The sequence below is a fragment of the Oncorhynchus mykiss genome, chromosome 24, assembly GCF_057628025.1.
Source record: "Oncorhynchus mykiss isolate SJ-2025 chromosome 24, ASM5762802v1, whole genome shotgun sequence".
Classification (NCBI taxonomy): domain Eukaryota; kingdom Metazoa; phylum Chordata; class Actinopteri; order Salmoniformes; family Salmonidae; genus Oncorhynchus; species Oncorhynchus mykiss.
In genome coordinates this window covers 22,648,906-22,793,084 of record NC_143045.1, presented here as the reverse complement: position 1 = coordinate 22,793,084, position 144,179 = coordinate 22,648,906, and the positions used below count along the sequence as shown (strand labels likewise).

Here is a 144,179-nt window from a genome sequence, read left to right as displayed (position 1 = left end):
TTCCTTAAGTGCCTGAGGGTGATAGTTTGTGGTGTGATTTTCTTCACGGTGCATAGAGGTATTTAAAACAGTCTTGAAAGAGTCTTTTGTTGCTTGTAGGGTTGATATAAGAGACACATTAACGGGAACTGATTTCACATGCAAAGACACCAAAGACAGCGTGGGAGAAAACGGTTTTGGTCTATTAGCATTTTGCCGATTATCAGAATTTCAATGAAGAGAGTACTGTCAAGTCTATTTTGAGTCTCTATCAACATGGCGTGAGAGAGTGAGCGACATCCCAACTCACGTCTCATCAGTTAGTTCACTCACGTTGTGAATCACAATAGAGTTACATAAAAGATGGCTGCTGGTCACTCTTGCTTTTGTGACTAATACCCACAGTGAGTGCACCAAAATGGCCTTAGAAGTACTCTTAGTAACACCCTGAATGTGCCCTAGGTCTCAGCTGGACTGATTTCCCTTTCAGAAATATATAACAGACATTTTCATAGAGCACCACCCAAAGCAAAGTCATTAACTCATAGTCCCATCTACTGAACAGAGAGTCATTGACTATCCAAACATGTCATATGCCCTTTTCATTAGGCCTAGGTGACAAGGCACAGTAGTACTGTACAGTGTAAAGGCCTGGATGGATTACATTCTCCTGGGTGGATTACATTCTCCTGGGTGGATTTTAGATGATGGTAGACATGATGTATTGCAGCCCATTCTTCCATCTTCAAATCAAATCAAATCAAATGTATCTGTCACATACACATGGTTAGCAGATGTTAATGCGAGTGTAGCGAAATGCTTGTGCTTCTAGTTTCGACCATGCAGTAATATCTAACAAATAATATAATCTAACAATTTCACAACAACTACCTTATACACACAAGTGTAAAGGAATGAATATGAATATGTACATAAAAATATATGAATGAGTGATGCCCGAACGGCATAGGTAAGATGCAGTAGATGGCATAGAGTACAGTATATACATATGAGATGAGTAATGTAGGTTATGAAAACATTATATAAAGTGGCATTGTTTAAAGTGGCTAGTGATACATTACATCAAGATGGCAAGATACAGTAGATGGTATAGAGTACAGTATATACATATGAGGTGAGTAATGTAGGGTATGAAAACATTATATAAAGTGACATTGTTTAAAGAGGCTAGTGATACATTACATCAAGATGGCAAGATGCAGTAGATGGTATAGAGTTCTTAGGACGTTGCCCTCTTTGGGTATAGCAAGCCCCATCCCCCTCTCCCTGCTTCCCCTTGCCTCCCTCAACTAGGCTGCTGTGGTCAGAGAGAGGTCGTAAATTCCTGAGGAGAAGACCCTGCCACATGGCCACACAGTATAAGATGCAGAGTAAATTTTCATAGAGAACAAAGGAATTTCTTCCACCTCACAGAACTTGAGGTATGAACAAATTTTCTTGTTCCAGAGAAAGTATAAAAGATCGGTGAAGAATCCAGCTACGAACTGGTCCATTTGTTACAACTTGGGGAAGCTCATGGGAGACGGTGTGGCCACATTAACGCTGTTTATATAATAGGCTCAGACATGAGGTTTACATCTAATTGTTGTATAAGATGAATGAGTGAGTATAATACTGTTTACACAATTTTACAATGTGATTTTGGACTGTTTAACTTTTTATGGCTGCAGGGGCAGTATTGAGTAGCTTGGATGAAAAGGTGCCCATTGTAAACGGCCAGCTCCTCAGTCTCAGTTGCTAATATATGCATATTATTATTAGTATTGGATGGAAAACACTCTAAAGTTTCCCAAAACTGTCAAAATATTGTCTGTGAGTTTAACAGAACTGAGGAAAATCAAAACAGGAAGTGGCTTCTATTTTGAAAACTCCATGTTCCATAGCCTCCCTTTGCTGGATTTAAAGGGATATGAACCAGATTCCTTTTTCTATCGCTTCCTCAAGGTGTCAACAGTCTTCAGACATAGTTTCAGGCTTTTATTTTGAAAAATGAGCCAGAACGATAACATCGCGTCATGTGGTCACATGAGTTTTGCTCGCGCAACAGAGTTTGGATAGGTATTGCTTTTCCCTCTCCTACTGTGAAAGACATTTGCGGTTGATATATTATTGATTATATATTTTAAAAACAACCTGAGGATTGATTACAAAAAACATTTGACATGTTTCTGTGGACATTATGGAAACTATTAGGAATTTTCGTCTGCGTTGTCGTGACCGCTCTTTCCTGTGGATTTCTGAACATAACGCGACAAACAAACGGAGGTATTTTGGATATAAAAGTAATCTTTATGGAACAAAAGGAAAATTTGTTGTGTAACTGGGAGTCTCGTGAGTCAAAACTTCCGAAGATTAGGGCCTCCCGGGTGGTTAAGGGCGCTGTACTGCAGCGCCAGCTGTGCCATCAGAGTCCTGGGTTCTGTCGTAACCGGCCGCGACCGGGAGGTCCGTGGGGCGACGCACAATTGGCCTAGAGTCGCCCGGGTTAGGGAGGGCTTGGTCGGTAGGGGTGTCCTTGTCTCATCGCGCACCAGCGACTCCTGTGGTGGGCTGGGCGCAGTGTACGCTAGCCAAGGTGGCCAGGTGCACGGTGTTTCCTCCGGCGCATTGGTGCGGCTGGCTTCCGGGTTGGATGTGCGCTGTGTTAAAGAAGCAGCGGCTTGGTTGGTTGTGTATCGGAGGACGCATGACTTTCAACCTTCGTCTCTCCCGAGCCCGTACGGGAGTTGTAGCGATGAGACAAGATAGTAGCTACTACAACAATTGGATACTACGAAATTGGGGAGAAAAAGGGGTAAAAAAAAAATTATAATTTTTTTTTTTTTTAAACTTCCGAAGATCATCAAAGGTAAACGATTAATTTGATTGCTTTTCTGATTTTCGTGACCAAGCTTCCTGATGCTAAGTGTACTTAATGTTTTGTCGTGCGATCGATAAACTTACACAAACGCTTGGATTGCTTTCACTGTAAAGCATAATTTCAAAATCAAAATCTGGCACGACAGGTGGATTAACAAAAGGCTAAACTGTGTTTTCCCATATTGCAATTGTGATTTCATGAATATAAATATTTGTAGTAATATTTATTGAACGTAACGCTATGCTATTCAGCGGTTGTTGATGACACTTATCCCGTTAGTGGGATAAGTGTCATTCTCCATTAGGAGAGGACAAAGGTTGTAGACCATTGCTGAATCTTTTAACCATACCACGTGGTTAAACTCTTAGACTATCGATACCGACAGAATAAGAAAAAGTCTTTGATATTAATTAGTAGTCTGCAGCTAGGAATTTGGTGTCATTGAACGCAAAGAACGACAACCGCCGAAACATCTATCCTTAACAAATTAATGAATGTCACCCTGAACTATCCCCTTTAACCAAGAGAGAGAGAGAGAGAGAGAGAGAGAGAGAGAGAGAGAGGACGAAACTCTCCAATAGAAACAAACTTTTCACCAGCGATCAAGACGACACACTGAGTGTAAATATATATATTGATTGCAATTGTTCCCGAATGAGTGAGCGTTCATGTGCAAAGGATCAGCATTTCAATTGTTATAATTATAACTCTGTAGTGACTTCTTAGTCGACCCCCACTTCCCCTTTTGTCTAACAAGCCGCCATGCCGGTTTAGCCCACTTGGGAACATTCTCCTATCATTTCTTGTAACCATATTTACTGTTTGTTTATGCATTTCTGTGAATTACTTAGTTAGAAATAAATAAATAATTTAAGACAATTGATGTATGGATGACTCATAGTGAAGACTGGGTTCGTGCAGATAACCAACAATTTACGACATTTGGAATGAGACTAACGTGAGGTAAAGCAAATAATTCATTAATTCGAAGACTAATTGATCAGATAAAATATCTGTAAGTTATTTTAGGAAATTATAACTTTGTAATCTGAATATTTTTCCTTGGTGCCCCAACTTCCTAGTTAATTACAGTTAAATGATTAATCAGTTGATCGAGTAATACTAATTACAGAGAATCTTTGATAAAAACTATGTCTTCAATTTAATGATAGTAAAGACACGACAGAGTACAGTACATATGAGATGAATAATGTAGGGTATAAAAACATTATACAGTATGAAGTGGCATTGTTTAAAGTGGCTAGTGATACATTACATTAAGATGGCAAGATGCAGTAGATGGTATAAAGTCCAGTATATACATATGAGATGAGTAATGTAGCGTGTGAAAACATTACATGAAGTGGCATTGTTTAAAGTGGCTAGTGATACAATTAATTACATCAAGATGGCAAGATGCAGTAGATGGTATAGCTTACAGTATATACATATGAGATGAGTAATGTAGGGTATGTAAGCATTATAGAACGCGGCCAGTGATAAATTGATTCCATCAATTCTTCCATTATTAAAGTGAATAGAGTTGAGTCAGTATGTTGGCAGCAGCCACTCAATGTTAGTGATGGCTGTTTAACAGTCTGATGGCCTTGAGATAGAAGCTGTTTTTCAGTCTCTCGGTCCCCGCTTTGATGCACCTGTACTGACCTCGCTTTCTGGATGATAGCGGGGAGAACAGGCAGTGGCTCGGGTGGTTGTTGTCCTTGATGATCTTTTTGGCCTTCCTGTGACATCGGGTGGTGTAGGTGTCCTGCAGGGCAGGTAGTTCGCATCTGGTGATGCTTTGTGCAGACCTCACTACCCTCTGGAGAGCCTTACGGTAATGGGTGGAGCAGTTGCCGTACCAGGCGGTGATACAGCCCACAGGATGCTCTCGATTTTGCATCTGTAAAAGTTTGTGAGTGTTTTTGGTGACAAGCCGAATTTCTTCAGCCTCCTGAGGCTGCGCCTTCTTCACCACGCTGTCTGTGTGGGAGGACCATTTCAGTTTGTCCGTGATGTGTACGCAGAGGAACTTAAAACTTTCCACCCTCTCAAACACTGTCCCGTCAATGTAGATAGGGGGCTGCCCCCTTTGCTGTTTCCTGAAGTCCACGATCATCTCCTTTGTTTTGTTGACATTGACTGTGAGGTTATTTTCCTGACACCACACTCCGAGGGCCATCACCTCCTCCCTGTAGGCCGTCTCATCGTTGTTGGTAATCAAGCCTACCACTGTAGTATCGTCTGCAAACTTGATGAATGAGTTGGATGCGTGCATGGCCATGCAGTCGTGGGTGAACAGGGAGTACAGGAGAGGGCAAGAGAACGCAACGTTGTGGGGACCCAGTTTTGAGGATCAGAGGGGTGGAGATGTTGTTACCTACCCTCACCGCCTGGGGGTAGGCCCGTCAGGAAGTCCAGGACCCAGTTGCACAGGGCGGGGTCGAGACCCAAGGTCTCATTAATCATAAGGCATACACCCCCGCCCTTCTTCTTTACCATAGAGATGCTTGTTTCTGTCGGAGCGATGCGTGAAGACACCAGGTGTCTGTACCGACTCAGATAGCGTGTCTCGAGTGAGCCATGTTTCCGTGAAACAAAGAACGTTACAGTCTCTGATGTCTCTCTGGAATGCTACCCTTGCTCGGATTTTGCCTACCTTGTTGTCAAGAGACTGGACATTGGCAAGTAGTATACTCGGGAGCGGTACGCGATGTGCCCGTCTACGGAGCCTTGACCAGAAGACTGCTCTGTCCAGAACAAAGGAGTAAATATCATCTAAGTTGTCCTGTATGGTTCAGTTGGTAGAGAATGGTGCACCACTAGGGTTGTGGGTTTGATTCCCGGGGCAACCCATACATAAAATTCTATACACGCATGACTGTAAGTTGCTTTGGATAAAAGCGTCTTCTAAATGGCATATATTATTAGATGATGTCATAAGATTTATGCTTAATAATTCCCCACTCTATCTCTATCAAAAAAAATTATTACCATCTTATAGAATACAGAGCTATTTTCTGTCTTCTACTGTTACAGCACCATCAGATCTGAGCAGACTTGGCCCTCTGTAGTTGATGATGATGGCACACTGATTCTCTCCCTCTATCCCTCGTTCTGTCTCTCATCCAGCAGAGTAATGACAGTCAAATGTTCTGGCGGTAGCCACGCTCTGGTGGAGGGTGCTTCAGTCAGAGTAATGTGTGACAACCGCATGCCAGCGTATTCCCAGCGAATCAGTGGTGAAACGGAAAGTGCTGATCCCATTTTTTTTTGGGGGGGGGGGGGTGTGCGGGGGGGTAATTGGAATTCACTCCTCCTTTAAGTCCCCTCTAATGGGCCTTGGACACAAACGCATGGCCAGCAATGGGGAGCCAAAAGGAAACCAAGCCACCGATATCGAATTCATTCCACGGATTTGTCATGAGACGTGAGTTTCTCTGGATTTTCCATCGCCTCTCCTCAAGTAAGGCTCAGTGAAGGAGATGGACCATTAAAATAGCTGAACATGTCTGTGCCATGGCTCCAGGGAAATTGTGTGCCCATTAATAATTCAGTCGCAGACAAACAGAGAAAGACAGGTTGTCAGTTACCTGATTTCTCTTCAATGAAGGACACAAGATGCTCAACCTGGACTCGCAACATAGTAAAAATAAATCTGGGACACTCCAATTGGTACGTTCCGTATGGTATGTATTAATTTATGGATGTCCTTCATCCATTTCATAAGATGTACGAATTGCAGTTCGTACAATATGTTACTAATTGCAATTTCTACAATATGTTATTAATTTGCATAACTTATGATATGTTACGAATTCCAATTTGTTGTGGCTAACAATAGCTAGGTCGCTAAAGTTAGATGGGCTAGGGGTTAGGGTAGGGGATAAGGTCAGGATTAGGAGTTAGGTTAAAGAGTTAAGGTTAGGGGAAGGGTTGGCTAACATGCTAAGTAGTTGCAAACTAGCTAAAAGTAAGTAGCTGCTACAATGCTAAATTTGTCTGTGATGAGATTCAAACATGCAACCTCTGGGTTGCTAGACGTTGGTGTTAAACACCACTGTCTTATATAACCATACCAAACATAACATATCATACTGTACTAATTTGAGTGTCCCGGATCTACATTTACTATGTTACGTCTAGTCTATGAGACCAGGCTGAGATGACACAGGGGATGGCAGCTACTTTTGTTTTTCTCCCTCCCCTTTTCTTGCCAGCAGACCCATCTAACCCTTCCATCCATTATTTAGTTTCCCTGGACAGAACGGGTGGCAGACAGAGGTCATTAGTAACTGTCTGAACAGTGGGCATCATCCCCAAACACCGGCCACTGAGAAAACAGTCAAATATTGGGCCATGCACCTTTCATAGCAGATCTCCCACTAGCGATTGATGCCCAGGCTCTAGTCTGACAACTGTGGACTTTGGGTCCCCTTGGCACCGTTCCTGTCGGCAGAGAATCTTGGACACCTTGTCTGTGTTGCTCCCGCAGCCGGCCCTCTGTGCCGAATTGTGAGGCTTGGGAGTCTTGGGGCTAAGCTAGCTCTTAGCAGCTCCTTGTCTCAACAATTTACTGCACATGGGAATGGCACAAAGTAAATAACCAAGCTTTGCGAAAGGTAATCAGACGGAAGGGATCCAGAAGGTCATGACACTGAGATAGGGCAGGCAGACTTTCTCATACTAGATAAATCCCCTTTCCTGACTGTCTGAAGCAGGACTGGAATGTTTCTGGAATCTGACGGTTCTATTCTCCTTTTATCAGTAATGCACATAAATTCCAACAGATGCTGTCTTATAGGCTACAGGAACACTATCTCATAAAACAACTTATGGAGTAAACTACTAACTCTAGTGTCTACTGAATGTCGTCAATTGCCCCTCAATTCATTGAGCCTCTTTGAGTCCAGATGTTTGCCCTTTTATTAATCAATGCATTTAAGTACAAAACACTTTGCAGAGCATAGGCAGACTACAGGACATGGAGTAGCCTCCTTGAGTGCTCCAAATGACTGATACAAATGAGTAGTGCTATTGAGTGTGGTGTATGACTGGTGTGATCTGTCTACCCACCAGGCCGATATGGGTGTCTACCTCAATTACAGCTCCCACTTTTAATTTGTTGCTTGATGCTTAGGCTTGATCTGTGAGACGTTCTCTTGTTTAGCATCGCCACCTTGTAAGCCATTAATTTATAGCCCTAATTTTAAATGAAGCCTCCGTATGTAAACAAAGACCTTCCTTCCAGAAGTACTGAGAGAGAGGAAAAAAGAGAGCACAATGAGAGATCAGGATGGTATGACGTACCCACCCACCACTGATTTTGTGATGAACCCAAAATACTAATTTGATGATTTCCCGATCCATGATTCAAAGAGGAGCGGCAGGGATGCAGACCCCTGGGCAGGTAGGCAGCACTTGCTTGCTGTGTGGAGCTAACTCCCTCACTGGGCCCTCTGCCAACATTTACATTTATTTATGCTGTGGCTTACTCGCTTAACAGGCTTCGTGATATCCTGGCAGTTGCAGCAATCTCATCTACCACCCCAGCGACACGGCACCAAACTTTACCTTCCATTTTCACCTTAAGCCCTAACTCCTACATCGGGAAGAATAATGCATTGCTGTGTGGAGGTGGAGGTCTTCCCTACTTTTGCTTCACACATTCTTCAAATATCTTAAGTTGTTATGAGGAAATTATGCTGTTTGTATTTGTCATTGAAGATATTGATGGAAATGAGTCATTGACTTTAAATTAAGGGCCCTGAGCAATAAAAATTACAGTACAAATTTGTGGTTAAGTGGTGTCTGGAGAATTTGGTTAAGACACCCCAGTAAACCACATAATGTATAAACAGTGAGCTTATGTCAAATGTGACTACGAATAGTGCAAGATTTTGACAATGAAGCCTTTTTTCTACTTAGACAGTCAAATGAACTAATGGATACCAAATGTATGTCTATGTGTGCAGAATTGCTAACCATTGTTAGCGCAATTGCCAAATGGCGTTGGTGCAATGACTGGAAGTTTATGGGATCAGCCTTGCATGCAAGCAACCACTCGACAAAACTACCTTCAACCACCTTCAAACTGCATGCAGTGACAACAAATTATATCCATGAGTTCATCTGACTCTTGATAAGTAGAAATTTGCAAAAATGTTGCACTATCACTGTTAGATGTAATCTAAAATGCAATCTATGTAATCCCAAAAGTAATTATTTATCTTGAGAGGGCCATAAACAATACCTAGTAATACTGCATAGTTCTAGCAAGGTCTGGAACCCACTTTTCTGGTTAAAAAAATATGTGTACATTGCAGAGGTGTACGTAATCACTTTTGAGAACAAGCTCAAGTACATAATACAAATATAATGAAAAGTCATACATATGATTGAAATGCTTTCTAAATCAAGACAGTGATTCAAGCAAGATACAGTATTAGCCAATGGCTAAACTGAAATAGCATGGGTCACCATACTTGAAGAATGCAGAAAGTACCGGTAAAGGTTATCTGTGTTGAAGAGCTAAATCCCATAAGAGGTAAAACTGATGCCCCAAATATGCACCATTTACTGTGAAATTCCCCAGAGCACTAAACTACTTGACTGTAACAATGTAGCTTATGATTACACCAACAGAGCCAAGCTTATGTTCTGTGAATGTGACTAAAAGTATAAACAGACGACTTCCTCCGCACTTTGTTAGAAGTTTGCTTTTTGTCACGCTACTCTTTCGCTGCACTGTGTACAAAGAACAGCTAACTTGGTGTCTGTGTTAATATTGCCCTCTAACTTACTTTCTCTCTCTAGTTCCCCCTCGCTCTAGTTCCCCCTTGCTCTAGTTCCCCCTCACTCTAGTTCCCCCTCTCTCTAGTTGCCCCTCTTTCTAGTTCCCCCTCTCTCTAGTTCCCTCTCTCTCTAGTTCCCATTCTCTTTAGTTCCCCCTCTCTCTAGTTCCCCCTCTCTCTAGTTGCCCCTCTTTCTAGTTCTAGTTCCCCCTTCCCCCGTCATAGGACGGTGCCACCTTTCGAACAAGTCAGTTCGACAAATTTCTGCCCTGCTAGAGCTGCCACAATCAAATGTATGTGCTGTTATTGTGAAGTGGAAATATCTAGGAGTGACAACGGCTCAGCCACGAAATGGTAGGGCACACAAGCTGACAGAACTGGACCGCCGAGAAGTACAGCACGTAGCATTTACAAATTGGCCGCCTTCAGTTACAACACTCACTACCGAGTTCCAAACTGCCTCTGGAAGCAACTTTAGCACGAGAACTGTTCGTCAGGATCTTCATGAAATGGGTTTCCATAGCCGAGCAGCCTCACACGAGCCTAAGATCACCATGTGCAATGCCAAGCGTCGGCTGGAGGGTGTAAAGCTCACCGCCATTGGACTTTGGAGCAGTGGAAACAAGTTCTCTGGCAGTTCGGCAGAGGAATCTGGGTTTGGTGGATACCAGGAGAATAATGGTCTGGGGCTGTTTTCATGGTTCGGGCTAGGCCCCTTAGTTACAGTGAAGGGAAATCTTAACACTACAGCGTACAATGACATTCTAGACGATTCTATGCTTCCAATTGTGGCAACAGTTTTGGGTGGGCCCTTTCCTGTTTCAGCAATGCCCCCCGTTCACAAAGCGAGGTCTAAACAGACATGGTTTGTCGAGATCCGTGTGGAAGAACTTGACTGGCTTGCACAGAGCCCTGACCTCAACCCGATCGAACACCTTTGGGATGAATTGGAACGCCGACTTCGAGCCATGCCCAACATCAGTGCCCGACCTCACTAATGCTCTTGTGCCTGAATTGAGGCAAGTCCCCAAAGCAGCGTTCCAACATCTAGTGGAAAGCCTCCCCAGAAGATTTGAGGCTGTTATAGCAGCAAAGGGGGGACCAACTCCATATGAATGCCCATGATTTTGGAATGAGATGTTCGACGAGCAGGTGTAACTGCAGGGCAAGACCCCAACTGTTATGAAACAATATCATGAGAGTGTGATGCCCACAGAGGCCTCTATAATTGCTTTTGCTGGTGTTGGCCCATGCAGCTCTCTTTGTCCTGAAGAGTACCTGCAATTATCATCTCAACCAAGGGCACCACAAAATAAATGGTCATGCCTTCTTCTCCACAGACCTCCCAGGCCTCACTCCCCTGCCTGGTCCCTGGCATATTTCCAGGGATTACCCTCATCCCATCCTACCTGAGAAACGAATGGCTCCCCGTTGGAATTTGTTTTAGTTTTGTAGTTTGTTTTGCTCCGTAGAAAATGTCAAATATTTTTTTAGAAGATGCTGAGTTGGCATGCTGGTCCAGTGTGTGGGGCAGATTTCAGATGTTCCCTTTTGTCCACAGGCAAGTACCAAGCCTGTGGTGTTGTCACGCCTATAGTACTGATCAATCCCTTCAGCCATAATACAATATGGCATTGCTTTGATCTCTGTATATATAGTGGTAACATTGTATTCAGCTGTATTATGAGGTTGGTTGTTTTCAGATATTACACAGGATATTTTCGAATGGTGGATCAATAAAAATCCTGGACCACAACCTATCCAAAGGAGTGTGAATATATAACAGTCATATTCTTTTTCGGATGTTTCAGAGATTGCATAAAACCTGCTGGTGAATCAAAATGCTGAGGAAATTCGAACTGAATGAGATGAAAGAAAAATCTTGCAATTGGCAAAGAATCCTGTGTTGGTGTCTTTAATGGTTACATTGTGGGCGTAGTCTGCTGGGGATCCGTCTGTGTTAACCAGTCTTTTGTGTGTTAGCTATTCCATTGCGCACACAATGCTTGCCATCTGGTTTGCTCATCCTGTGGAATGGATTTATGTTGGAGTGACAGGCATAAAGTCAGAGGAGAAAATGAGAATATATGTGGCTAACCTTCTCTCACTCAGGGATCAATTTACGTGAAGTTGGACAGCAAATTATTTATACTGCTGCTCCAACTCTCACACTAATATTTTGTCTCACTCAATTGCATTGAGAAATGACTGACTTGTGAAGGCAAACCTGCAAATAAATTGCGGTGAAGTAATTGTGTGTCGATGAAGGATGTAGCAGTTGTTCTTGGAAGGGTTAGCATCACAAGTGTCAGTGTGTGTGTGTATGTGTGTAGGTGTGGTTGTGCATTGCCTCCTCTCCCTCCTTTTGAAGAGAGTGCAGATGTCATTTTTCATCACAGGTTGAAATGAGTTGTGGTGGATTAGCTCCCACACAGCAACCACTCTGAGTGTAGCTGGTAGCTTGTGTTCATCCAGCAGAAGAACGTGTTGAGGGAGTAGATGTGAGGTTGTGGTGTTCCAGAAAGAACATTGAACCCAAACGCAATTCAATCTGGTAGCTAGCTACAGTACATGTCCAGCTTCCCACTCCTCCTGTCAAACCCTACCCCCACCGTTCCCCTGAGACTGATACACAAAGCTGGAGATCTGCCTGTGTTAACCTCCCTACGATGTAATCAAAGCATTGGACCACAGGGACTGTGTAACTGTGAGACAAACCTCCAGCGGGCTGTGCCTCCTCCCCCTCCTTTTGAAACCCTGCTAATTGAAACCATACCATCATGCATCAAAGGTCACCGCCCGCTCCCCTCCCCAGTCTGCTGCCGTGATGACAGCCTTGAGAATGGTCCTTGGTCAGAAGTAGTGGTTGGTAATCAGCACCTGGCCAGTGGAGGAGGACCTGGTGGGGTTTATAACAGTACACCCCAGACCGAGCTATCACTGTAACATGGCCGTCCTTGGTTCTGTTAAGAGAGAACATGAGCCAATGTAGGTTAGCCTTGACGCTTCAGTCTTGTTTTATAAATGGTTGTTGTATTTCACAGGCTAATTCCACTAACTGCATCATCAGAATCTTTTTTGTTTTTGTTTTGACACCTGGAGTAATAGAGAGTGTGATTAAACCCGCTGATTCATTGTATCACTTTACCACAGTCATGTGATAGGAGTTAACTTACCCTGCCCACTCATTAACCTCGATGATTTTTTGAAACATGGAGATTTCCTTCCTTTATGGTGACTGTCCGTTTCTTTATTAGTACATCATTAGACATTGGCAGTATTCCTGGGAAGCTGTGTGATGACCTACAATCAAATTGTACCAGGTATACAGACACTTAAATCGTATTTACCACTGTTTATTCCTGTTTTCGAAGACCATACACACAACTATTACCTAAATATAAATAATAATAATAACATTAAGTACAGTGTAATAACAATGTCATAACATCATTTTTTATTCTAGTAGGCCTATGTCATTCTGGTATAAGGAACGTGTGACAATAAGAGCAAACTAAAGACTAAATACTAAGCATAAAACAACAGCTGACATATTAGTGTCAGGCTCTGAAAGTGACTTAATACTCAACGGTTCCATTGTAATACATTATCCGTGATTCTTACCAGTAATGGACCAAATGAATTGTTGATTTAATATGGCGGGACTACAGCGTTTCATAATGCCTGTTCCTGGTGACATTTCCCAAGGGACACTCATGAAGTTTAATAATTGTACGCACCAAGTAAACAGCCCTCCGGCTGAGAAATGAGCCAGAGGAAGCATAAACAAATCCTCTGTCCCTAAGCTCGTTAGACCACCTCTCCGCAGAAACAAATTACAATGAAGTTTGATTTTCTAAAGAATGGGCTCCTGTTGCCCCTGAACTGGCAAAAGCAATTAGAGAGTGATGGACACCTGTCAGTGACAGCAAGGCAGCCAGCTATTCTCCATCCATCTCCAGGGCAAGCTAGCATTCTGCTTTCTCTCAGTCACTACCCTTCCTTTGTCCTTTAAAATCAAGAGGGTAAAAATCAATGGTGCTTTATTGTTGCTTTGAATCCACACATACAGCGGTGAGACGCTTATGTGCTTTGTGGGGTTGGATGGAGGAAGGGGGAGGGACATTGAGTCTGAGGTATCTGGATAAGATAGAAAGAGAGAGAGACAAACAGAGATAGAAAGAGAGAGGGGGGGAGGGGGTAGAGAGAGAGAGGCCGCCTTAGCCAGACCTGGCTCTCAAGTGAAAACAGGCTATGTGCATACTGCCAGCAAAATGAGGTGGAAACTGAGCTGCACTTCCTAACCTCCTGCCAAATGTATGACCATACTGTATTGGAAACACATATTTCCCTCAGATTACACATATCGAGAGAGAGAGAGAGAGAGAGAGAGAGAGAGAGAGAGAGAGAGAGAGAGAGAGAGAGAGAGAGAGAGAGAGAGAGAGAGAGAGAGAGAGAGAGAGAGAGAGAGAGAGAGAGAGAGAGAGAGAGAGAGAGAGAGAGAGAGAGAGAGAGAGAGAGAGAGAGCATAGTACATTTTGGTGCAACTCATTTCACTGTCTATGCTTAAAATTGTGTGCATGGACAATAAAATGAGTAAATCATTATCGAATATGGAGGATTGCCCCTATCTTAGTTTTGCATCGCTCAACATCTCATTGATATTTCAGTGCATAACGAACAAATCGAGCAATGGGTTATTTAATCATTTAACAGAAACCCCATTGCTTTATTCATTCAGATACAGTATATCCCTAAATGGCAATTTGAGTTTGAATAATATATATATATATGTTTTTAACCTCTGTAAGATTAACGTCCAGTCCCCGTTTTCCACTGTCACTCTCCTTTTATTGCTCCTGCAGTAGCCAATGTATTTGATGTGGCTGTTTAACAGTCAATCTATTTCCCCATTATATCCTCCAAACCACCGTCTAGCGTTCAAGGCAGTGCATGGTAAAAGGTGGATGGGAAAAGTCCTCTCTTTGGAAATGGAAATGGTGAGTGTAATCTCCTCTTGAGACAGGAGAGATGAGGAGTGGAGAGGCATGCTCTCTGGGGTGAACACACTTGAGTTTACATCCCGTTTTAGAGGTTTTCTTTGGAGATTGCTTTGGTTGAGATCAAGCCGCACACAAACTGAAACTTTTGAGGCAGCAATCAACTGACCGTATTCCTATTGAGGTGCACCACCGCAGAGAGCGGGTGGAGGTAGAATAAGCAGAGTGAAGTCAGGGTTGTGTGCTCTCTTACTGCTTTTTGACAATTTGAGTTACCTAATCCTTAATCCCAATCAGATCTGGGTTCAAATACTAGTTCAAATACCTCAATTACTTTCACATACCTTTCAAAGTAAGTTTTCAGATATTTTTTTTAGTTTAATATAATTGAGAAAGTATTGGCATGTGTACTTGGAAAGTATTGGCAGGTATTTGAAATTACTCAAATACACTGACTCAAATAAACTCCCATGCATTTAATCCAGGTTTTTGAAAATACTGTTTACAAATAGGTATTTGAAAGTACATTCAAATAGTAGGCTATATAGAAAATCATTTGAAAGTAATTTCAAATACTTCCAATGGAAGTAGTTGATTCAGGCCACATTATTTGCAAATGCTCAAATAGACAGACAATAAGTATTTAAATAACAAATATCCAAATAAACATATATTTGAACCCAGGTATGATCCCAATGCCTCCTTTATGCCTTTATCCTGTTGTTCAAAACTTACTACAGAAGTGAGAGGTTCCAATTGTTAATTAGTGTATTTTCTATTCATGATTTATTAATCTAATGTACCCTGTTTCAAATGTTAATGTCAAGCAAAATAGCACTAGGCATAAATTATTCTTGATTTGGGTAATTTTCTAAGTAACCCTATTCATAAGAACTGCCTCAGGCAAAAGACTTTAGAAAAGATGAAGAAACCCATTGAGCAAGAAACAACAACATACTGTGAGCTATCGTACTCCTATCAAGAAACAACAACATACTGTGAGCTATCGTACTCCTATCATGAAACAACAACATACTGTGAGCTATCGTACTCATATCATGAAACAACAACATACTGTGAGCTATCGTACTCCTGTCATGAAACAACAACATACTGTGAGCTATCGTACTCCTATCATGAAACAACAACATACTGTGAGCTATCGTACTCCTATCATGAAACAACAACATACTGTGAGCTATCACACTCCTAACATGAAAAAACTACACACTGTGAGCTGTCATACTCCTAACATGAAACAACAACACACTGTGAGCTATCATACTCCTAACATGGAAAAACAACATACTGTGAGCTATAGTACTCCTAACATGAAACAACAACATACTGTGAGCTGTCATACTCCTAACATGAAACAACAACATACTGTGAGCTATAGTACTCCTAACATGAAACAACAACATACTGTGAGCTATAGTAGTCCTAACATGAAACAACAACATACTGTGAGCTATCATACTCCTAACATGAAACAACAACATACTGTGAGCTATAGTACTCCTAACATGGTACTTGGATCCAGGCCTCAAATTATTGCTGTAATATAATTGTATAATCTAAAGCTAAAACATAAATTCCAGAATCTGCCGCTGCCAGCAATTACATTTTTGCACATGTAAGCAACATGCTTGGCATAATGGTACCACACAGATGTCATATTTCCAGACAGTAACTGGGATTACCTTTTTTTACTTACTTTAATCAACTAATTCAAACATGCTGTTGGATCATTCAGCAGTTTCTTCACTTCAAATCCATTAGGTCCTGCTGGAGTAAAACATAGCAATATGCCAGGTGAACCGTATGGACATCTTATTCCGACCAGCGCATCAATACATTATAGAGAAAGTACCTACCACAGCAATTCTTGACTTCAGAGGCTCTGTCTTGTAGACTATTAAACAACCATACTAACCCATTAACTAGTCAAAGCAATTCAAACTCATGTCTTTTCCCTCATGTCGGAAACGAATGAATAGCAATCCTCTAGACTTGTAATGTACAAACAATCTAGGCTAACAATGCGATTGCAGATTTCCCTCTTTCTTTCTTTGCCTGTTTTGTCTACTGAGATCAAAGAAACCGATGCACTTGTGACCATATGCATCATGTTCTAAAGTTGAGAAAAAATATCCCTGTTTGCCCTCATTTCGGTTTTTGCTTTTGTAACTTTCAAGTCTGGAGAGAGCTCTTTTCCCTTTGTTGCCAGTTCTGTTTCTTCCAGCAGCAGTCTCAGAGCAATAATTATGTCTATGATAGGTGTAGTCTTAAGAAGTTCAACAAAGTTGGCAGCAGGAGACTATGTTATACAGTAACTTTGCAGATTCAATGAAAAGGTACAGTACATAATGTAGGTTACTATACAATCAATCCCATGCTACCAAAATACATTGTCTCCTTTTGCAATACAAGTAAGAGTACTGTAGTTGTTTATGACATGCAATGGAAAATAAGTCATCCTGGAGGAGAGGACATCATTGCATGTGGGATTCTGCATTGCTTGCTGTTTGGGGTTTTAGGTCGGGTTTCTGCTGATCTAAAAAGGCCTTTATAAATACATTTGATTTGATTTGATGTATCGCAATGTGCTAACAAAATTAGTCAAAGTGTCTTTGCTGCGCACGCTAATGTTCACAGTAGACAATAATCTGTTTTGTCTCTCAGACGATGGGAACATGCATTCCTCTGTCCTCTTCAACAGGAAGTGAAGTGTTGAGCCCTGCAGAGTCCCAAACTCCAGCCACGTGGCAGCTTCACGACAAGCTAGGGCTTTATTTATAGAAGTCAAACAACAGGAAGGAAAAATGGGGCCAATTCTACCTGGCAAGATGTGTAGGAGTGATGACACACACTCAGTAGAGTGTAAACAGATCAAGAGGAAGGTCCAGAAAGGGTGTTATGAGAGAGAGGGAGAAAGGGGTCTCTCAGTGTTAAAGTCTAAAATGTTTCCTTAGCCCTGAGCCAGTGAGAGTGCCCTATATGCCTTCCGATGTCTAAGGCAAGAGGAGAGGAGAGAAGGGATTCAATGAGATTAAACTATGTAGGTCAGCCCTTCTAACTTAGAAGTAGAATGTCTGGGGTAGTGGTTCTGTGGACCTCACCAGCATGGAAAATGTGCACCTCTGTGAATTGTTGCAGTTCGCTGTTTCCAGTTTAACTGGAAGGGAGACATAACATCACATTACAAACAAAATTACTGTTAGATTCAGGTGATGTAATACATTGATTGAGTGCAAAGAAGTTTGTCATTTTAAAACACAGTACAATCACACATGGATACAGTACAATGACATTTTGGGGCGGCAGGTAGCCTGGTGGTTAGAGTGTTGGGCCAGTAACCGAAAGGTTGCTAGATCGAATCTCTGAGCTGACAAGGTACAAATCTATCATTCTGGCCCAGAACAAGGCAGTTAACCCACTGTTCCTAGGCCGTCATTGAAAATAAGAATGTGTTCTTAACTGACTTGCCTAGTTAAATAAAGGTTCAATCAAATTTAAATCATAGAGGATGACACAAAAACGTTGTATAACTTATTACCATTGTGGTCCTCAAGAAAATACATGAAAACAAAATCTACACAAGATTATAAAATGAAAACAAAATACATCTCAAATATATCTCATCAGTAGGGAGGAAACCGTAAAAGGAATCAAATAGATTACCATGTAATGTTCATTTCAAACAATTCTACTTTATTTTACGCCTGTGTAGTTTTAAAGCATGTTCCCCATAAACCATTCTTAAGGTTTATCTTAAGACTCTCTAGTGTGGGTATGGATTTTATATGATTTTAAATGGTTCCTAAGGTGACAACTGAGGCTTATCCTGCAACTCGTTCAGTGTCATTTTCATGGTATTTGCAGTTAGTATCATCAGGCATTGGGAGATATGTGTCTCGTCTCCTCAAACCTTGGTCTCAAACCTCTTTCATTTCTCTAACCTCTCTGTCATACTTCTCATACAGTATGATACCGGCCCTGAGAAATACTACCAATACAATGCAACTATCATTGAGGTATCCATACACAGGCATGTTTATGAAGAAATATCTGTAGATAGTGATTACTGAATCATTTATTTGGCAAATTCATTCTTGAGACCGCAGGGGATGCCTGCAAGCCGTGTGATGAGACCATGACTTAAGAGGCTTAGGGGGCGAGGAAGACCTCTGCTGCTTCTCATTAGACCAGGGTATTGAGAAACCAATATGTCCCTGTGTTAAATAGTGCACACACACCAGCATGATTATCGCACATGGACCCTATAATAACCTCACTTTCACACACAGAAGTATTTATCGAGAGGAGGAGAGAAAATGAATGGTCCGTCTCAAAAACACCTTTGATTTCAGTCCTCTGAGTATGAAGGATATTAGAATTTTGTGCAATTAAATAAATGGTTCAGAGATAATCACCTGGTCCCTTGAGCTACAGTATGGGTGAATAATGCATATGGAGAAGGTGGAGGATGAGGTTGCCCCCTCTAATTAAAAGAACATGCCCTCAGTGAATCAGCTGTTATGGCAACCACATGGTAGTGGAAATGTAGCGAATTTAAAGGTCCAGTCAGAAATCTATAAAGGAGTCTCATGGGTATGACATGAAATCATACACATGGCCTTGACAGCCCCACTCACCTCAGAAATATGGCATAACATGATATGTCAAGGTCGGACTTGAATCAACCTCTCACTGTCCTTTGTTCTTTTTCTTCCATTTCTCCTGAAAAAGCTTTGTTAGTAGTCCTGAGATTCCACAATAAGTAAGTCACAAGCATCAGATCTAGATGTCCCGCGACTCTCACACACTTGTTTATTTTTCTTGTTGCAAAATGATATCAATAAATAATGCTGGCAGCATCAGCGAGTGTGACAGAAATGGAAATGAGATTTGGGTTCCCGCTGCCTGCCACATGTCGCTATGGGTTTAGGTCTTCCAGTGAGTTATTTTTGAAGCAAATTTGGGTCATGACTTGCAAGGTGTTATTTTTAGGTATCAACCCCTGTAGGCAACGTCTGTGAGCTACAAAACATTTAACCGTGCTTTGCGTGATTTGCATTTTTAAAGGAAGCAGCAGAGGGAATGTCATTGTGCTCTGTTGCTCCTATCTTTCCCACCATGTTTCACTGAAATGAGCAGCATGCCATAAGTCTCCAGTCTTGACTAGTTTCTCTCTGTGATGGGATGAAGCATACAGTGTTAGAAGTTATTCTGTATCTCTGTATCGCTCTGTCCCTGGCCTGCAGACTGAACCAGAATGGTTGACTGGTAGTGTCCATAGGATTGTACTTCACTCCATCATGCTGTAATTGTTTTCTAAGCTCCCTGGTGCACCTCCTGTTGTTGCCTAATGTCGAAACTCACGCTCATGCTAACTCCATTGCCTAAGCGCACCTGGCCCATCCATGTCATAGCATTTCATTTTGACATATTGTCTATCTCTGGTGACCACACCCATGTTATAGCATTTCATTTTGACATATTGTCTACCTCTGGTGACCACACCCATGTTATAGCATTTCATTTTGACATATTGTCTACCTCTGGTGACCACATCCTTGTTATAGCATTTCATTTTGACATATTGTCTACCTCTGGTGACCACACCCATGTTATAGCATTTTATTTTGACATATTGTCTACCTCTGGTGACCACACCCATGTTATAGCATTTCATTTTGACATATTGTCTACCTCTGGTGACCACACCCATGTTATAGCATTTCATTTTGACATATTGTCTACCTCTGGTGACCACATCCTTGTTATAGCATTTCATTTGGACATATTGTCTACCTCTGGTGACCACACCCATGTTATAGCATTTTATTTTGACATATTCTCTACCTCTGGTGACCACATCCTTGTTATAGCATTTCATTTGGACATATTGTCTACCTCTGGTGACCACACCCATGTTATAGCATTTCATTTTGACATGTTGTCTACCTCTGGTGACCACACCCATGTTATAGCATTTCATTTTGACATATTGTCTACCTCTGGTGACCACACCCATGTTATAGCATTTCATTTTGACATATTGTCTACCTCTGGTGACCACATCCTTGTTATAGCATTTCATTTTGACATATTGTCTACCTCTGGTGACCACACCCATGTTATAGCATTTCATTTTGACATATTGTCTACCTCTGGTGACCACACCCATGTTATAGCATTTCATTTTGACATATTGTCTACCTCTGGCTACCACATCCATGTCATAGCATTTCATTTTGACACATTGTCTACCTCTGGTGACCACACCCATGTTATAGCATTTCATTTTGACATATTGTCTACCTCTGGCTACCACATCCATGTTATAGCATTTCATTTTGACACATTGTCTACCTCTGGTGACCACATCCTTGTTATAGCATTTCATTTTGACACATTGTCTACCTCTGGTGACCACATCCTTGTTATAGCATTTCATTTTGACATATTGTCTACCTCTGGTGACCACACCCATGTTATAGCATTTCATTTTGACATATTGTCTACCTCTGGTGACCACATCCTTGTTATAGCATTTCATTTTGACATATTGTCTACCTCTGGTGACCACATCCTTGTTATAGCATTTCATTTTGACATATTGTCTACCTCTGGTGACCACATCCTTGTTATAGCATTTAATTTTGACATATTGTCTACCTCTGGTGACCACACCCATGTTATAGCATTTCATTTTGACATATTGTCTACCTCTGGTGACCACATCCTTGTTATAGCATTTCATTTGGACATATTGTCTACCTCTGGTGACCACACCCATGTTAAAGCATTTCATTTTGACATATTGTCTACCTCTGGTGACCACACCCATGTTATAGCATTTCATTTTGACATATTGTCTACCTCTGGTGACCACACCCATGTTATAACATTTCATTTTGACATATTGTCTACCTCTGGTGACCACACCCATGTTATAGCATTTCATTTTGACATATTGTCTACCTCTGGTGACCACATCCATGTAATAGCATTTCATTTTGACATATTGTCTACCTCTGGTGACCACACCCATGTTATAGCATTTCATTTTGACATATTGTCTACCTCTGGTGACCACATCCATGTAATAGCATTTCATTTTGACATGTTGTCTACCTCTGGTGACCACACCCATGTAATAGCATTTCATTTTGACATATTGTCTACCTCTGGTGACCACACCCATGTTATAGCATTTCATTTTGACATATTGTCTACCTCTGGTGACCACATCCTTGTTATAGCATTTCATTTTGACATATTGTCTACCTCTGGTGACCACACCCATGTTATAGCATTTCATTTTGACATATTGTCTACCTCTGGTGACCACATCCTTGTTATAGCATTTCATTTTGACATATTGTCTACCTCTGGTGACCACATCCTTGTTATAGCATTTCATTTTGACATATTGTCTACCTCTGGTGACCACACCCATGTTATAGCATTTCATTTTGACATATTGTCTACCTCTGGTGACCACATCCTTGTTATAGCATTTCATTTTGACATATTGTCTACCTCTGGTGACCACACCCATGTTATATCATTTCATTTTGACATATTGTCTACCTCTGGTGACCACACCCATGTTATAGCATTTCATTTTGACATATTGTCTACCTCTGGTGACCACATCCTTGTTATAGCATTTCATTTTGACATATTGTCTACCTCTGGTGACCACACCCATGTTATAGCATTTCATTTTGACATATTGTCTACCTCTGGTGACCACACCCATGTTATAGCATTTCATTTTGACATATTGTCTACCTCTGGTGACCACATCCTTGTTATAGCATTTCATTTTGACATATTGTCTACCTCTGGTGACCACATCCTTGTTATAGCATTTCATTTTGACATATTGTCTATCTCTGGCTACCACATCCATGTTATAGCATTTCATTTTGACATATTGTCTATCTCTGGTGACCACACCCATGTTATAGCATTTCATTTTGACATATTGTCTACCTCTGGTGACCACACCCATGTTATAGCATTTCATTTTGACATATTGTCTACCTCTGGTGACCACATCCTTGTTATAGCATTTCATTTTGACATATTGTCTACCTCTGGTGACCACATCCTTGTTATAGCATTTAATTTTGACATATTGTCTACCTCTGGTGACCACACCCATGTTATAGCATTTCATTTTGACATATTGTCTACCTCTGGTGACCACATCCTTGTTATAGCATTTCATTTGGACATATTGTCTACCTCTGGTGACCACACCCATGTTAAAGCATTTCATTTTGACATATTGTCTACCTCTGGTGACCACACCCATGTTATAGCATTTCATTTTGACATATTGTCTACCTCTGGTGACCACACCCATGTTATAACATTTCATTTTGACATATTGTCTACCTCTGGTGACCACACCCATGTTATAGCATTTCATTTTGACATATTGTCTACCTCTGGTGACCACATCCATGTAATAGCATTTCATTTTGACATATTGTCTACCTCTGGTGACCACACCCATGTTATAGCATTTCATTTTGACATATTGTCTACCTCTGGTGACCACATCCATGTAATAGCATTTCATTTTGACATATTGTCTACCTCTGGTGACCACACCCATGTAATAGCATTTCATTTTGACATATTGTCTACCTCTGGTGACCACACCCATGTTATAGCATTTCATTTTGACATATTGTCTACCTCTTGTGACCACATCCTTGTTATAGCATTTCATTTTGACATATTGTCTACCTCTGGTGACCACATCCTTGTTATAGCATTTCATTTTGACATATTGTCTACCTCTGGTGACCACACCCATGTTATAGCATTTCATTTTGACATATTGTCTACCTCTGGTGACCACATCCTTGTTATAGCATTTCATTTTGACATATTGTCTACCTCTGGTGACCACACCCATGTTATAGCATTTCATTTTGACATATTGTCTACCTCTGGTGACCACATCCATGTTATAGCATTTCATTTTGACATATTGTCTACCTTTGGTGACCACATCCATGTTATAGCATTTCATTTTGACATATTGTCTATCTCTGGTGACCACATCCTTGTTATAGCATTTCATTTTGACATATTGTCTACCTTTGGTGACCACATCCATGTTATAGCATTTCATTTTGACATATTGTCTATCTCTGGTGACCACATCCTTGTTATAGCATTTCATTTTGACATATTGTCTACCTTTGGTGACCACATCCATGTTATAGCATTTCATTTTGACATATTGTCTATCTCTGGTGACCACATCCATGTTATAGCATTTCATAGCATTTCAACTCTGGTGACCACATCTGTAGAGAAAATACTTACAACCAAGGTATGGCGGTCTCATGTTTGGGTTTTGGTTTTATTACAGATTTTGCCAGTGTTCACATGAAAAATCACCCTCTGTTGGAAACCTTTTCTACAAGTCCAATTGCTGAGTTTTATTGTATTATGAGACTGTCTTTTGGGATTTAAAAAGCATGCCATTCTCAGTCCTTGTGGAGGTATTTAGTCTGTAATAAGTTATAGTGGGTAACAATGATAAAAGCACAAAAGGAAATGTGGTATTTGTTGGGCTGACATTACAATTTGTTTCCCAAACTTTGTCTAACTGAAAACATTGACATGTTTAACAATTCAGCTCAACCTGCCCTGACACTAATATCCAAGCCTGCCATTCGATTCTCAATGTTTAATACACCACATATCTTTCTGTCATAGAATTCTATGCCAGTTTGTCATGGTAACATTGTTAGAGTGAAAAATGTCATCCAATCGCAGTCAAAGCGATGGGTAAATTGTGTATTCCATTCACACTAAGATCTATTATTTAGAAACAGTATTGCTTTCCTATTGCCAAGAAAAATATCAAATTAGAAACCATATTGGCAAGGACCGCCGATATTTGTTTTTCATGCTATATTAGATTTCATTTGTGGCATTTTAATATTTTCCTGAAAGCAAAGGTACTGAGTGCACAGCAGCCCGTGTTGGGAGTCCTATTCATGATGAGCATGGATATCTCACCTTTCTTTTGTGCCACACTTTGAATAATTTGTTATCACACACAGACACATGCTAACACACGCACTCTACACACACATACACCTGGATTTTGCATTGTAGATATGTGGTAGTAGAGTAGTGGCCTGAGGGAACACAATGTGTTGTGAAAAGTGTTATGGAATGTAATATCATACAATATTTCAAATTGTATATACGTACTGCCTTAATGTTGCTGCACCCCAGGAAGAGTAGCTGCTGCCTTGGCAAATATACATAGCCACTCTCAGTTCAACGAGTATCTCCTTGGAGCACGACTTTCACATTCACACAATGTTCCAATATTTCCCAATTAAATGTTGTTAAAGAAACAACAATTTGTGAATTCACCAATCACAAAAGGCATGTGACAGTGGATATTCGGGCACATTAGCCAGATATATAAAAATTCTGGCTCCTCAGTGTCAAGCAGAGTCATCTGCACATATAATGCTTTGTGTCTATCCAAAGCAGGGAACAATTTAATGAATTTAAAGAACCCATTTAGTATTTTACTATTATTATTATTTAACTAGGCAAGTCAGTTAAGAACAAATTCTTATTTTCAATGACAGCCTAGAACAGTGGGTTAACTGCCTGTTCAGGGGCAGAATGACAGATTTGTACCTTGTCAGCTTGGGGGTTTGAACTTGCAACCTTCCGGCTACTAGTCCAACACTCTAACCACTAGGCCACCCTGCCAGGGAGGGCAGCTATTAAAGCATGTGGATGGGAGCATCCATCATTCAGTGGAATATTCCTGATGGTCTTGTCTGTTTGACCATGATGCTGCTATAGCGCTGAAATGGATGCAATTAGAATAATCTCATTGGAAGGTGAAGCGTTTTGTTGGCCGTACATGTGATTCTTTCCCGAAGGTGTGAGAGTGCTCCTCATAGTCAAACAAGCTCAAGGTACTGTAAGTCTCCCTCCCAGTAGTGTTTTATGGTGCAGTTGAAAGTGATTCCTGTTTGCTCTGGACAAGCAGTACTTCACTATGCCCTCTCCCCACTCCATCCATGTCTGTTGAAGCTCATTAAACATCACTGTTTTCCCCGTCAGCTCGGGAAGTGTACAGACTACAGTACGTCTTGCAGGAGCCGTGTGTTCTGATCCAGAGGCATCACTGCAATTGAGGAGGCACATCCTCAGGGCACGTTGGTCTGCATCCCTGGACTGTTTGCTGTGGCCATGAGAGGTGTGTGTGTGTGTGTGTGTGTGTGTGTGTGTGTGTGTGTGTGTGTGTGTGTGTGTGTGTGTGTGGGTGCGTGCGAGCGAGTTCATGTGTGTATTTACTATTATTAGGGGAATCTGTCCAAAGGTACAGGAGTAAGGCAGGGAGGGCAGCTATTTTTACCAGCTCATGCTCTGCTTTGACCCTTGCTCCCTTCCTCCTCTTTTCCTTCCCTCCCCTCCTCCTCCTCCTCCGTTTTGAAGCGAGACATGCCAGTGCCCTGTGGTGCATGTGCCGGCCAGGCATCACTGCAGCACCTCTCTCTCTACCTCCGGTTCTCTCTGCATCCATGTCCACTCCAGGTTTGATGTGATGCTAAAGCACCAGGTGTCAGGGTCCATGCCCTTCCATTTCATCCTCCTCATCAGCCAGCATGGACGGGAAGGCCACAAGACAGAATAAACTGCATGCAAGTTGGCCGGAATAACATAAAAGGCTAGGGGAATCACTGTTCTACGCACTACAAGCTATTTTAAGAGAGAACTTTTATCTCCTTTAATTCAGCTCAGGCTGAATGAACGCTGTTGCTTTTAAATAGCATCTTGCACAAGGTATGCAAAAATCCATTCATACAGTCAGTGATATATAGTCCTCGTTAACATTGCAGTGCTAATGCAGGGCAGAGACATTTTTCTTCTCCTCTGCAAGAGCCAAAATGCAGTGTGGCTGACTGAGAACTTGAGTTTCACTCCAGAAGGAGCTCCTCTTTCTCTCTCTCTCTCTCCCTCTCACTTTTTTCTTTAATTTGCTTTACTTTGGTTTATCTATCCTTTGCCTCTTTTCTCCCTCTTGCTTTATCTCTTTATTTGCTCCCCTCTTTCTCTCTCTACCAACCATGTCCTTTCTTGCAGCCCAGAGAAGAGGCAAAAGCCCTGTTCTAAAGCCTTGTTCTAAAGCCCTGTTCTAAAGCCCTGTTCTAAAGCCCTGTTCTAAAACTTTGTTCTAAAGCCCAATTAATCTCTCTTCTATTCCATCTCAGCCATCTCCATGAGACTTAAAGGGCATAGCATTATCATCTTAGAAATCTGCAGATAACATCCTCTCATGATTACCTTGATCACGCTGTTTTGGGGGTGTTTCTGAAAGAGACAAAGACTTGGGAATGATATGACAGGCATATATGATTCCATCACACTATAAAACACGGCCATGAGAAAACGTATAATTGTTCTGCATCCAGTGTGTTATTTTTAGTGTTGGATGTGACAGGTATAATTATGCCATGAATATGTTATTTTCTTATCTGTGTTTTGACAGTAGCAGACACAGAAAGTCTTTCCGCTAAACGTGTTCAGTGATTCAAGTTAACCGTGTTGTCAAGGCTACTGCATGAAGACAGCTTGGTGCAGAACACATCATTTTCTATTTTTTTTGTTTTGCTAGCCACAGCCCGGACCTTAATGTGGACGTGCCTTCCGTTTGCTTTCCATTCCCCTCGATATGGTAAAGCATTGTTTATGGCTCTGAACCCACAATAACCCTGTGAAAAGAGGTAAAGGATTGAGCTGTTGTGACTTGAATCCTCTTTCCTCTTCAATATAAATTCTTTGGTGGCTCTGCCGTACTACATTGCCAAGTGACCAAAATAAGTATTCTCCAATCTCCCATGGCAGTAACTTCTGGCAGTAACCCAAGCCTGGTTGCCTGTAGAGTGGCGGGCAGATATTATCTAGACTGTAACAGAGGATGTCTCCACAGCGGGGAGGATGGAGAGATAGAGAGAGAGAGAGACAGAGACAGAGACAGAGAGCTAGAGACTGCAGAGCTGGCATGGGGCCAAGGAATCTGTCTTGTGGGCCCACAAATCAGTTTGTACCAGGTGAGTCAGAATCCAGAATCTGCCTTGAAATAAAACAGCATGATGTAGTCACAAGGTTGGAACCCGATCAAAGATAAGAGAAAAATTGAACACACTCGACTAAGAAAACTTAATCAACTGCTTGCAATTAGATAATGTAAAGTTTGTCTAATAAATCAGGGAGTATCAAGCAGGGAGTATCAACAGTTTATCCCATCCTGAGATAGTTCAGTCATAGATAAATGACAAGCATTACCAGGTCAAGAGTTCCAGTCAATACAAAAGTAATGTACCAATATTTCTCATTGGGTGGCTCTAATGTGGTGTGGCATTCTTTCAGTGGGAGAGTATAGGACGTATATGAAGTACACTACCGTTCAAAAGTTTGGGGTCACTTAGAAATGTCCTTGTTTTTGAAAGAAAAGCAAATTTTTTTGTCCATTAAAATTAGATTTTTTTATGGAATATCTACATTGGCGTACAGAGGCCCATTATCAGCAACCATCCCTTCTGTGTTCCAATGGCACATTATCATTTTAAAAGGCTTATTGATCATTAGAAAACCCTTTTGCAATTATGTTAGCACAGCTGAAAACTCTTGTCCTGATTAAAGAAGCAATAAAACTGGCCTTCTTTGGACTAGTTGAATATCTGGAGCATCAGTATTTGTGGGTTCACTTTGTCCAGTGTGTGTGTTCTTTTGCCCATCTTAATATTTTATTTTTATTGGAAAGTCTGAGATATGGCTTTTTCTTTGCAACTCTGCCTAGAAGGCCAATATCCCGGAATCGCCTCGTTGACGTTGAGACTGGTGTTTTGCGGGTACTATTTAATGAAGCTGCCAGTTGAGGAGTTGTTAGGCGTCTGTTTCTCAAACTAGACACTCTGATGTACTTGTCCTCTTGCTCAGTTGTGCACCCCGGCCTCCCACTCCTCTTTCTATTCTGGTTAGAGCCAGTTTGTGCTGTTCTGTGAAGGGAGTAGTACACAGCGTTGTATGAGATCTTCAGTTTCTTGGCATTTTCTGGGATGGAATATCCTTCATTTCTCAGAACAAGGATATAGTTTCAGAAAAAAAGGTCTTTGTTTCTGGCCATTTTGAGCCTGTAATCGAACCCAGAAATGCTGATTCTCCAGATACTCAAGTAGTCTAAAGAAGGTCAGTTTTCAGCTGTGCTAACATAATTGCAAAAGGGTTTCTAATGATCAATTAGCCATTTAAAATGATAAACTTGGATCAGTTAACACAACGTGTGTAACGGCCGTTGGTTGAAGAAGGTGAGGACCAAAGCGCAGCGTGGTACGTGTTCATCATTTTTATTTAACTGAAGACTGAATAACCAAAGGAACAACCGAAACAGCTCCGTCAGGTGCGAAACACACTAAACAGAAAACAACTACCCACACCACACAGGTGGGACAAGGCTACCTAAGTATGGTTCTCAATCAGAGACAACGATAGACAGCTGCCTCTGATTGGGAATTATACCAGGCCAAACACAGAAATACAAAACATAGAACAAAATATAGAATGCCCACCCCAACTCACGGCCTGACCAAACAAAATAGAGACATAAAAAAGGAACTTAGGTCAGGACGTGACAACGTGCCATTGGATGGTTGTTGATAATGGGCCTTTGTACGCCTATGTAGATATTTCAGATATATCATATTCCATCCAGCTACAATATTAATTTACAACATTAACAATGTCTTCACTGTATTTCTGATCAATTTGGTGCTGATCAATGTGCTTTTCTTTCAAAAACAAGGACATTTCTAAGTGACCCCAAACTTTTGAACGGTAGTGTATGTCATAAAGTATGCTGTCTCCCTGTATAATGTTGAGCTGCTGTTTGTTCAACAAGGCAGTGTGCAGCAACCGTGGCTCAAGGCACAATAATGAGCTGTGTGATATTTAGTGGGTGGCCTTCCTGACTAAAGCTTTGTGACATGTTTTATTCTATGTTGTAATTTCTTTCTTATGAAACTCGAGTTCAATGTCTAACCTAATTACATGTCTGAATATGTCATGTACCATAATTAATTGGGTAGTAAACTGTGCTGTAATGTCTTTAGTGAACGCTACAGCCACCTAGTTTTGTGTACAGTGTGCAGCATGAATGCACCTCTGTGACAAATAGCTATGTTGTCTATTTCACATGTACTGTACAGTATGTTATGTTCAAGTAACTTTATCAATGGACAAGCCAGTTGAAGCTAATAGCTGTATTATGTGCCCAGTGCATTCTATGGTTGTGCATGAAAATGTGATTTGTAATTCCAAATGATCACACCTTTACGCCTCAATTGTAACACAGATGCACAAGACAGGCACCATCCCTATAGATTCAGATTTCTAGCCATTTTATCTATTTTTCTTCAATCCATGTCACAGGGTTCCTTTCCTCAATTAGATTAGTGGTAGCTAGTTCCGAAAGAACTGTCCTGCTCTTCCTGAATGAAACGTGATTGATTTATGGAAGGACCAAACTGCCATTATCCTATTTATTACTTGTATGATTGGAATACATCCAGAAGGATATCACCTGGGCATTGCTGCTAATAAACGTCCTGATTTCGTCAGGGAGGAAAATCTATAGAGATTTCTATTTTCACTTTAGTGATAAATGAAACACGTACCCAGCCCAAAGGTCAGAGCTAGCTGAGATGGAGGAGGTTTGTGTCTCTGGCCAGGAACTGTAAATCGAAACGATAATAATCTGAGATACATTTTATAATCCATATGCAGTTAAAGTCGGCTGCTCTCTTTTGGAAATCTGAAACAGGGCACATCGTTATACTCACAATCAACGACACGCATAATCAGAGAATGAATATTACATGTTTATTACACAGCTAAAAAACCATAACTATTGTTGTTTCGTATAAGTGGAGATCAGAATTTAACAAAACTGGGACCACCCTACTGTAATCTATTTGAATTAGACCCACCCTAAACTGTTAGTATGATGTTGGGCCTGCTGGGCCTGCTGGGCCTTGAGGACACCGTGGTGGGCATGTGGTTGTCTGCTGTGCCCCCAGCATGATTTACAGACAACCATGGACAATGTTAAACAGTGCTAACACCACACGCCTCACAGCTTCAACTGGGGCCGGAAACTAGAGCTGAATAACCTTTGATATTTCTCTAAAAGCCAATGTGTCTAATTGTCCGATAGCTGCACTCCAAGAGACAATGTCACAGTACAGAGGAATCTATGTCTCCTTTAACCTTTGATGAGAACAGAGTCTATTTTTAGGTATAGTCTTTGTATTAGAGTGCATTAATGAACATGTGAAGGAAGGCATATGATCATCCATGTCAGAAGAGAATCCCTGCATGCAGGATTTTCTAGATTACAGTGTTACATTGCCAGTATAAAGGGTATCATCTTTGTGCTACAGTTTCATGTCTTGTCATTCTTCTTTAGTAGGGGCTTGTCAAAGGAATGTTCTTGCTTGGCTGGTCACTGCGTCAGTTACGCCTCAGTCCATAGTTGCTTGGAAAATAGCCGGGACTTTAGATTAGTCCGCTGCTAGAGGCACGGAATTTTCTTTGACCAATAAATTCTCCCTCGTTGAATTATTAGTATTTTTGGGGGTATTTTGAAGTTTATTCGGCCCCAAAGCGTTACCAAAGTAGTCCCATATCTTTTTTTATTTTTTCTGTAAGGAAAATGAATCCTTCGGCTCTGTATGTCCTCTTTTTTATACTGTGTGAGAGGCATTGACTCTGTATTGGAATGTGGTTTTCCTTAAGATTAATAACAGTACATGTCCAGTTTCTCACACTCCTTCACATGGTAGATTATATTCCCTTTTAATGATGAGAACACCTCTTCAACCCTTCCAATAAAAAAATGCAGTGGTAATGCAATTCAGCAAGGGACGGATGCTAACATAATTTTGCCTGCTCTTGCAACTATTGAGTTGACCTTGGGTGATGTCTTGTGTTATCTCCAAACTCTGCCTTAATCAAGTGACAGTCTATGAGCCTTAAGAAGGATTTCCCAAACAGCTTTCCTCATCTCCCTCTATACCCATACATTGAAACAAGAGCATCTGGAGACTATATTGAGGTAATTCTGTGAAAATGTTTATCTCACCCACCATGACCCAAAGGACACTTTTAGCCTATAGACCTGTAGGGGTAGGGGAGTCACATAAAATACATCAAAATGACTTTCCACCTTTCCCAGACATTGACAGACTTAGGCCTTGACCTATTACCCCTTTCATCAAGCAGAGATTCCATGGTCCTGAATTCAAGAGCTGTTTTGTTCCTCTGATGCTACAAGATAACATGTTTCATATTTAGCACATTGTCCAAAGGTGCATCCTACAATACGTTTGAGTATTGTAGGCTTAGTATTGTGGTGAACAAACCAGTTGTATTTATAAGCAGCAGAGTAAGGTCCCCTCATTTTGCAGCATGATTGATGTAGACCTGTGGAGAACTGATGGGTTCCCCCTCACCTGACATATGATGCAAAGCGCCTGTTGATTTACACTGGCTCTCCTCGCAGTGGCGTGCGCCTCACATCGCATCACATCCCTCACTCCCCATTCCCCGGATAGGGAACACTTCATCAAGGGATGAGTGGTGGGATTGGAGAAGGAGAGGGGAGGTGGCATGACATAAAACACCTTACCTCCTCCATAACCCCCACCCTTCACTTGAGCCTTTCTCAAGGCATCCTTGTTTGCTTAGAAAGCTAGCCACTATTGCATTTGTTATTTGTTTGCTATTTTATTAGGATCCCCATTAGCTGTTGCAAAAGCAGCAGCTACTCTTCCTGGGGTCCACATCATCATCCATGTCCAGCATTTATGTGAATAGACCTTAAAAGACAAAGGGATCAATGCCAAGGAATGCAGTCAATTTGCATTTAAATCCCAAGCTAATCAGCTAATTAATTTGGTTCAATAATGCATCCCAAGCTCCCAATCGGTGGCTGGGGCGCCTCGATGTCCTAATAGGTACGTAAAGATAGTTTTCTCTTTTCCCATTATCCGCTTTCGCAGGGGGAAGGGTATGGGAGGGGTATGCAATCTGGTACAGTTTCTCTTTGGGATAAACTTCCTCCTGTCAAAGAGGCTGGCCCTGTGGAATAGAGATGAAATAAAAACAACAACACCAAAAACAACAGTGGCTCTTTGGGGAGTGGAGAGGAGAGACTGAGCCAGGCGAGAATTCATAAGCAACCCGTTTGCATCTCTTAGTGAAGGAAGTGGGCTATGCTAACATAGTAACTCAGTTTGCAGAATATCACTTGATATCTTTGAATGAATGGTTCACTCGATACAGTATATACAAGACAATCTGTTCCCCAGATATGCAGCATGAGTATATGCAGTATCTCACACACCACCTTTGAGGGGGCTTTTTGAGCACACAACCATTCACACAAAGGTACAAATAGTATTCCAATTATGCCAAATGTATTTATTTTGGTACTTAAGAATATTGTTGATTTATGGCTATAAGATATAGCATTTTCCTGGGTCTAGTGGTGCTGAAAATATCAAGCAAATGTTGTGTGCAATGTCGTGGAAATTGTTGAAAAGAGATTGATCTGTTTACCTTGAATGCACCAGGCATTGTACTACCCAGTGCAGAGGAGGCTGGTGGGAAGAGCTATAGGAAGATGGGCTCATTGTAATGACTGGAATTGAATTAATGGAACGGAGTCAAATGTGGTTTCCATTATATGTTTGATGTGTTTGATACCGTTCCATTTATTCCATTCCAGCCATTACAATGAGCCCATCTTCCTATAGCTCCTCAAACCTGCTTTTGAAGTCATTGGTCTTTTAAATACAAGGAGTGAGCACTGCTCCCCCCAAAAAAATATCTGAATAGCAAATGACAGACAGAGAGCAAGAGAGAGAAAGAGAGTGACAAACATTCACTAACCCTAACAGCAATTTTAGATCAATAAACATGCATCTGAACAATCACTTTTCCTCTTGCCATGACGACGTCATAGTGAGAGAGGCAGAAACAAAGGACCTTTGGGAAGATAGTACATTAATGTGATTGGATTAAAAGGTGCTACAGTGGGGCAAAAAAGTATTTAGTCAGCAACCAATTGTGCAAATTCTCCCACTTAAAAAGATGAGAGGCCTCTAATTTTCATCATAGGTACACTTCAACTATGACAGACAAATTGAGGAAAAAAATGCAGAAAATCACATTGTAGGATTTTTTATGAATTTATTTGCAAATTACGGTGGAAAATAAGTATTTGGTAATCTACAAACAAGCAAGATTTCTGGCTCTCACAGACCTGTAACTTCTTCTTTAAGAGGCTCCTCTGTCCTCCACTCGTTACCTGTATTAATGGCTCCTGTTGGAACTTGTTATCAGTATAAAAGACACCTGTCCAGAACCTCAAACAGTCACACTCCAAACTCCACTATGGCCAAGACCAAAGAGCTGTCAAAGGACACCAGAAACAAAATTGTAGACCTGCACCAGGCTGGGAAGCCTGAATCTGCAATAGGTAAGCAGCTTGGTTTGAAGAAATCAACTGTGGGAGCAATTATTAGGAAATGGAAGACATACAAGACCACTGATAATCTCCCTCGAATCTCCCACGCAAGATCTCACCTCGTGGGGTTAAAATGATCACAAGAACGTTGGGCAAAAATCCCAGAACCACACGGGGGGACTTAGTGAATGACCTGCAGAGAGCTGGGACCAAAGTAAGAAAGCCTACCATCAGTAACACACTACGCCGCCAGGGACTCAAATCCTGCAGTGCCATACGTTTCCCCCTGCTTAAGCCAGTACATTTCCAGGCCCGTCTGAAGTTTGCTAGAGAGCATTTGGATGATCCAGAAGAAGATTGGGAGAATGTCATATAGTCAGATGAAACCAAAATATAACTTTTTGGTAAAAACTCAACTCGTCGTGTTTGGAGGACAAAGAATGCTGAGTTGCATCCAAAGAACACCACACCTACTGTGAGGCATGGGGGTGGAAACATCATGCTTTAGGGCTGTTTTTCTGCAAAGGGACCAGGACGACTGATCCGTGTAAAGGAAAGAATGAATGGGGCCATGTATCATGAGATTTTGAGTGAAAACCTCCTTCCATCAGCAAGGGCATTGAAGATGAAACGTGGCTCAGTCTTTCAGCATTACAATGATCCCAAACACACCGCCCGGGCAACGAAGGAGTGGCTTCATAAGAAGCATTTCAAGGTCCTGGAGTGGCCTAGCCAGTCTCCTGATCTCAACCCCATAGAAAATCTTTGGAGGGAGTTGAAAGTCCGTGTTGCCCAGCAACATTGCCCAGCAGTCATTGCCCAGCAGTCATTGCCAACAAAGGGTATATAACAAAGTATTGAGATAAACTTTTGTTATTGACCAAATACTTATTTTCCACCATAATTTGCAAATAAATTCATTAAAAATCCTATAATCTGATTTTCTGGAATTTCTTTTCTCATTTTGTCTGTCATAGTTGAAGTGTATCTATGATGAAAATTACATGCCTCTCATCTTTTTAAGTGGGAGAACTTGCACAATTGGTGGCTGACTAAATACTTTTTTGCCCCACTGTACCTGCATGTGGATATGAGCATCACTAAAGGCCTGGCAGTGTTCTACTACACAGGAGGGAATGCGCTTTACTGACCTATAAACAAACATCCAATGTGGATCAATAGGCTGAGTGGTCTATGCTGCCTCGAGATGCTGACCATAAATCTCTCGGGGCCACCCTCTCCCTCATTAAATTATAAAAGATCTGTGAGCCGTGAAAGACTAACTGTGAAGGATCCCAACGGTGCCTAAAAACAGAGCCCAAACAAAATAGATTTTTCTGTCCATATTGTTATTCAAGAATCCTTTAAAGTCTGTCTGCTGTCTCTGAAGTCAGGACTCAAAGACAGGCACAACTTCCCGCAGAGCTCATGTACATCTGTGGTGTGTTAGCTCATCAAGAAAATGCTTACACCTCCGTGTGATGTCACGACCACGGAAATACGGCGTAAGAGCAACCAGGAACACTCGCCAGGTCTGTCCCTGACGTCCGAGCCATAGCGCATTGCTTGTTATATTTGAATTGTAAATCCAGTTAAAGTACATAAGTTATTTATTTATTTATTTCACCTTTATTTAACCAGGTAGGCCAGTTGAGAACAAGTTCTCATTTACAATTGCGACCTGGCCAAGATAAAGCAAAGCAGTTCGACACATACAACAGCACAAAGTTACACATGGAGTAAAACCAAAGTACAGTCAATAATACAACAGAAAAATAAGTCTATATACAATGTGAGCAAATGAGGTGAGATAAGAGAGGTAAAGGCAAAAAAAAGGCCATGGTGGCGAAGTAAATACAATATAGCAAGTTAAACACTGGAATGGTAGATTTACAGTGAAAGAATGTGCAAAGTAGAAATAGAAATAATGGGTTACAAAGGAGCAAAATAAATAAATAAATACAGTAGGGGAAGAGGTAGTTGTAGATGGGCTATGTACAGGTGCAGTAATCTGTGAGCTGCTCTGACAGCTGGTGCTTAAAGCTAGTGAGGGAGATAAGTGTTTCCAGTATCAGAGATGTTTGTAGTTCGTTCCAGTCATTGGCAGCAGAGAACTGGAAGGAGAGGCGGCCAAAGGAGGAATTGGTTTTGGGGGTGACCAGAGAGATATACCTGCTGGAGCACGTGCTACAGGTGGGTGCTGCTATGGTGACCAGCGAGCTGAGATAAGGGGGGACTGTACCTAACAGGGTCTTGTAGATGACCTGGAGCCAGTGGGTTTGGCGACGAGTATGAAGAGACGGCCAGCCAACAAGAGCGTACAGGTCGCAGTGGTGGGTAGTATATGGGGCTTTGGTGACAAAACGGACGGCACTGTGATAGATAGCATCCAATTTATTGAGTAGGGTATTGGAGGCTATTTTGTAAATGACATCGCCAAAGTCCAGGATCGGTAGGATGGTCAGTTTTACGAGGGTATGTTTGGCAGCATAAGTGAAGGATGCTTTGTTGCGAAATAGGAAGCCAATTCTAGATTTAAGTTTGGATTGGATATGTTTGATGTGAGTCTGGAAGGAGAGTTTACAGTCTAACCAGACACCTAGGTATTTGTAGTTGTCCACATATTCTAAGTCATAACCGTCCAGAGTAGTGATGCTGGACGGGCGGGCAGGTGCAGGCAGCGATCGGATGAAAAGCATGCATTTAGTTTAACTTGTATTTAAGACCAGTTGGAGGCCACGGAAGGAGAGTTGTATGGCATTGAAGCACGTCTGAAGGGTTGTTAACACAGTGTCCAAAGAAGGGCCAGAAGTATACAGAATGGTGTCCTCTGCGTAGAGGTGGATCAGAGACTCACCAGCAGCAAGAACGGCATCATTGATGTATACAGAGAAGAGAATCGGCCCAAGAATTGAACCCTGTGACACCCCCATAGAGACTGCCAGAGGCCCGGACAACAGGCCCTCCGATTTGACACACTGAACTCTATCAGAGAAGTAGTTGGTGAACCAGGCGAGGCAATCATTTGAGAAACCAAGGCTATCGAGTCTACCGATGAGGATGTGGTGATTGACAAAAGCCTTGGCCAGGTCAATGAATATGGCTTCACAGTATTGTTTCTTATCGATGGCGTTTAAGATATCGTTTAGGACCTTGAGCGTGGCTGAGGTGCACCCATGACCAGCTCTGAAACCAGATTGCATAGTGGAGAATGTGCGGTTGGATTCGAAATGGTCGGTAATCTGTTTGTTGACTTAGCTTTTGAAGACGTTAGAAAGGCAGGGTAGGATAGATATAGGTCTGTAGCAGTTTGGGTCTAGAGTGTCCACCCTATGAAGAGGGGGACGACCACAGCTGCTTTCCAAACTTTTTGGGAATCTCAGACGACACGAAAACAGGTTGAACAGGCTAGTAATTGTGGTTGCAACAATTTCGATAGTTTTTGAAAGAAAGGGTCCAGATTTTGCAGCTCTTTCAGAACATCAGCTGACTGGATTTGGGAGAAGGAGAAATGGGGAAGGTTTGGGGAGTTGCTGTGGGCGGTGCAGTGATGTTGACCGGGGTAGGGTTAGCCAGGTGGAAAGCATGGCGAGCCATAGAAAAATGCTTATTTAAATTCTCAATTATAGTGGATTTATCGGTGGTGACAGAGTTTCCTATCCTCAGTGCAGTGGGCAGCTGGGAGGATGTGTTCTTATTCTCCATGGACTTTACAGTGTCCCAGAACTTTTTTTAGTTTGTGTTGCAGGAAGCAAATTTCTGCTTGAAAAAGCTAGCCTTGGCTTTTCTAACTGCCTGTGTATATTGGTTTCTAACTTCCATGAAAAGTTGCATATCACGGGGGCTGTTCGATGCTAATGCAGAACACCATAGGATATTTTTGTGTTGGTTAAGGGCATTAAGGGCAGTCAGGTCTGGAGAGAACCAGGGACTATATCTGTTCCTGGTTATAAATTGCTGGATTGGGGCATGGTTATTTAAGATGGTGAGAAAGGCATTTTTTTAAATAACCAGGCATCCTCTACTGACGGGATGAGGTCAGCATCCTTCCAGGAGTGATCGCTGAGATCTTGGTTGAAAACAGCAGAGGTGTATTTAGAGGGCAAGTTGATTAGGATGATATCTATGAGGGTGCCCGTGTTTACGGATTTGGGGTGGTACCTGGTATGTTCATTGATAATTTGTGTGAGATTGAGGGCATCAAGCTTAGATTGTAGGATGGCTGGGGTGTTAAGCATGTCCCAGTTTAGCTCACCTAGCAGCTCTGAAGATAGATGGGGGACAATCAGTTCACATATGGTGTCCAGAGCACAGCTGGGGGCAGAGGGTGGTCTATAACAGGCGGCAACGGTGAGAGACTTGTTTTTAGAGAGGTGGATTTTTAAAAGTACTTCAAATTGTTTGGGTACAGACCTGGATAGTAGGACAGAACTCTGCAGGCTATCTCTGCATTAGATTGCAACACCACCCCCTTTGGTCGTTCTATCTTGTCTGAAAATTTTGCAGTTAGGGATGGAGATTTCAGAGTTTTTGGTGGTCTTCCTAAGCCAGGATTCAGACACGGCTAGGACATCCGGGTTGGCAGAATGTGCTAAAGCAGTGAATAAAACAAACGTAGGGAGGAGGCTTCTAATACTTCTTGTGACTCTCAAACCCGGATCCGGGAGCGTAATCATCGCCTCAAACTAATTAGCATAACGCAGCGGACATAAATCTTCCTAGAAAATCTTCCTATTCATGAAAATCACAAAAGAAAAATATTTAGACACAGCTTAGCCTTTTGTTAATCACACTGTTATCTCAGATTTTCAAAATATGCTTTACAGCCAACGCTAGACAAGCATTTGTGTAAGTTTATCATGGCATAATGCTATGTTAGGCTCTGCTAGCAGCAGGCAACATTTTCACGAAAATAAGAAAAACAATCAAATTAAATCATTTACCTTCGAAGAACTTCGGATGTTTTCACTCAGGAGACTCCCAGTTAGATAGCAAATGTTCATTTTTTCCAAAAATATTATTTTTGTAGGCGAAATAGCTCCCGTATGTTCTTCACGTTTGGCTGAGAAATCGACCGAAAAATGCGGTCACTACAACACCAAACTTTTTTCCAAATTAGCTCCATAATATCGACAGAAACATGGCAAACGTTGTTTAGAATCAATCCTCAAGGTGTTTATCACATATCTATTCGATAATATATCCGTTGGGACAATTGGTTTCTCATTAGAAGCGATTCGAATAATGGCTACCTCAGTACTTTACGCAAGATTTTCTGCGGGAGCCATCATGTGACCACTTGCTCAATGTGGTGCCTTACGGCAATTCTTCAACATAAATGCGTAAAAAGACGTCACAATGCTGTAGACACCTTGGGGAATACGTAGAAAGTGTAAGCTCATTCGTAGCCCATTCACAGCCATATAAGGAGTCATTGGCATGAAGCGCTTTCAAAAAATGCGGCACTTCCTGATTGGATTTTTATCTGGGTTTCGCCTGTTGCACTGACAGACAATATCTTTGCCGTTTTTGAAACGTCAGAGTGTTTTCTATCCAAAGCTGTCAATTATATGCATAGTCGAGCATCTTGTCGTGACAAAATATTATGTTTAAAACGGGAACGTTTTTTATCCAAAAAGGAAAATACTGCCCCCTAGTCGCAAAAGGTTAACCTCTCTGCGCACGGAACCCGCTAGCTGGCTGAAATTCCACAACATATGGTGATCGCTACATAAATAGTCATATTAAACATTCATGAAAATACAAGTGTCTCACATGTATCTTGCTAATCCAACTGCGTTGTCAGATTTAAAAAAGGATTTACTGCGAAAGAATACGATGCGATTATCTGAGCATAGAGACCCATAAAATAAAAACAATTTTAACCAGCACAGGCGTAACATATGAATGAATGTTCATTTTAAAGATGATGATACAAAAATAAAAATAAAAAACATATGTTTTTTTTCATTGTTTTATCTAAACCAGATTGTGTTATATTCTCCTACATTCAATTCACATGTACACAAACTTCAGAGTGTTTTCTTTCAAATGGTACCAAGAATATGCATATCCTTAGTTCTGTGCCTGAGGTACAGGCTGTTAGATTTGGGTATGTCTTCAGGTGGAAATTGCACAAAGTAGTGGGGGGGGGGCGCTGTAAGAGGTTAACGTGCATGAAACCAAGGCTACAGTTAGAGTTACAGAAGCCATCAAAAGAGAGCGCCTGGGGAATAGGAGTGGAGCTAGGCATTGCAGTGCCTGGATTCACCTCTACATCACCAGAGGAACAGAGGAGGAGTAGGATAAGGGTATGGCTAAAAGCTATGAGAATTGGTCATCTAGGACATCTGGAACATAGAGTAAAAGGAACAGGTTTCTGGGGGGGCGATAAAATAGCTTCAAGATATAATGTACAGACAAAGGTATGGTAGGATGTGAATACAGTGGAGGTAAACCTAGACATTGATTGATGATGAGAGAGATATTGTCTCTAGAAACATAATTGAAACCAGGTGATGTCATCGCATGTGTGGGTAGTGGAACTGAAAGGTTGGATAATGTATAATGAGCAGGACTAGAGGCTCTACAGTGAAATAAGCCAATAAACACTAACCAGAACAGCAATGGACAAGGCATATTGACATTAAGGAGAGGCATGCTTAGCCGAGTGATCATAAGGGTCCAGTGAGTAGTGAGGTTGGTTGGGGTCACGGTGATTCAGACAGCTAGCCGAGCCATGGGTAGCAAGCTGGCAGAGGATGGAGGTCTGTTTTTAGCCACCTCATGCGTTTCCGTCGGTAGATTAGTGAGGTTCCGTGTGGTAGAGGGGACCAATCCAATTGGCAAAATAGATATAATTATAGTGACCCAAGAAAATTGTCCGATGGACCTATTCAGATAGCAGCCGATAAGACAGCTAACGATTAGCGGGCCGCAGATGGGAGTTCAGGTAACGTCACGACAGAGGGGCCAGTTGGATAACTACCTTGGGCAGATAACATCGGTATTCCAGTCTTGAAGGCCCGGTGGGGCTCCGCGTCGGCAGTAAAACGGGTCCTGATCGGTGATTAAAGCCCAGGAGTGGCTGCTGGCTCGCTCCGGGATAATTGATGTTTGCTCCGGGACCGACCTATGCCAATAGTCACTCGGATAACAGCTAGCTAGCTGCAAGATGCCGGTGTAAATGTCCAGAGCTTGTGGTAGAAATAGTATGCTCTGGTCTTAGTCACGTTGAGCTAAAGGATAGCTGATGACCGACAACCGTGGTTAGCTGAATACTGACGTTAGCCAGTGAACTGGCTAGCTTCTGGCTAGCTTCTGTGTTGGATTTCAGATTTGAGGTGAATAAAACTTTTGTTTATATAGATTGGTGAGGTGGGTTGCAGGAGAGTGTTTTGAAGTTGAGTTTTAGAAGAAAAAATATATATATATATGAAAAGATATGCGAAGAAAATATGTAAATATATATATACACGGGACACGACAAGACGAGGACAAAGGACGTCTGACTGCTATGCCATCTTGGATATACAGGAGTGCTGGTGTTAGGAGTGCTCGGACTCTAAAACGGGAGCCATGTTGTGTCTGAAGCTTTTAAAAAAGTATGGACCTTGCACATAGGAGGGTTACATTTTCATGCGGTGAAAGAAGAGTCCCACACATCACCATTATCATTTTTAAAGGGAGTCTGTTCCCACAAATGGAATCATTATGCCAACAGTGATGCCTCAATGAACGCCAGGACAGAATGTGGCACATTGTAATGCTAGTTCACCAATCAGTGCTGACAAAGACCTGTTTCCACACTAGTGACTTTTCAGGGCCTGTGGTATAAATATCAGCCATCTGCATTAAGGTGCTATATCATGCACCAAGGCCAAGCCACCAAGTTAACTTCCAAGGCAGGGTCTGCTTCCCATTTATGATGGGTGACCTGCTGCATGATAATTAGTATCTACCTCACAATATTTAATCTAACTGCATTACATTTTAGTCTTTTAGCTTTTCAGGAGCTATTATGGTTAAGTGCCTTGCTTAAGGGCACATTAACACCTAGTGGCTCGAGAATTCAAACCAGCAATCTTTCAGTTACTGGCCCAACACTCTTAATCACTTGGCTACCTGCCGCCCCTACAGTAGCTGTGGCAAACTTATCCTTTGGGGACAATTCAGTACATGTACCTATGTGTTTGCAATCAGTTCAGTGGTGATCGCACGATCAACTGCTCAGAGATTGTGCCATGTATCACATTTGCTCATTGAGTAAGCTGCGCATTGCACCCCCAATGCTATTGCTTTGCTTCTCTCCTGGAATTGTGCTGACAGTGCCAAGCCTGTCTATGGTTATGTCTTGGATTGCAGCATCAAGGGTAATCTTCCATCCATCATAGTTTGACAATCTGTGTTGGAAGAGCAAAGTTTCATGTTATGCTCTTACTCTTCGACAATGAATTGAGTTGTCGCAATAAGACAATTATATAAATGACATAAGATTGATTGACGTCTATCAATAACATTATGTCAAAATAGGAGACATTTATTTTGACAAGGCAAGGCAGTTAATTAAGAACAATTTCTTATTTTCAATGACAGACTAGGAACAGTGGGTTAACTGCCTTGTTCAGGAGTAGAACAACCAATTTGGACCGTGTCAGCTTGGGGATTTGAACTCACAACCTTCATGGTTATTAGTCCAACACTCTAACCACTAGGCTATGCTGCCTGCCCAAATACAAAAAAACATATCAGTTTGTATAAAATTTGAAGGAGCTCTATGACAAAACTGGACTTTCTGTAGCACATGGGTAGAGTGAGACAAATAGAAGCACTTCCATATCTCTCCTGGCACATTAGCTTGATGTAGATGGAGGGGAAGGAGGGGGCATTGTTTCAGGGTATCTAATTATTGGGATGGAAAGGAATGGGGGGGGGGGGGGGGGGGGTCTTGTGCTCAAAGAGCCACTTCAAAGAGAAGCAGCAGTGAGGGGAAGGGCTGGCCTGGTGGCTACTGGAGACCTCAGCCCTGTGTGTTATTTCAGTAGATTGTTCAGAGACAGAAGAGGAGATTAATCTGTCTCAATGCCTGATAGGAAGTGTTGCTCCTCTCTCTGTTTGTTTATTTACCTCACTGTTGCACAGTCATACATTCTACAGCCAGGGAGCCCATGAATGGATACATAAATCCTGACTGTGTGTGCACTATAACTCCAGGACACTTATTACTACAAGCCAATAGATGTGTCGACAGAAAAATGCTAGAACTATGTGTTGAGTAGTGACATTTGTTACAATTGTTTGAAATTGCAAATATATATTGAATTTATATGCTATATATAGAAAAAATAAGGAATTACAGTAATTTATTTTCCATTTCAATCTTTCCCATGTGTTAAATTTCCACTGTGCTGTCTCCCAAACCATCACATTATTTTTCCAGATCCAGCATGCACTATTGTAAAAATAATGCAAGAACATAACATTTTAAAAAACATTTTCATTCAGACATCTGTAGGGGGGAACATTGTTACCCTTTTGATGCACTGCTAAGGAAGTGGGCCTCAAGTAACCTAACCCACAGTCAGACCAGCCCAAAATGACTTTGTGGTCAGATGAAACAATGTGAGCGCTTCAGGCTCTAGAGGTCTCCATCCAGCATGCAGCAACATCCACCTATCGGAATTCTTCCCCTCACTGTCTAGTGCAGCGGACAGCGGTATAGGAAGGAGAGGAGAACGCTCAGCCACGGAGACAGAGGGAACCTGAGACACGCACGCGTCCCGAACGACACAGAAAGGAAGGGAACTTTGATTTGACGCGTGGCCGATAATGATGAAATTGACGACACGAAAGAGCTGCATTCCTTAGTGAAGGGAATAATTGACATTTCGAGTGTTCCAATATATAATGTCCTTGGATCCCTGCTCATTGTAGATTATATTTAATTGCTCTCTGAAATCTTTCTTTATTGTGATTGTACACTTCGTTCTCCCGCATGAATTTTAAGGCAGTCTGAACGCATTGTTTCCAGTTTCGTCGCATGGGATTTCCAGTCGTGTCGGGTGCGGTGATGTCTGCAACATTTCGCTCTTTGTTTCTGGGTAAGTGAGTTCCCATTCATATGAAAATATGTAGTTATTAATAGGAGATGATCAATAACACGATAAAGGATGTAATTGGGGTTATGATTTATACAGAGCCGTTAAGTGGGCTATTGTTCACAAAAATGTTACATAGCTGACAGCGCTCCATCGTGCGTAATTGTATCCAGAATTATATCGAAATTAGCCTACAAATAATGTAACATAAGGTGTTCATAATATTTATCTCAAGTTATTTATGAATAGCCTAGATCAGTTTGACAAATTAGCCATTTTAAAATGTTAAATAAATAGTGAGATGAGACTTCATTGTGATAAGTAATTCAATGAAAAATGTGTGTTAAGAAGAAAAAAGTTAACTTCGGGAAAAAAAGCCCCTACAATGTGAATTGAAAGCAGATGTTTCTGTGTTATGATCACTGTACAAATGCTGCACTTCAGGCATACATCCACTAGACTGGTTCTGGAGAAAGACTGTAGTCTGAGTGTATTGTATTGTCCATTGAAGGTTAATGACAGCTTTAACACAACTGCTTCTTAACAGAAAGCACAAAGACAGGGCACGCCACCTATAATCCGAATCCCAAACTAATGTGTTGTGTCACCGATTGGCAAAAATAGATATTTCTAACAGATCATGGCAGGTGTTGAGAGTGCCTAGCTGGTGCCCTGAGAGGGACTTGACCGCGAGATGAGGAAGCTAGATATCGCGTGCCGGCGTGTGCCGGGGTCAGAGTTGGTGAGAGTTGAGCAAAGCAAACATGGAATAGGCCTACTCTTGTCTCCTTTGGTTCAATTCCAACAATTCTGTCCGTTGTTGTGATGGTGCATTCCATTAGTATATTTTTTCTGATGACAGTTTATTGGCTGTATCCTTTTGTGTGTAGCCTAATGTGTTTATCAAACTTAGACCTTTAATATAGTATATATGTTCTTTGCAATAGCACATTAAATATACATTACCTCTGCCAATATATAAATCAAATCACATTTTATTTGTCACATACACATGGTTAGCAGATGTTAATGCGAGTGTAGCAAAATGCTTGTGCTTCTAGTTCCGACAATGCAGTAATAACCAACAAGTAATCTAGCTAACAATTCCAAAACTACTACCTTATAGACACAAGTGTAAGGGGATAAAGAATATGTACATAAAGATATATGAATGAGTGATGGTACAGAGCGGTATAGGCAAGATACAGTAGATGGTATTGAGTGCAGTATATACATATGAGATGAGTATGTAAACAAAGTGGCATAGTTAAAGTGGCTAGTGATACATGTATTACATAAAGATGCAGTGGATGATATAGAGTACAGTATATACATATACATATGAGATGAATAATGTAGGGTATGTAAACATTATATTAGGTAGCATTGTTTAAAGTGGCTAGTGATATATTTTACATCCTTTCCCATCAATTCCCATTATTAAAGTGGCTGGAGTTGAGTCAGTGTGTTGGCAGCAGCCACTCAATGTTAGTGGTGGCTGTTTAACAGTCTGATGGCCTTGAGATAGAAGCTGTTTTTAAGTCTCTCGGCCCCAGCTTTGATGCACCTGTACTGACCTCGCCTTCTGGATGATAGCGGGGTGAACAGGCAGTGGTTCGGGTGGTTGTTGTCCTTGATGATCTTTATGGCCTTCCTGTGACATCGGGTGGTGTAGGTGTCCTGGAGGGCAGGTAGTTTGCCCCCGGTGATGCGCGGTGCAGACCTCACTACCCTCTGGAGAGCCTTACGGTTGTGGGCGGAGCAGTTGCCGTACCAGGCGGTGATACAGCCCGACAGGATGCTCTCGATTGTGCATCTATAGAAGTTTGTGAGTGCTTTTGGTGACAAGCCAAATTTCTTCAGCCTCCTGAGGTTGAAGAGGCGCTGCTGCGCCTTCGTCACGATGCTGTCTGTGTGGGTGGACCAATTCAGTTTGTCTGTGGTGTGTACGCCGAGGAACTTAAAACTTACTACCCTCTCCACTACTGTTCCATCGATGTGGATAGGGGGGTGCTCCCTCTGCTGTTTCCTGAAGTCCACAATCATCTCCTTAGTTTTGTTGACGTTGAGTGTGAGGTTATTTTCCTGACACCACACTCCGAGGGCCCTCAACTCCTCCCTGTAGGCCGTCTCGTCGTTGTTGGTAATCAAGCCCACCACTGTTGTGTCGTCCGCAAACTTGATGATTGAGTTGGAGGCGTGCGTGGCCATGCAGTCATGGGTGAACAGGGAGTACAGGAGAGGGCTCAGAACGCACCCTTGTGGGGCCCCAGTGTTGAGGATCAGCGGGGTGGAAATGTTGTTGCCTACCCTCACCACCTGGGGGCGGCCCGTCAGGAAGTCCAGTACCCAGTTGCACAGGGCGGGGTCGAGACCCAGGGTCTCGAGCTTGATGACGAGCTTGGAGGGCACTATGGTGTTAAATGCAGAGCTGTAGTCGATGAACAGCATTCTCACATAGGTATTCCTCTTTTCCAGATGGGTTAGGGCAGTGTGCAGTGTGGTTGAGATTGCATCGTCTGTGGACCTATTTGGGCGGTAAGCAAATTGGAGTGTGTCTAGGGTGTCAGGTAGGGTGGAGGTGATATGGTCATTGACTAGTCTCTCAAAGCACTTCATGATGACGGAAGTGAGTGCTATGGGGCGGTAGTCGTTTAGCTCAGTTACCTTAGCTTTCTTGGGAACAGGAACAATGGTGGCCCTCTTGAAGCATGTGGGAACAACAGACTGGGATAGGGATTGATTGAATATGTCCGTAAACACACCAGCCAGCTGGTCTGCGCATGCTCTGAGGGCGCGGCTGGGGAACACTGAACATAAATATAAATGCAACATGTAAAGTGTTGGTCCCATGTTTCATGAGCTGAAATAAAAGATCCCAGAAATTGTCCATATGCACACAAATATTATTTCTCTCAAATTGTGTGCACACATTTGTTTGCATGAAGCTGATAAAACAGCATGATCATTACATAGGTGCACCTTGTGCTGGGGACAATAAAAGCCCACTCTAAAATGTGCAGTTTTGTCACACAAGACAATGCCACAGCCCTACTGATTTATTGAAATGTACTGATTTCCTTATATGAACTGTAACAGTAAAATCTTTGCCATTTTTACATGTTGCGTAAGGTATTTTTGTTCAGTGTATTTGTATGTTAAATTGGGTCCTAAAGTCTTATTTTGCCAAAATTCAACACATCTTCCATAATTCTTGCAGTAACATCACATCAAAATTTCACTGTGAGGTTTCTATAAATTCAGCAAATACCATACCACCAGCTTACATGTTCTCTATTGTCAAAGTAGCTACACCTGAATGAGGTCTCAGTAGCCTGCTCTGCAATGATAGGCCTATGAGTGAAGCAGACAAGTGATGTGGGTTGCCATTGTGTTCATTTTCCTTAGCCAATAGGCTGGGGATAACTGGGTTGACTGTCTAGACATGCAATCATAGCTCTAGTGAACTGTATTATCAGCTATTCATTTTGTTAGCTGGTGGTGATGATAGTGATGAAGTTGATGTGATGATGGTGATGATGGTGGTGGTGATGATGGTGAATATTGGTGATGGTGGTGATGATGATGGTGGTGGTGGTGGTGATGATGATGGTGGTGGTGGTGGTGGTGATGATGTTTTGGTGGTGGTGGTGGTGGTGATGATGGTGATGGTTTGATGGTGGTGGTGATGATGATGTCGAGTACGATGGAATTTGTATTATTTTTTTGTATTTAGCAGATTTGTGTATTGCTAATGTGTAGGTTGGAATTGATAGTCAGATGGCATACATGTAGTGGTGACATACCCCTCTGTGCGGTCTTTCATAATGGCAAACCAGAGGTTGAAGGACATTTCCCTTATAGTTATGAACAGTATTTATTTAAGACCAACCCAGAGGCTGAGCTAAGAGAGAAGAGCTTATTTTATTATGGAATGATCAATACTAATTAATAGAGCTCATTTCCTTTTAATTTGTCTTTGGCCTTGGAAGTCCAGAGACATCCTTAATTAACTTAATATCTGTGGGAGATGTAATATCCAGTGTTCACATTATAGATAAGTACCACAATTAAACACCACAGAATTCCTTAACTGGCTTTATCAAGGCTTACATCACAAAATGAATGGTGCAGTGGAAGGTCAAATGATATGGTAAAGCCTGTAAAAAAGCTGGAAGTAGAACCAGAGTAACCAAACCAAAGTAGTGGAGCTTAATGATGGATTGCCTGCCTGTCATTCCCTCAGCAAAATATGGTTTTGAATGGAACATGTTAAATGACTGTCCAGGAAGTAAAAACAGATTGTAATTCACTTGACAGAAATGTAATGGGAAAAAGTGAGTAGCCCTTCCGTTGGAGTTATACATTTCCAACCCGCAAACACCCTAATTTCAAATGGAGCTTATCCACTTTGACCGCTATGATATTTAGCAGTCTTGCATCTATGCTGCTCTATGACAATGGCAGAGGGAATTTGTGTTGCATCCTCAAGTTGCATAATCATCGTTCATCTGATCTGTAATGTATGGAGATATATGCTAAGAGTGACTTGGTTTAAAACGGGTTTCTGTTCCCATTCTATATTTAGCGTGTCTCCAGGGGTGGACAAAGCATCTCTCAAATGTGGAGATGACAGGAGCCTCCGGAGCCAGAGGTTTTGAAGTGACATCTCGATGTGTTTGGCCTTGAATCACAATTCCACACATACTAGCCCCCCTATCTCACACTCATACAAACACACCATTTTTTAAAAAAATTAAAAAAAAAAAATCTGATGACCATAGAAAACATTAAGACTGTAGGTCTAGTTATTGCATATCTAGTCCATATTCATAGACTAGGGGTTGTAATCAATCTGTATCACAGAAGTACAGCGTTACAGCGTGATTGAAATTGAAAGCAATGTTCCCGCATTAGCGGAGACTGCATTCACGTAAACACTCCAAATATTTCAAGCTCTAGATTGCAGAGATACACACAGGATGGAATAACCTTTTAGAAGATGTGAGCACACATGTAATGAGCACCCTAATGAGACTATGTTTGAGCACAAAGGTCTAACTGTCACTACTAGAACTATACACCCATATCACTGACAAACACTGATTTGCTTTTCTAGCAGTTTTTCCTGATGTGTTATGTCTTACTTGATTCCTATGGCCTTTAGATGGCTAATACACTTTTCCTGATTTTCTTCTGAAAGAACCTTGTTTCATTGATTGAAGTGCTTTTAGGAATGTTTTTCTGTGCAGAGCAAGCCTAGGGCCCGATTCAATCAGATCCGCTTTGGCCAACATCAGCATATCAGTTGTTTTGGCAGTGTCAGAGGTGGAACTGCGTTAGAGCTGTCTATAATCCCGCAATTCCCATGCAGCAGTGTTAGAAGTTCATGCAGCCGCTTTGCAAGTTCAAACACTCAAATTAGACTAAATCACCATATCCAAATGAACATGAAAACATGCATTAGTCTAACATCAATGGCTTGAATTTTTTTATAAGTCATTATTTCTAACATCGATAGAGCCTACACTTTCAAGCGCCGTTTTGAACTTCTAACGCAGTAGGGATAATAAGGAAGGGAGTGGTTTGTGACACACGGGCAGCCGTTCCCCAATTTGTCAGCTCATACCTCAGTTACACCTCCAACACCATCAAAACATCAGCTACAGTTAATTCGGAAAGTATTCAGACCCCTTAACTTTTTCCATATTTTGTTACTTTACAGCCTTATTCAAAAATGGATTAAATAAAACAATTTCCTCATCAATCTACACACAATACCCCATAATAACTAAGCGAAAATAGGTTTTTAGACATTTTTGCACATTTATTACGAATAAAAACAGAAATACCTTATTTATATAAGTATTCAGACCCTTTGCTATGAGACTTGAAATTGAGCTCAGGTACATCCTGTTTCCAATGATCATCCTTGAGATGTTTCTACAACTTGATTGGAGTACACGTGGTAAATTACAGTGCCTTGCGAAAGTATTCGGCCCCCTTGAACTTTGCGACCTTTTGCCACATTTCAGGCTTCAAACATAAAGATATAAAACTGTATTTTTTTGTGAAGAATCAACAACAAGTGGGACACAATCATGAAGTGGAACGACATTTATTGGATATTTCAAACTTTTTTAACAAATCAAAAACTGAAAAATTGGGCATGCAAAATTATTCAGCCCCCTTAAGTTAATACTTTGTAGCGCCACCTTTTGCTGCGATTACAGATGTAAGTCGCTTGGGGTATGTCTCTATCAGTTTTGCACATCGAGAGACTGAATTTTTTTCCCATTCCTCCTTGCAAAACAGCTCGAGCTCAGTGAGGTTGGATGGAGAGCATTTGTGAACAGCAGTTTTCAGTTCTTTCCACAGATTCTCGATTGGATTCAGGTCTGGACTTTGACTTGGCCATTCTAACACCTGGATATGTTTATTTTTGAACCAGTCCATTGTAGATTTTGCTTTATGTTTTGGATCATTGTCTTGTTGGAAGACAAATCTCCGTCCCAGTCTCAGGTCTTTTGCAGACTCCATCAGGTTTTCTTCCAGAATGGTCCTGTATTTGGCTCCATCCATCTTCCCATCAATTTTAACCATCTTCCCTCTCCCTGCTGAAGAAAAGCAGGCCCAAACCATGATGCTGCCACCACCATGTTTGACAGTGGGGATGGTGTGTTCAGCTGTGTTGCTTTTACGCCAAACATAACGTTTTGCATTGTTGCCAAAAAGTTCAATTTTGGTTTCATCTGACCAGAGCACCTTCTTCCACATGTTTGGTGTGTCTCCCAGGTGGCTTGTGGCAAACTTTAAACGACACTTTTTATGGATATCTTTAAGAAATGGCTTTCTTCTTGCCACTCTTCCATAAAGGCCAGATTTGTGCAATATACGACTGATTGTTGTCCTATGGACAGAGTCTCCCACCTCAGCTGTAGATCTCTGCAGTTCATCCAGAGTGATCATGGGCCTCTTGGCTGCATCTCTGATCAGTCTTCTCCTTGTATGAGCTGAAAGTTTAGAGGGACGGCCAGGTCTTGGTAGATTTGCAGTGGTCTGATACTCCTTCCATTTCAATATTATCGCTTGCACAGTGCTCCTTGGGATGTTTAAAGCTTGGGAAATGTTTTTGTATCCAAATCCGGCTTTAAACTTCTTCACAACAGTATCTCGGACCTGCCTGGTGTGTTCCTTGTTCTTCATGATGCTCTCTGCACTTTTAACGAACCTCTGAGACTATCACAGTGCAGGTGCATTTATACGGAGACTTGATTACACACAGGTGGATTGTATTTATCATCATTAGTCATTTAGGTCAACATTGGATCATTCTGAGATCCTCACTGAACTTCTGGAGAGAGTTTGCTGCACTGAAAGTAAAGGGGCTGAATAATTTTGCACGCCCAATTTTTCAGTTTTTGATTTGTTAAAAAAGTTTGAAATATCCAATAAATGTCGTTCCACTTCATGATTGTGTCCCACTTGTTGTTGATTCTTCACAAAAAATACAGTTTTATATCTTTATGTTTGAAGCCTGAAATGTGGCAAAAGGTCGCAAAGTTCAAGGGGGCCGAATACTTTCGCAAGGCACTGTATATTGATTGGACATATCAGGTCCCACAGTTGACAGTGCATGCTAGAACAAAAACCAAGCCATGAGGTGGAAGGAATTGGCCGTAGAGCTCCAAGACAGGATTGTGTAGAGGGACAGATCTGGGAAAGGGTACCAAAACATTTCTGCAGCATTGAAGGGCCGCAAGAAAACAGTGGCCTCCATTATTCTTAAACCTCAGATTTCCCAATTCCTGGTTGGATTTTTCTCAGGTTTTCGCCTGCCATATGAGTTCTGTTATTCTCACAAACATCATTCAAACAGTTTTAGCAACTTCAGAGTGTTTTCTATCCAATACTTATAATAATATGCATATATTAGCATCTGGGACTGAGTAGGAGGCAGTTCACTCTGGGCACGCTATTCATCCAAAAGTGAAAATGCTGCCCCCTATGCCAAAGACGTTAACGAGAATTTTATCTTTAAAATGGTGTAAAATACTTGTATGCTTGAGGAATTTTAATTATGAGATTTTTGTTGTTTTGAATTTGGCGCCCTGCACTTTCACTGGCTGTTAGCGAGGTGGGATGCTACCATCCCACATATCCAAGAGAGGTTTTAATTAACAGCTAAAATCATCTTCAATACAAGTGAAGGTCATTCTGGCAAGAAGAAAATGTACATTTCAGTATGACAGATTGCCTCTCTTTTTTCTATATCCTTCCTATTTTACCCCCTTGTGTCTGTCACCATCTTATTTGCATCAATACACTACATTGACTTTGGACATCAATTTCCCCATTGATCAATGTCTTTTCAAGAGGTCGGTCTCAAAATACAGTATGTCTTTGCTTGAAATATTATGTAGCATTGACGTGGGCCACAAACATCTGGACAGAACTGGGTGTGTGTTGTTTTCTGATCTATAAATCTCAGCCGCTTTTCAACCTTCACTGACAAAATTACTTCCAGATTATTTTGGAACACATGAACAGGAACTGCCTATTTCCCTGTACGGCTAACTTTTGACAGATGCTCTGGAGAGGCTCAGATTCACGTTAACTCAAGCCACATGTATAGTACAGTAGGCTACGTTCATTCTGGTACACCAAGCTCTTCTTTCTATGATATCTATCAAGCATTGCAAACCTTCCATTTTAGGTTCATAAAAGGGGTTCAAACAACAGAGTACCCTACGGATTTCTTTCATCTCTGCCACCATGGTCATTTACGAGCAAAAGTGAGGATTTCTGCATTATTTGTTGGGGTAAATAACCATGAAAGTCAATGGAGCGGGGACCATTATTGCTTCTGATCAGGAAAACTTTGCCGCTAGTGAACATAAACAGTTTGATGAGGGTCTCTTTGATTGTTTTATAAGGACGCAGAGATCTGAGGGTGAACAAATGATAAGACAAATACTGATGTTTTTGCCCCAAACTACAAAGGGCATGGTCCTAATTGACTCTTTCTGAAAATGCCAGATTTTCTCCCAAAGCGACCAATCCACCATTCATTCTGATTTTAACGACAACCCTCCGATGTCCAGAGATGAACCCATCTTTCCCAGTATAATGCCATTTTGCTATTTCCTTTTGGGATACATCACTCCATTTTACTATGATGTCTTACGGGGGTCTGGAAACTCACTATTTGTAACATTTCTACCAATATTGCCCTAAAAATAAATACTTTACCCAAAGGTATAATGATATTTCCCATTGACTGATCATGGTTTTTCTGATCCCCTGGTATGATATTGTTGCACATAAATGATTGTCACTGTTGGACTTCAACCACATATTTCAATAGATAGCTACTGCCAAGTGAATAGAGACTTATCAAAATCAACACATCTTCTGAATACCATTTAAAAGAAATCCATTATCATCATTCATTGTTAGGATGCTATCATTCCAAGCTCACAGCTCTGTTTTGCTTCTCTCAAACATGCTCTACCTAACTGAAAACGGGCAGCCCAAAATAAGTGTGGCACGCTTGTCTACTCATAGCAAAACATGCTTTTGATCTGTGTTCTCTCTTTGGAAACCAGGTATTGCTGTTTTCAGGGAGGCTGAGGGATCCGTTATTGGTACAGGAAAATAAATCCCTGTCGCAAAGGTGTCTTTCATTTTCAAGCAGCTTAGCATACTGCTTACATCAACAACACAAGAATAATAACAAGTGCCTTACAATGTATTTTATATGCGATTTTCCTCCGTTGAAAAGAATGGGATTGTCATTCTGTACGTTAGTTCCATGGCTGAAATTGGCCAAACCTTATTTTCCTCCGAGGCTGTATTGTGTGTATCCTCAGTGTCAAACGCTCTAGCCCACTGTCATCTGGACCACCCACCCATTAGCTATAGCTGAGGTGTTGACATTGCAAGTCTGAGATTATGAATTGTGATTTGACTGTTTTATTCGATTGGTCAAATGTGCATGCCCTCAAATAAAATGCAAGGAATTGTTGATTTTTCAAAAAATAATTGCAATCACAGAATCCCAGAATCCTGGAGGGACTATTTGATTATTATGTCCAAATAGAGGCTTTGATATTCAAAAGGCATGATGTGACTGAAGATCTGAATAATTTGGGAATATTGCTCTCAGAGGAATAGGTTCTCACTATAAAGCACTCTGTGACAGTGATCATCAACTAGATTCAGCCGCGGGCCAATTTTTTCTTGAGCGGATGGTCGGAGGGGGCGGAACATTTTTACAATCAGTGGCGACCCGTAATTCAGCCCCACATATTTATCTAAAAAAAAGCCAAATAAAAATATTAGTTTTTATTTTTGTGAGGGGTTGCCTGTTTTGCATGTTATTTTGGCGATAATACATGTCACATATCAGTTTGCAAACAATGTAAAAAAATAAAATAATAATTGAGTAATAAATAATTGAATAATAAATAAAACTGCATACAAACATGGTCTTTTTTTTGCTTTCTTGAGTAAGGTAGCTCCAAAATGCAGGTCTTTCAGCCTAGCTCAGTGCTTTCTATGGTGGTGGGGCAGCCAGTGGAAAATACGGTAACATTCTTGTCACGCCCTGACCATAGAGAGCCTTTGTTTTTCTATGGTATAGTAGGTCAGGGCGTGACTGGGTGGTTTTCTTCTTATTATTTTCTATGTGTGGTTCTAGTTTAGTTTTTCGATGTTGGTGTTTGGTATGATTCCCAATTAGAGGCAGCTGGCTATCGTTGTCTCTAATTGGGGATCATATTTAAGTAGCATTTTTTTCCACCTGTGTTTTATGGGATATTGTTTTAAGTTAGTGTATGTTACACCTATTTGTTACGGTTCGTTGTTTGTTTCATTCTTTCTTTGTTGTTTTGTGCGTTTCTAATAAATAATATGTGGAAACCATTTTGCGCTGCAGCTTGGTCCGATAATTATTCCAGCGAACGTGACAATTCTCTAGTTGCGCTGTGTTTGGCTCAGTGTTCTTTCACTCATGGGGACACTACGTCACTGCCAAATCTAAGGGTAGAGCTAAAAAAATTCAAGCTCCTTGAGTGTGCCATAGAGTTACATTAGAAGTGCCCATCCAAGAAGGTTCAAGGTCATTGGCCACAGATAAAATGACATCAAATCACCTTATCTACAGTAGCTTTGATCATACTTTCAAAATCTTAGCTAGCAGTCATCATCATGAATCAAGTCGACAATCTACTGGCAAATCCTTTTTGATCCTTGTCATATGAAGAGAAATAATGAAGAGAAATTATAGATGAAACATATCGGTGCTCATCGGCCATTGGACAAAAATATTACACAACAAGTTGGAGATCACAAATTCAATAATGAGTGGTTTGGAAGGAATCAGTGGCTAACTGCAAGCATTGCAAAGCTATCACTAGACTGCTATTCTGTAGAGTTGGTGTGTGGTCCCAATTCTGGGTTTAAGGGTCTCTTTTTCCAATCTTAGAATGATATACATTCAACATTGGCCATGCTGTCAACCCAGCATGATTTCTGCCACGTTTAAATCAACTGTTAACTCTGAACTGGGAAATCTGACTTCAATGAGCTCAAGACAACTGAGAACTCTGGGAAAAACAAGCTCCTACTGGGATAATACATTTTGAATGGTCACCCAACTCGGAATTGTAAGTTGGGAACTCGGGCCTCTTTCTAGGGCTACGGTCTGAAGATCACTGATCTCATCATGATTCAACCTTGTTTTTTTCCAAGTTCCCAGTTGTCTTGAAAGCATCATCAATCCAGAGAATGTCAGACTTTGATGACAACGTTTGATGACAAAATTTGCCCACAAAGGACTGCCGCACCATCTTCCTGTTCAAGTGAACACAGCACAACAAGGTGAGTCCAAAAATGTCTTGTACCCTGCTGCATAAATTATGTAAAATGCCAGGAAGGTATGTAAACTGTAGCTACTGTAAGAATGTGATTCGAAGTGTATGTTGTGTAGTTACTATTAGTTGCCTCACCCTAATCATTTGGTCTATTTTCCCCTGTTAATTTCACCTACTGTTCTGACTTTGTGATACACATGTAGCCTATAACCTGTTTTAGAGAAATGTAATCATCGAATATTGTAAGAGCGTTCATTGTTTGCTTATATGCCCCCTTTATTTACCCTATGGTTCGGACTGGGTGTACAGGGATAATACTAAGAACAGCCCATGTTCTGAATTCTGTCGCTGTACATTTCAAAAGTGCTGAACAAATAGTTATATTGACTAGGTCCGTCCTAGCTCGCTCATTAATGTCTTAATCGAAATTAAGGATTGCCTCTTAACATCTTGTCGTCCCCTTATGCCCTAGTTTGTACATCTCAATTGTCAGTAGAATCCACATTTGTTTAAGCAAGTCAGCCATATCAGCTATGTTTTTTTTAAAGGCAGTAAATGAGGCTGAATGAACTATTTTGCTTCCAGACAAGTCTTCGAATATAGCCAGGTGTAGCAGTGGTGAGGTGTTGGGACTGCTGTTGGGACATCTTTATGAAGGCCCTAGCAGTTTGTGGGCACAATTTGTCACCGTTACAGTGGAATTAATCTATTGTTTAGTGTTGTGTTGTGTTGTGCAGTGGCTTTGCTGGCATGCATCCTCCACATTTTTTGTTTGTTTGCCCTACCAAGATTTACATGCTAAAATCGCTACCTGATTACAATAATTTGTAGACTGCAAATTGACCGCAAGAAGCCCAAACAGATATTATATTTCACTAAAACATAATAATTTCAAATCTTGTTTACATGTGTATATGATCACGTCTCTCTACTATGCATGGAAATCACAGGTCGGCGGAACCTTAATTGGGGAGAACGGGCTCATGGTAATGCGTGGAGCAAAATTAGAGGAACGTTATCAAATACATCAAACACATGATTTCCAGGTGTGATACAAGGCAATGACAACCCTGTTGTTTTTTCTCCCTCTCTTTCTTGTGGAATGAGAGCCAACTGAGAGAACAGGGGGAATGTTCCACGTCTGACTATTTAGACGCCTGCTGTTCCTTTCAATTTGAAACAGTCTATTAGCTCTGCTAGCAGGCCACTCCATTAGGTGTTCTGAACCCACGTGCTCCATTGTCTCACTCCATTTCCCTCTTGCTGCTGTCCCCCAAGCGTTAGCGCCAGTAATCAGCAGAGGCCTCCTTTTCTTCTTGCACTCATCTTCACCCCCATTGTCATCACCACTCCATCCGGAAAAGATCCAAAGATGGATGGTGTTTGCAGGGGGAATTTGGTGGCCATTGATTAGTGCATTTAAAAGTAGGAAGAAGGAATGGTTAACCTGCAGGTAGCAACAACAGCTTGAGGACCATCTGTCTTCCCTGTTTGATATGGAGGGGTTTTAAAATCCGAAGCTTGTTCGTGGTTCAATACTTTTCTTTCATGTCTGTCATAAATTGACCATTACACAACATCCTGTACTTCAGATACATGTAGGTTGCAATTATTTTATTAGAACCATGAAAAAGGCTTTATATGATAAACACGTACTGTAAACTGATGCTGATATTTTTTAAACTAAGGATAAATGTATTGGTCATCACGACTGCAGATCTTGTATTGCTATTCAGTGCTAGTAACTGTAGAATGCCATATTTAGGTCCCACTGTAGTGGCTTGCTGTTATCTTGTACTAGAGGCATCATGATGGATGGTTTAATTATCGAGACACAATGCCAGGCATTTATCTGGCTGTTCATACCACAGCAAAAACATTGTAAACTGGATATCGCTGATCAATCGCTAGGCTTCCTGCAATTAAGTGTTTAATGCTGCTGATTACGCTAGCCTGCAATATGTCACACTAACGGTGGCTCAACCTTTAAACGCTACGAGGCGAGATGCACTCAATGGAAGAAGTTAATGTTTGCTTAGGAGATTAAGTCACATTTAGGTACTTAGACCAGGGGTGTCAAACTCATTTTGCCCCTGGGGGCTGCATTCGGTCTTCAACGAGGTCTGGAGGGCCGCACTTAAAATTGGTTATATTGCCTCCCTGTAAAAAAATGTGAAAAATACTCCTCTATCCATTGTTTTTGAAAAATGCGATGCTCCCTGATTGTCTAGCTTTCATTTTGGTGGTTATTAGCGAGCAGGACACAATCAAGAAACTGTATGAATGTAGAACCATTATCATTACTACCAGTGGTGGAAAAAGTACCCAATTGTCAAACTTGAGTAAAAGTAAAGATACCTTAATAGAAAATGACTCAAGTAAAAGTGACTCACCCAGTAAAATACCACTTGAGTAAAAGTCTAAATATATTTGGTTTTAAATATACTTAAGTATCAAAAGTAAAAGTATAGTAATTTCAAATTCCTTATATTTAGCAAACCAGATGGCACCATTTTCTTGTTTTTTAAATGTATTTACAGATAGCCAGGGTTCCACTTCAATACTCAGACATCATTACACATTGAGCATGTGTGTTTAGTGAGTCTGCCAGATCAGAGGCAGTAGAGATGACCAGGGATGTTCTCTTGATTCGTGTGTGATTTAGACAATGTTCCTGTCCTGCTAAGTACTTTTGGGTGTCAGGGAAAATGTATGGAGTAAAAAGTATATACTTTTCTTGAGGAATGTAGTGAAGTAAAAGTATAAGTTGTTAAAAAGTACAGTAGTAAAGTAAAGTACAGATACCCAAAAAAACAACTTAAGTATTTTATTTAAGTACTTTACACAACTGATTACTACACAGTTTCAATTTGGTTTGGTTCATTTTAAAGTATATTTAACATACTTTAAAATGACCCCTCCCCCACCCCCAACAAATATATAGAGAGATGTTGTTTTATGTATGTTTGGCACCCCTGGCTTAGACCATGGTGAGTGTACAGTAGATTGCTGAAAAGTAAGAACATTCTCCTCTTCCTGTGAAACTGTTCCAGAACAGATGGCATCATCACCTTTGTTTTTACGAGTCGTTAGACTTGACTTGATGATGAAATGGAGCCTTTCCACTATACTGCCCATGCAGATGTGTAGCTCTATGGTTTGATGTTATCCACCAAGTCGCAGAGTGCCGTGCAGAAATAGCAATGTAAAATACAACCCAAACACACACAAGCATTAGATTTTCACAGTACAAGGCTTTTAATATTGCCTTTCCAAAGTGGGCACATTGTGTTTTTTTGACTGAGGCGGCAGAAGCACCACCCCTGTGCTCTGATAAAAGTGTAGTGTGGGGTTGTTATTCTGCATGCCTGAAATACACATATTCTCTCTCTCTCTCTCTCTCTCTCTCTCTCTCTCTCTCTCTCTCTCTCTCACTCTCTCTCTCTCTCTCTGTCTCTCTCTCTCTCTCTCTCTCTCTCTCTCTCTCTCTCTCTCTCTCTCTCTCTCTAAAACACACACAACTCCTGTGTCTGAGGAGGCTTCCAGTACCCTGGGGAGTGGCAAATGAATGCCATCTACTTCCCTGTTCCCGGATGGTCTAAGCTCCTAGTTACATTTCCTGCAGATGCTACCATTTTCACTCCATCGTTTAGTCATCTTCTGCCTCTCCTGTGTCTCTCCTGGATTCTTTACGTTGGTCCTCATGCAGCCTGACAGGCTAACTGTAATTCACTACGCCACCAGAGAAGACACGGCTTAGGACTGTGTTTAAAGTGCTTGTCATGGTTTTGTGGTTTTGTCAAAACTGTCACATTTCAATGTATTCCATAGTGGTGCTGAACAGTTTGCTTGTGAATGAGATGTTCCTTTTCAAATATTTGTTAAGTTTTTGGAGAAAAGGTTCAGTTGGGAGCAAACAGAACATGACGGGCACGGCTTGTCTTCTTGATATTCAATGTGAGGTTTTTAACAGCACACATCACTTTACTGTCTGTGTCATTTCAGAAAGGGAAATCTGGAGTGTCAACATTTGGCATGATTTGCAGTCTGAGGTCCAGAGATGTGGAGGAGGAATAGCAACATTTGCGAAATCAAGCTCTTAAAATAATTAAAGTTGGCAATGATGACTGTGTATTCTAGAGTAGTCCAAGCTCAAAATGTACAGTGATGGAAAGTACTGTACCATCAACTGTATGCTATGTTATAAAAAAAATGGCATGGGGTTAGAGTATAGAATAAGAATATAGAGTATAGAATAAGAACATATTATTTAATAGATGGTCTATCCCTTGTTTGTGAGGAGAGAATAAGGGCATGCCTCATCTCCTTGGTTACTGGACCCAATTAAAAAAAAAAACATTTGCTCTATGTAGAAGAGAAAATGCTATTTACTCTATGAACCTTTCCTCTTGGATGCACTCTCGACATTGAACAATGTGGAAGAGCCGACTCGTCACTAGCCCCTTTGCTAATGAGGCAATTAAGTCTATCCTGCCGTGTTGGAGCACTGGGCTGAGTGTAGGGCCGAGAAGTCATCTGCAGTCTCAGCAATCAGCAAGTGTCTCTTCCCCCCTGGCTGCAAACAGAAGGCACAAGCAGGCTGTCTGGTGGGATTCACTCCCCCTCCATCCCCTCTCCCATCCTTCCTTCTCCTGTGGCCCTCCCTTGTCAATGTGACCCTCGCTCATCTCTTCAGATCACCAGCAGGGCCAGGCCGTATTGAAGTGTTGTCCAGCTAGTGGCCTCATAGAATCACGTTATCCATGATTGATGCTTGTGCACTTCCTGTTTGGCGATGGGATGTGAAACAGTACATGGTCTTATAGTGTTGCTTCAGAGTTTTCCCTGTCTGACTACTACTACCTTTGACTGCTGTGTTTCAGTGAACCTGACCTGAGTATAACACGGTTGCAGCAGCAGCGTTTTCCTGTTCGGTCACCCCGGGCCGTTAGTGGAGTATTTACCTTTAGTCCATGAGTTATTCATGCCACCAAAAGCTCCTGCTCAGGGAGGGGACGTTAGGCTGCAGCAGTGTGGATGGAGGGATCCTACTGCAGCTGGAGGTAGTGTGGTGCGTGGGTGCTTGTTTCGCCTTTTCCTCCCTCTTCCATGACGCTCATAAGTAAAACAAGGCCCATCTCTCCTTCACCTGGTCACTCGTTACTAGAGAATCCTGTGTGTTAGTGTGTATGTTTATGTGTGTGTGTGTTGGTGTGTGTGTGCGTGTGTGCGTGTGTGCATCATGTGTTTCTTTAGATTGCATCTTCCTATTGTGTTATGGGGATGTTTATTAAAGCATGGAAATTCATTCACCTCAAGGCTGTTTTGCTTATTACAGGCTAATGTTGATTGTTTAAATTGCACTGATACTACGCATTCCTCCTTTTGCCCATTTAAATTGTAGTGACATCAGTTAGTATGCTTTTTCCTCCAAACCTCTGTAGCTTCTCGCTGCTGTGTCATGTACAGAATTAGAGCCTAAGTTAATGTGTTTAAAGGCGGTGATAACGGCAAGGCTTACCGCTGTTCAGAAAGGGATTACGGGACATCGTTTTCTGTCTTCGAATAGCTGGTTTAACCGTCAGATTACTTTCTTCTTCTCTGGTAATGAATTGCTGGTGTTTCCTGACAGACGGCATGAAAGAGAACGCCTAACTCTGCGGAGAAGGAAGACTGCTACTCTTTAGAGCTGGAAAGGTATATTGCAACGCACAGTGCAGAGAGAGACAGGAGTCCGAAGTCTCCTCTTTCACGGCCGCTTATCTAGTGATTGATCAGAAACATTTGACAAGCGATCCATGTGTGATTTGTAATGAGAGCGTTTGTGTGGGCATACAGGCATGTGCCCATGCATATAATAAAGCAATTGTACATGAGAGAGCGTGCTAAACTGCTTTTTTAGCACGGCTGTGCTGCGCTCATAGGTACGAGGTGGACCCGAGTACCGTAGATCAGCACAGCCATGCTTAAAAAAGTTGTTTTGCACAACCTCGTGTACAATTGCTTTTTTTACAAAGCGTTACCAATTAAATAATATTATTTTGATCAATGCATTCATAGGCTACTATTTCATCCCTCAAAGAAAAGGCCTAGCCCGACACAGCTATGTTTGCTAGCCAAGCCAGCTGGATATTCATTCTATCGTTTAGGTTGCCAGAGACGCAACCCAGTTGTTAAGTCTTTTTGTTCTGTATCTATGTACAGATGCAACCCAGTCGTTAGTTCTAAATGTACCGTTACCATGCTGGCTGGCAACATTCTTATCCCTTGCTTGCTATCTAGCCAACTACAGCTAACACAGTCACGTCAAACCTTGCAGCTAGAATAACAGCAAAATAGCTGCATTTCTACATTTTTGTTTCACCTGACATTTCTTTGTATATATCCATAGAAATTATGCTAGTTCATCATTTCCTCTGGCTGAGAAAATATGGCCTTCTCGTCCTGACAGGTTCATTCTCAATAGGACAGTTAAAATTTCAATATTGAAACATTGTTGCAAATGTCAAGAGCCAGTTTGTACAAACCAAATGTTACGCTAGAAATAATGTCTTGATGTGGAGATTAAGTTCATTTATTTTTATTTAACTAGGCAAGTCAGTTATGAACAAATTCTTATTTTCAATGACGGTCTAGGAACACTGCCTGTTCAGGGGCAGAACAACAGATTTGTGCCTTGTCAGCTCAGGGGTTTGAACTTGCAACCTTCCGGTTACTAGTCCAACGCTTTAACCACTAGGCTACACTGCCGCCCCAATGAATTAACGAATTGGCTGGCTGAGCTGATGGGACACTGGATGCACAGGGATTTCACAGATGGGATAGAAAACGAGATGCCCATTTTTGCATCATGTTATATCATGATGCTTGTTTTGACCAAACCGTTATAGAGAGTACATGTATGTACATGTATAAAACAACATGTCAGTTGATTCCGTTTTGCAGAGAAAAGTCTATCAAGTATATCAAGTAGCAGTCCCTTTGTATAGGATTTCCACATCCTCTCCAGTTTTGAGAACAAAACAACAAAGGGTGACACATTGTTTGTCAAGCTCCATCTGCAGATCACGTGAGCGGATCAATAGCCAGAGATCACCCCTGTGAGCGATTGACGCCTGTGAGGCAGCTGGATTGGGGGGTTTCAGTTACAAGTCACCTGGAGGGCAAACTGACAAGACCTTAGAAAAGTGCCTTGTGAGCAATGGCCGACCGTGTCTGCTCTATCATTGGCTGAACGGAGGGACACCAGATCCAGCAGGGGACGTGCTTGACAGCACAGCAGCATGCTGAAGGATAAATACTTCCCTGCCTTACAGATGTAATCCTTTCCTCCAAATGCACTGCTTACAGGACCTTTATAAAGACATTAGACTGGAGAAATGACTCCTTATTCAATATTCAACCCACATAGCATGGCAGGATGAAACAGTGGTCTCTTACTTCTCTTGTTAGAGGACATGTATTGAGTGTGCACCCTGAGGACGCACATCCCAATGTACAGTAATGCTGTAGGATGTTGCAGGCAGTGGCACTCTGCTTATGGTTGGAGCTGCGCTGTATTTTGTGTTTCAGGAGGCTAGCTAACGAGTGCTCACCATTAGCCCATGGTAACTGCGCTGGTGAAGATGGATTGTCTTGGGAACGCTTTTTCTGAAGGCATGTCAATAGCTCCGTTATACCCCAGTGCATTCAAGTTCATTGGGGAGCCTATTCATCAACTGACTGGTTAGCCCCATTTTTGTAAAAAAAAAATTGTCTGGTCTCAGTTGCCTCTGAGGGGAAACCATTCAGTATGAGGGTGCATCAGTGCTTAACTAAGAGGGTTTATTCTAGCACTGTACTGACTAGGTATCCCCCTTTCTATTCCTTTACTACCAGTATGACCCAGTTACCTCACCAGTATGTCGCTCTCCTCCTATCTCCCCTCGTCTCCTTAGACCATCCTCCCATCAAGCGAATCATCTCCTGCAATTGCTTTTACAGAACATTTGTGCAGGGGGGGGGGGGGCAGGCAGTTCACCCGTCCTGTCCTGGGGGGCGGACATTTTGATGTATCACGCCACGCATTATCATTTGAATGCATTAGCATGCCTGGCCAATGGCAAGGCTACATAGGTTTTGAAAACCACCATTATCTCACCTTTATATTTTTCAGCTGCACCGTATTGACATCTGTTAAGGTAATGCAGTATATTTACCATACATTTGTTTTTGTTTCATCACTGATCTATTAGAATTGGATTTGGAAGAAATAAGCAATAATGCATTTTTATAAATCCCAAATGTCTGTTTTGTGTTATAGTCTCCCTGTGTGTCTTTTGAATGGAACTGAAGCATGAATGATGTTTCACTTAGCTGACCCTATCAGAACATTAATCCTAATGTTTAGAGTGTAGCCACCACATACTCTCAGCCTCGGCTTGACTACAACTAATCATAGCCAGTAACGCTGTGTATAGTACAGCAACAAAACACTACAAGTGCAGAGCCATAGTCCACCAGTTTATATGACACTGTTGTTTTGTTTTACGTCTCACCCCTCCCTCATCTCTGAGTAATGGAACGGGCTTTGTACGAGTAGAGCATCATGGACACATAGCCTGCAAAAATTTACAGGTAGATTATCATGAACATGTAGCCTGCAAGGATGTATAGATGGAACATCATGGACATGTAGCCTGCAAGGATGTATGGAAAGAACATCATGGACATGTAGCCTGCAAGGATGTATGGATGGAGCATCATGGAAATGTAGCCTGCAAGGATGTATAGATGGAACATCATGGACATGTAGCCTGCAAGGATGTACGAGTGGAGCATCATGGAAATGTAGCCTGCAAGGATGTACGGGTGGAGCATCATTGACACAGATCCACTGCAGCAATGTGATGGTTATGGGACAGGCTGTGTAAGGGTGAAGCATTATAGGGCTTTTGAGTGCCGCAGCAGTCTAAGGCATTGCATATCAGTGCTAGAGGCGTCACTACAGACCCTGGTTTGATTCCAGGCTGTATCACAACCAGCTGTGATTGGGAGACCCATAGGGCTGTGCACAATTGGCCCAGAATTGTCTAGGTTTGACTGTGGTAGGCCGTCATTGTAAATAATATTTTTGTTCTTAACCTAGTTAAATAAAGGTTCAAGAAATAAAATAAATCATGAACATATAGCCACTGCAGGGTGTGATGGATGACCACTCAGCCATGTGCATTCTGCTCAACAGAGGCAGCCTATATTTCTCTGCTCTGAAGTGGGGTTGGGTGCAAGGTGGAAGTGGAAGTGGGGTTGAGTTGGGTTGCCTGCAGGAACATATTGGAGGTTATTGCTTGGTAAAGGAATGCACTGTAGGGAGACACTAGGGGACAGAGTAGGAGAGCTATAAGAAGAGAGAGAGAACCATTGAGAGAAAGATAGAGAGACAGAAGGAGAAAGTCTGGGACAGTAAGCAAGGTGGAGAGGCAGAAACAGCACTTGAGAAGGGAGAGAGAAAAAAGAGAGTGGGAGGGAGGGAGAGAAAGAGAAGAAGATGGAGGGAGAGAAAGAGAAGGAGAGGGAGAGACAGGCAGGATCTGTCATTGATCTTGTGGCATTAGCCAGGATCGTGGTCGTAATGAGGCCTGTGCTGTGCTCTCTGCTGTGTATGTGTGTTTGTCTGTGTGTGTGCATGCCTGACCATGGTGGAGGGAGGCAGCACGAATCGTCCATCATGTCCCCTCCTAGCCTACGGTTCCCTCAGAGGAGTGCGGCGCAGTCACGGTGACATTGGGCTCATTTTTGAGTACATTTTCGAGTACACAACAAACTCTGCACCCCACCCACGCTTGGCTCCAGCACCGTCAGAACCATCAGTCTCAGTGGGTCTGGTTCTCAGTCTCTTCTTTATGGCTGTATGTCTACCATGAAAGATTGATAATCAGAGATGGTGTGAGGGACTTCTTTGTCCACCGTTTAGACACCGCTTCAGGTAGCCTGTCCACCGTTTAGACACCGCTTCAGGTGGGCTGTCCACTGTTTAGATACCGCTTCAGGTGGCCTGTCCACTGTTTAGACACTGCTTCAGGTGGCCTGTCCACCGTTTAGACACCGCTTCAGGTAGGCTGTCCACCGTTTACACACCGCTTCAGGTGGGCTGTCCTCCGTTTAGACACCGCTTCAGGTGGCCTGTCCACTGTTTAGACACTGCTTCAGGTGGCCTGTCCTCCGTTTAGACACCGCTTCAGGTGGCCTGTCCACCGTTTAGACACCGCCTCAGGTGGGCTGTCCACCGTTTAGACACCGCTTCAGGTGGCCTGTCCTCCGTTTAGACACCGCTTCAGGTGGGCTGTCCACCACTTAGACACCGCTTCAGGTGGCCTGTCCTCCGTTTAGACACCGCTTAAGGTGGCCTGTCCTCCGTTTAGACTCCGCTTCAGGTGGGCTGTCCACCGTTTAGACACCGCCTCAGGTGGGCTGTCCACCGTTTAGACACCACTTCAGGTGGGCTGTCCACCGTTTAGACACCGCTTCAGGTGGGCTGTCCACTGTTTAGACACCGCTTCAGGTTGCCTGTCCACCGTTTAGACACCGCTTCAGGTGGGCTGTCCTCCGTTTAGACACCGCTTCAGGTGGGCTGTCCACTGTTTAGACACCGCCTCAGGTGGGCTGTCCACCGTTTAGACACCACTTCAGGTGGGCTGTCCACCGTTTAGACACCGCTTCAGGTGGGCTGTCCTCCGTTTAGACACCGCCTCAGGTGGGCTGTCCTCCGTTTAGACACCGCTTCAGGTGGGCTGTCCACTGTTTAGACACCGCTTCAGGTGGGCTGTCCTCCGTTTAGACACCGCTTCAGGTGGGCTGTCCTCCATTTAGACACCGCTTCAGGTGGGCTGTCCACCGTTTAGACACCGCTTCAGGTGGGCTGTCCTCCGTTTAGACACCGCTTCAGGTGGCCTGTCCACCGTTTAGACACCGCTTCAGGTGGCCTGTCCACCGTTTAGACACCGCTTCAGGTGGGCTGTCCACCGTTTAGACACCGCTTCAGGTAGGCTGTCCTCCGTTTAGACACCGCTTCAGGTGGCCTGTCCACCGTTTAGACACCGCTTCAGGTGGGCTGTCCACCGTTTAGACACCGCTTCAGGTGGGCTGTCCTCCGTTTAGACACCGCTTCAGGTGGCCTGTCCACCGTTTAGACACCGCTTCAGGTGGGCTGTCCACCGTTTAGACACCGCTTCAGGTGGGCTGTCCACTGTTTAGACACCGCTTCAGGTGGGCTGTCCTCCATTTAGACACCGCTTCAGGTGGGCTGTCCACTGTTTAGACACCGCCTCAGGTGGGCTGTCCTCCGTTTAGACACCGCTTCAGGTGGCCTGTCCACCATTTAGACACCGCTTCAGGTGGGCTGTCCACCGTTTAGACACCGCTTCAGGTGGGCTGTCCACTGTTTAGACACCGCTTCAGGTGGGCTGTCCTCCGTTTAGACACCGCTTCAGGTGGGCTGTCCACTGTTTAGACACCGCCTCAGGTGGGCTGTCCACCGTTTAGACACCACTTCAGGTGGGCTGTCCACCGTTTAGACACCGCTTCAGGTGGGCTGTCCTCCGTTTAGACACAGCCTCAGGTGGGCTGTCCTCCGTTTAGACACCGCTTCAGGTGGGCTGTCCTCCGTTTAGACACCGCTTCAGGTGGGCTGTCCACTGTTTAGACACCGCTTCAGGTGGGCTGTCCTCCGTTTAGACACCGCTTCAGGTGGGCTGTCCTCCATTTAGACACCGCTTCAGGTGGGCTGTCCACCGTTTAGACACCGCTTCAGGTGGGCTGTCCTCCGTTTAGACACCGCTTCAGGTGGCCTGTCCACCGTTTAGACACCGCTTCAGGTGGCCTGTCCACCGTTTAGACACCGCTTCAGGTGGGCTGTCCACCGTTTAGACACCGCTTCAGGTAGGCTGTCCTCCGTTTAGACACCGCTTCAGGTGGCCTGTCCACCGTTTAGACACCGCTTCAGGTGGGCTGTCCACCGTTTAGACACCGCTTCAGGTGGGCTGTCCTCCGTTTAGACACCGCTTCAGGTGGCCTGTCCACCGTTTAGACACCGCTTCAGGTGGGCTGTCCACCGTTTAGACACCGCTTCAGGTGGGCTGTCCACTGTTTAGACACCGCTTCAGGTGGGCTGTCCTCCATTTAGACACCGCTTCAGGTGGCCTGTCCACCGTTTAGACACTGCTTCAGGTGGGCTGTCCACCGTTTAGACACCGCTTCAGGTGGCCTGTCCACCGTTTAGACACCGCTTCAGGTGGCCTTTCCACCGTTTAGACACTGCTTCAGGTGGGCTGTCCACTGTTTAGACACCGCTTCAGGTGGCCTGTCCACCGTTTAGACACCGCTTCAGGTGGGCTGTCCACCGTTTAGACACCGCTTCAGGTGGGCTGTCCACCGTTTAGACACCGCTTCAGGTGGGCTGTCCACTGTTTAGACACCACTTCAGGTGGGCTGTCCACCGTTTAGACACCGCTTCAGGTGGGCTGTCCACCGTTTAGACACCGCTTCAGGTGGGCTGTCCACTGTTTAGACACCACTTCAGGTGGGCTGCCCCTCAGCTAACCTTGGGCCTGACTGGGGGAGGATGGGGGAGGGGGGCAGAATTAGGATCGTTTATGAACCACCCCCCCAGCTTGCTAATGTAATGTGTGAGTCAGCAGGAGTAATCCAATCAATCTGTTTATACTCGCCTCTGAGGGGACAATGTAAGCACTGCGCTGCCTGCCGACTGCAGCCTGCCGACTGCTGCTTCGTGACTCAGTGGCTTGCCAGTTCCTCCCCAACCTCCGTGTGCTTGTATGTGTGTGTGTTTACGTGTGTGCTTGCCTGCATTCATGCATACTTGTGTGTGTATTTGCATGTCTGCATTCTTGGTGTACAGTATGTCTGCGTGCAAGTGTCAATATGTACAGTATGTCTGTGTTTATTCTCCATGTGTGTGTGTGTGTGTGTGTGTGTGTGTGTGTGTGTGTGTGTGTGTGTGTGTGTGTGTGCTTGCGTGCCGGTGCATGATATGGAGGAGAACATGACTTCCATCATAAGCTGCTGTACCGGGAGAGAGAGATAGATAGGTGTCAAGGACAGGTGACATGCTGGGTAATGAACATACACTTCACTCGTCCCCGGGAGAGAGGGGAAGGAGAGACGAGGAAGATGGAGAGTGGTGTTGGGTCTGTTACAGCGGTCCTACTGGCTCCTCTGGACTTCTTAACCCTCTGTGACTGTTACTCTTCTACGTCACTGGGGCCTGTCATATGCAGTGCCTCCTGTCCTTGTACCACTCCCAGGACAACCTTTAAAGTGGACACTACTAGGATAAACAACCCCCCTCCCGAGCTCCGCCCTCAGATCTTATGTAACGCTAGTCACCACATTTTAATGTCATGCCTACAGAAACAGCACATTGCACTCCTATCGTCCATCTCCTGCATTTCTGGGTGGGACTTATGAGGGGGTTAGGTGTTGGTCGGTTGAGGGGGGAGGGGGAGGGGGGATAAATTCACGGCACGTTTCCCCCTTCCACCGCCCTGTGGCTGTTGTTATTTACAGTCCATCGTCGTACCTTCTCCCATCCTGCCTTACACACACACACTGATGCTCACACGTACATACACTGACGCGCACACACACACACACACACACACACACACACACACACACACACACACACACACACACACACACACACACACACACACATACACACACACATACATTGACACACATATGCGCACACGGTTACCAGTCAGCAATCAGCCTACTTTACAATAACATTTACCCTACCCCATCCAGCTGACATGAAACAATAGCACACCAATCCCAGTACATACTGAAGTGACACACGCGTCCCAGAGAGAGGAAATGTCCTTCACTGTCCCATATCAGCATATTCCTCTCTGTTCTGCTCTTTTATTTTTAAACGGACTGATCTGTTTCCAACAGCGTCCTTCATTTAGAAGACACATGTGCATGGCAATTGATTGTTCCTGTGTCACCAGAAATCAATGGTCACCCATCATCCCTATCGCTGATCTCATTCCTCCATTTGCATTGAGCTGCTAGTCCAGTGACCTTGCTGCTCCCACCTGACCTCAGGTTTCATTCAAGTGAGGATAAAGGTGAACACATATTATTCATTGTATGACCCATGGAAGTATTGTCTTTCATATGGCCCCAGGAATAACTTGAACTGACTTCCTTCCTTCATATGAATCAATAGCATGGGCCCTAAGAAATATTATGCGATTCAATTCACAAAGGATATGAGTTCTTGAATACACAAACCATAGCCTTAATCGAATCCCCACTGCAAATTAAAAATGTCCCGCTTCTGTAGCTGTTGTGGGTGCTGCAATAGTTTTGTTTACAGTGACAGTGGACTTCAATGTAAGCTACACCAGATGCTTTTGCTGTGTACAAGTACAGTATCTTGCTATTTTTCCTGACATTTCTGAATTTTTATTTTACCTTTATTTAACTAGGCAAGTCAGTTAAGAACAAATTCTACTTTGAATGACGGCCTACCGGAGAACACTGGGTTAACTGCCTTGTTCAGGGGCAGAAATGACAGATTTTTACCTTGTCAGCTTGGAGATTCAATCTTACAACCTTTCGGTTACTAGTCCAATGCTCTAACCACTAGACTACATACAGTTGTAGCCTAGTGGTTAAGTTTACATACACTTAGGTTGGAGTCATTAAAACTCGTTTTTCAACCACTCCACAAATTTCTTGTTAACAAACTATAGTTTTGGCAAGTCGGTTAGGACATCTACTTTGTGCATGACACAAGTCATTTTTCCAACAATTGTTTACAGACAGATTATTTCACTTATAAATCACTGTATCACAATTCCAGTGGATCAGAAGTTTACATACACTAAGTTGACTGTGCCTTTAAACAGCTTGGCAAATTCTACAAAATTATGTTATGGCTTTAGAAGCTTCTGATAGGCTAATTGACATCATTTGAGTCATTTGGAGGAGTACCTGTGGATGTATTTCAAGGCCTACCTTCAAACTCAGTTCCTCTTTGCTTGACATCATGGGAAAATCAAAAGAAATCAGCCAAGACCTCAGAAAAAAATTGTAGAACTTCACAAGTATGATTCATCCTTGGGAGCAATTTCCAAACGCCTGAAGGTACCACGTTCATCTGCACAAACAATAATACGCAAGTATAAACACCATTGGACCACGTAGCCATCATACCGCTCAGGAAGGAGACACGTTCTGTCTCCTCGAGATGAACGTACTTTGGTGCGAAAAGTGCAAATCAATCCCAGAACAACAGCAAAAGACTGTGTGAAGATGCTGGAGGAAACAGGTACAAAAGTATCTACATCCAGAGTAAAACGAGTCCTATATCGACATAACCTGAAAGGCCACTCAGCAAGGAAGAAGCCACTGCTCCAAAAATGCCATAAAAAAGCCAGACTATGGTTTGCAACTGCACATGGAGACAAAGATCATATTTTTTGGAGAAATATTATCTGGTCTGAGGAAACAAAAACAGAACTGTTTGGCCATAATGACCATTGTTATGTTTGGAGTAAAAAGTTGGACGCTTGCAAGCCGATAAACACCATCGGAACCATGAAGCACGGGGGTGGCAGCATCATGTTGTGGGGGTGTTTTGCTGCAGGAGGGACTGGTGCACTTCACAGAATATATGGCATCATGAGGGAGGAAAATTACGTGGATAGATTGAAGCAACATCTCAAGAAATCAGTCAGGAAGATAAAGCTTGGTCGCAAATGGGTCTTCCAGATGAACAATGACCCCAAGCATACTTCCAAAGTTGTTGCAAAATGGCTTAAGGACAACAAAGTCAAGGTATTGGAGTGGCCATCACAAAGCCATAACCTCAATCCTATTGAAAATGTGTGGGCAGAACTGAAAAAGCATGTGCGTGCAAGGAAGCCTACAAACCTGACTCAGTTACACCAGCTCTGTCAGGAGGAATGGGCCGAAATTCACCAACTTATTGTGGGAAGCTTGTAGAAGGCTACCCGAAACATTTGACCCAAGTTAAACAATTTAAAGGCAATGCTACAAAATACCACAAAATACAAAATAATACTACAAAATAATACTACAAAATTTATTTGGCTAAGGTGTATGTAAACTTCTGACTTCAACTGTAATTGAGAGGGTTTGTACTGTACCATATTGCATCTTATCCTACTGTAGCCCGGCACCGTGAAGGAATTCTGAATAGCACATTTCAATAATTCTGTCACGGGAAATCTTTCTCTGCTGCATGGCATATGTCCTCAACTTCCCCTAATCCCTATTGTGGTTGAGAAGCGAAGGTCATTGTCAAAACGGAGGAGTGATTTAAGTTAATCCACTTGTTTTGTGAATCTGATTTACCTAATTCTCCAAACTAGGAAACATTGTTACAGTACAAAGACATCAAGATGATAGTGGTGCATAAAGGAGGCCAGGCTAGAAACTGTCTGCTATCTGTCTACATTATCTGCATCCCTTCTAGTGTGTTTCCTAGTTATAGCAACCCAGTGGATTTCAAATGAATATATTCAAAGCAATCTGTGTCATGCAGGGAAAAGGAGAGAGAGATAGCGAGAGAGAGAGAGACAGACAGACAGACAGACAGACAGACAGACAGACAGACAGACAGACAGACAGACAGACAGACAGACAGACAGACAGACAGACAGACAGACAGACAGACAGACAGACAGACAGACAGACAGACAAACAGAGAAACAGACAGAGAAACAGACAGACAGTGAGAGAAAAGCAAATAGAAAAAGTGAGACTTGAGTCCACATAAACAATTGTGTGATCTTCTTTATTTATGGCTCAATCTATGGCACTGCAGTAGAGAGACTGATACATAGTGCCCCAGTGAGCAGTAGTCCAGCCCTAAGAGCAGCCAGCTCAGTGAGTCACACAGTGCAACTGCATACAGTTGCCTTCATTAGTAGCCGTATAGAGATGGGGCGGTTTACTACAGCGCAGGGCAACGGCCACATGTCCTCAGCCAAAACAACCAACCTCTGAGCTCTGCAGGAGTGTTTGCATATATACTTGTATGTTTGTGAATCAACAATAATCAGGATCCCCACATCTGGGTTTCAGGGGAAAAGGAAGCTAGGTTGTAGATACTGTATCCCTGAAAACCTGATGTTTCCGGATGGTATCATTCCCACTGAGGGTGTCCTAAACAATAGACATCTAGAAACCATGACAGTCAGTCTTCTCTCTCTTACGATGGCGGACATGGTTGTTGTTCTATGCTTCCTTTGCCACGTGTTGTCCTCTTGAGCATAGCACTGCAGGTCTTTTGGATTCCATCGGTGGCTCAGTATGAGTGTATTTGATTTGGACATGGTGTGAGAGGAAGGCTAGAGGCTGGCTGTTTCAGAGAGAGTTCACATATGAAAGCCCTTCCTCTTTTTCTTTCTTCTCTGTTGTTCTCAATCTCACATATCCTCGACTGACTGCCGAGCTGCTTTGTTTTTCTGCCCTGCCTCTTGAGATTGTGTAAAGCACTCTCATCGCACTAGGGGTATCACGCAGACCTTTGAAATTCATTCCTTTTCTCCATTTCTTTCTCTCTTCTTCTCCACCACTCAGGGTTTCTTAGTGTCCCTTTCAACCACGGAATGGAACTCACCAAACAAACTCATTCCTCTGAACTCTAACTCTAACTGTAGCTCATTTGGGAATTTTTGGTTTTTAAATAATAATATGAATTCCTTGCTTATCCTGAAATCCTGGTTGGTGGATTCCGGATTTCCTGCCTATTCCCTTCTGACTCCGGTAATCCTCCAAACGGGATTTCGGGAAAACAAGGGAATTTATTGATTGTTCCCGGAATTTTGCAACCCAATCAAAATAGTTAATGATCCACATCATGAATTTTTCATTTTTTAAATTTTATTTCACCTTTATTTAACCAGGTAGGCCAGTTGAGAACAAGTTCTTATTTACAACTGCGACCAGGCCAAGATAAAGCAAATATGTGTGCGACACAAACAACAACACAGAGTTACACATGGAAAAAACAAACGTACAATAGGAAAGTCTATATACAGTGTGTGCAAATTAGGTAAGATTAGGGAGGTAAGGCAATGAATAGGCCGTAGTGGCGAAGTAATTACAGTTTAGCAGTTAAAAACTGTAGTGATAGATGTGCAGAAGATGAGTGTGCAAGTAGAGATACTGGGGTGCAAAGGAGAAAAAAAAATACAATATGGGGATGAGGTAGTTGGATGGGCTATTTACAGGTGGGATATGTACAGGTGCAATGATCTGTAAGCTGCTCTGACAGCTGATGCTTAAAGTTAGTGAGGCAGATATGAGTCTCCAGCTTCAGTGATTTTTGCAATTCGTTCCAGTCATTGGCAGCATAGAACTGGAAGGAAAGGAGGCCAAAGTAGGAATTGGCTTTGGGGGTAACCAGTGAAATATACCTGCTGGAGCGCGTCCTACGGGTGTGTGCTGCTGTGGTGACCAGTGAGCTGAAATAAGGCGGGGCATTACCTAGAAAAGACTTATAGATGACCTGAAGCCAGTGGGTTTGGCGACGAATAAGAAGCGGGTAGTATTTGGGGCTTTGGTGACAAAACGGATGGCACTGTGATAGACTGCATCCAATTTGCTGAGTAGAGTGTTGGAGGTTATTTTGTAAATGACATCGCCGAAGTCAAGGATCGGTAGGATAGTCAGTTTTACGAGGGTATGTTTGGCAGTGAAGGATGCTTTGTTGCGAAATAGGATGCCGATTCTAGATTTAATTTAGTGGATTGGAGATGCTTAATGTGAGTCTGGAAGGAGAGTTTACAGTCTAACCAGACAACTAGGTATTTGTAGTTGTCCACATATTCTAAGTCAGAACCATCCAGAGTAGTGATGCTAGACGGGGGGGGGGGGGGGGGGGGGTCAGGTGTGGGCAGGGATCGGTTGAAGAGCATGCATTTAGTTTTACTTGCATTTGAAAGCAGTTGGAGGCCACGGAAGGAGAGTTGTATGGCATTGAAGCTCGTCTGGTGGTTAGATAACACAGTGTCCAAAGAAGGGCCAGAAGTATACAGAATGGTGTTGTCTGCGTAAAGGTGGATCAGATAATCGCCAGCAGCAAGAGCGACATCATTGATGTTGATATACAGAGAAAAGAGTCAGCCCGAGAATTGAACCCTGTGGTACCCCCATAGAGACTGCCTGCCGGATGTCCGGACAACATGCCCTCCGATTTGATACATTGAACTCTGTCTGAGAATTAGTTGGTGAACCAGGCGAGGCAGTCATTTGAGAAACCAAGGCTGTTGATTCTGCCGATAATAATCTGGTGATTGACAGAATCGAAAGCCTTGGCCAGGTCGATGAATACGGCTGCATAGTATTGTCTTTAATCGATGGAGGTAATGATATAGTTTAGGACCTTAAGCGTGGCTGAGGTGCACCCATGACCAGCTTGGAAACCAGACTGCATAGCGGAGAAGGTACGGTGGGATTCGAAATGGTCGGTGATCTGTTTGTGAACTTGGCTTTCAAAGACCTTTCAAAGGCAGGGTAGGATTGATATAGGTCTGTACCAGTTTGGGTCTAGGGTGTCTCCCCCTTTGAAGAGGGGGATGACCACGACAGCTTTCCAATCTTTGGGTATCTCAGACAATACGAAAGAGAGGTTGAACAGGCTAGTAATAGGGGTTGCAACAATTGCGGCAGATAATTTTAGAAAGAGATTGTCCAGATAGCTGACTCTTTAGCGGGGAAGTTATTTTCCCTTACTCATCAACACTTTTCCTCTCTCGCTGGGGTTTAACAAATCTCACGGCCGCATCCATCATAATTATGTCCTAAATGAGTTATTGCCTAGCATTTCATTAGGAAAAGGTGGAGGCCAGAAACAACTTCATTACATGCCATTCCCCTGTTTTATTATTTTCTGGAGGACCATTTGTAATGGTGCATAGATAGGGAACTGCCCAGAGTGGGAGAGAGACAATGCTTATCACTTTAGTTCTCATGGCACCAGCCAGATGTTACCTTTTGGGGAAACGTGGTTCAGAGCACCAGTCTCGCAGACTCCGTGCTATCCCTGTGGCATATACTGAAATGCTACAGATGCAGGATCGTAATTTGAGCCAGTTTTCTACAACATAATTTTTTTCCTGCAGCAACAGGAAATGTGAATTATTATGTGGATTATAATTAATTGACATTTTTGTAGAGGTTGATACATTTATATTTAGGAGAAATCAAATCTGAAATTTCAAAGTAGAAATTACAAACTTTAGAAGTTATATTAAAACTTAAATACACATAATTTAATTTCCTGCTTTACAGGAAAATTCTCAGTAACAAATTAGTGATCAAATGAAGATCCTACATCGAATCTTAACAGCCCATAATGGTTTTAACTGTTAAGCCGTGTTGTCTGTCTGCCCATTTCTTTGGGTTATTAGACTTAGACTGTACGTTAAATTCAGTGTCAACAGCCTGGGTGACCTCATTGTCTGTCTAATTCATATTACATTTGATCTTCACCATCTTAGGTACATTAATCAGGAGGAGCTGGGAGTTTGAGTTCCTAAAGTACACAATTAGTGAGATAGTGAGAAATTCCAACCCCTGAGGGATTATTTAAAAGCAGCTTTTTTTCTAAATATGTTTTCCTGTTAAACTATAGTTTTAGACACACTGTTTGTATACTCCTTTTTCTTTACCTTCAAATAACTCACCAAGCAGCCAGACTGTCTCGTTCCCCCTCTAGACTGCATGATCAGTGCCTGCTTGAAGAATAGACCTACCTGTCCATTCCAATTATCTCCTGGGAGCTTGGGCACAATGATCCATTTGAGAAGGAAACACTCCCCTATTACTCTGAAATTGAACATGGCACACCTCAGCCAGTCCTAATGGCCACAGGTAGGGCAGGGCAGGCTTCCTCTCGTTGGAACAGTAAATGGCCCTAAATGAGTCAATCTGGGCACTTGAGCTGTTTCACATGCTTTCCAATCAATCACAGCCCCTATTTGGTTTAGTCTCTGTTTACAAAACAGATTGCCACAGAGAGATGTAAGGTTTGCCAGGGAACATTTGGGAAGGCAGACAAATAGACAAAGTAGCATAGCTCCTGATTCAGGCATGACTAATAAGGAAAGAAAGGATTTTAGGGACTGAGAGAATCATTGATAGCAAGTCTACAGTATAGGAGACTAATAGAGAAAGGCTCCCACACTGTTTTATGCTGTTTCATCCCAACCTGTTCTCTGGAGGAAAGGGAGGGCGAGGGATTGAAGCTGGCTCAGCCCGAAGTGTGTGCTGCATGACTGCACTGTCATTGTTAGATGAGGACAGGAGGAGATCTGAGGAGGCTCCAGAGTTAGACTCTTCACTCTCATCAGAGAGAACCATCTCCCCCATCTCTCCATCTCTCTCTCTTTCCCTTGCTCTTCATATCTCACCATCTCTCTTTTTAGCTCTCTCTCTTAGTTTATATCTTTCTCTCTAGCTCTTTCTCTAGTTGGAATTATTATTATACTGTACCAAGAAATCAGCCAAGTAATTCCTGTTAGTGTAAAACCAATATCATAAATAATTTCATGGAGATATGCATATGTACATACAGTATATGTATATGTTTGTGAAACAACTTAAATGACTTTATCTTCTCTCTGTCACATTCTGATTAGCTTCTCTAAGTCACATTCTGATTAGTTTCTCTCTGTCACATTCTGATGAGCTTCTCTCTGTCACATTCTGATTAGTTTCTCTCTGTCACATTCTGATTAGTTTCTCTCTGTCACATTCTGATGAGCTTCTCTGTCACATTCTGATTAGCTTCTCTAAGTCACATTCTGATTAGTTTCTCTCTGTCACATTCTGATGAGCTTCTCTCTGTCACATTCTGATTAGCTTCTCTGTCACATTCTGATTAGCTTCTCTAAGTCACATTCTGTTTAGTTTCTCTCTGTCACATTCTGATGAGCTTCTCTCTGTCACATTCTGATTAGTTTCTCTCTGTCACATTCTGATTAGTTTCTCTCTGTCACATTCTGATTAGCTTCTCTCTGTCACATTCTGATTAGCTTCTCTCTGTCACATTCTGATTAGTTCCTCTCTGTCACATTCTGATTAGCTTCTCTCTGTCACATTCTGATTAGTTCCTCTCTGTCACATTCTGATTAGTTTCTCTCTGTCACATTCTGATTAGCTTCTCTCTGTCACATTCTGATTAGCTTCTCTCTGTCACTTGGCAGCCCCATTAATAGAAGAGAGTGGGAGGGAGAGAAAAACACTCTAAATGTGCAGATGTTTAGGCGTGTTTATCGTGTCACGTATGCAGCGGGTCACAGAGCTGACACATTAAAAACACGCGGTGCCCCTCCACTAGTTATTAAGTCCAGCTCATAATAATCAGGGGGGCAACACCTAATGACTGTGTCTAGTTGTGTGTATGGCTGTGTGTACGTTTCTGTTAATTGTCAATTTACAGTGCCTTGCGAAATTATTCGGCCCCCTTGAACTTTGCGACCTTTTGCCACATTTCAGGCTTCAAACATAAAGATATAAAACTGTATTTTTTTGTGAAGAATCAACAACAAGTGGGACACAATCATGAAGTGGAACGACATTTATTGGATATTTCAAACTTTTTTAACAAATCAAAAACTGAAAAATTGGGCGTGCAAAATTATTCAGCCCCTTTACTTTCAGTGCAGCAAACTCTCTCCAGAAGTTCAGTGAGGATCTCTGAATGATCCAATGTTGACCTAAATGACTAATGATGATAAATACAATCCACCTGTGTGTAATCAAGTCTCCGTATAAATGCACCTGCACTGTGATAGTCTCAGAGGTCCGTTAAAAGCGCAGAGAGCATCATGAAGAACAAGGAACACACCAGGCAGGTCCGAGATACTGTTGTGAAGAAGTTTAAAGCCAGATTTGGATACAAAAAGATTTCCCAAGCTTGAAACATCCCAAGGAGCACTGTGCAAGTGATAATATTGAAATGGAAGGAGTATCAGACCACTGCAAATCTACCAAGACCTGGCCGTCCCTCTAAACTTTCAGCTCATACAAGGAGAAGACTGATCAGAGATGCAGCCAAGAGGCCCATGATCACTCTGGATGAACTGCAGAGATCTACAGCTGAGGTGGGAGACTCTGTCCATAGGACAACAATCAGTCGTATATTGCACAAATCTGGCCTTTATGGAAGAGTGGCAAGAAGAAAGCCATTTCTTAAAGATATCCATAAAAAGTGTGGTTTAAAGTTTGCCACAAGCCACCTGGGAGACACACCAAACATGTGGAAGAAGGTGCTCTGGTCAGATGAAACCAAAATTGAACTTTTTGGCAACAATGCAAAACGTTATGTTTGGCGTAAAAGCAACACAGCTGAACACACCATCCCCACTGTCAAACATGGTGGTGGCAGCATCATGGTTTGGGCCTGCTTTTCTTCAGCAGGGACAGGGAAGATGGTTAAAATTGATGGGAAGATGGATGGAGCCAAATACAGGACCATTCTGGAAGAAAACCTGATGGAGTCTGCAAAAGACCTGAGACTGGGACGGAGATTTGTCTTCCAACAAGACAATGATCCAAAACATAAAGCAAAATTACATTACTGAACTCTTCCACTCCTCCTCTCTTTCTCACCATAGCCCGCTCTTTACAACAGAGCACTCTGAAAAATAAAGCAGTCACCCAAAAAGCAAGCAAAGGCAGTTAGTCTAAATGGTGCTGCCTTCTACCTGTTTGGTACAGTAAACAAGCTTTGTTGAATGTAATGACTGCAGAGATGCTAGCTAGCTAATTATGCCAATTGTTTTGATTACTTATTTTCCTGATCATTTATTATAATGACATGCAGTTGCTCTGTGATTATAATTATCACCCCCAAGTGTGTTTTCCAGTGGTCCTGATTGCCTTGGTCCCATTTCATTTGGAGAGCACACCATGGATGAGTTGAAGCTTCACAGGTCCTCATGTGATTGAGATTCCCTGATCAATGATGGAACAGGGCCAATGTCTACTGTCTCCATCCATCACACCCCATATCCCAAGATTACTGAGTCTCTCGGCCTCAGATAGCTCATCTTATGTTTATGGGCTTTGCTAAGGAAATAGCATCCTGATAACCCGCCCCGGGGGTCAACCAGGTTGTCTCTCCACCTGACCCTATGGACCCATGTGATTAAGCCCCCTGCTGCCATGATGTAGGAGGACCTGTTAGCATGATGGGGAGTACCCATGTGTCCCTCAGGCTGATTAAAACATGATGCTCTGTATTTGCTGCCACAGGCCAAGGAAACGACCCACAGGAGGCTCTAAACGCTCCAACCCCATCCCACTACTGCCTTGTGAGGGGTTGGGCTGAGGGCCATGATGGCTGCTGCTGCTCTCCACCTCTGGAGGTGTCATCCCTGGCAGAGTGGCGTTTAGGATTGGCGAGGATGAGTGCTTTTGAATCGTGAGAATTTGATGTGTGGTTTTCTTGTCTTTGTGTGCACTACCTTGTGTCTGTCTGTGTGTGCGTGCCTGCCTCCCTGCCTGTGTGTGCGTGCCTGCCTCCCTGCCTCTGTGTGTATACACAGTATACACAGTGTCTCACTGCAGCTGAATGCTTGTCACTGATAGTGGCCCTGCTGTGAAGTGAAGGTCACAGTACTCCGTGTCTTTCATCTGGCCCTCTCTGAGGGACACTGTGCATGTCAGCTGATGAGACAGGGGAGCGCGATCGAGATGGGGAGAGAAGGAGAGAAAGGGAATAGGTAGCCAGGGGTGGGGGAGAGATTACTGCAACAAACAAGAAGAGGGAGAGAAGGGTGGGTGCGGAGAGTTTTACACACGTAAATAGGAGGCAAGGAGAGAGAGAGCGTGAGAGACTGGGAGAGACCGGGAAAAATGAAAGACAAGGAGCTTCACCCTGGTCATATGTAGTGTGGTTGTAAGCGCACGCAGACATTGTGTACTCTACTATATCCCAGGCAGCTTTAGGCTTCAACATGTACATGAAACAGACATTGTTTAATGAGCTATATCGCCGATTTAGGCTTCAACATGTACATAAGGCCAGTCTCCATGGCAGAAACACAGTTAGGCTGCAACAATGTTCATATATGACTCATCAGCCCTGTGACATCATTACACAAGTGTAGCACCTGTTATTCATTTACATACAGTATACATATGGAAATCCAGCCACAATCCACCATGTCCCTTTAATTTCCCTTTGTGTAACAGCTTAATTTACATGGTCATTAATGGACAAAACCCTCAAGCTCTTCATGCATCTATTCCCAATATCAAGTGACATCGTAACATTTTACTTTGTGCCCAAATCAATAGGCTTGACCATAATTTCCATGACTAGTTAAAAATTGTTCTAAGCACCCTCCATTAAAGTATGTCAGTCGTGCATAACGTTACTGTATGTAGCCGTAGATGTAGCGCTCTTCATTCATTTATAATGAGCCTGTTATGACTCCCTGGAGCCACAGTGGAGAGTGGAGTTTTATTGTGCGCTGAACTGGAACCTCCTGTTGGACAGTGTTGCTAGTGAAGTGTCAGAATGTATGCAGAGCATATATACTGAACAAAATATAAATGCAACATGTGTTGGTCCCATGTTTCAGGTGCTGAAATAAAAGATCCCAGAAATGTTCCATACACACAAAAATCGTATTTCTCTCAAATGTTGTCCACAAATGTGGTTATATCCCTGTTAGTGAGCATTTCTCCATTGACAAGATAATCCATCTACCTGACAGGTGTGGCTTATCAAGAAGCCTATTAAACAGCATGACCATTACACAGGTGCACCTTGTGCTGGGGACAATAAAAGGCCACTAGAATGTGCAGTTTTGTCACACAACACAATGCTACAGATGTCACAAGTTTTGAGGGAGTGTGAAATTGGCAAGCTAACCCCAGGAATGTCCACCAGAGCTGTTCAAATCAAATCACACCAAATTGTATTGGTCACATACACATATTTAGCAGACGTTATTGCAGGTGTAGCGAAATGCTTGTGTTCCTAGCTCCAGCGCAGTAGTATCTAACAATTCACAACAATACACACAAATCTAAAAGTAAAAGAATGGAATTAAGAAATATATAATTATTAGGATGAGCAATGTCGGTGTGGCATTGACTAAAATACAGTAGAATAGAATACAGTATATACATATGAAATGAGTAAATCAGTATGTAAAAATTATTAAAGTGACTAGTGTTCCATTATTAAAGTGACCAGTGATTCCATGTCTATGTATATAGGCCAGCAGCCTCTAAGGTGCAGGGTTGAGTAACTGGGCGGAAGCCAGGTAGTGATGGCTATTTAACAGTCTGATGACATTGAGATAGAAGCTGTTTTTCAGTCTCTCGGTCCCAGGAAGGGCTGTTGCGGTGACCGTATTACCACCACACCGGCGGTTACTAGTCATGAAGGCAGTCAAATCAAAAATCGAATGAAACACTTCATTAGAGCTCATGAGCTCATGTTGCACAAAATTTCTATAGTCTATGCAATTGCGCGAGAAAACAGTGATGGCCTCTACCAAAAATAGGCGGATCTCATCAGCTTTCTGTAGGCTAGGCCTACTATATTTATTTATCAACTTTCCTAATATTAAGCTCATTAATTATAATTACAACAGGAGAAAAGCCTACATGGCTGGCTTGAAAATGAACCACGGGAAAAGCTTCCTCCATTCGCTATTTAAGTGCATAGATGGTATGTATTTTTTTCCTGCTGCCCCTGTTTCATTACAGGTGCATGAAATTGGTCCATTCTAAATCAAAACAAATTTCACACATATGTTATTTAGTATATGTAAAGACAAGATTAAATCAAGAATAGTCTGATGGGTGACAATATTAGCCTATCACTTGTGAATTATATATTATCTCCTGCCCAGCATAAGAAACAATGCCTTTTTTGCAACTTTTTCTAATCATAGTTGCACACCTCATGTAGGTCTATACAGTTGAAGTCGGAAGTTTACATACACCTTAGCCAAATATTTTTATTTCAGCTTTTATTTATTTCATCACATTCCCAGTGGGTCAGAAGTTTACATACACTCAATTAGTATTTGGTAGTATTGCCTTTAAATTGTTTAATTTGGGTCAAACGTTTTGGGAAGCCTTCCACAAGCTTCCCACAATAAGTTGGGTGAATTTTGACCCATTCCTCCTGACAGAGCTGGTGTAACTGAGTCAGGTTTGTAGAACTCCTTGCTCGCACACACTTTTTCAGTTCTGCCCACACATTTTCTATAGGATTGAGGTAAAGACTTTGTGATGGCCACTCCAATACCTTGACTTTGTTTTCCTTAAGCCATTTTGACACAACTTTGGAAGTTTGCTTGGGGTCATTGTGCATTTGAAAGACCCATTTGCGAGCTAGCTTTAACTTCCTGAATGATGTCTTGAGATATTGCTTCAATATTTCCACGTAATTTTCCTCTCTCATGATGCCAACTATTTTGTGAAGTGCACCAGTCCCTCCTGCAGCAAAACACCCCCACAACATGATGCTGCCACCCCTGTGCTTCATGGTTGGGGTGGTGATCTTCGGCTTGCAAGCTTCCAAGTTTTTCCTCCAAACATAACAATGGTCATTATGGCCAAACTGTTCTAAATTTGTTTCATCAGACCAGAGGTAATTTCTCCAAAAAGTACTATCTTTGTCCCCATGTTAGCCCCATGGGCTAATTTATTTTTATTTTCCCATGATGTCAAGCAAGGAGGCAATGAGTTTTAACGTAGTCCTTGAAATACATTCACAGGTACACCTCCAATTGACTCAAATTGTGTCAAGTAGCCTATCAGAAGCTTCTAAAGCCATGACATCATTTTCTGAAATTTTCCAAGCTGTAAACTTCTGACCCACTGGAATTGTGATACAGTGAATTATAAGTGAAATAATCTGTCTGTAAACAATTGTTTGAAAAATTATTTGTGTCAAGCACAAAGTTGATGTCATAACCGACTTGCCAAAACTATAGTTTGTTAACAAGAATTTTGTGGAGTGGTTGAAAAATGAGTTTTAATGAATCCAACCTAAGTATATGTAAACTTCCAACTTCAACTGTATGTTTTGATACGGTTCTTTCACAACTAAAGTGGCCAAATAACTTTTAATAACTAAATTAAGCACATTAATCCGCTTTACAAGGGCTGTAGAGCCTAACTGGCTCTTCAGTATATTTATATTTATTTCTCGCAACAGAATAGGTCGACTTTTGTAGGATGGGGGACAGTAGAATGACATAGGCTAGTGCATACTCTTCATGTTTGCTGACGAAAAGTAAATGGAGAGTTCTTCCAATATCCTCAATATGCATCTCAGAATTGGATGAGGACACATGCAGTTGTGTCCCCGGTGTGTCTGCCTTCACTTGTAGCCTGTGAGAAAGAGCCGATCACGTGATGGAGAGCCATGTTAGTGAGAGGTGATTTGGAACGCAGGGAGAAGGGCACAACGGCCAATGGCCGCAAAAGGCCTGGAATTTTTTAGGGTGCAATACGGCCACACAAAGGGGATGCCACTGTGAAATTCTAGGGATTATCAAGTGCTTGTCAAATTGTGAATGAGTGACTGATTTAGTGTGTACATTCGCGGCTAAAGGTTTTGAGAATGACACAAATATAAATGTTCACAAAGTCTGCTGCCTCAGTTTGTATGATGGCAATTTGCATATACTCCAGAATGTTATGAAGAGTGATCAGATGAATTGCAATTAATTGCAAAGTCCCTCTTTGCCATGCAAATGAACTGAATCCCCAAAAAACATTTCCACTGCCCTGCCACAAAAGGACCAGCTGACATCATGTCAGTAATTCTCTCGTTAACACAGGTGTGAGTGTTGACGAGGTCAAGGCTGGAGATCACTCTGTCATGCTGATTTTGATCGAATAACAGACTGGAAGCTTCAAAAGGAGGGTGGTGCTTGGAATCGTTGATCTTCCTCTGTCATCCATGGTTACTTGCAAGGAAACACGTACCGTCATCATTGCTTTGCACAAAAAGGGTTTCACAGGCAAGGATATTGCTGCCAGTAAGATTGCACCTAAATCAACCATTTATCGGATCATCAAGAACTTCAAGGAGAGCGGTTCAATTGTTGTGAAGAAGGCTTCAGGGCGCCCAAGAAAGTCCAGCAAGTGCCAGGACCATCTCATAAACTTGATTCAGCTGCAGGATCAGGGCACCACCAGTAAAGAGCTTGCTCATGAATGGCAGCAGGCAGGTGTGAGTGCACCTGCACGCACAGTGAGGTAAAGACTTTTGGAGGATGGCCTGTTGTCAAGAAGGGCAGCAAAGAAGCCACTTTTCTCCAGGAAAAACATCAGGGACAGACTGATATTCTGCAAAAGGTACAGAGTTGGACTGCTGAGGACTGGGGTAGAGTCATTTTCTCTGACGAATCCCCTTTCCGATTGTTTGGGGCATCCAGAAAATAGCTTGTCCGGAGAAGACAAGGTGAGCACTACCATCAGTCCTGTGTCTTGCCAACAGTAAAGCATCCTGAGACCATGCATGTGGGGGTTGCTTCTCAGCCAAGGGAGTGGGCTCACTCAAAATGTTGCCTAAGAACACAGCCATGAATGAAGAATGGTACCAACACATCCTCCGAGAGCAACTTCTCCCAACCATCCAGGAACAGTTTGGTGGCGAACAATGCCTTTTCCAGCATGATGAAGCACCTTGTCATAAGGCAAAAGTGATAACTAAGCGGCTCGGGGAACAAAACATCGATATTGTGTGTCCATGGTCAGGAAACTCCCTAGACCTTAATCCCATTGAGAACTTGTGGTCAATCCTCAAGAGGCGGGTGGACAAATAAAACCCCACAAATTCTGACAAACTCCAAGCATTGATTATGCAAGAATGGGCTGCCATCAGTCAGGATGTGGCCCAGAAGTTAATTGACAGCATGCTAGGGCGGATTGCAGAGGTCTTGAAAAAGAAGGGTCAACACTGCAAATATTGACTCTTTGCATCAACTTCTTGTAATTGTCAATAAAAGCCTTTGACACTTATGAAACGCTTGTAATTATACTTCAGTACTCCATAGTAACATCTGACAAAAATATCTAAAGACACTGAGGCAGGAGACTTTGTGAAAATTAACATTTGTGTCATTCTCAAAACTTTTGGCCACGATTGTACAGCCTGTGCAAAAACAAAGCAGAGTTCATACCTTTCAAGCTACTTTTCTGAAATCATCATTAGAGTTGCAACATGCAGCCTTACAATGTATTAAAAATCAAAACTTATAGCCCAATGTTTATAGAACAACTAAAGTTACATTAATAATTAAGCATTAAAATAATAATAATAATAATAATAATTCACCTTTATTTAACCAGGTAGCCTAGTTGAGACCAAGTTCTATTTTACAACTGCGACCTGGCCAAGATAAAGCATAGCAGTGTGAACAGACAACAACATAGAGTTACACATGGCGTAAACAATAAACAAGTCAATAACACAGTAGAAAAAATAAAAAAGAGTCTACATTTTAGAGTATACATTGTGTGCAAAAGGCATGAGGAGTTAGGCGAATAATTACAATTTTGCAGATTAACACTGGAGTGATAAATGATCAGATGGTCATGTGCAGGTAGAGATACTGTTGTGCAAAAGAGCAGAAAAGTAAATAAATAAAAACAGTATGGGGATGAGGTAGGGAAATTGGGTGGACTATTTACCGATGAACTATGTACAGCTGCAGCGATTGGTTAGCTGCTCAGATAGCAGATGTTTAAAGTTGGTGAGGGAGATAAAAGTCTCCAACTTCAGCAATTTTTGCAATTCGTTCCAGTCACAGGCAGCAGAGAACTGGAAGGAAAGGCGGCCAAATGAGGTGTTGGCTTTAGGGATGATCAATGAGATACACCTGCTGGAACGAGTGCTACGGGTTGGTGTTGCCATCGTGACCAGTGAACTGAGATAAGGCGGAGCTTTTACCTAGCATGGACTTGTAGATGACCTTCGTCTGGCGACGAATATGTAGCGAGGGCCAGCCAACTAGAGAATAGAGGTCGCAGTGGTGGGTGGTATAAGGTGATTTAGTAACAAAACGGATGGCACTGTGATAAACTGCTTCCAGTTTGCTGAGTAGAGTATTGGAAGCTATTTTGTAGATGACATCACCGAAGTCGAGGATCGGTAGGATAGTCAGTTTTACTAGGGTAAGTTTGGCAGCGTGAGTGAAGGAGGCTTTGTGGCGGATTAGAAAGCCGACTCTAGATTTGATTTTAGATTGGAGATGTTTGATATGAGTCTGGAAGGAGAGTTTACAGTCTAGCCAGACACCTAGGTACTTATAGATGTCCACATATTCTAGGTCGGAACCATCCAGGGTGGTGATGCTAGTCGGGCGTGCGGGTGCAGGCAGCGAACGGTTGAAAAGCATGCATTTGGTTTTACTGGCGTTTAAGAGCAGTTGGAGGCCACGGAAGTATTGAAGCCATGGCATTGAAGCTTGTTTGGAGGTTAGATAGCACAGTGTCCAAGGAAGGGCCAGAAGTATACAGAATGGTGTCGTCTGCGTAGAGGTGGATCAGGGAATCAGCAAGGGCAACATCATTGACATATACAGAGAAAAGAGTCGGCCCGAGAATTTAACCCTGTGGCACCCCTATAGAGACTGCCAGAGGACCGGACAACATGCCCTTTGATTTGACACACTGAACTCTGTCTGCAAAGTTGTTGGTGAACCAGGCAAGGCAGTCATTAGAAAAACCGAGGCTACTGAGTATGCCGATAAGAATATGGTGATTGACAGAGTCGAAAGCCTTGGCCAGGTCGATGAAGACGGCTGCACAGTACTATCTTTTATCGATGGCGGTTATGATATCGTTTAGTACCTTGAGCGTGGCTGAGGTGCACTCGTGACCGGCTCGGAAACCAGATTGCACAGCGGAGAAGGTACGGTGGGATTCGAAATGGTCAGTGATCTGTTTGTTGACTTGGCTTTCGAAGAACTTAGATAGGCAGGGCAGGATGGATATAGGTCTGTAACAGTTTGGGTCCAGGGTGTCTCCCCCTTTGAAGAGGGGGAGGACTGCTTTCCAATCCTTGGGGATCTCAGACGATATGAAAGAGAGGTTGAACAGGCTGGTAATAGGGGTTGCGACAATGGCGGCAGATAGTTTCAGAAATAGAGGGTCCAGATTGTCAAGCCCAGCTGATTTGTACGGGTCCAGGTTTTGCAGCTCTTTCAGAACATCTGCTATCTGGATAAGCTGGGGAGGCTTGGGCGAGTAGCTGCGGGAGGGGCGGAGCTGTTGAAATGCTTGTTGAAGTTTTCGATTATCATGGATTTATCGGTGGTGACCGTGTTACCTAGCCTCAGTGCAGTGGGCAGCTGGGAGGAGGTGCTCTTGTTCTCAATGGACTTTACAGTGTCCCAGAACTTTTTGGAGTTAGAGCTACAGGATGCAAATTTCTGCTTGAAAAAGCTGGCCTTTGTTTTCCTGACTGACTGCGTGTATTGGTTCCTGACTTCCCTGAACAGTTGCATATCACGGGGACTATTCGATGCTATTGCAGTCCGCCACAGGATGTTTTTGTGCTGGTCGAGGGCACTCAGGTCTGAAGTGAACCAAAGGCTATTTCTGTTCTTAGTTCTGCATTTTCTGAACGGAGCATGCTTATCTAAGTTGGTGAGGAAGTTACTTTTAAAGAATGACCAGGCATCCTCAACTGACGGGATGAGGTCATTATCCTTCCAGGATACCCGGGCCAGGTCGATTAGAAAGGCCTGCTCGCAGAAGTGTTTTAGGGAGCGTTTGACAGTGATGAGGGGTGGTCGTTTGACTGCGGACCCATAGCGGATACAGGCAATGAGGCAGTGATCGCTGAGATCCTGGTTGAAGACAGCGGAGGTGTATTTGGAGGGCCAGTTGGCCAGGATAACGTCTATGAGGGTGCACTTGTTTACAGATTTAGGGTTGTACCTGGTAGGTTCCTTGATGATTTGTGTGAGATTGAGGGCATTTAGCTTAGATTGTATTACCGTCGGGATGTTAAGCATATCCCAGTTTAGGTCACCTAACAGAACAAACTCTGAAGCTAGATGGGGAGCGATCAATTCACAAATGGTGTCCAGGGCACAGCTGGGAGCTGAGGGGGGTCGGTAGCAGGCGGCAACAGTGAGAGACTTATTTTTGGAGAGAGTCATTTTTAAAATTAGTAGTTCGAACTGTTTGGGTATGGACCTGGAAAGTATGACATTACTTTGCAGGCTAAGTCTGCAGTAGACTGCAACTCCTCCCCCTTTGACAGTCCAACTTGATGGAAAATGTTATAGTTGGGTATGGAAATCTCAGAATTTTTGGTGGCCTTCCTAAGCCAGGATTCAGACACAGCAAGGACATCAGGGTTGGCAGAGTGTGCTAAAGCAGTGAGTAAAACAAACTTCGGGAGGAGGCTTCTGATGTTGACATGCATGAAACCAAGGCTTTTTCAGACATAGAAGTCAACAAATGAGGGTGCCTGGGAACATGCAGGGCCTGGGTTTACCTCCACATCCCCCGCGGAACAGAGGAGGAGTAGTATGAGGGTGCGGCTAAAGGCTATCAAAACTGGTCGCCTAGAGCGTTGGGGGACAAAGAATAAAAGGAGAAGATTTCTGGGCATGGTAGAATATATTCGGGGCATAATGCGCAGACAGGGGTATGGTGGGGTGCGGGTACAGCGGAGGTAAGCCCAGGCACTGGGTGATGATAAGAGAGGTTGTATCTCTGGACATGCTGGTTGTAATGGGTGAGGTCACCGCATGTGTGGGAGGTGGGACAAAGGAGGTATCAGAGGTATGAAGAGTGGAACTAGGGGCTCCATTGTAAACTAAAACAATGATAACCTGAACAACAGTATACAAGGCATATTGACATTTGAGAGAGACATACAGCGAGGCATCAAGTAATCGCAGGTGTTGATTGGGAGAGCTAGCTAAAACAACAGGTGAGACAACAGCAGCTAATCAGCTAACACAACAACAGCAGGTAAAATGGCGATGACTAGGCAGAGAGGGTCAGATTGACTACACACAGAACCTGAGTTCGCGGCTGAGGCCGAAATATAAAAAAATAAATAAACAGAATGGAGTACCGTGATTAATGGACAGTCCAGCAGGCATCAGCTATTTAGCCAAGTGATCATAGTGCCCAGGGGGCAGCAGTAGATGGAACAGGGAACCCTCCCTGTTAGTAGCCCTCCGACGGAGGCCGGACCAGTCGTGGTGGTGCGGCGGGGCGCCGTGTCGACAGAGAATCCAAGCCAGATGGCGAAAGAGGTATTGTAGAATTTAGTTTGTTGGTTTAATCGTCACAGTGGGAACAACATCCCCTTTACACTTCCTGATGAACTCAGTCACCGTGTTGGTGTATACGTCAATGTTATTCTCAGAGGCTACCCGGAACATATCCCAGTCCGCGTGATCAAAACAATCTTGAAGCATGGATTCCGATTGGTCGGACCAGTGTTGAATAGACCTTAGCATGGGTACTTCCTGTTCTAGTTTCTGCCTATAGGAAGAGAGAAGCAAAATTGAGTTGTGATCTGATTTGCCGAAGGGAGGGCGGAGGAGGGCCTTGTATCCATCCCGGAAGGGGGATTTTTGAATGAACTTAGGTAACTTGTTCTTCAAATTTGCTTTGTTAAAATCCTCAGCTACAATAAATGCGGCCTCAGGATATGTCGTTTCCAGTTTGCACAAAGTCCAGTGTAGTTCCTTGAGGGCCATCTTGGTATCGGCTTGAGGGGGAATATACACGGCTGTGACTATAACCGAACATAATTATCTTTGGCGGTAATGCGGTCGGCATTTGATTGTGAGGCATTCTAGGTCGGGTGAACTAAGGGAAAAAAACTAAATTCTGCAAAGTTGCTTTTAGGAGCTGCCATGTCTGTCAGCGCCATCTTGCATCTAAAACTGAACCGGAGAATTTAATGTTAATTTTTCTAACATAAGCCACCCACAACATCGTTTTAGGGAATTTGACAGTACTTTCAACCGGCCTCATAACCACAGGCCTCGCCAGCCCAGGACCTCCACATCCAGCTTCTTCACATGTGGGATCATCTTAGACCATCCACCAGGACAGCTGATGAAACTGAGGAGTATTTTTGTCTGTAATAAAGCTCTTTTATTGGGAAAAGCTCATTCTGATTGGCTGGGTCTGGTTCCCAAGTGGGTGGGCCTGGCTCCCGAGTGGGTGGGCCTATGCCAATTTTAGTTTTAGTGGGAGCATACTGTGCTTTCAATACAAATCCAACTTCAATACAAATCATACTCGAAGTTCAGAAAAAGCAGGAAGAAACCAATGCTGACAGAGTTTCTCTTCCCTGCAGGCCTCACATACACATTACAGTGACAAGAGCAGTATATATTTTTTATCTAGCTCAGATCGTCCCAGAACCACTCAGGTGTTTGAAACTCAGGAAAGAGGGGCTTAGAGTGGGGACGGGTCTGGTGCCAAACGACTGAACCACTGTAAACACTGTGGGAGCACCAGAGTACTCTTCATCTCCCTGTCTCCTGCAGCTCAGCCCCCACCCCCTCCTTTCCTGTCATTCCGAACAGTATGATGGCTGTGGATGGAAAACACTGAGCCTTAGGACAGGAGGAAACGAAGTCAGCTCTCCCATGAAAGGCAATGGGTCTCCACCATGCCTACATAAGGCCAGCAGACTGGCAGTGTGTGTGCGTGCTTGTGTGTATATAGCACGGCAGGCAGGCGGACTTGTGGCGTTCACAGCCACAGGGCCTGACGGGGCTCTGCTCTGCCTCACCTAATCTAAACAAAGAGCTTCGGCAGAGCTGCAATGAGTAATGTGTACTCTGTTAGTCATGGCAAAAGAGAAGGTTGTGAAGCAGTGTGTGTGTGTGTGTGTGTGTGTGTGTGTGTGTGTGTGTGTGTGTGTGTGTGTGTGTGTGTGTGTGTGTGTGTGTGTGTGTGTGTGTGTGTGTGTGTGTGTGTGTGTGTGTGTGTGTGTGCATGCGTGTGTCTGTCAGTATCCTAGTGTGTCTGCTTGAGATTAAACACACTCTGAACTTGAACCTGGAGCCTCTTGGCAGGCAGGCTATCCCCAGTTTCACCTGATTGCCATGTATAGTCATAGCGAGGTGATACATTCACCCTGCAACCAGATATTCAGGCTGCACACGGATCACACACTACCGAGCCCCCACACAACACCAACCCCATCAGCCTGTTTCTTCCTCCTCTACGTCTCTGAGATCCTTGCTTATGTGGCTTTCTGATTCAGAGCACCTCCCCCGAGCTAACAGAATGAGCTCTTTTATTACTCAAAACTAGAAACCTGATATCATTTTCTTTCCATTCCAGAAACATTAGTGCTAGCACATTCCCAGTGGGCTCTTTTCTTAAATTCCTGTTATATTTCAAAACCAAAATCACAGAGAGCAAATGTTTCCTTGCGTTAATCTTCCAATGGGCACACGATTCCGACTGTAAGCTGTTTGTTTATGAGCAGAGGGATCATTTTCATAGTCCTGGCACCAGTCTAGGACCTTGTCAACTGGGGATGTCACCATGTCAGCGTAGTCAGAAGGGACATAGAGTTAGGTTGGCATGTGACGCTCAGTGCTGTGTTGCTACTGTGGCTGACTGACTGGCTGATGTGTGTGTGTCATATCAGTTGAACAGTGTCCCCAGAGTCTGTTGGGCCACAGGCAGGGCTTAAGGGCAGTCCTGACTGTTTTGACCTCTGCCCCACAATTCCCCTCTACAAAACCAACCAATCAGGTCCCTACATACATTATCACTCAATAGTATAGGGTATCCACTGTTCTTTGTATGTACACTATTGACTTGGGTCAATGAATGGTTCTCGGTTCTGTTCCCACACAGTGTGACCTAATGTTGCTTTGGCAGTAGTGAAACAATGCACCACAGAATCAGCCCAATTGCAAAATGGCTCGTGGCCAAAACCTATCAGGTTTTGATTCCCCCATCATAGAACATGTCTCTGAAACCACCATCACCTCATTTGTCCCCTCCCATCCGTCACTCCCAGTTGCAAACAACACTGCTATTTTACTGGGCCAATTAAAAGGCAGTGACATTCAAGCGTGGGAGACGGAGTGACATTAAGAATAATTTCTGGTAAAACCCAGTGACATTACGCTGCTGATCAGCCGGCGAGCACACAGGCACGCTTGTACCTACTGGCCAGGAGCACTACTACAGCATACAACACCGCTGCTGGGGACCCGATGTCAATATGAAGGCCTTCAAATGTCATTAGATATTTTTGTTCTATGCGTTTGGCTATTAATCTGCTCTTCATAAAGTGAAAGGGGGGTCTCTTGTGCTTACCTCAGTGGCAGTTATTATTCAGTATATTATTCCGTTTGATATACCAAACATGCAAGTCTCTCTCTGCCTTTCTCTCTCTCTCTCTTTCTCTCATCCACATTCATCTATATATCCTTCCTGCTTTGTAATGAGTGAAAGGGGACCTGGCTTGTCATGAAGGACATATGAGGGAGGAAGGACATTGGGGCTGGAAGGTCGCACTATGGAGTCTGTAGCATTTCGCTATGGGCAGCATTACTGCTCCAGTTGCCTCCGTACGTGTGTGTGCGCCCTCCTAAGACCCTGCTCCAGGCCAATAGCCACTACTCATTAAATCATACAAGTCATTTCTTCCTCTCATCCACACCAGACCCATAATCAGCATGCAGTCCCACCCTGATCCTCTCCACCTATGTCTGCATTAAGAAGTCCTGTGCCTGCCTGACCTCCCCCTCCACCACCTATTAGAGGAGTCTCTCACGCAGAGCCACTTGTGTCGCAGCACATCACTGGAATTCAGGCGTGACTAATAGAAATATTAGAGTGAGAAAAATGGTGAAGGTTTTTTCTATGAGTTGAGCAGATTAGACTGGACTAATCCGCCCGACGATAGGGAATATAAATTGCGCCCAGAGCCTGTGTGATTGGCCACGGTGGGATAAATAAGCCCGGAGCAGAGCGGGCTGGTCTGAAACATATCCTGCTAACCTCAGCGTCGACCGGCTCGGCTCGAATCTCCTCTCCTCAAATCCGCTGGCTTGCTGCTCCAGCTGAAGAGACCGACCGGGCTACTGCATGGCATCTGGGCCGGAAACAAAGCTGATTGAATCAGTTCTTGTTTATTGGATCCCTGGGAGAATGTTGTCATTGCTCTGGCATTGGCCCACCCATGCATGGCAAGTGCATTATTCCCCTTCACCGAACAGTCGCCATGCAGGGCGAGACTGTGTGTTTGTGTTGTAGTATGTGTTCTGTGGGTGCACTGTAGGCTTGTCTACATCAAGGCAAAAGAGGTTGGTGGAGAAGGATTGGAGGCAGGAACGGGTTGAAGGATAAGGGTTGGGATGAATGGAAGAAAGAAAAAACATCTTACTGCAGGCTCCTGAAAACATTCCCTCACCCTCTTCCCCCCAGAACCCTCTCTCCCTATCCCCATCTTCCCCAATGCAGCAGAGAAGCCAGACAACGATGGAGAATCTGGTTTGAAATGGTCCTCCACACAAAGGGAGTAGCCTGAGAGTGAAGTGTATCACCACATAATGCGGTGCCTCTTAGACTGGGATGAGTGGGTGGTAATCAGACAGACAGCATGGACAAAGTCTCTTTATACAGCTTCACTCTGTCTGCCTCCAGACCTCACTGTAGTTCTGAATAGGAAGATGCTGCAGTTCGCTGTTTGATATAATCGTCTTTGAAAAGTATGTTGGACAATGGCAGATGCCAAAGCTTTGTGTTATAGGCTTTAGTACCTACATATTACCTGTGATGTTTAATATGACCAGACGATGATGGGATCAGGCTATCACCGGTTCACTGTGTTGTGAAGTCATGACACCCAGTGATGTTCTCATCACACCCAGAAAGCAAAGCCCACAGTCTGCTGCTGTGGAATAGGATTTATCTGGCACGGACACAGTCAAGTGGAGAATTCTATAAGATGGATGGCATTCGCAGCAGGATGTTTTTAGGTTTTATGAATATGGAGTACTTGATTCCACATATGTATGTGATGCTGCATGGTACAGGGCGGCATATAAATGGCATATGAATCAACTCCTGAACATAAAGGACATCAAATCAAATCAAATTGTATTACCACATGCGCCGAATACAACCTTACAGTGAAATGCTTACTTACGAGCCCCTAACCGACAGTGCAGTTAAAAAATATATGGTTCAGAATAAGAGATAAAAGTAACAAGTAATTAAAGAGCAGCAGTAAAAAATAACAATATATACAGGGGGGTGCCGGTACAGAGTCAAAGTGCGGGGACACCGGTTAGTTGAGGTGGTATGTACATGTAGGTAGAGTTAATTAAAGTGACTGTGCATAGATGACAACAGAGAGTGAAAGGGGTATGGAGAGGGGAGGGCAGGGGGGGGTCAATGCGAATAGTCTGGGTAGCCATTTGACTAGATGTTCAGGAGTCGAATGGCTTGAGGGTAGAAGCTGTTTAGAAGCCTCTTGGACCTAAACTTGGCACTCTGGCACCGCTTGCCATATGGTAGCAGAGAGAACAGTCTATCACTAGGGTGGCTGGAGTCTTTGACAATTTTTGGGCCTTCCTCTGACACTGCCTGGTATAGAAGTACTGGATGGCAGGAAGCTTGTCCTCAGTGATGTGCTGGGCCATTTGCACTACCCTCGGTAGTGCCTTGCGGTCGGAGGCCAAGCAGTTGCCATACCAGGCAGTGATGCAACCAGTGATGCTCTGATCTGAGGACCCATGCCAAATCTTTTCTGTCTCCTGAGGGGAAATAGGTTTTGTCGTGCACGCTTCACAACTGTCACGGTGTGCTTGGACCATGATTGTTTGTTCCTGATGTGGACACCAAGGAACTTGAAGCTCTCAACCTGCTACACGGCAGCCCCGTCGATGAGAATGGGGGCATGCTCGGCCCTCTTTTTCCTGTAATCCACAATTATCTCCTTTGTCTTGATGACGTTGAGGGAGAGGTTGTTGTCCAGGCAGCACATGGCCAGGTCTCTGACCTCCTCCCTATAGGCTCGTTGTTGTCGGTGATCAGGCCTAGCACTGTTGTATCATCGGCAAATTTAATGATGGTGTTGGAGTCGTGCCTGGCCGTGCAGTCATGAGTGAACAGGAAGTAGAGGAGGGGCTGAGCACACACCCCTGAGGTGCCCCTGTGGTGAGGATAAGGGTGGCGGATGTGTTGTTACCTACCCTTACCACCTGGGGGCGGCCCGTCAGGAACTCCAGGATCAAGTTGCAGAGGGAGGTGTTTAGTCCCAGGGTCCTTAGCTTGTTGATTAGCTTTTAGGGCACTATGGTGTTGAAAGCTGAGCTGTAGTCAATGAATAGCATTCTCATGCAGTCCAAAATCAGGAGTCGTTTGTCCTTTTTAGAACAGATGATATTCTATTCTAACATGGTTGCTGCCTTCAAAAACGTGGTAATGGTATTATTTGGGGTAATGATTTTCATTTTCCTGCTTGAAATCTGATTTGTCAGCTGGAGAAAGTGAAAAAGTAGGCATTTTCAAATTAATCTGAGGTTCTTTTTATTTCTTTGTTAGGAGGGTAAAAATGGGAGAGGAGGAGAGAAAGAATTGCTTCACTGAGTGAGCAGAACATTCTGTATAGTGTGGCGCATAAACCTTTGCCGGTTGGAGGTTGTTCTTAACCTCTGAGTTGGATCCAAACGCCAATGAGCCAAACGTCTTTCATTAATCTTGAAACAAAGCCCCTGCATCAGCAGAACTGCAGACTCCACGGCAGTGAGGATCATACCAAAAACTCTGACAAGAAATACAACAAGAAACCCACCCGCCTCAACAGTAGCTATCCCTCCTCTGCTCCTTGCTCCCTTTTTAATTAAGAAGAATAAATTGCCCCAAGGGTTGATGCATAAGAGACAAAGCACTTAGCATGTCTGGCCTTACAGAACATTTTATATTCTGTTGCCTAAAATAAATAAATGTATTCAGCCCTCGAGGGTACACTTTTTTTCATGGCTAAAAGGGCCCTGTGTTGATTCTAGTTTGGCTGCCACTCTACATAAGCACTCATCTAGGGCTGTTTTGCTGTGTTTAAACAAATTAATGGAAGGTATGAATTTACATAACATATCAACAGAGGGAGGAGAGGGGGAAGAAATGGCTTAACGAAGGAGAAGAGGGAGAGAGACTAATTTCAGTCTCCGAAAAGCAAATATCTGTTAAATTACAGTTTTTCTCAATTGCTAAAACACTAAAACCCATTGGCTGAACAAAGTTCTCAGTTGCCTGGACTCATTTAGCTAATTATGCAGTCTGTTGTCAATACCTTAAACCATTTCACATGGTAAAACACAATTTGCAGATCTCACTTAGACTTTTCAGCAAAACTCTAAACACATTCTCATTCTCAAAACACATTCTGCACTCTAATGCACATGTCATCCATACTGGTACACACAAGTGGACACAATCAAATACAAATAGAGAACATATGTCATTGATTGAACACAACCACTCAAAATTGATTTCACCTGTTTCAAATGATGCGACACAACCAATATAAGCCAGTTCAGAGAGCAAACAGGTTGTTGAAGGTGGGAAGGAGAAATTCTGAGAATGGATACTGTAGTACAGTGCATTGTAGGCTGTATACTGTACATTGGACAAATTGTATGGCCCTGAACATTGTGCTTTCCATTTATTAACAGTACTGACTGCTCAATAGATTTTGACTGGTTGCAGGTTCATATCAACAAAGAACAAGAATTACAGTATCACAAGGACAAGTTTGTGAGATGCAGGGTACAGTACTGTAAAAATAGGGGTACAAGGAGGAGGAAGAACAAAAAACAAAATTGCAAAGAGCAAAGCAGAGTAGTAATTTCTGATCAATTTTGAGCTACTATGATAGAACCTGTTTTGGTTCATCAAAAGACAATGAAGGAAAAATATGAATATTTATTTTGATTAAAAATGTACTTCTCCCTGAGAATTGTATGTTTTGAACAATGTGTTTTCTATTTTTTGGTGTATTGTTTACTGACTGCTTGAGAGTGTATATCATTTTGAACATTTTGTTTATGATTTGAGAGCGATGTTTGATTTTGAACACAGGTAAAACTGTTTTGAGGCGAATGTTTCAACTTTGCAAGAGGAGTCAGAGGTTATGTAAATAGTGTTTGAAGATGAGGTTTTGTGTTTAATGTTTTCAGGAAATGGAGCAAGGTTTCAGAAATTGTGGTTTAGCAATTGAGAAAAACTGTAATATCTAGAGTCCTCTGACATATCCTCAGATACCTTCTTGCACATTAATCATAATTTACACCCATTTGAAACTAGAAAGAGAGGAGAAGGAGAGAGAGAGAGAGAGAGAGAGAGAGAGAGGCTGTTTTGCTTTGTGTTGCTCACTACGTCTCCCGGGTTGATGTCACAGGGGATCAAGTCATGGAGGCTCGGGCCTGGCTCATGATTCACACAGAGAGATGAGGAAGCCAATGTGTACAGGGGAAGAACCTGAGGACAGGAGAGGAAAGGATAGCAGGAACAGCAGCAGCCTCTCTCTCTCTCTCATCTCTCGCTCTCTCGCTCTCTCTCTTTCTGTCTCTCTCTCTCTCTCATTCTCCCTTTCTCCTTCTCCTCTCTTTCTAATTTCAAATGGGTGTAAATTATGATTAATGTGCCACATGAAAGGAGCTGTTTGAATAGGAGGAGGAGAATAATAAGCTTAGCCTGCATGTATATTGTGGCAAGGCTGGCTGAGTTTAATAGGGCACTCTCACAGCAGGTAAACCACAACTAACTAAACTCACACCACATCACTTGGAGCACATGTTCGACCACAGAACTAGCCTGTCCTGTGCCAGGTTTCCCACATTCTGCCATTGTTATTGTGTGTGTTTATAGTGCTGGGTATTTTGTCATCTACGTGGTTTGCTCTCTACTGGCTGAGCTGTCTTCGGAATGTATTACGTGTCCAGTAGGTCCAGTGTCTTTTTAATGGTTCTCTTAATTAACTAAGGGTAAAATGTTAATCTTGTCAGAGAGGATGCCCAAGCATACAATTTAGCACAGGGTAATGAGATTAGTCTCTCGTTGGCCAAGCAAATGCAGATCAAACATTATGGCTGAATTAAAAACAAGGTTTTTCTTTATTTACTCGAGTATAGCGCAGGGCAGCGGCCAGCAAAGCAGCCACAATTATTTTAGCAGTGGCATAGCTGAAATGTGGTGATATGGAGTGTGCCTGGCGTTGGGTTGTGAGTGTGGCCAACCAGCTACATGTCAGAGGGAACAGGGACAGTTCCTGGAGCAGGGGCTGGAAAAAAAGTATGCCACTTTCCCTCGCTCAGGAGGGCCATTGTGGACAACCAATGCAAGCAGACCCTTAATCACTCACAAACACCATCTGCCCTGAACACACACACACATTTAGCAGTCCTCCGCTGGCCAACAGAAAATCGCCTCAAAGCTGGAAAAACAAGACCTGTGCAGTTGGTTTGTTTTCTCTCTTTCTTTTCCAGTCCCCTTAAGCACAGGCCAACACCCTCCAAGTTGCTCAACTTCTCTGTACTGTGCACATCTGATGTCCTGGACAACTGGAACATGTACTTTATACCACATTGCTGTAAAACATTCAAGTTTGGGGGAAGGGCGTGAGTTACCATATATTACATTTCATTGGACAAGGGCTTACATCCAGTACAGTAATTGCAGACAGGGGTATTAAAGTGTCATTTTAGTAACTCAACAATGCAATTTTACAGTCTAAGGTATAATTAGTAACTCTAGCAATTGTAGATCTGTGTCAGTTTTTTTCACCCTTTTCACACTCCTGGATTAGACAGGGACGTTCCTATTTCTCACTCCCAAAATGTTGCCGTTTGCCCTCATTTTCTTTGGCACCGTTGGTTGTCAGTTTCAACCCCATGGCCTACATTGCACTGCTTTATTTCACACAAAAACACAATGTAATGTGACAGATTCCCACCAAACCCCTTTTTAGACAGAATCTAATTTAATTACGTTCATCAGTGCTCCCATTTCACTGAGAAGTCTGAATCAGGGTAGATCAATTATTTTGTCTGAAGCAAATTCGGAGTGCATTCTTGATGTGTCTGGAATTAACTCCTGAGACTACAGCAAAAAATCAGAGAGACTGTAGGTCTGCCCTTTGCCCTGTTTTTCTAGCTTGGGCTGTCGCAGTGAGCCCACGCCCTGCCTCTGAGCACTGAGTTCTCAGCCTTGGCCCAAAAAGCTCCGCATCTCGTTTAATCATGCTTTGGGGAGTGAAATATGGGCCTGGCGAGCCTGCTGCACCAAAGTCCCATTCATCTGGTTTCAATCTCCTCTCCACCCTCGGATGTGGCCGCGTGGAAATTCCTTATCTAGCTGACGGGCCGGGAGGGACAACCCTGCCCTGAGAGAGACTGACTGAGCTGATCAGCCCAAAGGCCAGCCTTATTTATTGGGGGAGTGTGTGAGAGCTGTGAAGCTTATGCCACATGTGGATGCATGGGGACCTCTGCTCTGCTAGTGCTGCTGGCCCCCAGAGAGGGGAGAATGTTTTAGGCCTTTCCTGGTGCTCTCTTTAAAAGGGCTTTTTAGGCATGTTGTGTCCTTGTGCTGTAAGATGTTTGGTGGCTATGGAGGTTCAATGTGCTATGCCCATTCCAAACCTAACAGATCACATGCATTATTTTGATGGATATCTAGTGTATGGCACATTACAAATGGACAAAGTACAATAATTATGATTTAAAGATACCTCTAAATTGTTTACTATTGATAGGCTGCTATATTAGGCCTACTGAACTGCTGCATAGTTTCCTTAGGCCAGCAAGTAGTAACTGTCTGTGTGTACCTAGCAGGCACTCAGTGTCTGTCTGATCCATTGGACCTGAGTATCCAACAGGACAGATGGTAACCTGGGCCATTAGCTATCCTCTGAGCGTAAACGGGACCTTTCCTGTAAGCACTGGCTCCAATTTGCCCTGCACAGCCACAGCCACAGCAGCACTTTGTCTTTGTCTGATACCTCACAAATCAACGCCTTTCACAAGCCGTGAAAGCTGTCATGGCACCTCTTCACCTCAGACGAGATCAAATCAAGCTTTTTTTATTCAGCACATTTCGGAGATGAAATGCAACACAATGTGCTTCTTGGGAAAAAACAAATAAAAACAATGAGAAAAAATACGGAAATATTTACAGTTAAAGTCGGAAGTTTACATACACCTTAGCCAAATACATTTAAACTCAGTTTTTCACAATTCCTGACATTTAATCAGAGTAAAAATTCCCTGTCTTAGGTCAGTTAGGATCACCACTTTATTTTAAGAATGTGCAATGTCAGAATAAAGAGAGAGAATGATTTATATCTCTGCCCACAAATGTTCTATAGGATTGAGGTCAGGGCTTTGTGATGGCCACTCCAATATCTTGACTTTGTTGTCCTTAAGCCATTTTGCCACAACTTCTGAAGTATGCTTGGGGTCATTGTCCATTTGGACAACCGATTTGCGACCAAGCTTTAACCTCCTGACTGATGTCTTGAGATGCTGCTTCAATATATCCATTTCATTTTCCTCTCTCATTATGCCATCTATTTTGTGAAGTGCACCACCCCCACAACATGATGCCGCTACCCCCGTACTTCACGGTTGGGATTGTGTTCTTCAGCTGGCAAGCCTTCCCCTTTTTCCTCCAAACATAACAATGGTCATTATGGCCAAGCAGTTCTATTTTTGTTTCATCAGACCAGAGGACATTTCTCCAAAAAGTATGATTTTTGTCCCCATGTGCAGTTGCAAACCGTAGTCTGGCTTTTTTATTGCGGTTTTCGAGCAGTGGAATTGTGATACAGTGAATTATATGTGAAATAATCTGTCTGTAAACAATTGTTGGAAAAATGACTTGTGTCATGCACAGAGTAGATGTGCTAACTGACTTGCCAAAACTATAGTTTGTTAACAAGACATTTGTGGAGTGGTTGAAAAACGAGTTTTAATGGCTCCATACAAAGTGTATGTAAACTTCCAACTTCAACTGTAACACATTAGAACTGGTAAAAATTAATACAAATAAAATAAAAATAAATTAATGTATTATTTCCTCATCTTTGAAATGCAAGAGAAAGGCCACACTGCATTATTCCATTTTAGGCGAAATTTAGATTATGTCCACTAGATTGCAGCAGTGAATGTGCAAAGGTTTAGACTAGTCCAATTATTAGTCTAAACTATTGCATTTCTGTTCAAAATGCATCAAGTCTGCCCAAAGGTGCCTAATTGGTTTATTAATACATTTTCAAGTTCATAACTGTGCACTCTCATCAAACAATAGCATGGTATTCTTTCACTGTAACAGCTACTGTAAATTGGACAGTGCAGTTAGATTAATAAGAATTTAAGCTTTCTGCCCATATCAGATATGTCTATGTCCTGGGACATGTTCTTTTCACTTACAACCTCATGCTAATCCCATTAGCTCACATTAGCTCAACTGTCCCGCGGGGGGGGGGACACCAATCCTGTAGAGCTTTTAAGAATGGAAGGTTGGAGATTGGCCGAAAATTGCTAAGAGCTAAAGAATCTAGATTACTTTTCTTTAGAAGGGGTTTCACCATAGTAGTTTTTAGTGCAGTGGGAATGTCCCTACGAACAGGGAATGATTAACAATAGCTTGCACTCCTTCAGATATACAATTAAAAACTATTTTGAAGAAGGTGGTGGGGATAGGATGCTGCTCCAGTTTCAACTGTTCTGCCTGTGGCTATGTTACCTGTTCACCGGACATGCTATCTGTCCCAGACCTGCTGTTTTCAACTCTCTAGAGACAGCAGGAGTGGTAGAGATACTCTTAATGACCGGCCATGAAAAGCCAACGGACATTTACTCCTGAGGTGCTGACACCCTTGCTGCACCCTCGACAACCACTGTGATTATTAATATTTGACCATGCTGGTCATTTATGAACATTTGAACATCTTGGCCATGTTCTGTTATAATATCCACCCAGCACAGCCAGAAGTGGACTGGCCACCCCTCATAGCCTGGTTCTCTCTAGGTTTCTTCCTAGGTTTTGGCCTTTCTAGGGAGTTTTTTCTAGCCACCGTGCTTCTACACCTGCATTGCTTGCTGTTTGGGGTTTTAGGCTGGGTTTCTGTACAGCACTTTGAGATATCAGCTGATGTAAGAAGGGCTTTATAAATACATTTGATTTGACTTGATAGGATCAGAGGCAGGTAGAAGGCTTAAGTTGTGATATCACTTTCCTGAGCATGTCTATGTCAACCAGGGGAAATTAATCCATAGTGCCTTTGTGTGGTAGGCTAGGGCACATATTATCAAACTTCTCATCAGGTCTTGCTTCACTGATACCCAGCCTAATGTTTGCTTTTTTATCTCTGAAAAATGCTGCATCCTCCTCACATTTCGATGTGGAAGAAAGGTCACATAGGTTTGCGAGGTTAGGATTTATCAGACCATCAATGGTCGAGAAGAGCACTCTCAAATTATTCTGATTATTAGTGATCAAGTTCGAAAAATGGAGATGGCGTCCATTGGCGTGCTCTTCCCAGTCATCAGACAGGATGGACAGGGTGACTCCACTCCTAGGCAGCAACAACAGCATCAGGCATCCACTCCTGGTTTCAGGTGTACTGTGTTTGTTCTTTTCTGCTTTGTCAGTCAAGTCAAAATAGGTAGCCTAGTGGTTAGCGTGTTGGACTAGTAACCGAAAGGTTGCAAAATCAAATCCACGAGCTGACAAGGTAAAATAGTTTGTTCTGCCCCTGAACAAGGCAGTTAACCCACTGTTCCTAGGCTGTCATTGAAAATAAGAATTTGTTCTTAACTGACTTGCCTAGTTAAATAAAGGTAAAACAACGAAATAATAAGAGATACATACCATAAGTCTGGAGACAGTGCTAATATGTTGCTGGTGAGCTAGCAGCCTCGGATCAGGGGAGGGAGTTAGCGTCCCCTCTGTTTTCAATTAGCTTGTGAAATGTACAACATAGGAGCCGCTCTGTTCTGTTGTTGTTCCGATCATATTCGTCCATGGACACAGCCCAGCGCTTCAGTGCCTTTGCTCAGAAATGCTCTGTCTAACCCTGGGTGAACTCAAGGGCCTCGACACTGACAGACAGTGGCAGTGGACAAGCTAATGAAATTAAATGTGTGTGGAGAGGAGAGGAATCAGGGAAGGATGCAGAGCCCTAGCAGCACGCTCAAGCTGAACCCACAAAATGTAGCATTAGCATGTCCAAACCCAGGCTGTTTTATGCTGTCTAAAGCCATGGTTTAGATTTAGCATGTCCAAACCCAGGCTATTTTATGCTGTCTAAAGCCATGCTTTAGTGTTAGCATGTTCAAACCCAGGCTGTTTTATGGTGTAAAGCCATTCTTTAGCTTTAGCATGTCCAAATCCAGGCCGTTTTATGCTGTCTAAAGCCATGCTTTAGCGTTAGCATGTCCAAACCCAGGCCGTTTTGTTTTCAAACTGCCCTGTTTTCACGTACCACCACCATCATTTGTCTACTCTCATGTGTTTTATTGTCTTCCCACATCTTGTAAAAGGAGTTAAAGAGACTCCTTTAAAACATCATCATCAAAGTATTGAACTGCATTTAATAAAAGTTAATGGCACAATACTTCAGGCAGACAGCATCTGATGTTTTTATTGGTCGTACAGTACGCCACTACAGAGCATTCATCACCACAGAGACTGGGCGAACATCATGCATTCCACTTCCTGTGGTCATCCACCTAGTCAGCTTTATTTTCCACCTAATGGACATAAAAAAATAGCAGATTGCAGCTAAATGGACTTGGCAGCACCGTAGCGTATTAAGTATTGATCTTCAGAGGCCAATGTACAAATTCAGGCAGCACCAACAATGTGAGTGGAGTTCACCAGCAGCCAGCCTCAAATGGAGATTAGACCGCATAAATAACAGGGAAATAAACATTGTCTATTTTGTGTCCTGAATAATGGAGAGAATTGCACACCTGTTGTGCCAGGTGAAATAGTACACAAAAAGGTTGTTGATACATGTATGGATACCATGGCAATTGTGTTTGGTCTCAGGTCTTCTCCATATGTCTGTCCCAAGCATAATTTAGCTTCTATCATGCCAATACCCAACAGGACAGCTCCTGTTATCAGTAGCAGGTGAGGCAGTATTAAACAGTACTTTAATTCATAAGGCCAGCTTCCTTGTTGACTGCACCATCTGAGGCAAATCTATGACTGTTTGTCTTTTTCTAGTTATTGTTTCTTGTTTCTTCACCAGCTAACTGTTACAGTAATAATCCTCTGTGATTAATATTTCCTTTCTGTTTGCACAATCCTGGAAAATAACCTTTTTGTTTGCCAAGAAAAATAACTTAATGGCACTCAAAGCGAAAAATAGGCCCAGCTCAGAAAACAATAGTTTTGCTGAATTCTTGGAGAAACTGTGATTGTGCTTGAATTAAATACAGGTTTTCCTAATAGTTTCTGTGAAAATACATGTAATGTCTTAACAGGATGTATAATTGTTTTCTTTAAATATCCCGAATTTCTGACTCAGTCAAATATTGCCATTGTTTTCCATCCGTACTTACTGTATACACACAAGTGAAAATGATTTTCAGCAAAGTTGTCTAATGTTTCTGTGGAAATGGCAAAAAAGCAGTCTATTCGAGCCTGTCTGAGAATGTCTTACCGTGTCAAGGGATTTCAATCCCCTGTCCATGAAATGTGGCCGCTCTACGCTGTGGGGCATTGGGGGCTAGCAAAGGTTTTGCAAGGGTGTGTGTGTTTGTGTGTCTCTCTCTTTGTGTGCGTCTCTGTGTCGCTCTCCCCCTCTCTCTGTGTGTGTGTGTTCTGGGGGGAATGTGCCCTTTACAAGGCCCACACCCCAACCACATGTGAAGCAAACACACACAGAGAGAGAGAGAGAGAGAGAGAGAGAGAGAGAGAGAGAGAGAGAGAGAGAGAGAGATTCTGCCAAGGACCAGCACATTAGTCATTTTAGCTGTTTTCTGTGAGGAGTAAGTCTAAACTTCTCTCTCTCTCTCACGCTCTCTCACTCTTTTCTGTGAAACACATTGTGTTGCATTCCATGTCTGAAATGTGCTGTATAAATAAAGCTTGATTTGATTTAATTTGAAGAGAAAGCTAAGTACGTACTGTATATAGACACTGTAGTCATTTGTAGCAAAGCGAATGCACACACATGCTGGTATGTTTTGTAGTGGCCAGATGTGGGGAGGATGTGTTGCCACAGCAGAGAAGAGGGTCTTTGTCCAATCCCCACAGTTCAGCTGACACGTGTTATCTTGCGCAAGCCAGGCCATTTGACATTTGGGGGGGGCTTGTTTATTTAGAACACATCATGGAAATAGGAGGTCCTTTGCATGGTGTTATTTCAAGCTGAAAATAACACTTTAAACGGTTTAACACCATTACAAGCCTCCAGCGATTATCCTGCGAGGGAGCCTGGAATCTCTTAAGATGCATTGGCATAATTAAAATGGAAAGGAAGAATGTATTTTTTATTTTTCCTTTATTTAACTAGGAGAGTCAGTTAAGAACACATTCTTATTTTCAATGATGGCCTAGGAACAGTGGGTTAACTGACTTGTTCAGGGGCAGAACGACATATTATCAGCTCAGGGATTTGATCTAGCAAACTTTTGGTTGAATGTCCATTCCAAATGATGAATATTGGTTTTAATTCAAACTCGACCAATGACTATCAGTGGTGTTTTTGTGTTCGAGCACTTTTAAGTCCTGTGCCACTTGTTACGGATACAGGTATCCTGTGTGTGTTTGTTTTCTCTCCTTCTGCCCTAGTCACAGGTGGCAGTCATCTGTCGCCAATCAGTCACCACTGAAGACACACCTGCTCCTTTTCCCTTACCCAATCACATTCCCTTTCCCTTGTTTTAAAAACCCAGTCAGTTGTTTCCCAAACTTCCTCTCTCTCTTTCTGGATTGATACATCTCTCTTTTGTTGTTGCGCCTAGATCTAATTTTGTCTGTTATCTTGTGAGTATGTAAAACTGTTAGTTTTTTGGTGGGAAAAGGGTATACGAAGCCAAGTCGCCCATGGGCATACATTACCCGTAGGAGAACTCTGTCTAAGTACCCTAGTTAGAACTGGGTGGACCACCAACTGTATTTTATTGGTTAGTTAGCTAACTGTTCTTGAAGCAGGTAAGACTAGATTAGGTTTAAAAAATATATATTTATTAGTTCTTTCCTTGGGTCCAGCTCAGCCCCCCCTCCCCATTACTGTGTGTTTGAAATAAACCTTATGTGTGTGACGGTAGGTTTAGGTTGTCTGTGAATTTCTTTTAGTTCTCACTGTTCCTTTTCACGATTATGATTTGCATGAGATATGTTACGGGTCTTGTTTCCATCCCCCCTAGACTGCAGGGCCAAAGGGGTAACTCCACTCTGTCATATGTGGAGCTACGGTTTTACTGAGCCACATAAAGGTAAAGGGAGGAAGTGGGGCGGCGGTGGCTGCTTATTGGAACGCCTCGAGTACCACATGTGGTACACTCTGAAGCCCTGGTCGTTTAAGCTAACGCTAACGGCTAAGCAGCTGACGGAACATCCATAGGATCTTGGATAACACCCATGTATACAGTATGATGACGACAGCTGCAGGGTTTGGAAGATGTATGCAGGATTCCGTGACTTGGCGTTCCTTTGGGAAAAGTTAGCTTTTTGAGGCATTTATCTGCTGCTAGTTTATTGAGAACTTTTGGGTGAATTAAAAGCGCTCGGCATGAAACCAATTTAGCATCTATTTTAGGATTCTATCAGTGGGATGGTGTCCGTTTTTTGCTTGATGTGACAGATGACAAGCCCTTGAAATAAATGTTAATGAAGCCAACAATAGCGCTTGAGGTGAAAACGTACCACAGGGTCGTATATTATTCAGACCTTAGTGGAATTTCATCTCCCATTCCTTATTTCCCATAGGCTCTCTCCCTTTCCCTGTTTCTCTCCTCCAGGTCATATGGATTATCCTTGAAGCGATTCCATTCCTTTGTACCCGCCTGCTCTAGCCAGGCTCTTAGGAATCCATCATCACAGATGAGTGTGTACATGACTGGGCCCTCATTTTAAACATTTTCCTCTCAAGCCCCGGCTCCCTCCATGCTTGAAATGGCCCTGATCTTTAATAGTGCTGTTAGTGGCATGGAGAAAAGTTCCATATTAGCAGAAGGGGTGTTGGTTGCCGGGCGCAATGCAGAGAAGGATTATGGGTACTTTATCCCTTCAAAAAGCAGCCTCCAGTCAGCGAAAACACAGCCCTCTTGGATTCCACAGGAGAAAAATATTAATGACTTGGACCAAGAATTAGGGAGTGCCTGCAACGCGTACAATTTAATGTTAAGGTGTGATCTCTGGTAGCGTTAAAAAATATTGAATCCCTTCAGAAGAACTAATTAAAAAGAGCCTGTATATGAGGCTGTATAAAGGAGTCTCTGTGAGAGGTCTGACGAGGGTTGTTTTTGTAGCCTGTTAGTTTGTACTAGTGTCTCAGAGCATGGCTCTTGTCTGGGGAGCCATCAGAGATGTGAGAGCATTTCAGTGTTTCAAGTCCACCTCAGAGAGCAGAATAAATGAGAGCATATGCTTTACCTCCCTCTGTGCCCATCTCTGTAATAACTGTTTCCTTGTGAAGAAAGCACCAATATATTTACCATTTGTATAGCAACAGGTTGTCAACAAACCCACAAGTGTTCATTTCACTGATCTTTCTGAACACCAAGCTGTACTTCTGGCTGTGACCAATGTTCCCTCTAAGCTAGCTCTAAAAGAAAGCTTGATACTGTGAGATTTCAGAATGTTTAAAACCAAGACCAGAGAGACTGTCAACAAATACAGCAAAGAGCTGCTGTTTTTATGACTGAGTTTAAGTTCATACTCAGAGCTGTCAACACTTTGTATTCAACACTTTTATAAGCCATAAAATGTACATTCTTCCTATTTCCTTTCAGCTTCACAGAAAGCACTGCAGCAGTAACTAATGAGTAGGAAAGTATCTATAGGCTTGCATTCTTATTATTAGTGGGTCTTTTTTTATATCAATCAAATCTATTTATAATGCCCTTTTTACATCAGCCGATGTCAAAGTGCTGTACAGAAACCCAGCCTAAAACCCCAAACGGCAAGTAATGCCGATGTAGAAGCACGGTGGCTAGGAAAAATGTCAAGAAGTTCAAACGTTCATAGATGACCAGCAGGATCAAATAATAATAATCACAGGGGTTGTAGACGGTGCAACAGGTCAGCACCTCAGTAGTAAATGTCAGTTGGCTTTTCATAGCCGATCATTCAGAGTTAGAGACTGCAGGTGCAGTAGAGAGAGAGTCCAAAACAGCAGGTCTGGGACAAGGTAGCATGTCCGGTGATCAGAGTAGGGTTCCATAGCCGCAGGCAGCATGACCAGGTGGACTGGGGACAGCAAGGAGTCCATCAGGCCAGGTAGTCCTGAAGCATGGTCCTAGGGCTCAGGTCCTCTAAGAGAAAAAGAGAGAGCGAAAGAGGGAGCATACTAAAATTCACACAGGACACCGGATAAGACAGGAGAAATACTCCAGATATAACAGACTGACCCTAGCCCCCCGACACAAACTATTGCAGCATAAATACTGGAGGCTGAGACGGGAGGGGTCGGGAGACACACTGGCCCCGTCCAACGATACCCCCGGACAGGGCCAAACTTTGCCAAAGCACAGCCCCCACACCACTAGAGGGATATCGTAAACCACCAACCTACTACTCTGAGACAAGGCCGGGTATAGCCCACGATGATCTTCCCCATGGCACGAACCCGAGGGGGGCACCATCCCGGACAGGAAGATCACGTCAATGACTCAACCCACTCAAGTGACGCACCCCTCCTAGGGACGGCATGGAAGAGCACCAGTAAGCCAGTGACTCAGCCCCTGTAATAGGGTTAGAGGCAGAGAATCCCAGTGGAGAGAGGGGAACTGGCCAGGCAGAGACGGCAAGGGCGGTTCGTTGCTCCAGACCCTTTCTGTTCACCTTCACACTCCTGGGCCAGACTACACTCAGTCATAGGACCTATTGAAGAGATGAGTCTTCAATAAAAACTTTAAGGTCGAGACCAAGTCTGCGTCTCTCACATGGATAGGCAGACCATTCCATAAAAATTGAGCTCTATAGGAGAAAGCCCTGCCTTCAGCTGTTTGCTTAGAAATTCTAGGGACAGTAAGGAGGCCTGTGTCTTGTGACTGTAGCGTACATGTAGGTATGTACGGCAGGACCGAATCGACCAAATGCTTTGTAGGTTAGCAGGTAAACCTACAGTAATATCAAGGAATATTTCACTTTCTCTGTTCACAGGAGTAACAACGTGCATGAGGCATCAATTTGTGCATGAGGCAGAAATATGCTGTGCGGCTCGAGTTTCGTCATCAGCTGGAAGACTGTGTCCCTTGTTGGTCAGTGTCAGTGGAGGAAAGGGAGAGCGGAGGAATGTTGAGAGGCGGACAGTCAGTCTGCTGCTCTCTCCTTCTGCTGAGACTGACCATCAGATGCAGGCACCATCAGCCCAGTAAAATAAAAAGCAAATTATTTAAATGTACGCTCACTCAGCTGTGCTTGATGATCATATAGGCTACCTCAAATTTTGAAAAATGATTTTTTTTTAAATGTCCTGAACAACAATGCATTGGCAAAGCCAATGTGCAGTGATAATGTATTGGGCCTATAGCTTACTGAGTGGTAGATCTTGGGTTGCATTTTGACTCGTAATGATCTTGACTCGGTTGGTGACCACTGTTCTAGAGTTTTCCCTGTTAACACTATTGACGTTTCTCTTTACTGTGGTAATTGTGATTGAATCAATGCAATATTATCCAATTTCAATGCAACATACCAAAACTAACTATGCAACAGATTTTTTGTTGTAGGCAGAACACATCGGAGTAGGATTCTATTGCATTGACATGCACTACTCAGCCAGTACTCTACACAGACCCGTGCGGCATAAACAATCAGCGCTGCAGTAGGCCTATATGCAAATAGACCATAGACCATCTGTGTCATTTACTTTGAACTGGACTGTGCTTACAGCATGAGTAGATGCGCTTGTTTTGAGATCAAAGCGAGAGCTTCATGTAGCCACGTCTGCACATCTTGTTCATATCCTTTGCTAGTTAGTGAGTTATTAGCCCAGTTATATATCATTTATAGTCAGCAATAGGGGAGTGATTGCTTCCTACAGGAGCACAAAATGTATACATTTATAGACATCTTTAAAAAGTGAGTCAGGTTTTTTTTGTCTTAAAGTGTTGTATTTTAAGACAGGCTTGAATAAGCTAAGTAGCCAATTGGCAGAGGATAGCATAATTTGTCTGATTCTCTCTAATAATGGCATGGAAATAATAATGCATTTTATTTTGTGAAGTAATTTATTGCATCAAACGACACCACATTTCCAGTCACCACCTTCACTGAATGACAAGTGGATAAACAGGTTATAATGTCAAGCCCTGCATGTTTCAAAAGTCTCATGTCATGTAGGCCTACATTGAAGACCACACATTGGATGCTACTGTAGGCTGAATGATAGAACAGCTACTGTATTTCCATGTTGAAATGTTATGGCTACATTATGATCAAATAGTCACAGTAGCCTACAAGGCCACTGTTAAACCTGTAACTTAAAGCGGGTGCAGCCTCAGTGTTCACAGTAAACGCGCGCTGGAAGATGCACAGAATTGTCATAACGTTCCAGTTTGTGCTCAGCAGACCTGAAATATGCTCGGTGCCCCAAAAAATTTGAGGAAACTTTGGTTGTGACCTCTGACTATTTCAGCGTTTTCCATCATTTGAATGTGTCCCCAGCTCAACTGTATGTCACCAGTTGCTTCTGATGCATTTCACACATATTAGTCAGACCATGGAGCTAAGCCAAATTCAGTGCACCTGGTTATCCGGGAGGCATTTCTCTATGTCCCAGCCCATTGTTCTCTGAGTAATTCTCCCTGTCCGCTCCCTCTGTTTTCTTCTCCTGCCAGAGAAGCCTGTCAGTGGAGCAAGATAAAAACGTTAGTATAGAGTGACTGTGCTGAGAGATGAATGCTGCAGTCCTCTCTCCCTGTCTGGACCTTGTGTGGATCAGCTGGTAACTCCTATGCAATTTGAAACTCTGTATGCCCTACGACTGCTATATTCTACTTCACATGTTTGCACAGTGGCCTTGATTTACCGTCAGCATGAGATAGGTCTTGTTTTTCCATTATGCAGCTAGAGGAGTATGGAAGTGCATTTCTGAGACAGCAGATGTTCACACAAAGCATGCAGCACACACACACATAAGCACCCACATACTGTTCACACACACATGAACTCTTATTACAAAGGACAAATACATATAGAACTCTAAAGGAGTTAGTTCTGCGTCCTCCACTTTTCCCACTGCTTTTCCCTAGAGCTACAGTGAGATTCAAGCTCATTGTGGCGAGAATCTGTTGACCATGGCAAACAGAGTGGACTTATTAAACACAAGACATTGGGCCTTCTCTTCTCTTTTCCCTCTCTTCTTTTTCCTCCCCTGATCTCTACAGTTGTGAGAGCCAGAGGTCAGGAGCTTTAGCGGTGCTGAGGCCCCAGCCAAGCCAACGTGCTGAATGTCCCATTCCCCTATAGTGGAGCTTGACTTTGGGCAATGTGAAAGATCTGGGGCCGTTGCCTGCCTGCGTCCCACTGGCTGCTCTATAATAAGACTGTACCATTCTGCGGGGAGGTGGATTTACTGGAGCACAACTCCCCCTAGGGCATTTTCATAGAAATTGGTTCCTCCACTATAGTCGCCCCAGCTCTTCCTCACTCTCTCTGTCTCTCTCTAAGCCTATGCTGCTGCCAGGTCCCCTTTTGTTCATTATAAGACATTTCTTTAGCTCTTTTCTTTGCTTGGGTAACTGAGCCCTGTCAAAAATGTCAATTTTCAGCCATGTTGATCCCAGTCCAGAGAGTAGAGGAAATGAGAGAAGAGGAGGGGGAGAGAGGGGGGTGTCTCGTCAGAGCCAGAAGTTATTAACATAGTTACCTTATCGCGAAACACCCCCTTGACTCACAGCTCTCAGCTAAGATGGCCTCCTTAACATACAATTTCCCAGGGCCCTATGGAATGTCAAGAAGACGTGAACACATAGAGGCCTCGTGATTAGACCTGGGATCAAATACATGTGTATTTGAGTATCTGGTATTTAAAATACTGTTTATGTGTATTTCAGTATTTTCAAATACACAGCCCAAAACAAGTACTTGTATTTGAATGGTTATTTGTAAAAAACAAATAGTCTGCCAAATTGTATTTCAAATACATTGACAAAATACACTCATGCATTTAATCCAGGAATTTGAAAATAGTATTTTACAATACTCTAACATACTTTCCAATTGTATTTCCAACTACATAAAAATATTCAACCACCCCACTGGGCACAGACATCAATTCAACATCTATTGCACGTTGGTTTAACTTAATTTCATTGAATGACGTGGAAACAACATTGATTCAACCAGTGTGTGCCAAGTGGGACTTGTCTTTTCAAGTAAAATATATCTGAAAGGTTACTTTGAATGTACTGTATTTGAGATATTTAAAATAGTATTTGAACCGAGGTCTGCTCGTGATGTTTTGACAATTTTGCTGTGCCTGACAGTAGATAATGTCTCAGACTATTTACTGTGTCTCCGGTATTCATAGTAATTCAACTATTATTTTTTTTACTTCTGTTGTCAGCATGCTGCCCACCAGTTCTAGTTTGTATGGAAACGACCAAGTCAAGAAGTATTATACTGAGTTAGGGGTTCAGCTAAACTCCTTTTCTCTTGCAAAGGTAGCCAAAGTAGCCAGTATGATAGCAGAGCATAAATGCTCCAAAGCCCCAGGTCTGGATAATATTCCTGCAAGGTTTCTTAGAAATTCTGCTGAGGAAATTGCCCCTTGTATTACACATCGTTAATCTCTCTCTTGAACAAGGCATCTTTCCCATGGAAACAAGCTAAAGTTATACCTCTCTATGAGAAGGGGGGATAAAGTCTGACCTAGGCCTGTATCTATCCTCAGTATAACATCAAAGATCCTGAGTCCACATACTCACATAGGCAGGAGCTGCTTTCAGGAACTCAGCTGGCTGCCTGTTGATGCTAGGGTGTCCCAGATTAAAGTCTGATTTACACTAGTATTTATGGTTCTGCGTCCAGATATCTGACTGATTACTTTCTGCATGTTAGGGATGCACACAACCACAGCACCAGATCAGGTGTTGCTAATGTGTGCTTATACAGGTTCAGAAGTAATGCTGGGAAAGGTACTTACTTGTATACTGGAGCCTCAGAGTAGAATGTTGCCTTAACAATAAAGTACCAAACTGTTTGTCTTCTGTGCCCATATGAATGTACCCTGCGATGTAACTGCAGTGATGAGATAGATGTTCTTCTTCTTTGGTTTTATGTTTTATTACCTCAGTGCCATACTGTGTTCGATCTTGCCTAGCCATCTTGTCTCAAGAGGACCACAATGGAAATAAGTCCCAGACTTTATTGTGTGTTATCCTCCATGATTTTACTAATGTGCATGTCTGACTTTTTCAAGATTTATGTGCGATTTTTATTTGTATTAATTTTTGTATTATTTATTTTTTAAACGGCTGAAATAACAAACTAAAGTAAGCTGAAAAATCCCACTATATTAGGCCATTGAATGTCAAGGGCATAAACTAAAGACTACCTGAGGTTCCTATACAAAGTCACCATAGTATGCTGTGACACCCTGGTATGCCGCATACTGGGTATCTCACAAAATGGTTTCCATCGGTCCAAACCGCCACAGCTGTGAACACTGTGAATGAAGCCAATCCAAAAAATCTGAGAACAATTCGACTTCAAGGTAGACTTATTTTGGACCCCAGAGCACAAAATCCCCTCTCCAAGACCATAAACGGAGGATGTAAAAGCTGATTGTAGTGTTACTATAAAGGCATTGTATTGTTTGTCATGTTGTTGGCTGAAATTGAGATCATTTCATATATGGTAAATCCATTGACCGATGATAAAGTGAAGCCTAATTCCAAACCCATGCAGTCTGTATTGGCTCAGTGTGCTTGATGGAAGGTCGTTGAGAGTTGGCTAAAGGAATTGGGCGATATACAGCAGTTAATTGCACATACAACACACAACCTTCCATGTACTGCCTTTGATAATTGGTCCTACTCATATCGATCCCATGCAAAACTCTCTCTCTCTCCCCGACTCCCCAGCCTGTGAGTCCCCTGGCGAAGGGAGGAAGTAGGTGGTGGAGAGGTGATGTGAGCTTACTAGCTGTTATCTGGCCCAGCACACCGAGCAGGGGGTTCAGTTCCGTGGTGACAAGTGTGAGGGCACTGACTAGACAGCACGGCTTGAACAGGCCTTGGCCAGCAGCATGCACTGGGCTCCCAACGGACCATCACCGGGCCCTAACACTCAACGGTCACGCACTCTCTCATTCACACACACACACACACACACACTCCAGCCAACCTCCTCCTTCCTCCTCCTCCTCAAAGTGATTAGGAGCTATGCTGAGAGGATGCCCACAGTCCTCTGTGCTGGCTGGATCATGCTCTCCTAGGCTCCCCTCCATGACTTCCATCCAAGTAATATCTGCGGGGTGCCCACAAGATGAATGGCTCTGCAAATGCTGCATTAAAAAGTCATGAATGGGGATACCTTCAGGGGAGTTGGGAGCTCCTTGGCTTGAAATAGGTGGCCATTTTTTCTGATGAGTAATGATTACAGCAGAGCAGGGGAGAGCGAGAGCAGTAGGAGGACCTCAGTAATGTGCCCTGTCACCAGGGCTGTATTGAGCAGACTGAGGGCCCTGCTGTACTGTAATATGGCCTCCTTTCCTGTGGTGCTGGGTGCCAGTCAGAGAGGGCATCTGGAGTTGGGTCAACGTGGTGACTCAGATGGATGTGAGTGACTGGTGTGGAGCCCAGGGTTATTGCATCAGGGAAATGTGAGAGTCAAATAAAGTTTTAGAGCTGCACACAAAGTTCACAGAGTAATGATGTCATCATTATGAGTCATTCAACCTCTTATGAATAACGGGTTTGCAGGTATGATACCTCCTTCCATGTACCAAATAAAATATATTTGCCATAGTTGTCGACTACAACTTTACCATGAAATGCTTGCTTATCAGCCTATCCCAACGAGGCAGAGTTGAAAAATAATAATACAACATTTAAATAGAAACACAAGAATGGAGCTACATCCAGGGAGTACCGGTATCAGATCAATGTGGAGCTACATCCAGGGAGTACCGGTATCAGATCAATGTGGAGCTACACACAGGGAGTACCAGTATCAGATCAATGTGGAGCTACATCCAGGGAGTACCAGTATCAGATCAATGTGGAGCTACATCCAGGGAGTACCGGTATCAGATCAATGTGGAGCTACATCCAGGGAGTACCGGTATCAGATCAATGTGGAGCTACATCCAGGGAGTACCGGTATCAGATCAATGTGGAGCTACATCCAGGGAGTACCGGTATCAGATCAGTGTGGAGCTACATCCAGGGAGTACCGGTATCAGATCAATGTGGAGCTACACACAGGGAGTACCAGTATCAGATCAGTGTGGAGCTACACACAGGGAGTACCAGTATCAGATCAGTGTGGAGCTACACACAGGGAGTACCAGTATCAGATCAATGTGGAGCTACACACAGGGAGTACCAGTATCAGATCAATGTGGAGCTACACACAGGGAGTACCAGTATCAGATCAATGTGGAGCTACACACAGGGAGTACCAGTATCAGATCAATGTGGAGCTACACACAGGGAGTACCAGTATCAGATCAATGTGGAGCTACACACAGGGAGTACCAGTATCAGATCAATGTGGAGCTACACACAGGGAGTACCAGTATCAGATCAATGTGGAACTACATCCAGGGAGTACCAGTTTCAGATCAATGTGGAGCTACACACAGGGAGTACCAGTATCAGATCAATGTGGAGCTACACACAGGGAGTACCAGTATCAGATCAGTGTGGCGCTACATACAGGGAGTACCAGTATCAGATCAATGTGGAGCTACACACAGGGAGTACCAGTATCAGATCAATGTGGAGCTACACACAGGGAGTACCAGTATCAGATCAGTGTGGAGCTACATACAGGGAGTACCCGTATCAGATCAATTTGTAGAGGTACCAGGTATTTCAGGTAGATATGTACATGAAGGCAGGGTAAAAGTGACAGAACTTTTAAGATGTCGCCCTCTTTACCACATCCCTACACCAAGTCACCTATTTTATGAGGCAGACGAGCGATCATTCATTGACTCTGACCACTCTGACGTGTGCTGTTCCAGAGAGGCTGGCCACTGTATAAGAAGAAATGTGCCTCCGGCTGATGCATTGACCACATATGGTGATCCACTGAACATTGACAACATGTGATCGAGGGTGATAGGGCACAAAGGCATTCTTTCAATGAGTCGCTGTCTGTTTAATCTCTCAAGCCCCGATATACCCAGGGCCAGCCCACAGGAAATACAGTGTTTGTATACCACATTGAATATTTAGTGATTTATTGAACCACTCAGCACCTAATCAGCGACACACCACTGAGTAATAAAAACGAGTATATTTACATGACCAGGACATACTGCAGCCGAACAAGCGTTTGATAACTTTATTTAGAGCACTTTGAAGCCAGGCTCTTAGCCGGCTCTCTGCAGTGGCTAAATGAAATGTGCGTTAGGTTAATGCTGAAGCACCAAAAATATCTAGCGCATTTGAACGAGTAAGCCAGAGGCGTCATGGGGGCTGTGGAGCATGTGCATTGTTTTCCCTGTGCTGGGTCTACCAGTGGAAGGGAGTCGTATGTCCCCTTGATCACCCAACGGCCCCCACGAGCTCCATTCCTCTTTAAATCCCCCTGACGCCTCTGTCTAATTCCCCTCAACCCAGCGGGGCTGTCCAGCATCCTCCAATAAATTAACCCTGCAACCCCCACTGCATAGCATGCCCTGACAGTCTGGCCACTGGCCAGGGTCCAAGCCACAAGCCCCACATACACAGCTGACGGAGCCTAGTGCAACTCAGACCCTGTCGTACAGCAAACAACCTGACAGCTAGGTGAGCTTGGGAGAAATTGACTCTAGTTACAGTCTTTGTCTCAATGTGGTTTAGATGGTTTTGTTTGTTTGATTCTGTTTCTATTATGTGTTATGTCCTAGTAATTCTGATGGGGTTTCCTATCTCACTAGGTTTTTTTTTTACTCCAGATATTTTCTGCCTGTGGCTGCTGTCTGGTGGTGTATCTGGTTCTAGTTGTCTGACAGTGTCTTTGTTCTCTCTCTCTCTCTCCAGTGCTGCTGAGCCTGCTGACGGCCGGCGCCCAGACAGAAATGAAGAGAGTTGTCGGAGACAACACCACCCTGCCGTGCCACCATCAGTTCTGGCAATCCAATGTGCAGTTGCTTGACATTGAGTGGCTACTGCAGAAGCCCAACTCCAAGCAGAGAGTGGTGAGGAAGCTGCTCTCTCTCTCTTGCCTCTTTCATTGTCATTTTCTCTCTTTCTTTCCTTCTTTCTCTCTCTTCTCTCTCCTTTTCTATACCCCCCCTCTCACCCTCAATCTCTTTGTTGCAACCAATCTGATTCATTTTAATAGCTTTTTCAAAGGCACACTAATACAACACAATGTTCCTCCAATTTGTTTTCTTCCCATCTCAGCCCTTTTCTACTTCCTACAGTTTACTCTTACTCTCGCACAGTTTGTTACATTACAGCCTTATTCTAAAATGGATTAAAAAAAAAATTCCCCTCATCAATCTACACACAATAACTCATAATGACAAAGCAAAAAAAAAGGTTTTAAGAAATGTAAAAAATGTAAAAAATAAATATCACATTTATATAAGTTTAAACCCTTTACTCAGTACTTTGTTGAAGCACCTTAGCGATTACAGCCTCAAGTCTTCTTGGGTATGACACTGCAAGCTTGGCACACCTCTCAAGCTCTGTCAGGATGGATGGGGAGCGTTGCTGCACAAGTATTTTCAGGTCTCTCCAGAGATGTTCGATCGGGTTCAAGTCCAGGCTTTGGCTAGGCCGCTCAAGGACATTCAGAGAGTTGTCTTAGCTCTGTGCTTAGGATCATTGTACTGTTGGAAGGTGAACCTTCACCCCAGTATGAGGTCCTTAGTGCTCTAGAGCATGTTTTCATCAAGGATCTCTCTGTACTTTGCTCCGTTCATCTTTCACTCTATCCTGACTAGTCTCCCAGTCCCTGCTGCTGAAAAAAATCCCCACAGTATGATGGTGCCACCACCATGCTTCACCGTAGGGATGGTATAGGCCAGGGAATGAGCGGTGCCTGGTTTCCTCCAGACGTGACGCTTGGCATTCAGGCCAAAGAGTTCAATCTTGGTTTCATCAGACCAGAGAATCTTGTTTCTCATGGTCTGAGTGTCCTTTAGGTGCCTTTTGGCAAACTCCAAGCGGGCTGTCATGTGCCTTTTACAGAGGAGTGGCTTCCATCTGGCCACTCTACCATAAAGGCCTGATTGGTGGAGTGTAGCAGAGATGGTTGTCATTCTGGAAGGTTCTGCCATCTCCACAGAGGAACTCTGGAGCTCTGTTAGAGTGACCATCAGGTTCTTGGTCACATCCCTGACCAAGGTCCTTCTCTCCCGATTGCTCAGTTTGGCCAGGCAGGCAGCTCTATGAAGAGCCTTGGTGGTTCCAAACTTCTTCCATTTCAGAATGATGGAGGCCACTGTGTTCTTGGGGACCTTCATTGCTACATACATTTTTTGGTACCCTTCTCCAGATCTGTGCCTAGAAACAAACCTGTCTCGGAGCTCTACGGAGCGCTCTCATGGCTTGATTTTTGCTCTGACATGTACTATCAACTGTGGGACCTTATATAGACAGGTGTGTGCCTTTCCAAATCATGTCCAATCAATTTAATTGAACTCAGGTGGACTCCAGTCAAGTTGTAGAAATATCTCAAGGACGATCAATGGAAACAGCATGCACCTGAGCTCAATTTCGAGGCTCATAGCAAAGGGTCTGAATACTGAAGTAAATACGTTTTTTACATTTTATTTTTTATAAATTTGTATGTATATTGTTTGTAGATTGATGAGGATTTTTTTTATTAAAAAACATTTTAGAATAAGGCTGTAATGTAACAAAATGTTGAAAAAGTGAAGGGGTCTGAATACATTCCGAATATACTGTAGGCTTTTTCAGATTCCCTGAAGTGAAACGATATCGACTGAGATACAGTAGTAAACAAATTACTGTAGCAGAAAGTCCTCCTGAGACACAGTTACTAAATAAAGCCTGTACATTAGACCAGAGAAGCCTGTACATCACAACAGCTGTGAAAATAGTATACCTAGACATTCCAGTCCCTGAGATATTTTTTTATTTTTTTAAATCACCTTTATTTAACCAGGTAGGCTAGTTGAGAACAAGTTCTCATTTGCAACTGCGACCTGGCCAAGATAAAGCATAGCAGTGTGAACAGACAACACCGAGTTACACATGGAGTAAACAATTAACAAGTCAATAACACAGTAGAAAGAAAAGAGAGTCTATATACATTGTGTGCAAAAGGCATGAGGAGGTAGGCGAATAATTACAATTTTGCAGATTAACACTGGATTGATAAATGATCAGATGGTCATGTACAGTGGTGTGCAAAAGAGCAGAAAAGTAAATAAATGTAAACAGTATGGGGAAGAGGTAGGTAAAATTGGGTGGGCTATTTACCGATAGATTATGTACAGCTGCAGCGATCGGTTAGCTGCTCAGATAGCAGATGTTTGAAGTTGGTGAGGGAGATAAAAGTCTCCAACTTCAGCGATTTTTGCAACTCGTTCCAGTCACAGGCAGCAGAGAACTGGAACAAAAGGTGGCCAAATGAGGTGTTGGCTTTAGGGATGATCAGTGAGATACACCTGCTGGAGCGCGTGCTACGGGTGGGTGTTGCCATCGTGACCAGTGAACTGAGATAAGGCGGAGCTTTACCTAGCATGGACTTGTAGATGACCTGGAGCCAGTGGGTCTGGTGACGAATATATAGCGAGGGCCAGCCGACTAGAACATACAGGTCGCAGTGGTGGGTGGTATAAGGTGATTTAGTAACAAAACAGATGGCACTGTGATAAACTGCATCCAGTTTGCTGAGTAGAGTGTTGGAAGCTATTTGACATCGCCGAAGTCGAGGATCGGTAGGATAGTCAGTTTTACTAGGGTAAGTTTGGCAGCGTGAGTGAAGGGGGCTTTGTTGCGGAATAGAAAGCCGACTCTAGATTTGATTTTAGATTGGAGATGTTTGATATGAGTCTGGAAGGAGAGTTTACAGTCTAGCCAGACACCTAGGTACTTATAGATGTCCACATATTCTAGGTCGGAACCATCCAGGGTGGTGATGCTAGTCGGGCGTGCGGGTGGAGGCAGCGAACGGTTGAAAAGCATGCATTTGGTTTTACTAGCGTTTAAGAGCAGTTGGAGGCCACGGGAGGAGTGTTGTAGGGCATTGAAGCTCGTTTGGAGGTTAGATAGCACAGTGTCCAAGGAAGGGCCAGAAGTATACAGAATGGTGTCGTCTGTGTAGAGGTGAATCAGGGAATCGCCCGCAGCAAGAGCAACATCATTGATATATACAGAGAAAAGAGTCGGCCCGAGAATTTAAGCCTGTGGCACCCCCATAGAGACTGCCAGAGGACCGGACAGCATGCCCTCCGATTTGACACACTGACCTCTGTCTGCAAAGTAGTTGGTGAACCAGGCGAGGCAGTCATCAGAAAAACCGAGGCTACTGAGTCTGCCGATAAGAATATGGTGATTGACAGAGTCGAAAGCCTTGGCAATGTCGATGAAGACGGCTGCACAGTACTGTCTTTTATCGATGGCGGTTATGATATCATTTAGTACCTTGAGCGTGGCTGAGGTGCACCCGTGCCCGGCTCGGAAACCAGATTGCACAGCGGAGAAGGTACGGTGGGATTCGAGATGGTCAGTGACCTGTTTGTTGACTTGGCTTTCGAAGACCTTAGATAGGCAGGGCAGGATGCATATAGGTCTGTAACAGTTTGGGTCCAGGGTGTCTCCCCCTTTGAAGAGGGGGATGACTGCGTCAGCTTTCCAATCCTTGGGAATCTCAGACGATATGAAAGAGAGGTTGAACAGGCTGGTAATAGGGGTTGCGACAATGGCGGCGGATAGTTTCAGAAATAGAGGGTCCAGATTGTCAAGCCCAGCTGATTTGTACGGGTCCAGGTTTTGCAGCTCTTTCAGAACATCTGCTATCTGGATTTGGGTAAAGGAGAACCTGGAGAGGCTTGGGCGAGTAGCTGCGGGAGGGGCGGAGCTGTTGGCCGAGGTTGGAGTAGCCAGGAGGAAGGCATGGCCAGCCGTTGAGAAATGCTTGTTGAAGTTTTCGATAATCATGGATTTATCGGTGGTGACCGTGTTACCTAGCCTCAGTGCAGTGGGCAGCTGGGAGGAGGTGCTCTTGTTCTCCATGGACTTCACAGTGTCCCAGTACTTTTTGGAGTTAGAGCTACAGGATGCAAATTTCTGCCTGAAGAAGCTTGCCTTTGCTTTCCTGACTGACTGCGTGTATTGGTTCCTGACTTCCCTGAACAGTTGCATATCGCGGGGACTATTCGATGCTATTGCAGTCCGCCACAGGATGTTTTTGTGCTGGCCGAGGGCAGTCAGGTCTGGAGTGAACCAAGGGCTATATCTCTTCTTATTTCTGCATTTTTTGAATGGAGCATGCTTATGTAAGTTGGTGAGGAAGTTACTTTTAAAGAATGACCAGGCATCCTCAACTGACGGGATGAGGTCAATGTCCTTCCAGGATACCCGGGCCAGGTCGATTAGAAAGGCCTGCTCACAGAAGTGTTTTAGGGAGCGTTTGACAGTGATGAGGGGTGGTCGTTTGACTGCGGATCCGTAGTGGATGCAGTCAATGAGGCAGTGATCGCTGAGATCCTGGTTGAAGACAGCGGAGGTGTATTTGGAGGGCCAGTTGGTCAGGATGGCGTCTATGAGGGTGCCCTTGTTTACAGATTTAGGGTTGTACCTGGTGGGTTCCTTGATGATTTGTGTGAGATTGAGGGCATCTAGCTTAGATTGTAGGACTGCCGGGGTGTTAAGCATATCCCAGTTTAGGTCACTTAACAGAACAAACTCTGAAGCTAGATGGGGGGCGATCAATTCACAAATGGTGTCCAGGGCACAGCTGGGAGCTGAGGGGGGTCGGTAGCAGGCGGCAACAGTGAGAGACTTATTTCTGGAGAGAGTAATTTTTAAAATTAGTAGTTCGAACTGTTTGGGTATGGACCTGGAAAGTATGACATTACTTTGCAGGCTTTCTCTGCAGTAGACTGCAACTCCTCCCCCTTTGGCAGTTCTATCTTGACAGAAAATGTTATAGTTGGGTATGGAAATCTCAGAATTTTTGGTGGCCTTCCTGAGCCAGGATTCAGACACGGCAAGGACATCAGGGCTAGCAGAGTGTGCTAAAGCAGTGAGTAAAACAAACTTAGGGAGGAGGCTTCTGATGTTGACATGCGTGAAACTAAGGCTTTTTCGATCACAGAAGTCAACAAATGAGGGTGCCTGGGGACATGCAGGGCCTGGGTTTACGTCCACATCACCTGCGGAACAGAGGAGGAGTAGTATGAGGGTGCGGCTAAAGGCTATCAAAACTGGTCGCCTAAAGCATTGGGGACAAAGAAGAAAAGGAGCAGATTTCTGGGCATGGTAGAATATATTCAGGGCATAATGCGCAGACAGGGGTATGGTGGGGTGCGGGTACAGCGGAGGTAAGCCCAGGCACTGGGTGATGATAAGAGAGGTTGTATCTCTGGACATGCTGGTTGTAATGGGTGAGGTCACCGCATGTGTGGGAGGTGGGACAAAGGAGGTATCAGGGGTATGAAGAGTGGAACTAGGGGCTCCATTGTAAACTAAAACAATGATAACTAAACTGAACAACAGTATACAAGGCATATTGACATTTGAGAGAGACATACAGCGAGGCATACAGTAATCACAGGTGTTGATTGGGAGAGCTAGCTAAACCAGTAGGTTTAGACAACATCAATTAGACAACATCAATACTGCCAGCTCTTAATATAATAAAAATGGATCCATCCTATCACCCACCTTTTATCATCTACCCGAGTCTAAAAACAGTCCTAATGTAATTACTTGTCTTCTAGCTCTCAGAAGATGTTAAAGTTTCAGTTTCTGTTTTGATTTAGTACATTTCATTAAGAAAAAACTAACATCTGATAACAGTAATACTGTGAAATCTCAACAGGCCTTATCAGATGAAAGAGATTTCTAATTTATTTGAAAGTCATTCATTTACACACTGATCTGTTGATTAGCAATGAGAGATTTGGTTCCACAAGGGAAGGGAGGAGGGAGAGAAGGGAGGAGTGAGAGAAGGGAGGAGGGAGAGAAGGGAAGAAAGGGGAAAACAAATGTCTTTGATACCTCTGAAGAGGCTGGCACATTGCATTGAAAATGTAACGAGGAGATAACATTGAAGGCACCATTAATTAAAATGAAACGTCTGAACATTTTATTAGAAACGAGACTGTGCCTGTAGCGGAATTAATAATTCATTATTTTATTTCAGCTGGAAGGTCGTGTTGAAATGGAAAAGAGCAGCTTGTCAACATTTAGCCTCTGTTGCCGAGTGTACAGGCTACATGTGTCAGGAGCACAGAGGGGAGAAAAATCCCGAGCAAGGGCAGGGTTCACTCGCGCTGACCTGGGGATGCGTATGCTAATGGTGCTACACACCCATAGGCCCATCCTGAGGCAGTCCACAGACAAGGGGAACATTGAGAACTCTGATGTTGGATGCTGTATTGAATTCAATTGCACATTAGACAGACCACTCATTCCACCTCTCATAAACATATGTTCAGAGCCACAAGCACAAACACATACACACCTGCAAATACTGTACACTCCACATCCAAAATGGATGAACACAGCAGGAGTGTGCCCATAGGCAAATGCACAGTAACTTGAACCTCATAGCGTGTGTGTGTGTGTGTGTGTGTGTGTGTGTGTGTGTGTGTGTGTGTGTAAATGGGCAGACGTCACCTGCGAGCGCAGCAGGTAAAGCCAGCTCCGATGGCACTGATGTGCTGTGGCACCAGCGTTTAGCAGTCCCCATCTGCAGGCTCTCACTTGCCCTGAGTAATAGGCTGCTGTGACAGCTGTGTTTGATGCCGTTGTGTGTGTGTTTTTACAAGGTAGAGAGAGTGAAAGACAAATAGAGGGTACATGTCTGTACTGTATGTGTATGTGTCTTTATGAGCAAGCAGTGTCCATGCATGTCTAAATCCACATACAGAGCTGATGCCTTTACATATCTCTCTGCATACAGCTCTCTGTGTGTCTCATTGTCTCTCTCCCCAACCCAGATCATCACGTTTTTCGGGGGCCAGGTTTACACCAACGAGGTGACCAGCGGGACCAGTCGTCTGTCTTTCGCTGGGGACTACCTGAAAGGAGACGCCTCCCTGCTCCTCAGTGACTTACAGCTGACCGACTCTGGGGAGTACTACTGCAAGGTCAAGATGGGGGGAAAGTACCACTGGAGCCAGGTCAACCTCATAGTGCTGGGTGAGTCTGCTCTCCAGCTCTGTCTCTCACACACACTAATCAATAGGGAATTATCAGGCACATTTCCTCTCTCATGCTGACTGATCTAATGATTCAATTTGATTCAGATGGAGTGATTCGATTTAGATTTTTTTTGTTTGGCCTTGTTTCTCCATTGTCAGGGTCTCAGATGTAGGGTTGCTGAGGCACATAGAAGTAACATGATCTAATATATGTCAAAAAATGGCTGACATTGGGGATTGACCTCTTGTCAGCTTGAAACAGATGATGCAGAATTTAGTTGTTAAACATGAGGAGATTATTTTGCTACCATGATATGAAAATACGTTTTCTGTCATCAAATATACTGCAGACTAGCTCTTTATGATGATTTAATATTTGTTATCTGTTTATAATTATTAAACACCATACAGAGTTCTGAGCCGTCATTCAACTTTCATAACTATCATGACAAATCCAGTTGGGCTGCTTTAGAGGGGCAAAAACCCCATTGTTGTTTTATTTGTTCTGTTTAGTTTTTTCATTGCCCCAATACACAGAGGTTTGGCGGATCTGTTTTAAATGGCATTGGTTTTCACTGGCTCTGTGGTAAATGTGTCTCTGCATATCGTTGAATAGACAAACAGCTTTGAAGGACAGACAGGCAAGTGGAGAGCAGCAATACCACAACGTAGTCCAACGGGAGAAGTGAGATCATTTATTAAAACATCATGGGAGATTAGTTAAACCGGTGGTTATTGGTACTTTAATGGAACAGTCTCTTAATCCTTTTTCCCTTTTCTCCCTCTCCTCCATAAAGACATTTCATTGAGTTAGCATCTAGATTTTTACTAATTGCCCTCAGCTTTGCAGTGACACTTTTGAGAGATGAACATTTGCATTTTTCTCTTGCAGTCCCGACGTTAAGATAAAGGGTTGGCAGAGGAGCTCGTGGCTGGCTGGGTCTGGGCCCCTGTGTCAGTGTGTGTGTCCTCGCTCTGCCTGCTCCAGCTGCAGATAGATTGGTCTAACTGGCCCTGACAGAGCTGTGAGATGTACTGCAGAATCCCCAGCACTTTCCTCAGCCCCTTCATTATATCTCTTACTGAGCGTGGGAGCAGCATGTTCACCATGCCGGTTAGACTGGGAGGGAAGGGATGGAGGGGAGGGATGGAAGGAGGAAGTAGTGGAGGGTTGGAGGGATGGGTTAAGGAATGGATGGAGAGATATAAGGAGGACTGGAGCAGCTGCTGTGAAGCAGCCATAGAGCTAGAGAAGGGCTGGCCATATAGTGACCCTCAGGCCACAGGAACTCAGCAGCACAGCACTCTCTCCTGACCTGTCTCTGTCTGCAGGCTTTCAAAACCAACTCACAGTCACTTATTGATCGAGGTTTGGGGCCTTTAACACAACTTGTAATCACAGCATTGGCTTCCATGAGAAACAAACAGGCTACTGTTACACTCAAGAATCTTTAAGTATTATTTCCTGTTTACACATGCTGCTACAGTATTATAATGTTATTTGTAGTGTTTTATAACTACTGTTCTGTTGTTTCTACAGTGAAGCCCTCTAAGCCACGATGCTGGATGGACGGCAGGCTGCTGGAGGGCAGTGATGTTAAACTGAGCTGCAAATCCAGTGACGGCTCAGACCCTATCAAATACAATTGGGAGAGGGTGCTGGATAAGGGAAAGAGTGTTGGGAACCTCCCCCTACTGGCACTGAGAGGTAAGTAGATTGTAGATTGTACACTTGCTGTACCCCACTTCATCCATGTGCATGTGAAACACAGGTCTCCTAAAGAGGACATTACATAGTATGTGATATTTTGATGATAGTATTTCCCAGAATACATTTTTATCCCCGAACACTTAAATTCCAGTCTGCCTCCGAAACCCGAAAATGTAATGGAGATTCATTATAGCACAAAAACTTCCTGATAGCGGCAATTCAGACAGTGTTCCCCAACTGGCAGCCTAATTTGTTCCCGCGGCTGATTTTATTTGGACATAAAAGACTGTAAAATCACCAGCAAATCAGCTCTGAATGATTTTAATTTAGAAAATCTGTTCAAAAGTACTCCCACGCATAATAGAGAGATATATGTGATTGTATACAAATGTAAGCAAGGTTTGAAATTATTATGTTTTATGCATTTATGCATTCTACATATTATTACTAATTATGACACCGTGACCATCCACTCAAGAAGAAAATCAGCCCGTGGCTGAATCTATTTGATAATCCCTATCCTAGACGCATCTACCCCTTTGAGGCACAAAATACACTTTCATTGCATTTCAGTTTTACCACCTATTCTCCCCACTCAACTCGCATTAGTGATGACACGTGCCCATGCCAAAAGCCTAGAAATTAATGACCTCCATGATACAACATCTGTTCAGTCTAATTCGTTTTCATTGGGCGATACAATGCACCATCGTGGCCCATTATTTATCGGTGGTGGTGAAAGGTAATATCACATGGCTGTCATGACAGGGATGTCTAAGGGACTCTTAGCCACGTAAATCTCCATCGTTGTCTCAGACAAACTCTTTAAACTCCCCCTAAATTCCCTCAGGGTCTACGAGCCCGGTGGTCTTCAATCACCAGAGTCACTCTGAGCATGATTACACCCAATCTCTCAGAGGCCAAGATCAACATTTGCGAGTTCCTCTCCTCTTGCTCCATCCCACTGAGTGTGATACCTCAGAGCTGACATGCTATTGCAGACAGGAATGGTTAGCCCAAAACAGACCTGAGTCAGTTCTAACTAGGCTCAACACTCATCAATACAATTTAATACAGCCTCACAATGCATTTGTCTTGCTGCTGGTCTGTACTATATTATCATAGAATGGAGTGGATCAGAGCTGAGTAGACTTTGATATGAAGTACAGTACTTCACTGAAAGGATTTATTACATGCTGTTAATCAAATTGCTCTTCAAGATCATGCTAACTGTAGAAGTGCTTGAAGCCATTGTAGTGGACATACATGTACAAACTGCACCATAGACCCCGGTCCTATCAGCTTTCCCAAGTTGAGCAGGTTGTTAAATCACAGTCTATCTCTCCTACAGATCTGAAGAATCCAGAGATCGTTACCCTGCGGAACCTGACGAAGGACAGTACAGGTGTCTACAAGTGCACTGCCAGCAATGACGTTGGCGAGGAGAACTGCATCATCGAGGTCACCATGCAGTGTGAGTAGAGAGAGCTGCTTTCCGGCTTCGCACCACACCATGCTATGATGGTGATGGATGACTGTAGTTTCCAACAGCACCTGGACATTGTTTTTTCCTCGCTCCACTCCCCTGCGCCTCAGTAACACAACACTGGGGACTGTACCGTTAAAACAGTGGCAATTGGTCATCGACTTCGCTCAAACAGTAATGTTTCAATGTCACGGTAATAGATTTCCAGAAAGGCACAGGAATTTTAAGGTCACAACAGGGTGAAATGTTGGGGACATGATTTATAACTTAACACAGCAACAGAAATGGTTTGATAGCATTTTGTTAGATTCATAGTTTTGTAGGGAACACATAATACACACAACACCAGCAAAATCTATCATCCACAAATTCACAGGATTTACCTATCGGGACTAAATCATTATTTTTAAAGGGATTGTTTACGTGAGAAGCATCAATATTTGCGTGTGCACAGTACAGTGTGGATGGATACTGTATGTACAGGTGCATGTATGGTAGTTTTCCACTGCCCTTCTGAGGTCAGAAATGTGCGATGATCCACAGATGTTCGAGGGATGGGCGTGCTGGCAGGTGCCGTGGTGGGCGTCTCCTTTGGTGTTCTCCTCATCATCCTAATCATCTGGCTCGTCTTCCGCAAGAAGGAGAAGAAGAGGTATGAGGAGGAGGAGACTCCCAATGAGATCAGGTCAGTCATTTTCATCTTCTTCCTGCATCTCTTTATCTTCTGTCCCTCTTTCACTCGTTTTCTGTCGAACTTTTTAAATGCTGAAGCGTGTATGTGCACTTGCGTGTGTGTCTGTAGTAAATCTCTCATTGTCAAGCGTAGTATTTATTGGTTTCTGAGAGCCATCCTTTTCACACCTCTCTGCTCCCGTGCCCAGAGCTTCTCTCCTCTCCAGAGCAGCCATAAGCAGGCAGCAGGACCTAAGTGCGGATTGAGGCCGTGTTTGACTCCCAGAGCGAGATTTACAGTAAACTGGGGCCTCCAGGCTGCTAATGGCGCAGCTTGTTACAGCAGAAGAGAAAACAATTCACTGCTTGGAGGCTGTGTAGCTGCTTATTTGCCGGTGTTTAGATAAATAATGCAGACTACGGGGAGGTGTTTCCTTTTTACATGTCATGTTTAACCACTGAGCGGGTGGGATGGGATGGGGCAGTTTTCTGAAGTGGGGTCGGTGACCGTGGTGCCAGTGTAATGTAGTGGATTAAGACCTAGACGAGTTGGACTATTTATATTTAGACACTTGTGTCAGACCCAGATGATAATGCAGCAAGTGCAGTGGAGCGTCACCAAACCCTTTTCTCTGATTGTGTAAGATCGTTTTCTCCACTGGCTCTCCTCAGAAAGGCCGTAGAGTTTGTCTAAGTTTATGTTTGTCTCTGTGTGCATGCTTGGGGTCATGACTGGCCAAATCTAAGTAGCTCTTGTTTGTTCTTGTTTTTGATTTGTGTATCTGTGCAGGGAGGATGCAGAGGCTCCCAAGGCCAAGCTGGTGAAGCCCAACTCTCTGTCCTCGTCCCGCTCTGGCAGCTCCCGCTCCGGGGCCTCCTCAACACAGTCCATGGTGCACAACACTGCCCCCCACGGGCACCGCCCTCGGCCCCCAGCGATAGCTGCCCTCAAGGAGAATGGACAGCCACCTGACTTCCCCCAGTCCCCCCCAGCATACACAACGGTGGTACCCCCCATCAAGACCCCTGAGCCCCCTGGCACCCCCAAATTCAACATCAACTCCAGGAAACATATCTCTGGGCCCACTCCCCCCACTCTCATGGTCCCTGCCCAGACCAAGGCCTTTCAAACTGTGTAGGATGGAGAAGAAAGTCCATCCTGGCTATGTTGATGTGTAAAACCCACCCCTTCAAAGACACAAACTCTTCCGTTAAACAACGAAATGCAAGTAGTAAAAGGATGTAATTAAGATAATCAATAATATAAACCCCAAAACTTTTAATGAATGCATACTTTAAAAGGGAAAATAAGAAATGCTTGCCCCCTACTGAATAAAAAACAACAAAAACAAAAAAACTGAGACAGAACACATTTTTGTTTGTCTCGTGGCTAAATAACTTATTTTTACACTTTTCTTTCTACTTTGAAGTCATGGGAAGCAATGAGCGGGCACAGCGCTGTGTGCGGTGAGGTGTAAGAAAAACCCAGAGTGGAGATTTTATGTATCAAATCAAAAGGACAGGAAGAGTGCAGAGAAAAAGGAAGAAAGAAGGAATTGGTTGAGAAAAGAGATCCAAAGTCTGCACCAGGTGCCGGTGGAGACACGCAGCTGACGACATGACGGAGGGATGAGGGCATGAAATGCTGAGAGAGAACCACGCCTCTTTATTTTGGCCTAGTGGTGTCTCTGACTCATCCAACCACACCACTCCCAACAGGCAGACACACCGGAGCATCCAGCCCCCACTACAACCACACACCCCTGGCTTTCTGACAGAGAGCATGCTGTGTGCCCTGTGAGGAGAGAAACCGCTAGATCAACCCTCCAGAACACAGGCAGCCGATGGCACCTTATTTGGAGAGGACGGGCTCATAGTAATGGCTGGAATGAAATACATGGAATGGTATCGAACACGTCAAACACATGGTTTCATTGTGTGATGCTATTAAATGCACTCCATTCCAGCCATTATTATGAGCCGTCCTCCCCTCAGCAGCCTCCTGTGCTCCAGACTCTGTGATGCTTTACGGGCTCCATGATGACATCTGAGACACATCATGTTCCATGGTCCTGACCCCATTCAGAGAACAGCTAATTTGCTTTTCTCAATAGGAGAAACTTTAGCCACATTCATAGGATGTAGCACTGACATGGTAGTCAGAGTTCTGATGAAACTTTTATTTTTCTCACCCCATCCTCTCTCAGCTCTGTGGATTGGTAATTCCAGTCCTCGGGGTCTAGAGTGCTGTCACACTGTTCCCCAATCCCTAGCAAACACAGCTGATTAAACTAATTTAATTCTAAACTGAACATCATGATTAGTTGATAATTGGAGTCAGGTGTGTTAGCTGGGGCTGGGGCAAAAGTGTGACACCAATCAGGCCCCTGAGGACTGGCGTTACCATCCCATATGGTACGGAAACTCCTCCCCAAAAACTGATGAATTGGGTGTTAACGTACAGAAAATAGAGACACATGACTGAATATACTGAATAATAAAAATAACTTTAAGACAAATGAGGTTTAATATCTATTTAATTTCAGGTTGTGGAGGGTGACAGACAGCTGTGTCTCAGCCTGAGGAAGTGCCACCAATCCCCAGGATGGGTCATCGTTGCTTTATTTACTCATTTATTTACCTCCACTGTTTTGCAATGTTACGGAAACCAAAACCTGTCAAAAAGTCAATGAATGTGTGTTGAACAAAGATGGTCACTACGGTTATTGTCTATGCTTTGTAAGGTACTGAATAGAAGGAAGTAAAACATAGTTAGAGAGACACAAATGACATTGAAGTTAATCCCCGAAATACTGTGGATGATTGAATAGAGGAAGGAGTATGATTCTAGGGACTATTGTACAGTGTGCATGGTTCCACCCCTGGTAGGTACTCTCCTTGGATCCACAACAACAGAGTGCCACTCGATTACTGTCTCATTGTTTTGATAGTTTCTCTGTACATTCTCTGTACATTGGCCAAGCTTTGGCATCAGCCATCCCCTTTGTTGTACATCTGTCTGACCCTGTGCAGTTTGAATGAAGTAGGCTATTTAGTGTGCCTTTGCAATCCCTATCCCTGTTGATGGTTTCTTTTTCTGTCCTTATCATGAATGCACATGTGGTTTGAGTTATGTGTTGATCCAGCTTTGGGAATCTACTGCCAAAACACAGTGAGACAGGGGCATTAACCAAACCTGTGGGATTATATGTATCTGATCAGAGTCCATCTGCGCTCTTTTAAGGTCCTTACTACTGAAAAGGGTCTGTTGCAGGTGCGTAGGAGTCAAAGTAACAATACTGGATGAGATAGAGACCTGCACCTTGTCGAAAAAATAATAGATCCAAAACTTAGGCTTAAATGCAAAATCAAGATGTTTATTGAAACATCATGGTGTCCAAAGAATATAGCATAGTGCATAAATAAAATGTGAAAACAAAACACAAATGTTTCTTCCTCAGGCCATCAGTGGACATTTTCAGCACACACCTGGTTTCTATTTCAATGATACTTGCATGTCACATGGGCAAGAAAATACATCAGAAAATCTATAAAGTAGTACCTAGTACAATAGAATGCATGATCTAGATTATATACAATTGCGGACAGAGAGAAAACATAAATTATTACTTATAGATGTACAATGTGAACATTTCCTCAAAATATATAACACAGGATTGTAAGAGTAGGGAGCTAGAGACACCACTAGCTGGGGGTATCGTACACAAATAGTTGCAGAAAACACTTCAATAACAATTATTCATTCATGCCTAAAATAGAATATGACGTTAGAAGACCTGCATGTGGATACTGTTTGATAGTGTATTGTTTTCCAGTGGCAGAGCTGTTGAATACGCTCACTTTGTAATAGGTATCCTTACATGCTGCACAACTACGACAGAGGTAGAAGCCAGTCACCTGGTGTCAGTCCCTGACATTCCTGGCCCTGTAGTGTGAAAAGAGAGGAGGGTCAGAGAAAATCTTTTGGCAAGCAGGATCAGCAATAAGCACATTCCAATGCTACTTAATAGCTCCCTTGATGTCATCACTCCCTTGATGTCATCACTCACAGAACAATATGTAACAGTACAGACATGAATGGTTTTTATTTTATTAATTTTTGTATTACTTTTATCCCTTCTGGTAGAGGTCTCATCAATGGTACGTACTCTACTGAGAGCACTAGAGGCATGTAGGCTTTGTATACAAAGTAGTGGACAAAGACCCTGACTGAAGGCGTACAAGGGTATCCCGGAAGAATATCTCGCTATGACTAATCTCTGCTGTAAACTAGATCATATGTAACCCAATCACAATTCAGAATGTGTACATCTCCATAATGAGACAACATTCCATGCCAACTTCTTCAGGATCGGTGGGTCCCCTGCGGGACAGTTGAGTTAACGAAGGCTAATGTGATTAGCATGAGGTTGTAAGTAACAAGTAAACATAGCTGATATTGTCTGAAAGCTTACATTCTTGTTAATCTAACAGCACTGTTTACAGTAGCCATTACATTGAAATAATACCATGCTATTGTTTGAGGAGAGTGTACAGTTTTGAACATTAAAAGTTATTAATGAACAAATTAGGCACATTTGGGCAGTCTTGATACAACATAATGAAAATGAATGCAATGGTTCATTGGACCAGTCTAAAACATTCACATACACTGGTGCCATCTAGTGGCCAAAATCTAAATTCCACCTGGGCTGGAATAATACATTATGGCCTTTCTCTTCCATTTAAAAAATGATGGTACAAAAAAATACAAAACTTTTTTTATTTGTATTATCTTTTACCAGATCTATTGTGTTATATTCTCCTACATTCCTCTCACATTTCCACAAACTTCAAAGTCTTTCCTTTCAAATGGTACCAATAATCTGCATATCCTTGCTTCAGAGCCTGAGTTACAGGCAGTTGAATTTGGGTATGTTATTTTAGGCGAAAATTGAAAACAATGGTACAGGCCTTCAGGGCCACACCAACACCCACACATTCTCATGTTAGCCACTCATTCAAGGGAGAAGAATAGTGGGACAAGCTAGGCATAACCTATCTGAATGGAAAAGACTGCAGTGTAGACACGCAGTGTTTATATTAGTTTCTGTGACTTGCAGTATACAGTTGAAGTTGGAAGTTTACATACATTTAAACAAATACATTTAAACTCAGTTTTTCAGAATTACTGACATTTAATCAGAGTAGAAATTCCCTGTCTTAGGTCAGTTAGGATCACCACTTTATTTTAAGAATGTAAAATGTCAGAATAATTGTAGAAAGAATTATTTATTTCAGCTTTTATTTCTTTCATCACATTCCCAGTAGGTCAGAAGTTTACATACACTCAATTAGTATTTGGTAGCGTTGCCTTTAAATTGTTTAACTTGGGTCAAATGTTTTAGGTAGCCTTCCACAAGCTTCCCACAATAAGTTGGTGAATTTTGGCCCATTCCTCCTGACAGAGGTGGTGTAATTGAGTCAGGTTTTTAGGCCTCCTTGCTCACTCACACTTTTTCAGTTCTGCCCACACATTTTCTACAGGATTGAGGTCAGGGCTTTGTTATGGCCACTCAAATACCTTGACTTTGTTGTCCTTAAGCCATTTTGCCACAACTTTGGAAGCATGCTTGGGGTCATTGTCCATTTTGAAGATCCATTTGCAGCCAAGCTTTAACTTCTTGACTGATGTCTTGAGATGCTGCTTCAATATATCCCCATGATTTTCCATCCTCATGAAGCCATCTATTTTGTGAAGTGCACCAGTCCCTTCTGCAGCAAAACACCCCTACAACATGATGCTGCCACCCCCGTGCTTCACGGTTGGGATGGTGTTCATTGGCTTGCAAGCCTCCCCCTTTTTCCTCCAAACATAATGATGGTCATTATGGCAAAACTGTTCAACAGGACATTTCTCCAAAAAGTATGATCTTTGTCCCCATTAGTCTGGCTTTTTTTTATGGCGGTTTTGGAGCTGAGCGGCCTTTCAGGTTATGCCGATATAGGACTCGTTTTACTGTGGCTCTAGATACTTTTGTACATGTTTCCTACAGCATCTTCACAAGGTCCTATGCTGTTGTTCTGGGATTGATTTGCATTTTTCATACCAAAGTACATTCATCTCTAGGACACAGAACGCATCTCCTTCCTGAGCAGTATGGAGGCTGCCTGGTCCCATGGTGTTTTTACTTGCGTACAATTGTTTGTACAGATGAATGTGGTACCTTCAAGCATTTGGAAATTGCTCCCAAGGCTGAACCAGACTTGTTTTTTTCTGAGGTCTTGGCTGATTTCTTTTGATTTTCCCATGATGTCAAGCAAAGAGGCACTGAGTTTTAATGGAGGCCTTGAAATACATCCACAGGTACATCTCCAATTGACTCAAATTATGTCAATTAGCCTATCAGAAGCTCTAAAGCCATGATATAATTTTCTGGAATTTTCCAAGCTGTTTAAAGGCACAGCCAACTTATTGTATGAAAACTGCTGACCCACTGGAATTGTCATACAGTGAATTCTAAATGAAATAATCTGTCTGTAAAGAATTTTTGGAAAAATTACCTGTGTCAGGCACAAAGTAGCTTTCCTAACCGACTTGCCAAAACTATAGTTTGTAAACAATAGATTTGTGGAGTGGTTGAAAAACGAGTTTTAATGATTCCAAGCTAAGTGTATGTAAACTTCCGACTTCAACTGTATGTCTATTATGGAAATCAATTCACTTTCACATGCAGCAAACAATGCCCGTCCATACTCATCTAGGCCTCTGGAAGTCGCTCGCATGCTATCTGCCTGGCAAAGCTGTCTTTTAATATAGCCATGCACCGGTCTCTTTGTGTATTGACAGCTTCCCATCACACACACAACCAGAAACAAACACACACACACACACAAACACACAGAAACACATAGAAACACAGACACACACACACACACACACACACACACACACACACACACACACACAAACACAGCGAAACAGACACACAAATGCACATAAATACAGACACACACACATAGAGTACATATTGACAGCTTCCCATCACACACACAACCAGAAACAAACACACACACACACACAAACACACAGAAACACATAGAAACACAGACACACACACACACACACACACACACACACACACACACACACACACACACACACACACACACACAAACACAGCGAAACAGACACACAAATGCACATAAATACAGACACACACACATAGAGTACATAGTGAACCAAAAGCCGAAACAGTCAGCTTTGTTATTTCTGTTCCTTCAGAATACATTTGATGGATGGTTGGCGGGCATTACGACTGACTGATGGCACTCCCCACCAAAGGGAGCATAAAAAGAACCATTGCATAGCCCAGGAGACAGTACACACACACATGAACAGTGCTATGTGTCTTAGCATTCTCAAAACAAATGCTCTCACAGTTTTCAAGGGAACGTGAGCGAGTAGTGGGAGAGGAGGGGACATAAAACAAGATTGATATCGAGCCAGAACTTTATGCTCCTCCATTTAAATTCCCTCCACTGCCTTTAGGAGCAGCTCGGTGGAGGATAAGATGCTTTGTCTTTAATTCCTCTGACTTTTTGATTTGCTTTCAAGGAACTGAAGGTCTCAGGTGGAAAATTCCCCAGATTAGGAGCCCTCGTGTCGCTTTTCCACATCTGTGCCAGCTTTGTGGGCTGTCAAACCTGCTCTGTTTTCTCCAAATGAATCCTGATAGGCTTTCGTCTGAGCAGTCAGGAATTTAAACTAGGCTTTTTCTCCACCCCCAGATTTGCAACACCGACAAAATGGGTCTTAAAGTAGCCCTACTATAATGTTATCATCATTCAAATGTAAGTGAAATGATTCATGATTCTGATTATCCTACATTATATTATATGACTATGAATCTCATGTAGCCAATACGTTTGTGTTCTTAAAGCAGTTTTGGGGATAAGCAGTTCAGCATGACAGATTGACGCTCAGACTGTATTTGGACAGCCTCTGGCACGGGAACATGATCTGTTGTGACATTCTGAAAAGGGAGGGGTGGAAGTCCATCTCAGAAAGGAGGAACGCAAAGAGAGCTGCATGTCAAAAGCTATGGAGCAGATGAGGGGGAATGCTTTGCTTTGATGTCAGTGTATACTAGTATTTGGCTAAAAAACATGATTGTAAATATTTATTACAGAAAGTTTTATGACGCTTTTCATTTGTTTTCTATTTTGGTTCTTCCAAATCCATGTACTTTGCACCTTTGTGTGCTGTGCTCGTCACGGGTGAGGGTTGGGGGTTGGGGGGTTTGGCTCTGTCTGTAACGACCTTGACTGGATGTCAGACAGACAGCTCAGCATGGCATCATTAAGGGAAATTTAAACCACTCTTTACTTTTCAATCCATGTAAATATTACAAGTAAAAAAATGTATATTTTTACTACTTCTGAGTTATTACTATTTCATTTGCAAATAAAATATACAATGACAAGTTATACGGCATATCATTTCTTTGCTTCAATCAAGGCAAATACAAGCAGTGAAACTGACCTTCACTAGCAGCTGCCTCTCATTTGTATGACATTTTAATGGTATTATACTGGTGACTCATGGTGACTTAGTTGAGAGAGCTACAGTAGGGAGCACCTTTCTCTGTGTTGCCAATAGGCCTCATGATCCCCAGTTTCGCAGTGACAGAATGGCCAGCGACAGCAGTAGCAGAGGCTTCAGCCTAACTGCTAATCTCCAGGCCCCTGGATGTGACACTTATGCCTATTGCAGTAAGGTTCAGAGATATCTATTGACCTGTCAGCCTTATATTGACTGGGTGACGACCCTCCCACTCTGTCTGCCATATTCTTTCTCTTTGCTCTTGTTTTCCTTATTAGGATGTCGGCAGGTGGAGCTGGGAGGGTCGTCAGAGACATGGGACACACCTGGGCCCGGGTGTGTCCCAGGATAAATACACCTCTTTTATATCCTTTCCAGCGGGCTACAGTGCGTAATTACCCACCGCAAATCCTCAAGAAGACTAGGGTTGAGTTATTGTCTGTTTTGTGGAAGCTCCATATGTCTCATCACTCTTCTGTGGTGCCCAGTGTGATTGTCATTTCTCTAGTGGCCTGGTGTGCTCAGCAGAGGGGAAGAGCAAACTTATTATTTTTATTTTGACTATGGTGTCTTTGTGTAGACAAGTTTATTCGCTTTCCATCAATGGAACTGTTAGAAATATGTACTAAAGAACAGCTGTTGAAGATCGCTGAACTCTACAAGATTGAAATTAGTGACAAACATCAAATTCTGTTAGGTTGATATTGAAAGCCAATCTGATGGAGAGTGGTATTCTTGAAGTTACCACTGGAGCAGCCTCTGCCGAGGACTCGCCATTTCCCTGTTTCATTACAATGGCCTTCCAATCTGTTAGCCCTAGTAGTCTGTCTTTTGAACAACAGAAAGAACTGCTTCTGTTACAACTAGAGCATGATTATGTAAAGTATGAAAAGGAATTGGCATTTAAACAGGATTTGGAGGGTGCAAAAATCAAGTTGCAACGAGTGGCTACAGTTGGTTAGGGAAGGAAAGCTCTCAAGGGAGTTTGCTCTGGGAAGGTGACCCAGATTTACCTAGGGGTCGCTCCTCTCTCGGCCGTGCCCCGGACACATTTGATATTGTTGGAAGCTTACGTATGTTGCCAAAATGTAATGAGAAGGACCCTGAGGCTTTCTTTTTGTTGGAGCTTGTTGCTGACAAGCTCGCTTGTGCGCTCCTGAATGTCTACGTGACTGACCATTGTGTATTTTGTTTGGTTTTGTCCTGTTCAGTCGCTCCTGTCTGTTCCCTTCTAGTCTCGTTTTCTTCTTTCCTCTTAAAGGTTGCTTCCTGTGCGCAAACGTTGCTGAGGTCTGAGGGCAAGTGGAAGTGTGAACACGTACCCCATTATGAATTTGGGATGCAGGGGCTGGGTGAATTTGTTTGTGTGACTGGTACTGTGTTCCTGGGTCCTTGTTGGTCCCCGGTTTTATGAGTGGGATGTGACGACCCTCCCACTCTGTCTGCCGTATTCTTTCTCTTTGCGCTTGTTTTCCTTATTAGGATGTTGGCGGGCGGAGCTGGGAGGGTCGTCAGCGACATGGGACACACCTGGGCCGGGGTGTGTCCCAGGATAAATGCACCTCTTCCCCGTTCATTGAGGAGACTCTTAGATGTTGTTTGCATTGGCAACTTTCAACACTCCCCCATTATCACCTTTATGTATGCAAAAACTCACACTACTGACTACACACAATTGTTAATTGTATTTAGTTTACTTCAATTAATAAATATATTTTGTTATTCCTGATCTCCACGTTGTCTCCCTTTTTGTTGCGGGCTTTGTGCCAGTTCATGACAACTGACATTCATCTTTTTCCCTCCGAATTTCTTCCTATGTTGACAATTTATTGAACTGCCAAGAGGACGTATACATGTCAAACGGATCCAGAGAGAAATGGTGACTTATAATTTTTTCACGGGAACACAGGTATCATACAAAATGTCTTAACAAATCACGACAAACAAGGGTTATGGAACATATTCCTGAAGTAAAAGAGCTATGAAGTGACTACTGTAGATATGAAAGCAATACAATGGGGATTGTTTAGGCTACATATCACATCAGACTATCTGACATCTGCTTGTTGCTGATCCTATTTGTTTAAACATTGCCATAATTCCAGAGCACCTCATACATATCCAACAAGATTGAGACAGCTTTTAAAGCCCACATCACATATATCTACTCTCTGTGCCCTTTGATTCCACATGATTAGCAATGTGTAATGACACACACCCCCTCGGATACACAAACACATGTAAACACACACACAATCAAATGATCTGGTATGAAAATCAATAATACAAGCACTGGTCATTGTCTCATTTTAGAGAAATGTAATTGAAAATTAGAAAGGTGATTCTAGTCCTAGTGTGGAATACAATAAGGATTAACACAGGAATAGGAAACACAATGTTACTCTAATGGGTTATAACATAACTATGATAAAGATTAGTCCTTGTGTCTTTATCTTGGTGTGGAATATCTTAATCTGATATTTTTGCCATAAGAAAATGTAATCAAACCTTATTTGGCTTTTGGTCTCTCCTTTATCTTGAAAGTTAATGTATGTAGACATTATCGGAGCACCGAAAATATGTTTTTGTTCATCAGTTATAGAATTGTGCCCCCTGGTGTTGGTTGAAGATCTCAGTGAAAACTACCCCGCCTGTGATGATGCTGCTGGACCCTAATACGATAACAGCCATCCACATTTTAAACTGAGAAATCAGGCATAAAAATAATTAACTTTATCAGTTTATAATAAATCCTCACATGACTATCTAGAATACAGTATGTTGGTGGTAATCGGGAAAGAAACAGTGAAGCCATGAATAGCTTTGGTTGAGGCTCCTTCTGGCAGTTGTGTATTCTAGTCACATGACTTGGACCCAAGTCTGACTCAAGTCACAAATTTGATGAGTTGAGACGAGATATAGAATAACTTGAGGCTTGACTTGAAGCCTGGACAGGTTTTGTAATGTTTTGTCACTAATTTTGTGGCACAATATACATGGATTACTCTAACAGCAGAGGCAGCATTGCTCTTGCAAAAAAAAACTGGAACAGATTGGCTAGTAAAACGCACACTTGACACTCTGATTGGACTAGAAAACTGTCAATCAATACAGGTCGGGTGATGATCTAGCGAACAGATTGCTGATTTGCTGTACAGCTACAGGACTGTGTGGATCTGTATAGACTAGACCTATCTAATTTATCCTGTAGTCTAAATCAACTGTGGGTGGTGTTTGTGTTGTAAATGTACGTCTCTTTGCGTTGGTGGTGTTTTTTGTCAGTCACACATTGTCCACCTAGGTAATAATGTTGCAGCTCGAAAGTGAATTATAGGAAGAAAGGATTGCCATAATAAATAAATATGCAGCTCCCAAACAAATTTGGTGATCGAGAACACTGGGGACAGCCCACATTCTGAAATTGCATTTTTGTCCCACCCCAGTTTTATCATTGGAATGTGATACTAAACATGGCCGCGACGTGGCTTGGGACCATGCGGACGCCTCTGAGCGGTGAGGAAGGATGTTTGGAGTGTTTATCCAATAGGACAAAAAAAGATGTACTTCTAAAACCAAAGTTGCCCCTGATCAAGAATATGAACTGTTTACTTTGCAAGCTCATCAGCAATCGGGTAACAATTACTAGCATAGGCCACTGGTACTTGCTTCAAAATTATAATTTACTTATGAAGCTTGCATTTGTTTAAAACCAATTATTACTGTGGAGAAGACGCGGCTCTTCACTTGCGCTCTGCTTTTGTTCTCTTGTTGAAATGTTTGCTCTTACTTTCACACGTTTAAATGCATAGGCCCTATGTGGTAAATCTATATTCCATCTAATACTACAATAGCTGCTAGCGTTTCATCCCCATGCCGTTTATTGCCACACGTAGACATTTCTGTTTCATGTTTGATAGGCCTACGATAATTTTAATTTAGCCAACCATTTATTGCCCTCTGAGAGGGCGTGATGTTTACTGTGCACGTGAACGTTCACAAGACTCATGAGGTAGAAGTTATGCTTAGTTAATTGAAAGTATGGTTTCCTTTGTTCATATTTTCTGTGTAATGTTTGAGTTCCGTGTGTCTGTGTCCTACTTTCTGTGTAATGTTTGAGTTCCGTGTGTCTGTGTCCTACGTCTTTGTCATTCTGGTTGTGCGTAAAAGGAGCGCGCTTGCCTCAGTGCGCATTGAAATAGACTACGTGCACTCTACCCTTTGGAGTCAGAACGTAGAGTAAGATACAATTATTGTTCCGTATATGCATGGTGTTTAAATATCATTAATAATCATTAAGTTTGATTAACACGAATGTAACAATGTATGTGTAAATTGCATTTTACATTGTAGAACCAGTGTATAGGTTGTAATTGCCAATTGGGTCATTTGTATGGTCCTGGGGGCCAAGTGCTTATATTATGTAGGCTTACCTGTTTGAGCTCCTGTTAGACCGATTTAGTTTCTCAAGGATAGACTGTACTGTCTTGCCCTCTACCTGTCCATTCAGATAGGACAGGTTAAGCCTTAAACAAAGGCTATTTCTTTTGGGCTATCGCTTCTGTATGTTTGGTCAATCTACTTGTATATTTTGTATGATATTGTGCTTTCACCATTGGATCACCAGTAAATTGTATTTATTTATTTTTATTTATTTTACCTTTATTTAACCAGGTAGGCAAGTTGAGAACAAGTTCTCATTTACAATTGCGACCTGGCCAAGATAAAGCAAAGCAGTTCGACAGATACAACAACACAGAGTTACACATGGAGTAAAACAAACATACAGTCAATAATAAAGTATAAACAAGTCTATATACAATGTGAGCAAATGAGGTGAGAAGGGAGGTAAAGGCAAAAAAAGGCCTTGGTGGCAAGGTAAATACAATATAGCAAGTAAAACACTGGAATGGTAGTTTTGCAATGGAAGAATGTGCAAAGTAGAAATAAAAATAATGGGGTGCAAAGGAGCAAAATAAATAAATCAATTAAATACAGTTGGGAAAGAGGTAGTTGATAGGGCTAAATTATATGTGGGCTATGTACAGGTGCAGTAATCTGTGAGCTGCTCTGACAGTTGGTGCTTAAAGCTAGTGAGGGAGATAAGTGTTTCCAGTTTCAGAGATTTTTGTAGTTCGTTCCAGTCATTGGCAGCAGAGAACTGGAAAGAGAGGCGGCCAAAGAAATAATTGGTTTTGGGGGTGACTAGAGAGATATACCTGCTGGAGCGTGTGCTACAGGTGGGAGATGCTATGGTGACCAGCGAGCTGAGATAAGGGGGGACTTTACCTAGCAGGGTCTTGTAGATGACATGGAGCCAGTGGGTTTGGCGACGAGTATGAAGCGAGGGCCAGCCAACGAGAGCGTACAGGTCGCAATGGTGGGTAGTGTATGGGGCTTTGGTGACAAAACGGATTGCACTGTGATAGACTGCATCCAGTTTGTTGAGTAGGGTATTGGAGGCTATTTTGTAAATTACATCGCCAAAGTCGAGGATTGGTAGGATGGTCAGTTTTACAAGGGTATGTTTGGCAGCATGAGTGAAGGATGCTTTGTTGCGAAATAGGAAGCCAATTCTAGATTTAACTTTGGATTGGAGATGTTTGATATGGGTCTGGAAGGAGAGTTTACAGTCTAACCAGACACCTAAGTATTTGTAGTTGTCCACGTATTCTAAGTCAGAGCCGTCCAGAGTAGTGATGTTGGACAGGCGGGTAGGTGCAG

General features: G+C 43.0%; 1 protein-coding gene across 2 annotated transcripts; it reads left to right on the top strand.

The window, feature by feature from the left end:
* The first annotated feature begins 43,761 nt into the window (after positions 1-43,761).
* On the top strand, positions 43,762-133,294 carry LOC110504029 (CXADR-like membrane protein). Of its 2 annotated transcripts, none has more exons than XM_021582821.3 (7): positions 43,762-44,363; positions 118,675-118,832; positions 125,781-125,982; positions 127,525-127,692; positions 129,047-129,169; positions 129,725-129,866; positions 130,644-133,294. In XM_021582821.3, the coding sequence occupies exons 1-7, from the start codon at positions 44,303-44,305 to the stop codon at positions 130,990-130,992; spliced, it is 1,203 nt and encodes a 400-aa protein (XP_021438496.2). In that variant the 5' UTR covers positions 43,762-44,302; the 3' UTR covers positions 130,993-133,294. The 2 variants fall into 2 exon arrangements, with proteins under 2 accessions (XP_021438496.2, XP_021438497.2); XM_021582822.3 differs by lacking the exon at positions 43,762-44,363 and adding an exon at positions 118,260-118,440.
* The last annotated feature ends 10,885 nt before the right edge of the window (positions 133,295-144,179 follow it).

Bases quoted from the DNA above. Each gene is read 5' to 3' on its own strand.
- LOC110504029 (XM_021582821.3), top strand. From the start codon at position 44,303: ATGGGATTTCCAGTCGTGTCGGGTGCGGTGATGTCTGCAACATTTCGC. The intron at 125,983-127,524 runs GTGAGTCTGCTC...TTGTTTCTACAG, and splicing joins GGTCAACCTCATAGTGCTGG to TGAAGCCCTCTAAGCCACGA. The intron at 127,693-129,046 runs GTAAGTAGATTG...TCTCTCCTACAG, and splicing joins CCCCCTACTGGCACTGAGAG to ATCTGAAGAATCCAGAGATC.